The 122,785-nt window shown below is 42.0% G+C and overlaps 1 protein-coding gene and 1 pseudogene across 1 annotated transcript; both read right to left on the reverse strand.

Annotated features, from left to right (window-relative positions):
* Positions 1-13,285: 13,285 nt before the first annotated feature.
* Positions 13,286-13,400, reverse strand: LOC145404158 (5S ribosomal RNA; annotated as a pseudogene).
* A 27,593-nt stretch (positions 13,401-40,993) lies between these two features.
* LOC145403958 (RING finger protein 17-like) lies at positions 40,994-105,417 on the reverse strand. The gene is made up of 9 exons (XM_080275560.1): positions 105,258-105,417; positions 101,613-101,764; positions 86,075-86,218; positions 73,018-73,140; positions 70,696-70,773; positions 69,610-69,895; positions 52,203-52,329; positions 47,719-47,893; positions 40,994-41,122 (listed from the first exon to the last, which is right to left on the reverse strand). Exons 1-9 carry the CDS (start codon positions 105,415-105,417, stop codon positions 40,994-40,996), a joined length of 1,374 nt encoding a protein of 457 aa, XP_080131686.1.
* Positions 105,418-122,785: the final 17,368 nt, after the last annotated feature.

Consider the following 122,785-nt stretch of genomic DNA (forward strand, 5'->3'; position numbering starts at 1 on the left):
TGGGCTAGCTGGGAATGGAAGGTGATATCCGAGGCTGTAGGTAGTCCTACTAGGTCCCTGGAGGGTGGCTGCTGGCGTCACTAGCGGATAATGGCTGCTGCTCCTCCTCAACCTCCCTCATAAATCCTTTGAAATTCCTCTCCCCTTTCTTCTGCCTCACGATGAATTCTAGCTTGGTGGCCTGAGGGAGGTGCAGCCGCTTCTTGGGGTTCTCAGAAGGCTTCCTAGGCATCGTGAGCAGGGTAAAATGCAGTTGCAAGAGCAGAAAATGCAGGGAGAAAAAAGCACTGTCCAATGTGAATTATGAAACTGAGTGGCGCTGTGGCGGGAGAAATTTAAACAAAGCATCCCATGAGAAGAGAAGCGTTTTTCACTGGGTGACATCACGATCACGTCACAATAGCGGGTGTGATTGGAAGTTTTGATTGGCTGTCAGCGTCACAGGAACGTCCAGTATGACCGTTTTGGATCAGGGGTGATCGTGCTAGAGGTGAACTCAGCGGAATTCACCCACTTCTCGGAGCTCTTTCAGTGTTATGCTTATGCACCCGTTTTACAGTACTTAAATGGTATTAAATCGTACTAATTTTTTGCTCTCCGTGCTGGGCAAATGCATGTTGGACAAGAGGGTACTGTGTATATATATATATACATAACGGTATACAAGACAAAAGTCTCACAGAAAATATGAGGAGTTAAGGTAATCAGCAACTCTTGACCTGCATCAAGATGGCCACCTCTGTTTGGGTTGATACATCATGCCAAGTTCCCTCTTACCCACAAGTTAAGACTGCAGTGCGGTACCTCATTTGTAACCAGCTTACTTTCATCACATACCAGTACTCCTTGCCTTGAAGACTGTTTCATCAAATGAAGGGTTGGCTGACAACCTGCCTGTGGCTCCCAGACCGCTGAGGGCACCTTCCAGACCAAGGAGAAAGCAGAAAGTTGTCCCTCTTAAAATGATGAACGAGATCTTGGAAAGGATAGAGTGAGGTGAGTCAGCCACTACCACAAGTTAATGCTACATACACATCAATAACAGCATCTTCTAGAGTATTTGTCAAAGAAAGGAAGACATTTGAGCCCATCAATGGCATAACAAAAGACTGAATGAGAAGACACAAATGCAGAAAATCAGATTTTGACACTGATGGGGAAATATCTAGAATCTTATATTAATCAAAAGAGTGCAGCCACCATTCCCGTGGACAAAATATACCTTCATGGGAAGATAAAAGAATTCTACGCCCTAATTGCCAAGAAGAGGAATTAATCTGAAATGAAGTTCAATCCATTTCCTGACTAGTTTGCCAAGTTTAAGCAGAGTCACAATATCTAGCATATGAATGTCCTGGCTGGGGCAGCATCAGTGGAATATGATGGAACTAATTGTACCCTGAGCTAATGCAGCATGTTTTGGAGGATGATGAGTTCAACTGGGAACAAGTTAATGTTTTCTGTCCAAGAGACTAGACCCTTCTGGAAGAGGAGTCCATGTTCCTCCTTCAGTGCATGACGAGAGAAGCAGGCCAGGGGCTACAAAGCAGCCAAGGACCAGATAGTCTATCTGTGCATTTGATATGAACGTCACAAGAAACTTCGAAACCAATCTTACTGCACTGTTGTGCATTGTGCAGCCCATCTCCAAGCCTTTTACAAACCCATATTCATGACATGCATGACAGGAAAGCACCAGCAAGTAAAGTAAAAGTCCTCTCATTCGGCATCTAGTCTCACGGTATTTCCAGTCTTTCGGCAGTTTTCATAAATAGTCCCATTACAAAAGTTCTATGCTCTCCTGGCACATATACTGAGCCGATCTGCGAATACAATGTGGTGCTGTTGGCATTAGATCTAGTGCTTTTAATAATAATTTATTGCCAATATTAGGTTTTCTTCTATATCTAGCACATTTTGAAATCCAATTTAGTGCGAAAGTTTGAACAGTTTACCTATAGCTTAGCCCGTTAAGTTGAGGCACTTTTGAAGATTTCTGCTTGCCAACACTGCATGCGCCGTCAGCCATCATGACTCGTGAGTGTCTGGCTTTGTGAACGGGACCTTTCAAAAGTTTGGAAACTTTGTTGTGCTATTTTAGTCATCCTCTCCTTCTCATGTTGTGCAATAGCCTCTACCAGTGGAAAGCCTACTGGTGTTATGAAAAAATGCACCCATAAGGTGCTGACTATCACCAAGAAGATTGAATTATTGAAAAAATTGAAGGCCAGTGTTCCTACAGTCGCAGCAAGTGACTCTGAGGTTGTTATTATCATGCCCTGGCAACCTACCATTCAAAAGTGCGTCTGAGTTTGTGTATAATATGAGACGCAATTGATTCGTGTATAATATGTTCTTGTACTGGATAATAATATTCGTGCATAATAATATGAGTTGCGTGTAATACGATATGAAATCAGACGCACTTTTGAATGGTAGGTTGCCAGGGTACGACAATGACAACTTCAGAGTCATGCGCCGCAACTACAGGAAGAAGATACTGGAAGATTTCGGTCTGAGCTCTTCCACTATATACGACCTTAAAAAACAGAAGGCCAATATTGTGCTTAGGACCAACCAATAATACTTGCTAGACACTTTGATTGCATTGGAGTAAACGACCATGATTGCAGGTTTTCCAGGTTATCCGGCAGTTTCTGCTCTTTCAGCACCTGCTTGGTCCCGAAGATGCTGAATGAGGGGACTTTTACTGTAGTGTGACAAATGTTTGGTGGCTGATGTTGAAGCCTAATGCTGAAAGAAGAAACTGCTATTTGAAGTGATTTGACTGTCAGACAAAACACCAGCCCATTCAAAGATTTTCCTCAATCATCGCCCCGCAATGAAAGTCACGTTCTTTCCCCCCTAACACAAGCAGAATATTACAGGCTCTCGATCAAAAGAATAACTCAGTCATTCGAAATCCAGTACAGTATTTCAGCATGACATGGACTCAAGAAAGCTGTAACAGATACAGTGGAGGAAGAGTCTGCAATTCAATGCAATGAGTCCTGGGTGAGAGCAAACTTCTCATATCTGTTCTACCTCCCCTTTTCCTGTCTCCTCTCTTGTCCATCTCACCTCCCCTTCTATGCCTCCTCTCCTTCCCACACTTTCCCTCTTACCGCCTCTTCTGCTGCCTCCATTCCTATCCATCCAATCTCCCCATCACTGCCTCCTCTGTTACAACACTAGTTGCAAAGTTTTGCAAAAACTATAAGACAGCAGTGAACCTTGTGGTGGAGTCATGGAAGTGTCACTGAGAATAAGCAGGCACAGATGGCATCTTCCTTGTCTGCCTAAGCAAAGTGACAATGGTGGCACATGAAAACTTAACTACAGTCCTTGATCTTGCCACGAAGATCCCAGCTTCAGGGTTTGCTGACACCACCAAGAACAAGCTTTGGTACGAGCAGTGCTTGGAGGTACACACCGGCAATTAACAGTCAAGTAGGTAGTGGAAAGGCACAATTTCAAAAAGAAATTATTCAGAGCCAGATGTGACACAATGTCAAGACTGAAGAGGCAGCAGCCAGTCAAACAGCTGACACCCCAACTGTTGACTGTTATTGAGAATGCCAAGGAGTGCATAAGTGGTGATTCTTATAAGCTCTGAGTAGGGGAGAAGGCTCGGCTGGACAAGGCGGTGCCGTATTACTGGTATTGGAATCTCTACAACATGGAAGAGCAAAGGAAACGCCAGGATCTTATCATTCTTATTTTGCTGCTACACAGGAAGAGCATGAGGAACTGTCCAGTGACTTGGATGTGAAGGATGCTGAAATCTTAGATAAGTCTGTAGTGTCCTCTGCTGAATTTGAAGGATTCCCTAAGAAAGCTGGGTAAAGTACAGGTAAAGCCCAATAGGCCTCACATAAGCATCCACCCTTCTACCTCCCTAAAGTCAGCACTCACTTTTCCACAGGTTAGGCATTTATTGTTTTGGTAGTGTATCTACACAATACTGTATTATGTATTGCAGTTGAGGTATCCAGTATGTATCAGTGCTGTCTACTAACTGGCCAAAAGTGTCAGAATTTAGTCACTAATTACAGTCAACTCGGGTCATTCGCAGTTATTTTAGTCTTAATACCTACCATGGCTTGGAAATTCCACAAACTATAAGTAGTTACCCAGTAACATACCTTAGGGGGAAAATTACTTACAAGTCTAACCTCTCTACAAAGTTGCCCCCTACCACCATACTTTACTCGACTAGTCACCCGCGAACACTATCACCCTTTCCAAACAGAATGTAGTGCACGTATTTAATGGGAATGAACAATAGTGCAAGGTTCTTACCTGACTCCGACTGACAACAATATTTAAGTGGACAGGGGAGGGGGAGGGGTTCCGAGGCTTGAGGCACACTATGGCCTCTCAGCACGGGGCGAGTGTGGTAGTAGTGGGGGCAACAAAGTGGACTAGTGTGCCCACTTACCGTCAGGCATGGGTGGGAAGTGCTGTGATTGGCCTGTCATGTTTGAATATGAATGCCTTCCGGCCTCAACCAGCGTAAATGATGTCGCGCTCTGGAAAACTCCTCGGAAATGAGTCACTAGGGGCAGTGACCATGGTTGTCAAATTGGTTACCAGTACTGCAACATACAAAGCGATCATGGTTTGGCTGGAGAAGTACCATGAATTAGAAAATTTTGACTTACAAACCCGCGATATATGCGAGTTGACTGTACACAAGAGGCAGTTAAAAGTTTTAAGAGTACCGGTATTCAATCACTGATCTCAAATCAGTTAGCTTTTCCCCCTAAGTTTACCGTATCCACCGTATCCATTCAAGTTTTATGAGTCCGCAGTTTTCATCAGGGGTTCCTAAAGTACCAATCTGATATGGATAACATGAATACAGTAGAACCTTTTTATCTGCGGAATTTGCATCCGCGGATTTAAGTTTCCGCCTGGTATCAAACTTATTTTAATATTGTACTATATTGTACACTGTAACTTAATTTGAAATTGGCACACAACGCGCACTTCTTTTGTTGCTACAGTTAGCATATCCGCACCCACAGGCATTCCCGCCACACCACCAGTCCTATTGTAAACACCAATCAGTTCGTTACTTACGTTGTCGTCGCCCTTCTCGTGTCTACAACTCTACTGTACTTCATTGAGTAAGTGAAAAATGGTTCCCAAGAAACAAGTAAAGGATAAAAGCAATTCTTCTAAGCCAAAGAGAGAGCGTAAAGTGTTATCTGGCGTCCTGTCAGAAGGGTCAGACTAGACTCTCAGCTAACATACAGTGCCACCACACATCTCGTTGCCTCACCACATTGGCACTGTAGGAACTGCACTACAATCATCGTCATCATCATACAGCAATCGTCGTCATCTATACAGCAATCATCATCATCATACAGCAATTGTCCTCATTGTACAAAGGTTATGAAGATAACACACATTTTTTTGGAGAGTGTTAATATGTACAGTATTTGTAATATTTTAAAGTATATTTTTATTTTTTCAGGGATGTGCTTAGCTTATGTGGAAATAATATGCCATTTTGTAATGATGAGTATCCGCGAAATTTGCCTTCCGCGGGGGTCTCTCGAACCTAACCCCCGCGGATAACTAGGGTCTACCATACTCTGTATGTGGTTAACGACAACATTAGCTACTAGTATACAGTACACTGGCCTGTAATCATCAATATGATTTGCTTTTGTTGTGGAACCAATCACAAATTCATAATAAGAATATAAATCACCATAGATTTTAATGATTATGATCCCTGTACAGCAATGGTTCCCAAACCCATGGCTGCGACCCAAATAAGGGTCGCAAGGATGCTCCTGAGGGATGTGGGATGGTTTGGAAAAAAAATAATAATCATAATACGGTAATAAAATAAGAAAATAAAAAAAATTTATAAGTACTAAATAGTACAAGTATATTTACATCACAATTTTGGAATATAAAGTGTCACTGAAACTGAAACAAGAATATAATTGTGAATAATAAAGCATTGATAAATGTACAACACTGAAATTATGTTTCCACCCTGAAGGTCACCAGGCCAAAAAAGTTCTGTGTTCACAGTTGTGGCCAAAAATTTTTTGGAAAACACTGCTGTACAGCCTACAGCATAACTTAGCTACTCAATGTCTAATCAAGTTCTATGTCTCGACCTACCAGAAGCTCTCTCTCTCTCTCTCTCTCTCCAAGTTACTCCTTAATGACCTTTCCTTAGTGCCCTCCACATCTTTATCAGTACTGGTAACACTGCTATCCTAAACTGATAACAATATTACAATTACTTTTTAAAATGCCATGACCATGCTTGCATGTGTAGGCTAGCTAAGCTCTGGTCACCTGATGGTTGTTCTCAGGGCTACTTAATCTTTTTGCAACATCTCTGGTTAATGCCTCTGCCTTGAAGTCTTTTTGTATGACTACTCACTCCATGTCTTCTACCCAATGGCACTCAGCTTTCAACATTCACCTCACTCAATTAGCCTCTTCCATTCTCTCTACCTTGAGTGCATGTTTCTTTCTGCCAGCCATTTTTAACAAAGACTGCTAAATGAATGCAAATAAGACTCTAATACAGTCATACACTGATGCCAACTGCATCTAAAAAAAACCATGAGAACTGTACTACAGTGCAACATTACTCCTGAAATGGCTGATCAAGACAGGCTTAGCCTGAGACTTTGACCAGCAGCTATCACACAGACTTTCTAAGCAAAATATGAATCCCATCAGCCACAGTAAAATATTCAAGTGTGACACCAGTGACATAGGTTCTAAATGTATTAAATCATGGAGTTCAAAGGCAACCAAAAGAAACAATTGGAACTACAGAAAGAGATCAATGTTACTGTGAGCTGTACCAACCATGACCCTTCATTACAACACACTAAAAGTGCTAATGCGTATCTAGCTTAAAACAACTACCAGTCACTTGTAATTGCAGTATTATTTCATGGGGGGGGGGGTCCAAATCATACAAAAACTTAAAAATGCTAAAAATTATGAAGATACCTAATGGGAGCAAACATGCAGTCATCATCAAAGTTAACTGACTGCAACTCGGTCTATCATAAGAAGAATATTAATCAGTCTGATTAACCACTTCAATCCAACAACATCTCGTGGTATATACCTGAATCTTGACAATATTAATCGATTCTATTCAAGCCATGAGAGGCCCACAGTAATGAAGGTGTTAGCGATGGTACCAGGCTATCGTCCAGGTAATATCTATTAATTTAGTTCAAAGTCTCTCCGAAGCTAAAAAAAAATCATTAGACAAAAGCAAGGATACTGTCCACCACAAAAATATCGTATATCACAGTGATGGGGTTATTACAAATATAATTCAATACCATTATCATCATCATCACCATCCTCTCTAACACCTTACTCTCCCAAGAGAATCCCTCAATTGCAGATGGCCATGACAAACCTTTCCCCTTGGCTACACTATGCATACATATCTCTCACTTTCTCAAACAATCCTCTTCTTTAAGTTAATAAATGCAGTACACTGCTCCACTCTCTTTTTCCATGCTGGTACCTCACAAGTTCTGTCCACCAATACAGTGAGTCCTTGAAAAACGAAAACCCGAAGTACGAATTTTCATGTTAGGAAACTGATGAATATAGGACAAATTCCACAATACGAAAGTATCTGTCTCATTATGAAAAGCAATACGAAAGAAAATACAAAAAATTCAAAATAGACGCTTGCTTGCGGCGAGGAAACGAACTAACCCCTCTCTGGTAAACAACTTTTCGCATGCTTCTCAGTTGAGTCCATGGTTTCGGGACAATTCGCTGTCAGGTCAGTTCACTGTCACAACAGTAACATGTGAATTCGCCATCAGGACGATTCCCCATCATTTACTTACATATCAGTTTATTTAGCAAGTACCGGGTATATTAGTTTTCGAGTCATATGAGTTATAAAGGTGATGATGGTTTATTCTTTTTATAATAAATGTAAAATATGGCACCAAATATTTGGTATTAGGCTAACGGAAAAATATAAATACCTGTACATTGAAAAGTGAATCAGGCGACGTACGGTTTCACTTCATCATTTAACATAAGGCTACATATGAGAAATTGGCATTTATATAAATGCCTAATAATCTCAAGTGAACAATCGACATACTCTAATATTACATGAATAATCTTCATATTACGTCTACATTCTCAGCTAATCACTCTCAACCTACTGCATCCAATAATTACAATAAAAATTCCTAAGACAGCTATGGGAGAAACCAGATTATAATTCAAAGTCAACTACAGCGAGGCAGAAGCAAGTTAATTATTGACTACAAGTGCAAATTATAAATAATATCCAAAGCCTACGCTGTTGAATGAACACAGGCCTTGATAGTTCCCCATGAAATTAGTTATTATAGTATTAATCAATTAATACCATATTAAGTATATTTAGAGAATGATGGGGAATCATCTTGGGTGTGAATTATCCTGACAGGGAATCGTCCATTAGCGGTAAGTGGTGGCGACCATCATCCACTCACTTGATGTTGTGCTGCCTACTCCTTCCTTAGCATTTATCATTCTTTTTCTGTGCCTGCCCTCCTCTCTTCCTATTTCTCCCATCTTTCCTGTCACTTCTTATTGCTTTTCTTTCCTTTATAGGTGGCTTTACATTGAGTGACATGCCAAATGGTTTCCTGTAAGCCAGGAAACCATTTACAACACAGGGTGGTAACCATATAACCAAACCATACGTGCTCCCTGTGTGTCAACAAGTGGGTTGGTGGAGGGTTAGTGCCCCTCCCCATAAAACAACTAACTCAAAGTCAAATGGCCACCCCTTGCGGGATTATGGCGTCTGGCAATAGACAGATAGATAGATACGAATCGTTCATGTTTTGATAGCGAATTGACTTCACAGCAAATTGTCCCGGAACCGAGTCCACATCCCTCCTTGCAGCTTCGCTGTATGTGAGGATATTTTCACAGCTCTACACCTTTTCGTACCATATAGACATGCCTCCCAAGTGCCCTGCATCATCTCCAGCATCGGGGGAGCTCGCCGCAAAGAAGCAGCAGCACCTTACTCTAACTCTGGAGAGGAAATTGGAAATTACTAAATAAGACACCATGAGGAGGGGCTGGGAGTCTCGGAGATTGGGCGTGCTTTAGGCCTTGCAGCTTCCACTGTTGGGACTATGACCAAGAAAAAGGAGATGTACAAGAAAATGGCCACCTCGTTCTCTATATCTGCAGGTGTTACTTACCGTACTTCTACCGGTATTACTTACTTCAAAATAGGAGGGGTAAAGTTTAGGTGGGGGGTCCTGGGACACATCCCCCCATATCTACATATATTTCAATGGAGAAAATTGTTCCAATATACAAAATTTTGAATTACGAATGGTTTTTTCGGTCCCTCCTCTCTTCCCATTTCTCCCATCTTTCCTGTCACTTCTTATTGCTTTTCTTTCCCTTACAAGTGGCTTTACATTGAGTGGTAAGCCAAATGGTTTCCTGTAAGCCAAGAAATCATTTACAACGCTGGGTAGTAACCATATAACCAAACCATACGTGTTCCCTATGTGTCAACTAGTGGGTTGGTGGAGGGTTAGTGCTCCTCCCCATAAAAGAAATAACTCAAAAGTCAAATGGCAACCCCTTACGGGATTATGGCGTCTGGCAATAGACATACTGTATGGATAGATCCCTTTCGTTTATCGTGGACTCACAGTATTACTCTCACTGTCACTTTCGTAAACTTTCTATGGCACCCTACCTATGTGAATTCTTGTACGGTATATATTCATACCATTTCCATGCACTGTATTCCATTTTCCTCAGTCATTAATTTCACAAGTAACTTCTACAGCTCTTTCTTTCATTCAATACCACTCATAAACCAAAATTTAAAGATTGCTTTTACCATGCACCCTCCATAAACCAGTGGCAATTCTCAGAAAGGCCATTTGTACAGTTAACAACCTAGAAAACTCCCTGTCACAAATATATTGCCAGGTTTCAGTCCCACACAACACTCTCTACACTGAAACACTGCCACAGCTAAATTTTATGAACGGTACATTACCTGCTGACAAGCATTAATATACTGGTTTCATACTGGTACCTTACATGGGATGTGGGTTATTCGTCATCCAGCTACAGTATCCTTGTTGCATGCTTTATCCTGACTGGGGTGGCCTAAATACACTTTAATTTCTATTTTCACTTTAGGAGGCATAGCTATACCAGTGTCATATACAAATACGACCATGGAATATTTGTTATTCAACAGCTTCAAGAAAAACATACAGCCTACAAGTGCTGCTCCCCTAATGCGGTTTGCTGTAACGGGATACTGCTGTAACGAGGTACAATTTTGTGGAAGGAAATAAACATTCTAACGCGGGCACTGTCAGTGTAACGTTGTAATTTGAATCCTGAGTCGAGCTGAGTCTCTCAAGGAGTTCATCTTTGACTGCGACCCTCCTCTTGCAAGAGGTAACGACATGATTAAGCAGATTGTCGATGCAGTCAGCGTCTACAATCTTGTGCATTTTGACAGAGTAAACCACCGTAAACAGTCAGTGATCACTGTACGTTGCCAGACAAGCTGCCGCTGGTCTACAGCAAGAGGATATCCTGCGACAGCAGGATGAAGAAGTTATGGAGGACCTAGAAGGTGATGTCTGGAGTGTTGCTGGTGCAATAGACTTTGATGGATTTTAGTGTGTGTTCTCCCCCCCTACCTCATCTCCAGCGACGTGTCTGCTCGTCTCACATGGGGTACAGTTCAAAAAATAAAAAAGTCCTGTACTGACCTAATGTACTTTTTATGACCATATTAATGTTTTTAGGAGGTTTAAATTGGGGGGTATAAGAAATTTTTGCACCACAAGGGAGGAAAAAGTGGACTTTAGGTAGGGATGCAGAAATAGGGGTTTTCAAGAGTCCCTCTAACGCAATATTTGCCTAACACGAGGTCAGTGCGGACGCAAATGCCTGCATTAGGGGAGGAACACCGGTATATACAGTACCGTGGGAAAGAAAAGGGATCTGTTCTTTGTTTTAGTTGATTTGGAGAAGGCCTTTGACAGACTCCCTAGGGAGGTGGTGAAGTGGGCAATGAGAAACCTTGGGATCAAGGAGTGGCTGGTTAAGGAGGTTATGGCTATGTACCGGTATCTGGGTGCTCACACCCAAGTAAGAGTCAATGGAGATTTGAGTGATGAATCTTCTGTGAACGTTGGCGTGCATCAGGTGTCAGTCTTGAGCCCCTTGTTGTTTACCATGGTACTTGAAGCCCTCTCACATGACTTTAGAAATGGACTCTCATGGGAGATGTATGCCGATGATTTGGTGCTGACTGCAGAAAATGAAAGAGAGGTGGAGGAAAGATTTAGGAAGTGGAGAGATGGTATATATGAGACACAAGTGCCTGAGAGTAAATGCAGACAAAACTAAGGTGATGGTATCTAGGGCTGGTGACGGTACTGGTATGGTACTGTCAATGAAGAGGGACAGTGGCCATGTTCAGTTTGCCACAAAGGCATGGGAAGTACTGTAATTCTACCATGTGCTGTGTTTGTGAGAAGTGGCTGCATAAGAGATGTAGTGGTATTGGAGGGAGAATGTGAGACAATGCTGATTTCATGTGTGCAGTGTGTCGGGGAAAGCTTGTGCAGATTGGATTGTCAGGCATGAATGGATTGATCTTGCTGATTTATCTCTTGAATGTATGGAAGAGTTTTGTTATTTGGGAGACATGTTATGTGCTGGAGGTAGGGCTGCAGCTAGCTCTGTGGCTACAGTAAGGAGTGGTTGGAAGAAGTTCAGGGAGCTGTTGCATCTCCTGATATTGAAAGGGCTCTCCTTCCATGCTAAAGGATCTCTGTATGTGGCATGTGTTAGGAGTGTAATGCTGTGTGGTAGTGAGACCTGGGCAAATGATGTACACAGGAACAAACGTAAAGAAATAACAATGATTAGGTGGATGTGCAGTGCGTTCTTGAGTGAGAGGCCTGGGGGGGGAGGGGCTAGGTTTACGATGGAAGAGTTGTAGGATGGAACTGGAGTGTATTGGTGTTGTGATGAGGAAGTACAGTAGACTGAGATGGTTTGGGCTGTAGAGAGGATGGGGGATGACAAATGGATGCAGAAAGTGATAAGCGTTAATGTTGGAGGTAGGGCTGCGAGAGGCAGACTGAAAAAGACCTAGGACGAGGTCACTGAGTGTGACCTCACAGATAGTGACTGAACAGGGAGACTGCCATTAGGGGACCAAGGCCGGCGCATGCAGGCATGTTGGAGTCTTTAAAAACGAAATGATGGAAGGCTCATCCCAGAGGTCAAATTACCATTAGAAAACTGATTCCCAGACCACTTGTTAGTAGCTATGGTAAAGGTGGGCTAAGATAGATTTTATTAAATTAAACTGGATTGAATTAGCCTAGGCTAAGCTAGGAGGAAGTGTCATTTTCCATGGGGTCAATATTCTATTTGATACCAGTTATAAGAATGGATTAAGTACATGTACCGGTACTGTGGTAAGTATCATTATAATGCAGCAGGTTCTCATTACATGTACAGTGCATGTTCTAGTACACTGTATTAACTTTTTCCATGCAAAACCTCTTCTAAACAGGGTGGAGTCAAAGACTTTTCATCTCATCAACTCCCCTCCCATTAATGACTGCCTTGAACCTCCCTCTTTGTTGCAATGTTGCATTTTTATTCTTTTTTATCACTATTTCAATGGTCAATGCTCTTCTGAACTGTCTGCTTGCATCCCGCCATTAAGGAGGGGTGATAGCACTCATCTGACAGCACACTCTCACCCCTTTTCTGTCTAACTCTCTGAAGCAAAAAGTTAACTGATATATACTCTCAGTCCCCACGTATGCAACAAGTCAACCTGGGAACTGCCTTTCTCAGTACATATATACTGTATTTCTCTCTGTGTATGACCTCCATGAAACTTTGATTGTATGTCCAGAATTCTTTAAAATTTTATTTCTTTTGTTTATCAAGTGATTTAAGAACAACTCTGATGGCTTCCTATCATTGAGTTTTTCCTCTGCATAAATTATTTTTTCTCTGTTAAATACTCTAATGACATCTTGGGGCAAGAGGGTTAAGCCCTATTTAAAAAAAAAAAAAAAAAAAAAAAGTACATTACTGTTTTCATTCATTTCATTCATTCATTGCCAGACGCCATGTATCCCAGACAGGGTGGCCAAGGGCTTAGAGTTAATTGTTTTACAGGGAGGGGCACTAATCCTCCACCAACCCCACTTGACGTAGGGATGCCAACAGCATCTGGTGTTCCCAGGCGGTCACCCATCCAAGTACTAACCAGACCCAACGTTGCTTAACTTCGCTGATCGAACGGGAAGCGGTGTACTCAACGTGGTATGGTGTACTTTATGTAAATTATCTGAATAAGGTATGTACTGGAGGGGTTAATGTTGAATGTTTCTACTGTACTTCCTTCACTGTCAGGTGGCTTATATGATTAGTAAATGCATGTCATCATGCCAAAGGGAATAATGTTGGTACCATACATGAAGAACATTCCATTATTAATACTGTAGCAATGAGGTGTGATGGAATAATGTAGGGAAAGGGTGCATAAGGTAGGAGAAAAGTGATTAAGCATGAGAAAAGTACTGTACTTTATGTGATGGCTTGTGCAAATGAGTCTTAGGATGCTCCTAGCAAGGAGTAAGGGATCAGAAACGTACACCCTGAGTGGAATTCATTTACATGTTGTGCCAATACCACTAACTAATACAACAAAGAGCTTAAAATAATCTATCTATCTATTGCCAGACGCCTCAATCCCTTTCGGAGTGGCCACAAACAAATCGCCTCCAAGTCGCCCTGTCCCTCACCATTTCACTGCCCTGCTCCCAACTCACACCCCCCTCTCTCATATAATAATAATAATCATCATCATCATCATTTTATACTTTATTCTTGCTATCACCAGACAACTTAGTCTAGGCTAATTCAGCGTATGAGAGCTTTCTCACAGAAATAAATGACTGTTTCTAATCCCTTCACTAAGCTCCCAGATGTCACATCTAATTGCACTAAAAATCATTTAGTAACTGCAAGATGAAAATTAAAATACTGTATGTCACTGCACTGTGTAGGCTAAACTCCTAACCACTTACAGCTGCATTTCTGACATACAATGAGAAATGTCAGCTTGTGAGAATGGCATTACACACTAAATACCCCCAAACAATAAGGAACAATACAAGTAGCAAGATCTAGCAATCGTAGGCTAACTCCAACTTTTACCATCCATAAAGGCCTGGCAAAGATTGCTATTAAACCAGGAATACTAGTCTATGGTAAGGCACCGGGGGGGAATCAGGAGCCATTTTGGCATTTTATTTTGGCTGATACCAAAATTTTAACATGCAGGTTATTCTTACAATAATTCTGTGCTGACAATCTTAACAGCAGAGAAAAGCAACAAAATCATTTTCTAACCTTAACAAAGATACCCAATCCAACCAAGCTAACCTACGGTAAGCAGACTTACCTTAATTAAGCACGAGCAGTAGGTGGTGGTGACTATTATCTACTCACCTAATGTAGTGCTGCCTACTTCTCCCCTCACCTTTATCATTCTCTTTCTGTGTCTGCCCTCCTCTCTTCTCATTTCTCCCATCTTTCCTATCACCTTTTACAGTATATATTACTCTTCTTTCCTTTTCAGGTGGCTTTACATTGAGTGACAAGCCTAATGGTTTCCTGCAAGCCAGGAAGCCATTACAATGCTGGATAACAACCATATAACCAACCCATAGCTTCATGTTCCCTACAAGTCAACAAGTGGGTTGGCAAAGGCTTAATGCCCCTCCCTGTAAACAACTACGGTACCGGTACCAGTAACTCAAAGACAAACGACCACCCCTTACAGGATTATGGCATCTGGCTATAGACAGACAGATAGACAGATAGGCAATGGATCCTTTAAATCTCATCAACTCTAGGCAAGACTGTTAGGCAACAACAATGGCAGCAGAGAATATAGGCATACCTTATTCTAGATGGTAAAAATACTTTACTGTACATTTTCCTATTTCCCTTAATAGCACAGACAAACAGCTACACATTATGGGGTTATGGTGTCTGGTTATAGATAGATAGATAGGGTAGGTTGGTCTAGTTACATTCTGTCAAAGTTATGATAAAGGTTTGTGATTCTTCTCTGCCATTATTACCATCACCATTTTTGAATCATTATAGGAACAGCTGCATAGGTTGGTCTAGTTAGATTCTGCCAAGGCTGGGATTGGCCACAAAGATGAATTTTTTGTGCAAGCACTGAAACATGAAGTAGCACAGATTACTGTCCAATGTATTGACTGTTTGACTTCTGCTGTTTTGATAATCATTTCTGAATCATCGTAAGAAATGCCAAATACCATTTAAGCTTGCAACCCCCCAAAGTGATATTATGGTATTTGATATACTGTAAATATATTCACTTTATCTTTACATGATTATTGCTTTGGTGTTACTGAAAGGCACTAACATGGCAACTACGGCTGCTGCTTATTTTGACATATTAGTACTGCTTTCCTTTCCTCTCAACCCTACCATGTTAACTTCCCATCAAAGTGAGACGGCTGAAAGTTCAAATCAAAGTGAAATACAGAACAACCCAGAGGGTGTAAAATAGGTTTTAGGCCCTGACGTCAATTTGGTACATCTCACATCTCCGATGCTCATCACATCCCAGTTCTTCTGTCATGTTCCGTAAATGCTGTGAAAACCTATTCTCCATACCGGTAAATAAACACTAACCATCCCTCTGACCTCAAGTCCTGTCCTCTTCAGAGTTTCAATCAGTCAGAGATGCAGAAAGTGGTTATTACTCCAAAGTACAATTCAACATTACCATATTCCACCAAAATAAGCAATAAATTCAATATTTTCTTAAATGACAGCAGCTCTGTAGAATGACTGCCAGCCCCAATTCTAAATTATTTACCGTAATCTGCTTACGGATTCTCCACTGCTCAATGGGATAGTCTGCCTATCTATCTATGGCCAGATGCCATAATCGTGTAAGGGGTGGCCATTTGTCTTTGGGTTAGCTGTTTTACAGGGAGGGGCACTAACCCTCCACCAACCCAATTGTTGACACGTACAAAACATGTATGGTTGGTTATACTGTTAACACCCAGCACTGCAATGGTTTCTTGGCTTACAGGAAACCATTAGGTTTATCACTCAATGTAAAGCAACCTGAGAAGGAAAGAAAAGCAATAAAAAGTGCCAGGAAAGATGGAAGAACTTGGAAGAGGGCAGACACAGAAAAAAAAATGATAAAATTGAAAGAAGTAGGCTGCATTACACTGAGAGTGGATGACCACCACCTACCACTATGGGACAGTTATAATGGATAAAAATCATGTTGTGATGCTATCATGGGGCAGATTCAAATGTTCTGGCTAAAAACAGAAATGAGGCTTTGAGTCTAAAAACCCTGGCAATACATCATGTGCTCAATTATTGATAAAGTGATATATCTACAAATCAGACATTTAAATGTATAAAATTGCATAATTTACTAGGCCATTACACAGCTTAAATAATGCCAAAGCCCTTCACGGCTGTTAGACTGTGATATAGTTAGCAGACATCTCACGAATACATAAGTGATCCATCTTTTGGTACAAAATGAGAAAGAAAACATGTCATCTATCATAAGTTGAAGTGTCAGCTGTGTTGCAGTGGGGCTGCTTGCTCACCTGGGCAACTCAGGTGGTGTGTTGCATGTCAGGTCCAGCACCACTGTCACTCCAGTAGCCTTCCTCACTTCCTCATCTCATCAGCAGCCAGGGACACTGATCTTCCCTTACCACAACACATCACAACCTAATCACCATCTCACCACATTCACTCATAATCGCCTTCAGGTAACCTCATAATTAACATTTGCATATTTCACTCTTATGCACTTCAATACGACACTCGTACCGCGATGTAATCAATCGGAGACTTCCCAGAAACGCGTGCACGAGCTTGATTTAAGTAATCATCATGACGCGGAACACGCACACCTGAACAGAAATAAAGCAGGTCGACAACTGTGTGGGGGAAGATGGCAGCTGATTACCCACAATGCCGCCTGCGCACCCTGGCCTGCGCACCTCACTCCAGACACACTACCCGCGCGCGCCCGTCTCAAACTCTCTCGAAAATGTCTAACAGCAATACCATGATGTTACATTGTCAGGGGACTGAGTACACTCCAATATAACTAAACACCTAAGCGTACAATCATCATACAGTCACCGGTCGCCCGTGGCCTCTTCAAATTCCCATTCCCAAGCAGCGTTATCGGGACGTCATATAGACCGGTGTTATTATTTCACTATACAGAATATTCCTGTACATTATGTGCACATTCCCTGGCAGCGGCCATCTCTATTCATCTTGGATCACTAGCAGGACGCAATAAAACAGAATATCGTGCAGCTACAATCCGGCAAATGCTTATCATTGGTATATTATCACGCACGCTCTCGTCGTTTCCATAAATTCTTTAAGTAAGGATTAGTACCAGGATGTCATATAGCCTAAGATTGTAAGATCAACTAAAAAAAAAAAAAAAAAAAAAAAAAAAAAAAAAGCTGGGCAAGTAGAAATGTAAAGTTTATTCTTCTCTAAACCCTACCTACCAGTCTGTTCCGCTGTCTAGCGGACGAAAGTGCTTCAGCTGGATGTTGCCAATATAAGGACTTAAAATTAGAGGGAAGGCTGGGCAAACTGCTCACACAGTCACTCTGGGATAGCTGACTGGTAACTTACCATAAATCTCTGGACTGATTAGTTCAGCTGTTCAGACCCCTAAGCTCCTGACGAGGCAATAAGATGAAGCAACATTACTATGATTACTGAGCATAACTAAATCCATGGTCACAGCCTAGTTTGCCACAGCCTTTTTGTAATACTTCCAAGTGAATGGTTTCATCAGTCTTACCATAAACTCATGATGCACAGACTGCTTTACACTTAACAATTAACATGGCTTTAATTTGGCATGTCTGTTGTTTCAACCCATTGTCATATCCTGGTCTATCTCTATCTATATACCTAGGCTGCTTCCCCCAAGAAAAGGGAGGTAGCCGAGACAGGACGACACACTCCCCATTTACTCATCAATTCAAACACATTCATTCACATCTTAGCCCCAAAGGGGAGAACGGACAGATCCTCACCGCACCACACCGCACAAGGGTCAACTGCGCAATGCAATCAGTGACATCCGCAGCAGGGCCCGACAGCAGAACTGGTTTACCCCTGCCACATCATAACAGACCCATCCCCTTACCCGCACCTAACCTGACTAGCTGATCAGACCAAATGCGGGAGAATATCCCCTCAGGGCTGCGTCATCACTTATTCATTCACGATTTCTCTCCATTTATTTCTGTCACGCACAGCCACTCTTCCTTGCTCAACAGACATCCCTCTCACATCCAGCGCTCTCTTCACACTGTCCACCCATCCTATTCATGGTCTTCCTCTCAGCCTTACACCTCTTACATCAGATCTAGTTATCTTTTTCACCACTAGCTTCATTATCCATTCTCTCCATATGCCCAAACCATCGCAACACCCTCTGCTCAACTCTACCAGCCATCTCCTGAACAACTCCAGTTCTCCTTCGCACTTCATCATTTCGCACTCGATCCATACACATCACTCCACACGTACTCCTCAGACACCTCATCTCCATTACATTCAAACTTTTCCTCTCTGCTACACCCATATTCCATGTTTCAGCCCCATATAACGCAGTCGGTACTACAACACCCTCATACAGCCTTCTCTTTACATCCATTCTAAGCGAACGACATTTAAACACTTTTTCCATTCCTCCCAGCACCTTTCCTACTTCATTTATTCTAAACTTCACTTCTGCATCTATTCTTCCATCCACAGCAACATGTGACCCTAGATATTTAAAACACTCTACCTCCTCAAGCAACTCACCATTCAAACCTATATTCATCCCCCTACCATCTATCAACCTTGTACACTTCATCACTTTACTCTTATTCTCATTTACTTTCAATTTCCTCCTTTCACACACCCTTCCAAACTCCTCTACCAACTGTTCTCAATCTCTCCTCTGAATCAGTCACCAGTGCAGTATCATCTACAAACAGCAGCTGCTTCAGATTCCACTCTCCACCATCAACATTCACCAGACTCAGACCTCCACCTAAAACTCTTGCATTCACCTCCCTTACAACACCATCCATGTAAATATTAAACAACCAAGGCGACATCACACATCCCTGTCGCAGCCCCACTCTCACGGGAAACCAATCACTCACAGCATTTCCCACTCTTACACACGCTCTACTATTTACATAAAAACTTTTCACCCCTTTTAGTAACCTACCATCAAGTCATACAATCTTAAAACAGTCCACAAGGCCTCCCTATCAATTCTATCATACGCTTTCTGGTACTGCTTGAAAAAACTAGACTACAGCTATACAATAGTTCAGCAAAATTTGTGTACAGCAGCTTATATACAGTACATGTATAGTACTGTATAGCACAAGTAATTACATTAAACCAATTACAGTAATATGGCTGCATTCTCCCACTACTATTCAGGGGGTAGTGGTGAAGCGATTGACGAGTGGTCTTCTGTCTGAGCCACTTGAGGCAGATCTTAGCTGAGGTAAGTGGTTGCAGTCTCACAGGATTACATGTATATGCATTACCTAGATTACAGCAGGATTTTATTATGTACCAGCAAGTAATATCATAATACTCTCTTGTTTGTTGCTTACAGTACATCTTACCCATATCGTACTTGCCAGGGTCTGGGGATAAAGGGAGCACATACTGTTGACGAAGTGGTCAAGTGTTTGAATCCGACCATGGGCCATATGTTGATGTCAAGAGGAGTACTGCATCTGGCTGCAAAGTAATAAACGCCCCAGTGAGGTCTTCTAAAATGTGAACAACGCCTTCGTCCTATCACAAAGAGAAATGAATGGCTTACAAATACTACATACATGACATTACATCTTTACTGTCCTATTGGAAGCATCGAATCTAGGGCCTGACTACTGGAACGCAGCTCTAACATTTAAGAAAATAATGATCCATTGCTAACCCCTGTGTGGCAGTAAGGAACAAACCATTTATAAAATTTATGGAATGCCTTTACCCACCAGATCACCATGCATCCATTTTTGGTTACATGGTTAATGCCCAGCACAGTAAATGTTTCCTTTTCACTCAGTGTAGACTTCTTTGAGTAAGTGGATGATTGGCACCCCCACCTATCACAGTGAAAAACTGCATCATACTGAGATACTTTGTACAAGCATCTTGATTAAAATACAGGCCTATTGAGCCAAAGGGAGATTTTAAATTTTATTCTTGCCATCTCCTGACAATGTTATACAGCCCATGACATGCTTTTCAAACTGGAGAGGTTAAATATAGACTTAATAACCCCTTCAATATGAGTGGTATTTTCTGAACCAAAGAAAACTCTCGTGGAACCAAAAATCAGCACTGTACAAAGTACAGTATGTCACTCAGATGCAAGAGGTTGTATCCCATGCAGTAATAAACTAGTAAGGAAAAGGAATTAGAATGCCTACTCAGCTGATGAGAAATAGACAATGAAAAGAGTTTAATGATAAAACTTGAATTGCATTGACACAGCTTAACTGAGTGTCCACAAGACCCACATACTGTACCATAATGGAAATACCTCCTGATACCATCACTCCAGGCTTGGATGACACAAATACCCATGTAGTTACATGTAAAGATACACTTTGGTGTTACATCTGTAGGACTGGTGCATCTCAGGGAATGGACCATCAGATTGAAACCCACAGCTGGGAGGGTGAAGAGGAGGGCACCTTCACTGAATACAATGGCTTAAATTATTTTGAGAGCATTACAGCAAGTGCTGAATCCTAGCAGTTGGTTCTTGTTGATCTAATAAGACAAAATGCAATCCTGTATGTGAAAATATCTTCATATCACCTTTGAACTGAGTACACAGGATTGCATTCTGATCCAAAATTCAGGCAGTGCCCCTCCTCCCTTGCTGTGTGTGCCACTTCAGGTCAAACTACATCGAGCACACTATTGCTTAACCCCTGCACAAGGTCTCCAGACATCAGTGTGATCCTGGCATCATGGACAAGTCTTGGTGACAACACCTGACTATAACGGGGAAGTTTTCTCCAAAGATGCACACATTGACCTGTTCCAATTTTTAAAAATTCTCGCTACCTCCTGACTATTTTATTCTGCACAGGGGAAAACAATTAAACTGCATGGTGACCATAAAAAGAAAATTTACGGAGCACCATAATTTTGAAGGCCACTCACTTGATGTAGTGCTGCCTACTTCTTCCTTAGCCTTTATCATTCTTTTTCTGTGCCTGCCCTCCTCTCTTCCTATTTCTCCCATCTTTTCTGTCACTACTTATTGCTTTTCTTTCCATTACAGGTGGCTTTACATTGAGTGACAAGCCAAATGGTTTCCTGTAAGCCAAGAAACCATTTACAACGCTGGGTGGTAACCATATAACCAAACCATACGAGCTCCCTACGTGTCAAGTGGGTTGGTGGAGGGTTAGTGCCCCTCTCTGTAAAACAAATAACTCAGAGTCAAATGGCCACCCCGTACGGGATTATGGCGTCTGGCAATAGATAGATAGAAAGATAGATTAAATGGATCAGTGATGTCATTATCCAGGGCAACACCAGTTTATACCTCCAAAAGTGTCAAACCTATCACTGACACAAGCAGACCTATGATAATATTCTCACTGGTTAAAGATTCTCCCTATTGCCTCTACCAAACCTTTTCAGTATGTAGCATGTTTATGCTTTTAAATTTGTAAAATTTGGAAAGAAATAAAATACAAGAGGATACTAAAGCAATTTACTTAATAGACTGCTCTGGATCAGGCAATTGCCTTCTAGGCCAATGAGAATACAGTACCTATTGGCATTCCTGATCAACACACTAAAGATTAGCTGCTACAATGAACTGAAGTTTTATCTCTAATTTTCTAATGCTGCATTTACCACTCACTGTCTTTGCAAATGATGCTTTTAGAATGAAGTTAATGGTTCTTTTCCATCACTATCATACAAATCTCCAACGATAACTTAGGATCTTTGCAGGAAACTGTGAAAAACAAAACACTGAACCGTAATGTGAACATTACTGTATCTGAGATGGTAGCTTACCTTCTATTAAACCACTCAATGATCTTTCTGCATCTAAGGCACAGTCAACAACTTCCTGAATGGCGCTTCTTGCATGCTGCTTGAATGGTTCCTGTTTTCTAAGGTCACTCCCTGTGAGGCTACTCTGCTGGGACTTAGGATTTTTTTTTTTTTTCCCTTAACCAACGAAGCATTATGTGTGGTAGAGGTTAGATATGAGGAAAGGAGAAAGAGAGAACTATCAACAGTATGCCCAGTGAAATGGGCTTCATAATTCAAACACCAATCAAGACCTTGGAATCTTGGCTTCACCTCACAGGTCTACTCTCGGTAATTTCTTTTTTCTTTATAGATGTTTTTCACATACACTTACCAAATATGCAATCCACAGGCTTTAATTTAAGAAAGTCATGGCCTGCTCTGTACATAATTCATACAAGGAACTTGATCTTCATATCAATTCCCTACCCTTACCAACTTCCATACCATGCTTTCTCACTCATTCATTTACTATATTCACCCACCTTCTTGGACTACCATGCCTCCTTTCACCTTCAAACTCATTCCCTTACAATATATCCATTTGACTACCTTAACTACATAAATTCTATCAACATGACTATATACCATCTAAGAACAGTACACTTTTCTACCTGTTACCAAAGTCCTTTCTTCTCATCTTTCGCAAATTAAAATATTTCTGATATCATTCATTCTACCCCCATCACATGTGTTACTTAAAAACCCTATTTCCACTGCTCTTACTCTTGACTTTTCATTCTCATGTCATATCAGGTTTTCATATCCCTATGTTACGTGAGCACTAAAATATCTTCATGCAATTCTCTGGCAGTCTTTATATTCAAGTTTTTTTTTCTTTCTCTCTCTCTCTCTCTCAACAGATAACCAAGTTATGGGCCAATAAACCTCCTGTTATCTGAACTTACTATGTACTCCTATGTAATATCAAGGCTTTCACACCACCAGCCACCACTCTTTCTGTGAAGGGGCTCACAGGGAATGCACATATGGTACAAGATATGCGGAAGGGGAAAGGATACTTGAATTTGGGGAGACAATGAACATGATTGTGTGCAACACACATTTTAGGAAAAAAGAGAGTGGGCTGACTACATATGAGTCTGGGGGTGACGGTAGCCAGATTAGCTATTTCCTGGTCAGGTGGTCTGATAGGAGGTTGGTGAAGGATGTTAAAATTATGGGGAGGAAAGAGTGTCAGCAGCAACACAGAATACTGATATGTAACAGTGCTAAATATGAGGGTGAAGAGAAGGACCCATGCACCAAGGATGAAAATATCGATGTTGGAAAATCAAGCAATAAGGGATGCCTTCTATTGCTAGATGAGCAAAGTGGTGGTCGAACAGGGAGGGTTAGAAATGTGTTATGAGCAGCACAGAGCCCTCAAGAACTACAAATATATATATATATATATATATATATATATATATATATATATATATATATATATATATATATATATATATATATACAGTATATATACACACACACACACACACATATATACAGTATATATATATATATATATATATATATATATATATATATATATACACACACACAAACCCACACACACATATATACAGTATGTATATATATATATATATATATATATATATATATATATATATATATATATATATATATATATATATATATATATATATATATATATATATATATATATATATATATATATATATATATATATATATATATATATATATATATATTTATATATATATATATATATATATACATACAGTATATATACACACACACACACACATATATACAGTATATATCTATATATATATATATATATATATATATATATATATATATATATATATATATATATAGTGTCAGGTGGTGAAGACCATCATCCACTCACTTGATGTAGTGCTGCCTACTTCTTCCTTAGCCTTTATCATTCTTTCTCTGTGCCTGCCTTCCTCTCTTCCTATTTCTCCCATCTTTCCTGTCACTCGTATTACTTTTCTTTCCTTTACAGGTGGCTTGACATTGAGTGACAAGCCAAATGGTTTCCTGTAAGCCAAGAAACTATTTACAGCGCTGGGTCGTAACCATATAACCAAACCATACGTGCTCCTTACGTGTCAACAAGTGGGTTGGTGGAGGGTTAGTACCCCTCCCTGTAAAACAAATAACTCAAAGTCAAGTGGCCACCCCTTACAGGATTATGACATCTGGCAATGTGTATATATATATATATATATATATATATATAATCACCATCATCTGGACCTCCTTTCCCACCCTAGGGCAGGGTGAGGAGTAGCATTGGCCAAATGGCCCAAGTTTGCCTAATCCAATGGGCCATACTTCCATTCACGCATCATTCAAGCCCCCGGAATTCTGGCTCTACCTAATACGCCAAAAAACTTTCACCACATTCTGTAGCTTCACATAAACTTATTCGACAGAGTCAACCCAAACGATGGCATGTTAAAAAAGGATGCCAAATCCCTCATCATGCACTTCACAACATTCATCCAGCCAGCTCGATCTCTTGTTAGTCTTCTAGCCTCACGGACTTCCATCCCTCTCTTTTTCACACGCTCATCCACCATATCCCTCCACATTCTCCTTGGCCTACCTCGCCTCCTCCCTCCATCAAATTCGCTCACATATACCTTTTTCATCACTCTATTGTTATCCATTCTCCACATGACCATACCATCTCAGTACACTCTCTTTGATTCTGGGGTCCACAGACTTCCTCACTCCGTATCTTTCACGAATCACATTATTTCATATTCTGTCCACTCTCTGCACTCCACATACATTCCTCAGCAGTCCCATCTCCACTGTCTTCACTCTTGAATTTTCATTTTCATGCCACACCATAGTCTCACACCCATATGTTAAAGTTGGCACTAACACTCCTTCATGTAAGCCTCATACAGCTGCAACACTCAAGTATCTGTTTCTTATCAAGGCCTTCATAGCACCAGCTACTTTCCTTCCTCGTGTCACTCTACTTTCCACTTCTTTTGCACATTTTGTGTTCTTTTCTATCACTGTACCCATATATTTGAACTCTCTCACCATTTCCAGTCTCTCTCCATTCACTGTAACATCACAATGGAAGTCACCTTCTCTCTCAGTGACCATCACTTTGCTCTTTTCTACATTTACTCACAAGGCATGATGCTCACAGACATCTACAAAACTCTACACTAGTCTACCAAGCTTTTGTTCAGTAATTGCAAGTAGCACTGCATCATCAGCATACCTGCACAACAAATATGAGATATTCCATCTGTCACCATTCATTACCAATGCCATCCCTCTCTCCATTACTCGTGTTTTTGCTTCTCTCATCACCCCAACTACAGGATATATATTTATACTGAACAACCATGGGGACATCACGCAACCTTGTCGCATGCCCACAATGATCATGAACCAGTCACTTAAGTGCCCTTTTACTCTTACACATGCTTCACTACCATCATAAAAACTCTTCACGGCACCTAGCAGCTTGCCATCTACACCGTACACGTGCAAAAACCTTCCACAATCCTGCACTGTCTACTATGTTGTATGGTCATTCCAGATCCATTAATGGAATAGACACCTTATAGTCCTTCTCACACACATCCATACTAAGTGCTCTCAGCTCTCCAACTCGAATTCATCCCACTCCTTCTGGTACCTTGCCAAAAACCTTTCTAACAACTTTACCTCATCATCCTTCCCTTCTTTTTTCTGCTCTGATGGCTCTGTAGCTATTTCCTCTACTGATAAAGCAGATCCGTTTGCTCAGACTTTCTCCTCCAATTCCACCTTAGACGATGCCAGTGCTGTTCCTCCATCACTTCCCCCCTCTGACTTCCTCATGGCTGACATTAAAATTTCTTCAGTTGATGTATTTTCTGCCATCATTGGCCTCAATACTAACAAGGCATATGGGCCTGATGGAGTCCCTCCTGTTGTCCTCAAGAACTGTGCTTCTGTGCTTACACCCTGCCTAGGTAAACTCTTTCACCTTTGTCTTTCAACTTGTACCTTTCCTCCTTGCTGGAAGTTTGCTCTCATTCAGCCAGTCCCAAAGAAGGGTGACCATTCCCAACCCTCTAACTATCATCCAATTGCTTTAACATCCTGTGTCTCAAAAGTTTTTGAGTCTATTCTTAGCAGAAAAATTTTAAAGCATCTTTCCTATTACAACCTTCTTTCTGATTGTCAGTATGGGTTCCATCAGGGACGCTCCACTGGCAACTTTCTCACCTACCTTTCAGACTCCTGGTTATCCTCCTTTCGGGACTGTGGCGAAAGTTTTGTCATTGCACTTGACATCTCAAAAGCTTTTGATCGAGTCTGGCATAAATCTTTAATTTCCAAACTGCCCTCTTGTGGTTTCTATTCTTCTACCTGTGCCTTCATCTATAGCTTCCCTTCTGGTCGTTCTACAGCTGCTGCTGTAGACGGCCATCGTTCTCCTAGATCTGTCAACTGTGGTGTTCCTCAGGGCTCTGTCCTATCACCAACTCTCTTCCTTTTATTCATCAATGATCTAAGCTGTACATTTAATCCTATCCACTCGTACGCTGATGATTCCACCCTTCACCTTTCCATTCGATTCCCGCAACATCCATCTCAGCAGTTACTCCAACAAACAAGGTATGAGGCTATGGCACACCTAATGTCTGACTTGGCTCGTATCTCTGAGTGGGGAAAAAATAATCTTGTTGTTTTTAATGCATCAAAGACTCAGTTCTTAAACCTATCAACCCGTCAAAATCCACAGGAGTACCCACTAATGTTTAATAATATCCAGCTCAATCCTGCATCATTCTTGAACATGCTTGGGGTTTCATTCACACGGGACTTATCTTGGAAAGATCATGTTGCATCTCTTGTAAAATCTGCTTCCAAGAGATTACGTGTGCTAAGCTGACTCCGTGCCTTCTTTACCCCTGCACAGTTGTTGACTTTATACACGGGTTTTATTCGCCCCTGTTTAGAGTACGTCTCTCATGTGTGGGGAGGCTTCCCATATATAGCTCTTCTCAATAGGGTGAAGGCAAAGGCTATTTGTCTCATCAACTCTCCTCCTCTTACTGGTTCCCTTCAACCTTTGTCTCTTTGCCGCACTGTTGCCTCTTTATCTCTTTTCTATCGCTACTTCAATGGTCACTTCTCCTCTGAACTGTCTGCTTGCATCCCTCCACCTCTATGATGGGAGCATAGCATCCGTCTAGCAACAAACTCTCATCCCTTTGCTGTCCAACTTTCTAATGCAAGAGTTAACCGTTACTCCCAGTCCTTCATTTATGCAACAGGTCAACTCTGGAACTGTCTCTCTCTGTCTGTATTTCCTGCTTCCTATGATCTCCAGTCTTTCAAACACTCTGTGTCCAGGCATCTCGAAATGAATGGATCTTGAATTTGGCTCTCTTTTGTATTTTTTTTTGTTTTTTTCTTGGAAGGAATGTTCATGTGGGCTCAGCGTTTGGTTCCTTCTTCCTCGCATTAAAAAAAAAAAAAAATCTCCACTATCTGCCTTACTGCAAATATTTGATCCACACATCCACTGCCAATCCTAAATCCACCCTGTTCATCACTCACCAGGACTTCTGATACACACACACACACACATACATTATATATATATATATATATATATATATATATATATATATATATATATATATATGTATCTCAGTTTTTGCACCTATCAACATGACAAAATCTTCCACAGGTATACCCACTTATGTTTAATAATACTCAACTTAATCCTGCATCATCGTTGAACATGCTTGGGGTTTCATTTGCTTGGGACTTGTCTTGGAAAGATCATATTACATCTCTTGTAAAATCTGCTTCCAAGCGATTGGGTGTGCTAAGCCGACTCCGTTCCTTCTTTGCCCCTGCACAATTGTCGACTCTATACAGAGGTTTTATCTGCCCCTGTGTGGAGTACAACTCTCATATGTGGGGAGGCTCCCCACATACAGCTCTTCTCAATAGGGTGGAGGCAAATGCTTTTCGTCTCATTAACTCTTCCCCTCTTACTGACTCCCTTCAACCTCTGTCTCTTCGCCGCAATGTTGCACCTTTATCTCTTTTCTATCGCTACTTCAATGGTCACTGTTCCTCTGAACTGTCTGCTTGCATTCCTCCACTTCTACGACAGGCACGTAGCACTCGTCTAGCAGCAAACTCTCACCCCTTTTCTGTCCACCTCTCTAATGCAAGAGTTAACCGTTACTCCCAGTCTTTCATTTATGCAACAGGTCAACTCTGGAAATGTCTCCCTCTGTCCGTATTTCCTGCTTCCTATGATCTCCAGTCTTTCAAACGCAGTGTGTCAAGGCATCTTGAAATGAATGGATCTTGAATTTGGCTCTCTCTTGTATTTTGTTTTTCTCTTGGAAGGAACAGTTTTGCAGGCTCATTGCCTTTGGTTCCTTCTTCCCCACATAAAATATATATATATATATATATATATATATATATATATATATATATATATATAGATATACTGTATATATATCAGCAGCAGCACCTGAACCTCCTTTCCCACTCTAGGGCAGGGTGAGGAGTAGCAACGTCCAGACAGCCTAAGTTTCCCCAATCCAATGGGCCATGCTTCCATTCACTCATCATTCAAGCCCCCGGAATCCTGGCTCTATCTGATACGCCAAAAACATTCACCACATTCTGTATCTTCACACAAATGTATATACAGTATATTATATATATATATATATATATATATATATGTTTGTGGTAGGTGGGGATGCTTACCATCCCCTCACTTGATGTAGTGCTGCTCTCTGGTGTCTGCCCTTTCCTCTCCTCCATCCTTCTTTCCTTCCATCGTCTTCTGTCTTTCTTTCCTTCATTCTTTCCTCGTCCTTCTGCCTACAGGTAACTTTACACTCCATCTTGTCCTTTTTTCCTTCATTCTTTCCTCTTCCTTCTGCCTTTGGGTGACTCTACACTGAGTGACAAGCCAAACGGTTTCCTGTACACCAGGAAATCATTTCCTGCACTGGGTGATAAGCATATAACCAAATTTTGGCACCTGGTGGTTTAGTGTGTAATTACAGAGCTCCAATCGGACTGAGCCGGTGAAGGTTTATATCCAAGGGGTGGTTGGGGTTTATTGTTCACGTAATGCGACTCAGGGATGAGAGGCTGGCCACTCTCATCTTAAGTGTCAGGACCAACTTGCCTAGCCCCAGGCTCCTACGCTCCTCATGGAGCAACGAAGGATTGGATGTTGAATGAATGAATGAATGTGTACAGAGATATGGATATAAATATATATATATATATATCATCATCATCATCATCTGGACCTCCTTTCCCACCCTAGGGCAGGGTGAGGAGTAGAATGTCCAGACAGCCTAAGTTTGCCCAATCCAATGAGCCACGCTTCCATTCACTCATCATTCAAGACCCCGGAATCATGGCTCTATCTGATATGTCAAAAAAATTCACTACATTCTGTAGCTTCACACAAATGTATCCGATACCAAATGGTTTCCTGTACACCAGGAAACCATTTACTATGCTGGGTAGTAATCATATAACCAAATTATGGTGCGTGGTGGTTCAGTGGGTAATTAAGGAGCTCTAATCGGATTGAGCCTATGTAGGTTATATCTGAGGGGTGGTTGGGGTTTATTGCTCACGTTATTCCACTCAGGGATGAGTGAGGCTGGTCACTCTCATCCTACTTGTCAGGACCAACTTGACTAGCCCCGGGCTCCTTCGCTCCTCATGGGGCTACAAAGGATTGGATGGATGGATGGATGTGTATATATATATATATATATATATATATATATATATATATATATATATATATACGGTAAAATCCGAACGGCAGGGGACCGAGGGTCTTTTAGACTATTGTTTTTTTTGGACTATTGGAAGGGGCCTCTAAAAACTTCAAGACATATGTACACTCATGATCAGTAATTTCTGCTCAGGGGGTGCCCCCCTCCTACCCCTGTATACCCAGGGAAGAGGGGAGGGAGAGGGTACGAAATGAGCTCCATCCGCCACTACCCCAGCTCCCGACCCTCCCGCAGACCCCTACCCAACCCCCCACCCCACCCGTCATTCCTAACTGGCGGTTACATCTCAAGCTGATTTAATGCTTAACACTCGTGGTCCCACTACTAATATAAACACAGAACACTGGGATATGTTAAAAGTATATACTATAACTATCAACACGCTGCAACAAGAAATTAATGCATTACGACGTTGACAGTCAAACAAAAACGTTAGCAACGGCCGCCTCAGGCCTCATATGTTGGGTGAACTGCCTTGCAAACACACAGACACAGACACAGACACACACACACACAGGCACAGTCATGCATGCACGCAAGCACTCAATGTATGAGGCCTGGGATGGCTGTTGCTAATGTTTTTGTTTTACTGTTGATGTTATAATGCATTAATTTCTTGCTGCAGCGTGTTCATAGTTATAGTGTATACTTTTTACATATCCTAGTGTTTTGTTTGTGTATTAGTACTGTGACTATGAGTGTAAAGTATGAGGTTAGCTTGAGATGTAACTGCCAATTAAGAATGACGAGTGGGGGGTTGGGAGGGGCAGGGGTATGGGGGGAGGGATGGAAGCTAGGGTAGAGGTGGGTGGAGCTTGTTTTGTCCCCCCCTCCCGTCTTCCCTGGGTATATAGGAGTACGAAGGGGGCACCACTAAGCAGAAATTAGTGATTGTGAGTGCTCATGATCTTTAAATAAACGCTTAAAATGATATGGGTTATTGTTTTACTCACTGGCAATGCATAGAAGTGTAGATGAATAGTTGCAGGCAGGTACATCCATGGCCAAGAGCAAGTCCAAGCCAGAGAAAGCCTTAGATAAAGCCCTGAAAATTCGAAAAAAGACCAGAAAATTTTGAAAAATTTCGCCTTGACAAATTCAGAGTATTGGGAGTTTCAGATTACTGATGGCTGGATTAGAGGACTTTTACTGCATATATATATATATATATATATATATACACATAATTATATATACACTCAATCCTCGTAAATCGCGTGTTTATAAATACGGATTCATAAATCACGGCTAAGTGGCTGTCAGACTGCCGGCACCCTTAAATCGCTGTTAAGTCACAAAAATTGCGGACCTAGGCACCGAAGTGGGCCTTTTCCGAGGAGAATCGTAAACCGCGGCATTCAAATTGAAAATCGCGACCCAACTACCAATCACCGAGCATCCCTGGTGGCATATGTGCATACTAATGCCGCCATGTTGTTGTTGTTCTTGTCCCGCCAGTCCGCACACTATAGACCGTCGCCGTGGAGTATGAGAGCTAACTGCCTTTTTTGTGCAACTTATCCCCGCCTCCTACCTGCCATGGCCCCTCCCGACCCCCCAATGAAGCAGTCTAAGCAGTATGGCGTCAAGAAGCTGCTGCAGTTGTTGTACAGTCAACGTTTGGAGCTCATTCGTCGTGTTGAGAGGGGAGAGAAGTTTTCAAAGCTGGCAAAAGAGTTTGGGAAGAACAAGTGCTGAGAGGTTCTAAGTTCTTCCCAACACTACCCCACGCCATTCACTTAAGCAATTTCATCATAGGATTAAGGTGAGATCCCTTAACACTGCTTATTTCTATTAAATACATGCACTGAATATTCCTAAATTTGTATGTTTGTGTTTGATGGTGCCTAGATAGGTGTAGGTAGGGTGCTGTGGGGGGTGGTTGGCCAAAGTCCAAACCCAAATTCATTTTTCACATAAGAGTTATTATTTATAAACCACGGAATTTGTAAAATCGCGGCAGTGGTCCAGACCCAAATTGCCGTGATTTACAAGGATTGAGTTTATATATATTTAGTGCTGTGGAAAGGCTGCAATGCTGCAGTATTTTAATTTTCTGCCAATGAGCTAGGGAAACAATGCCAAAATGGCAAAAACCTCTGCCAAGTTCGGGTTGATGAACTACTGTAAAATGTGTCAAGTGAGAAAAGTGATCCAGGTGCTGGAAAGGGATGAGGGATGCCTTCACAAAGTGGCATCAGCAAACAAGTGGACAGTTTGGTTCCACAAAATGTCCTTCAAATGGCATCCCTGTCAACTTCCATAATGATGAGGGAATGCAGGTGAAGGACAACTTCAGTTTGCAGTTTAATGGGCTCACATCCAGATGAATCTGGGGCCACAACAACAACAAAAAGTAACCCAGCAACCTGAAAGAATTATGCTCTGAAATGCTGTTTGTGGTAGGAAATACATGTAGTGAAGTGTCATGATAACCATTAGTTTATGAGGCATCTACTGCCTGACACAATGATTCGGCATCTACTGCCTGACCCTATGATTCAAGACTCAGAAAAATTATACATTCTTGTAGCTCTAAAAAATATTCTACATTTCATGAATAACCTGGTGCTGGTGTATAAAGAGTGAAATATTTCACCAACATGAACAGTAAAATCTTCTTAAAGTTACAATACTGGTATTACTACTGTAAAAATTGCATTATGGCACTCCACAGGCAACAATATGTGACCATGTGGATAAAAAACAAGGGGTAAAAGAAATACTGCATTGGGAAGGGAGTACCTTGCATCTTCTTAAAGTTACAATACTGGTATTACTACTGTAAAAATTGCATTATGGCACTCCACAGGTAACAATATGTGACCATGTGGATAAAAACAAGGGGTAAAAGAAATACTGCATTGGGAAGGGAGTACCTTGCAAATGAGATGGCAGTTCACATAACTGAAGTTAATAAAGATATACAATGGCTATATCACTCTCATCTTTTCTCATGTTAAATGTCGGGACCAATTTGCCTAGTCCTGGGTCCCTACACTCCTCATGGGGTGACATAGGAATGGATAATGGATGGATTGATACAATGGCTGTGGCATGTATTACTGTTCTTAGCATCGAGTAACTTCAAAATGGTGACAGCCCACTGCTGATGAAGGGCAAGTTTCAACTCATAATTAACCCCTTAAACGCGGCCGTGAACAGTCGATCCCCCCCGAGTGGCGGGGTTGTATCGCGGTCTGAGTACCTGTAGGAAAATATTAGCCAAAAATCAGAGATTAACCCTAGAACATTATACTTGGTATGGCAGATAGTACTTACATTCAGCTTTCTCCAGAGACAGGTGTTGAGCCTTCGTGGACTACCCAAGGACTTGTGGAGACTTGCAAAGTTGGGTAACCAAATCTTCACTTTCACACCTCCAGCAACCCGGTTCCCCCTCTACCACAGCCTCATTCTGTCACAGTAAACTTTATACTACAACGTAAAGGTAGTTTGGAATCCGTATTTGTACAATAAGCACTGAAAATAAGGCTAAAATCAACGGAGCGTACAGCCGACATGCACCGTGGCGGCGGTCTTCCCGTCACTCAACAAACATTTCCATTTTCACAGCTAAAAACATGTATACTACATTATTTTCAATCATATTACTTCCCAAAAGATCACCACGGCGTGCTTTTTATTCTGCCTTACGCCCGCCACTTTATTCTCGTTCCTGTCGGCCGCTTGCACTGACTGGGAAGAGCTAGAACTCGCCATAATGTCACTTTGAAAGCCTGCAGTAAACTGACGCTAAACAGGGGCAAACCGTGAGAAAAAAAAGCTAGTGTTACAACTGGGGAAACAAGCGTTTCCTATTAGCATAAACTGCTTGTGAGAGGAGAGCGCAGATTTACAGTTCTGAGTGCTCAGAGCGCTGCCATGTATCACAGCCAGGCTGGCTGGGCCGTGGTAGTGGGGGGACGGGGGGAAAATGCGATACTTGGCAACAACTGAGGTCAGTAGTACAAAGGTAAAGTATGCTAGTTGTAGCTAAAGGGTGGTGGTACTGATAGACAATACCAGCTGAAGCCTGCTTGCCCGCGGTTATTCAAAATTTACTAGAATCGCAAATGCGACGATCCGCCGTTATGTCCTTTTTGCCGAGCGTCGCAAACGAGACGATCCGCGTTTAAGGGGTTAACATGAAACAAAAATGTGCACCTCTTGAGGAGTAAATGTACAAGCCAAGGCACTTCAGCCTTATGACATATGAGGCGCTTGGAGGGAAAACCAGGTAAGTGCCACCCAGGCCAGAAACGGAGTTACATATACCAAATTATTCCCCAAATCCTCTTCTACCACTACAACATGGGTTTAAGTGAAAAAGATGTCCCTATGATGGTTGGAAATTACGATTTTTAAAGGGCTGTGAACGACCGTACTGCTATTGATAGCCAACCACTCAATGACATTACCATTAGGTCCATTTTCTATCTATCTATCTATCTATCTATATACCTAGGCTGCTTCCCCCAAGGAAAGGGAGGTAGCCGAGACAGGACGACTCACTCTCCATTTACTCATCCATTCAAACACATTCATTCGCATCTTAGCCCCAAAGGGGAGAACGGACAGATCCTCACCGCATCACACCGCACAAGGGTCAACTGCGCAATGCAAGCAGTGACATCCACAGCAGGGCCCGACAGCAGAACTGGTTTACCCCTGCCACATCATAACAGACCCATCCCCTTACCCGCACCTGACCTGACTAGCTGATCAGACCAAATGTGGGAGAATATCCCCTCAGGGCTGCGTCATCACTTATTCATTCACAATTTCTCTCCATTTATTTCTGTCACGCACAGCCACTCTTCCTTGCTCAACAGACATCCCTCTCGCATCCAGCGCTCTCTTCACACTGTCCATCCATCCTATTTGTGGTCTTCCTCTCAGTCTTACACCTCTCACATCAGATCTAGTTATCTTTTTCACCAATCGCTCATTATCCATTCTCTCCATATGCCCAAACCATTGCAACACCCTCTGCTCAACTCTACCAGCCATCTCCCGAACAACTCCAGTTCTCCTTCGCACTTCATCATTTCGCACTCGATCCATACGCGTCACTTCACACATACTCCTCAGACATCTCATCTCCATTACATTCAAACTTTTCCTCTCTGCTACACCCATATTCCATGTTTCAGCCCCATATAACGCAGTCGGTACCACAACACCCTCATACAGCCTTCTCTTTACATCCATTCTAAGCGAACGACATTTAAACACTTTTTTCATTCCTCCCAGCACCTTTCCTACTTCATTTATTCTAAACTTCACTTCTGCATCTATTCTTCCATCCACAGCAACATGTGACCCTAGATATTTAAAACAATCTACCTCCTCAAGCAACTCACCATTCAAAACTATATTCATCCCCCTACCATCTATCAACCTCGTACACTTCATCACTTTACTCTTATTCTCATTTACTTTCAATTTCCTCCTATCACACACCCTTCCAAACTCCTCTACCAACTGTCTCAATCTCTCCTCTGAATCAGTCACCAGTGCAGTATCATCTGCAAACAGCAGCTGCTTCAGATTCCACTCTCCTCCATCAACATTTACCAGACTCAGACCACCTAAAACTCTTGCATTCACCTCCCTTACAACACCATCCATGTAAATATTAAACAACCAAGGCGACATCACACATCCCTGTCGCAGCCCCACTCTCACGGGAAACCAATCACTCACAGCATTTCCCACTCTTACACACGCTCTACTATTTACATAAAAACTTTTCACCCCTTTTAGTAACCTACCATCAAGTCCATACAATCTTAAAACAGTCCACAAAGCCTCCCTATCAATTCTATCATACGCTTTCTCTAAATCCATAAATGCCCAAAACACATCCTTGCCTTTCGCTAAATACTTTTCACACACTTGTCTCACAGCAAACACCTGATCAACGCATCCCCTCCCTCTCCTAAAGCCACACTGCTCATCACTAATCACTCCCTCTGTACCCTCTCTAACTCTCATAATTAACACTCTACCATACACTTTACCTACAACACTCAACAGACTTATACCCCTAAAGCTAGTACATTCATACTTATCACCCTTGCCTTTATACAACGGGACCACACAAGCTTAGTATTTTCTTCTCCCAAGTACTGCATCCTTGGAAACCAACATCATGTCCGGTTTTCCTAATTGAGTTACGGTGATTTTACCATAGTATTCATGTCAAAACACGCACTTATTGTAATCTGCATGTATGTGAGGCTAAGAGTGAGAGGGAAAACCAGGCAAGCGCCACACAGCAGGAGGTGGCTGCAAGACGCGTCAATCGCGTGGTTCGACGCATACCACCAAGCTTTTTTTTATGACACCACCATAAAGACACATGTCCTTATTTACCTACTGACATATTTTCAGTCTCAATATCTTATAGCTGACCTTCAATAACACATATTATGGGTAAAAGTACTGCTACTTTGTCATCGATTGTTGTCTAACAAGAGAAGAAAGATGTTATTCAATTTTTTCATTTAAAATACCACTAATTATCAGCGTCTGAGTATCATTACGGAAAAGTAGATGAATTATGCTACATGGTAAAAAAAACAAGAGCAGAATATCTTCATTGGTTGAAAAGTTACGTCATATTTAAAGTATACAAACTTTAACAGCATTTTTTTCTGTTTTCTTTTTTTGGCGCTTACCTGGTTTTCCCTCTAATGGCCTCATATGTGACAAGGGAAGATAATGTGGCCCGGTGCCTGGTGGCCTCCTTTCATAAGTAGCAGGCTTGGTTTGCATGTTTTTTTAAACAAAAAAGTCTGGAAAATGTCGTTATCAATGCGGAAATAATCAGCACTGACAAGACCCTTGTGCAAGAGTACCTGGCCAGAATGTTAGCTACAATCTCAGACAGGCCTTTAACACTGACCAGATAGGAATATTATTTATTGTAAAACAATCTTCATCAGCAAGGCTGCAAAGGCGGTAACTGGAATGAAACAATCCAAAGACAGGTTTATGGTTTCTGCATGATGCAAATGGATATTGTCACAAAACCCCTTATGTAACAGAGTGCAGATCCTTGGTGTTTGAACTACACAGATAAATCAGTCTTATGTACCATGCAGATGCATAATCAGAAGTCCTGGATGACAATAATCAGTCAGTTTGCATCGGACAGAACTAAATCTTTTCCATAACTTGAATACAAAGTCAAAGTAGCATGAAAATCAACAAGACTTAGTTATGAGGCAGGAATGAGTCTCCTTGGTTACTAGTCAAATCCACCACCCAATCTAACAATATATTATATGGCCATCAGTTAAGCTGAAACAGGTTAGGGATCTTTTCTATCAATCTATTGCCAGATGTCATGCTCCCATAAGGGGTGGCCATTTGTCTTTGAGTTAGTTGTTTTACGGGGAGGGGCACTAACCCTCCGTTAACCCACTTGCTGACATGTAGGGAAAACATACAGTATGGGTTTGTTATATGGTTACCACCCAGCATTGTAAATGGCTTCCTGGCTTACAAGAAACCATTTGGCTTGTCACTCAATGTAAAGCCACCTGATAAGGAAAGAAGAGTAATAAAAAGTGACAGGAAAGATCAGAGAAATTGGAAGGAAGGAGGGCAGACACAGAAAATGAATGATAAAGGTGAAGGAAGAATCAGGCAGCACTACATCAAGTGAGTGGGTGATGGTCACCACCATCTACCACCAAGGGATATTTTTTGCTAGAAAAAAATGTGCCACAGCAAAATTGCTTCAGACTGGCTGCTAAGTAATTCTGCACAACAAACAAAGACCTGTTACAGGGAGAGTTACCTGGCATTGAAAATCTTGTTACTTCTAGAAAATATTTACCATTCATCCTAAACCCCTAAGTCATCCACTCAAACATTCAGCTTGTCTTCATGCCATCCAACACTACACCTTGCCTCCAAATGTAGACTGATTACAAGATGCTTTGCACTTTCATAATTAACCAATTCTTTGCTGGCAATGATAGTGAGGTTCTTATAAGCTGCCAATGAATAAATGGTAAAAAAGTTAGAGTTGGAGGTTATGGAGTGAATGGCGAAAGTCTGACATGAAGACAGCAAGGCAACACCTAACTATTCATGGATCAAGTGTGGCCTGATGTTGCAAAGACTTTTCATTCATTCATTCATTGCCAGACGCCATGTATCCCAAACGGGGTGGCCAACGGCTTAGAGTTAATTGTTTTACAGGGAGGGGCACTAATCCTCCACCAACCCCACTTGACATGTAGGGATGCCAACAGCATCTGGTGTTCCCAGGCGGTCACCCATCCAAGTACTAACCAGACCCAACGTTGCTTACCAAGGATAAAAGGCTGAGAGTTCAATGTATGGGGCAGTTGAGAATGGGCAATATTTGGGGACAAAGTTCACCTAATATTTCACATCTCCTACTTCTCACATTCCTCTATTGGCTAGTATTCCTAAAATGAGAAAATTGGTATGTTTCACTGCCAAAACATTACTTTCTTTGATATGATCTGTCATGAGGAAAGTGATGGACATGGTTTAAGTGTAGACACAGTGGAACAGCAGGTGAATATCTATCCCTGACAGTACATGAGATAAGGCTTTGCTCAGGTCAAACAAGAAGAGCTCAGGGATATGTTAAACTTTCACTTTTAAACTCACTCCCAAAGAAATGGTAAAAATATGACAACCACACAGAAAAGGAATAATGAAGGGCAGTAGAATCACAACCAGCGTTAATGCCATGTCTTTATACGTCAAAAGGTGACAGAATTTCTTACGTTAACAGGTAGGTTGAAAGACTGTGCAATGGACTTAGATAACAACAACCATATAAGTGGCATTTCACCAAACAAATGATGAATTCTACCCTACAGCCATGAAAAGATTGCTATGCACAGTGATGCAGGAAAGTGCATAACAAACAATATATTGGTACAGTATCTGTCACCACCTGGATATGCTGTTGTTGATGCTAGCCCTCAACCACCCCCCCTCTACAACTCAGGGGGTATTCTTGTGAGACTTGTAAGCTCCCTGAAACATCTTTCTCACTACTGCAGTATGTTTCTGTATATGGCACTTTCAAATTCTCTTTTATGTTATTTAGGCAATCTGTGTCACCATCAAGAAATCATAGTTAAAACGTTAGAGAATTTTATGGTGTTTTATGTGAGAAGAAATAACTTAGCAGGAGGTGCTAGGCAGTCTTCTTAACTGATGAAAATACAGACTCTTGTCTCTGCAGCATGCCTTATACAAGCCTGCTGAGGAAGTGATGGATCCTACTGATGAAGATAATGAGTTTGATGTTCACATGTGACATAAAACTCCCCTAACTCAAAGAAGTCACCAACACGTCTCAGATGCCCAAACCATTCCACAAATCCCTTAGTTATGAGAGAGGAGTTTACATACACCTTTTATAAACATATTACTTTATTGATTATTACCATTACTTATCAAACAATACTGCTAAGGTGTGAAAAACTGGTGTCAGAGGGGTGGATATGGGTTATGAAGTGAAAACACTGAAAACTTGCTCATCATACCCTATTTTTCAACATAAGTTATCAACTCTTTTACTTAAAGTTTCAGGCTTTGCTGAGTCTCTTGCTCACGGAACCACTGCAGATATGGGGGTCCTAGTGTACAATGCTTTCTAATTTGCTTGGATTCTCTGTCTAACCCTCATAACTACTCAGTTCATAACCATATCTATCAACAAAAGTGACAATCACATGAATACCGGAGAAAGAAAAACAATGAATCCTTGTTTGGAACTTAAGACTAGATATACAGTACTAAAGTAAAAGCATTACAGTAAGATCTCACTATAACAAACTAAATGGGGACCAAACCATTTCGAAAAACGCGAAATTCTGATAAAAGCGACATCTGGACTTCCCCCTGCTAATCCTGACTTTTTCCAATATTTCAGACATTAGTCCAGATCGCATAAACGTTTTTAAAACTGTTTTGACTACCACTGCAGTACTGTACTGTGTTATAATTTCACTACAGTAATCAGATGGTATAATACATATAATAATACTGTACTGTACACTGATAAACATGTCTTTTATCATATTGCGGTGAACATAGCTGAAATGGTCAGGCAGTTCGGACTGCTTCTGGCTTTATCGGACTTTTTCCGATATGTAGGAATTTTGTCCGGTAGCTCCTCGAGTCCAATAAAAGTGAATTCCGGTCTATTGAAGTCCGTTATATCGAGGTTTCACTGTATTACATTCTGACTGAGACAAAAATACTGGCACCCAATCATAAGTGAATGAATGATGTTAAGTACCATACTGTATACCTACACTCCTATTTGTTGATTTTTAATATAACCCTCACAGAAGTTTCTTAATGTATTCTCAAAAAAAATAACTGTACAGCATATAAAATTCAATTAATTATTTTGCTCTCATTCATTATTAAATTACATTATGAAAGTTTCACATCACAATGATTATAAAAATTTTATGTTCAAGTACAAACTCATGTCAACAAAAAACAGTTCTGGGAACCTACATCATATAAATGGTGCATACAAACAAAGCACTGTAAAGAACACTTCATTAACAGAAAATAAAACTGATGTTTGCTTACAAACCAGTATAATGATTATAAAATAATTTGACAGAATTCTAATAACAAAATCATGGTATGAGTCAAGGTACTGGCCTAAATAAGATCACGCAGTAACCTTTTTTTAAGAAACCATACAAAGAGTTTTGGTGAAATACAAAAAGAACCATCAATAATTGACATTAAATGCTAAATGAATATTCACTACTGGAATTTCCATTATAAAATGAAAATATGGTAACTTGTAAAGGGAACTCGGTTAAGCTTGAGAGTGGAAACAACTATGGCTTGTTATCACCTACTTTACTCAGCACAATCAGGCCTTGTGCAGCTAGTTTTGCATAAGCCAGAGCGTAGGTTCCTGAAGAGGTCTTTGTAAACAGCTGCACTTCTGGAAGCTCTCCTGGTACCTGAATAATATAAATGCATGTTTTCTATATCATGATTCTAATATTCACCATCATCATCTGGACCTCCTTTCCCACCCTAGGGCAGGGTGAGGAGTTGCACATCCAGACAGCCTAAGTTTGCCCAATCCAGTGGGCCACACTTCCATTCACTCATCATTCAAGCCCCCAGAATCCTGGCTCTATCTGATACGCCAAAAACATTCACCACATTCTGTAGCTTCACATAAACGTATCCAACAGGGTCAATCCGGACGCCATCACGTTAAAAAGGGGTGCCAAATCCCTGATCATGCACTTCTCACAACATTCATCCAGCCAGCTTGATCTCTTGTCAGTCCCCTAGCTTCACCGACTTCCATACCTCGCTTCCTCACACACTCATCCACCATATCTTTTCATCTTCTCCTTGGCCTACCTCGTCTCCTTCCTCCTTCAGATTCGCTTTGGTATACCTTTTTCACCACTCTATTGTTATCCATTCTCTCCACATGACCATACCACCTCAGCAAACTCTCTTCAATTCTGGTGTCCACAGACTTCCTCACTCTACATCTTTCACGGATCACATTATTTCATATCCTATCCACTCTCTGTCCTCATGATTTTCATTTAATTACATATAACTCCTTGAATCTGCTGACATCTACTTATTCAGTCACATTACTTCCCGACAGTTTAACTTAACCTGAGAAAGGTTTCCTGTACTGAATGGGTTAATGAGGGCAATATCTAAATACTGTAATATTGTACAATTAAAGATATCTCTCTCAAGTTGAATAAAAGGAACCAAAAGGGGCAAAATAACAAAAAAATATATATCAAAATAGTTTCTTCACAATTTTTGTATGATGATTTATGAAGGTAAGGGAGAAGCTCACTCATATCTTGAGTATAAATGTAGGTTTAAAATATGTATGTGTTTTGTCACCCTGACTAATTAATTTGACCATGTTGTCAAGTACTGTAAAGTGAAAGCAGCAGGTACAGGAGTTAACCTAGACTTATATATAAGATATTATAAGGAAATATTAACTTCTCTGTATGCTAATAATGCAGTTTGGTTTTTGGTGAATGAAAGAAATCTGGAAAAGATGGCTCATAAGTTTGAAGGGCAATACTATCTATCTATTCTATCTATTGCCAGACGCCATAATCCCGTACGAGGTGGCCATTTGACTCTGAGTTATTTGTTTTACAGGGAGGGGCACTAACCATCCACCAACCAACTTGACACATAGGGAGCACATGTGGTTTGGTTATATGGTTACCACCCAGCGTTGTAAATGGTTTCTTGGCTTACAGGAAACCATTTGGCTTGTCACTCAATGTAAAGCCACCTGTAACGGAAAGAAAAGCAATAAGTAGTGACAGGAAAGATGGGAGAAATAGGAAGAGAGGAGAGCAGGCACAGAAAAAGAATGATAAAGGTTAAGGAAGAAGTAGGCAGCACTACATCAAGTGAGTGGATGATAGTCGCCACCACCTACCACATTACACAATACCAAAATTGAAAATGTGTTCAAAAGGAGAGATTATTGTACAGTAGATTTTAGTTTTGTACCCATCATATGAAAGAAAGCAGAATGAAATGAGGAGCACAGATAGGCACTGAAATGTTAAGTTGGGTGACGGCTTTGCACATACAGAAGCTTTGTTATGTAGGTAAAGCAAAATGGACTGTGAGGTTACAGAAGAATAATTTCAGCGACATACAGTAAGTCCTTGGTGTAAATTGCCATTTATCACATTGTTTTTTGCTATTAAGTCCATAGCAGATTATAGAAAAATGCCAAATGAAATATGTTAGAGTATAGATGACCAGCCAATTATTCTCCATTTACATGCTAGTATTAACTGTATGGAAGAAGTGTGATATTTCTGAACACTTCTCTCACTTATAGTGCCTACAAATTGGAGAACCTGGCAGCAACGAACGATGGGAAGGTAGTTGATATGTGAAGAGGACCACACATGGTGGTTGGCTGGTTCACTCACTCTTGCATGAGAGTGAAATATACAGGGTGAATAACAGAAAGCTTTCTAAGGTAAATAATGCATCCCCACCCCTCACCCCTGGAAAATCTACAGGTACTAGAAGGAAGGATGACACATGTCATTATCCCCTTAACCATGGGCCGTCACTTTCGTGACACTCGGGAGCAAGGGATCATACCGAGGGGTGTCACATTTGTGATTCTGTGTTATTTTGAATTTGCCCGGGCTTTCAAGTGGTGGCTTGGATCATCTATCAGTACTACCAGTGTCCAGCTATACTCAGTTCTGCTAATGTCACCTGTACTCCCATCCACTGTTGACAATTTAGCCATTTTTCTCCTGTCCTTGACTCCCCCCCTCCTTACCTCCCCTCCATTAACCTCTCCTCCCACCTGACCAGCAGCGCTGCGCTACACAAATGCTGGACGGATTTTTCCATTCATTCTATCCATTGAAATGTGCCCTTTGTCCTATTCTTATACAAAATAATATATAAAAGAAAGAGAAAAGGTAACTGATACTGCCATACATCTGGAATGGGCTAATTATCACCGAGCAACACCACACATGCACTCGTTTGCTAATTTTCCCTGTTTATTTCCCCTTGAAATATGCCATGACCTGTTCTCATAGTAAAAATATATATAAGAAAGGATGGGGAGAAGCCTAAGTGATATTTACATTCACCTGGAACTACCTAATTTATTATGTATTGTCTAGATTTCCTGCCAATCATTTCATAGCGTATATATTAGCTGCTGTCACCACGCTGACATTTGCAGCCCTTCACTGCCCCTAGGCAACAGCATCCAGTTTACTGTTGTCTTTCAAGGTGAAACCACGTTGGATTCGTGCCTGTCCATTTCTGCCGCTTTTTAGTCCCATGCAAAGTGCCCTGTGACCTCTACCCCTACTAAACCTCATGTGGAAAGGGGTAAAGGGCTAAGTGACTGTTGTGGAATGTGAACTGGCTAATTTATCAATGATAATGATGGACAGTGACTAAGATCCTTCTGGTGACTCTAAAACAGTGCAAGTGGAAATGTAAATAATGTGTAAACTGCAAGTGAAAGCAATGAAAGCAAATATAACTGAACAGTGGAAAATAGTTTTATAAGTTACTGCAAGTGACAGTGCATAACACAGTGTAAATAAAATATGTACATAAGGTAAATAAAATAGAGAATGTAAGTAGAAATGTAAATAAGTAGTAATATAAGAATACGAGTATATATACTAGGAGTAATGAAAAAGAAAGTTTCACTCGAGCATGTATGAATACTGGGAGTTACAAAAGTGAAAGTGACAGATTCGTTCTCCACACTAGTATACAGGACGAGAAATTGAATGCTACGTATTTTACTGAAAGAGAAATTGAATGCCTACAGTGACAATAAACTACTATTACTGAAGGAAATTTATGGATAAAGACTGCAGATATATATAAGTGTTATATAGTAATAGGAATATAAAGTGTGAGTGTTTTTATGAATAATAAACGACAGAATACCAGCGGGGAACGAGCGCAAGTGGGAAACTCGTACGCGTTCGTAATTTTCATTCCTTTCACAGTGTTTTTTTTTGGAGTATGGTTTCCAAACTATTTGAAATTCATAGAATAGTGTTTCTAGTGATAATATAAGGCTGTGGTAATCATATTACAGGGTGTCGGGAAGTGTAAAGTGGAGCGTTTATTACCCAACTTCAGAAGTCTCCACAAGTCCTACGGTACTCGACGAAGGCTCAACAAACATCCCAGGAGATAGCTGAAGGTATGTGCCATTTGCATATAAAATTATAATATTCTCGGACTAATAACTGACTTTTGGAAAATATTTTTACAAAGACTGTTGGAGCACAAATATCCTAGCGGGACACGCAAGGAGCACCAAAACAACCCCACAGTTTAGGGGTTAAAGAAATTTATGGAAACTGCACTGTAAGATAATAATACAGTACAAAAAATTTCTGCAGTGTACAAATATAATACAGAATTTTATGTGGCACTGCCAAATGGATAGAGAGAGAAACATTAAAATGGTATACTGTACATTGCTCATTGAAGGTACACTGGTACAGCACAAAAGAATCCTATGCAAACTAAGAAGAGAATAATGTTGGTAGGGGACAAGCATATGTGGTGCAGAAGTAAAGAACTGAACAGTATTCTGGGAAGAGAGATGGGTGAGGAGAAGCAAAGTAGAAAGTAACACAAATATGAACTGTGCAGAGTACATACAAAGAAGCCTGGATGTGCTTCTGCCACAGGCCAACACTTGCTGGGACAAAAATCTAAAAAGCTGATAGGGATAATAAAAATAGTCTCAAGTAAATCCATCCATTCATCGTCTAGGCATCTAATGTCCTGTATAAGGGTAGAGCGATCAGTTTAGTGTGAGCACTAAACTTCATCCTATCCTTGGACTTGAACCCTTATGGGTTCCATCTATTTACACTTGAACCTTATGGGCCCCATCCAGTTACACCTGAACCCTTGTGGGTCCCGTCCAGTTACACACACTAAGATCATGAATATTGACGTGTCAGTCCTGTGGTAAGCTGGGGTATCCGTCATCTACTAACTTAATGTAGTGCTCTCTCTCTCTCTCTCTCTCTTTCTCTCTCCTCCAGATGACTCTACACTGAGTGACATGCCAATGGGCTTCTTGTATTCCAGGAAACCATTTCGTACACTGGGTGGCAATCAAATAACCGAATGATGCCTGATGGTACAGTGAGTTAAGGCACTCTCATCCAAATGGAGTCTGCATGCATTCCATCTGAGGGGTGGTTAGGGTTTCCTGCTCACCACTCAGGGGCAAGTGAAGCTGATCACCGCTGCCTTCAGTGTCAGGACTGAGTAGCCTAGCCTGGGCCCCTATGCTACTCTTTATATAAGGCAAAATGGGATTGGATGTTGATGATGATGATGATGACAATGATGATGATGATGACTGATGATGATGACTGCTGCTGCTGCTGATGATGACTGATAATGATGACTGATGGATGACGACAATGATGGCAACAATGATGACGACGTAGCTAAGAGGAGCAAAAGACAAAAACTTCTGGTACACATGTTTAGTTTAAAATTCTATAAAACAACAGCACTGAATACTTTTGAAACATACCACATGCTACCTAGCACCTCACTGTGGTGAGGTGTTGTCTGCTGAAGATAAGCATCGGTTCGCTGCACACGATGGCCCTGCATAGGTGGTTGCTTGCCTGTGGCTGACGGGTTTGCTAAGCCAGGCAGACTGGGGTAACTCAATAACAACAACAGCAATGCACATCAAATATGCACCACAGAGATGCTGCTGCATTACCAACTCAGCCTTATGGCATGCTTGCATACAGAAACACAACACTGTGCTTAAAACAATATTAGTCACTACAGCATATGTAGAATAATCTTCACTTGAACTCTATTTCCAACAAAGAATGAAACTGGCAGGATCCTTACACAGAAAAAAAAAAAAAAAAAAAAAAAAAAAAAAAAATACTGTACATAAGTTGGCCTAAACAAATAATCAAGAGGATGCCCAGTGATGCAGATCACAATAATGAGAGAAAACATATACAGTACCAATGTCTTTACACTTGGCAAATAAGTTTTTGAAGGCCTTGACTATGTTTGCACGTGTATGCTCTTTCCAACCTGTTAATGACAAGTAACAGTGACAAAGAAACTTGGATTATTGTACAGAGTCCGTAACTTCTTCGCCGATGAGCAGTTAGCTATAATTTATAAGAGTCATGTGCGCTCTCAGCTTGAATATTGCTCACCCTTGTGGAATGGTTGTGGAGAGGTTGCATTAAGACAACTAGACAAAATTCAGAATAAAGCTGTTAGAATCATTAACAACCCTGCCATTACATATAAACTACCTCCCCTGCAAGTAAGAAGGAATGTTGCCTCCCTTGCATTATTTTACAGATATTTTTTTGGCAAATGCTCAGATGAAGTTGCGTCCATGGTGCCACCTCTCCATGCCTTCCCTCGTGCTACACGGGCATCTGGTAGCGCTCATGACTGGAATGTCACTCAACCATATTGCAGAACTTCTGCCTATCAGAATTCTTTCATTCCCCGAACTGCATCTCTCTGGAACTCGCTTCCCCAGAGTTGTTTTCCTCCAAATTTCAACCTACAGCTGTTCAAGTCTAACTGTTACAGACATTTTATGAACAGAGGACACCATTAATCTGGTGTATGGATTATTTTTTTTCTCCATTTGTTTTTCCTTCCTCCGTTCTGTTATTTAAAAAAAAAAAAAAAAAAAAAAAAATGTAGCTCCAACACCAGCTTGAGCAAGATTTTTAATGACTCAGTAAATCTACTGGCCACATAAATCAAACTTCATTCACCACAACTATGTGCCATGTGTTCAGTCACTCCGGTTCTCAAATATAGTAACAAAGCATATTTTCTTCTAGATCCTATACCTCATCGCATAATTTACGGTGGAATCAGGAGTGAGACATCAACAATGATGATGATGATGATGATGATGATGATGATGATGATGATGACAATTATTTTCTTACCATTACATTATGGTAGTTAATAAGAACAGATAAACCAGGATACTTACAACTATGGATGCAATGAAATGCATTTGACGAGGTCCCATAAGACATGTAATCATTGCCTTCATGGCATCCTCACTCCATCCTGTCTCTTGATTACGTGGAGGTACAACTCTGTGAAGCCGAACACACATAGAGCACACTTCCAACTGCTTCCCGCTAGCAGGACATTCACGCAAGCTGCAACACATAAGACAAGATTGATTCAGCACCTTCAATACAATGATGTATAAAGCATGCAACATCACAAGGCAAGACTGATTTCACATCTTCAATAAAATGACATAAACAGGCTGCAACACCCAAGGTAGGACTGATTTAACGTCTTCAGTAAGCTGACATACAGTTAGTCCTTGTTTCAAGTTGCTTTACTGACGTTATTTCTGCTATCTTATTCACAATAAATTAAAGAAAAATTACCTATTACAATTCCACACTACATATTAAGCTGACATATCATTTTAAAGTACCAAATGGTGCTGGAGAGGTATGCTTAGAGAAACATCCCTCAGCTCCCTCCCTCTCCCCCCAAATGGTGGATGGTGGACTGCAGGAGGGGGGAAACTTCAGCCTCCAGCCCCTAGATTCACATTCAATGAACCTAGGGCTAAAAACAAATACTGTACAACAGTACCAAGGCGATGGAAAAAATTGTCATACATGTATTCAGGAACACAACCCAGATATCTAATGAAGATTTACTGTACTTAATTACTAATAATACCGGTACTTGAAATATTAAACTTAAGAGTGTGCTCTCATACTGAAGGGGCTAATAAAGGCTGTATCTAACTTCTCCACTTCTAAGGTTTGTCTTATACTGGAAAAAAAAAAAAAAAAAATCAAGCAACTGCATGAATAGTGTAAATAATAATGCAGTTACTGCCTCAGATTCATCTGAAATCTGAACCCAGTGGAATGCAGGCTGAAGTTACCCTCATCCTGTGGTCCAAACGGAAAGAATTGAGGGACATTTGTACATGTGGGCAATGAAGCTACCCTGCTGCCTTGGTGCCACTGTGATGGTGTCCCTTTCCAACACCCAGCTTAGGAGAGATCCCTCAAACTGAAAGGGCTAAATTGGTAAAAACCACTACCTTACACTATATGACAAGCCTGCAGCAGATTACAGCAAGTCCTTATATGTTACTTTACATCTACAGTGTTTCTGATTGGTGATATGAATGGTAAAGTAGGGAATGTGAAGGTGGATGGAATAGTTGGTGAGTGGGGTGTGCCTGCTGCGATAGATGAGAATGGCAGTGCGTTAGTGGACATTTGTGCTGGGAGGGGGTTGGTGATAGCCAATACCCTCTTCAGGCATAAAATGATCCACAGGTATACATGGCGAGTGATGAGAAGGGTGGGTGGTGAACTGAATGAAAGGAAGGCAATGATTGATTATGTGTGCGTGGATGAAAGGATGCGAAGATGTGAAATGGATGCAAGAGCTTATAGATGTTCGGGGAGTGGACTTTCTGACCACTACTTGGTGGTGGCCAGAATTAGGATACAAGTAAGATGGAGGAACAGAAGAAGGGAAAGACGAGAGGAAGGAATAGTTGCAAGGAGAGTGGAAAGGTTACAAAAGGATGAGAAAAAGGCTGAGTATAAGAGAGAAGTGGAGGAACAATTGGGCAAATATGAATTGGAGCAGATGGGGGACGTGGAAGGTGTGTGCAGGATATTTACAGAAGAAATATGTGCAGCATGTGATGTGGTGTGTGGGAGGAAGAGAAGACGGAGGGGGGTGCAAGGAACAGCGTGGTGGAATGAAGAGGTGAGACAGGCTGTGGCACAGAAGAAGAAAGCATACAATGAATGGATGAGAAATAGGGGCGTGGAAGAAGTTGAGAGGCGGAAGAGAGAGTTATATGTAGAAAGAAAGAGAGAGGTGAAAAGAATAGTAAGAGAGAGAGTAAGAAGGGAGTGGATGAGGAATTTGGAAGGAATTTGAGTGTAAAGTGGAGGGACTGTAAGAAAATGTTCTGGAAAGAAGTGAAGAGAGTAAGACAGGATGGAAGTGAGGTTAGCAGGGGAGTGAATGATAAAAATGGTAGATTACTAGTGGAGAAGGGAGAAAAAGTGAGCAGATGGAGAGAACACTTTAAGGAATTGTTGAACATAAAGAATGGAAGTAATGCGAGTATAAGTGGCTGGGGAATGGCTGGGAGAAGTAGGGAGGTGAGAAGACAGGAAGAAATCAGTAGGACAGAAGTTGTGGAAGCAATGAAGAAAGTTTAATTGGGGAAAGCCCCAGGAATTGATGGAGTGTGTGGTGAAATGCTGAAGCATGGGGGAGAGATAGTAGTAGAATGGATGTGGAAAATGTGCAGATTGGCCTGGGAGGAAGGTAGAGTCCCGGAGGATTGGAAGTCAGGTATAATTATTCCCTTGTACAAAGGAAAAGGGGAAAAAGAAGTGTGTGGTAATCATAGGGGCATTTGTCTTCTTAGTATCATAGGAAAAGTGTATGGTAGGATACTTATTGACAGAGTTAGAGAAAGAACAGAGGAATTAGTTGGAGAAGAACAGGGAGGCTTTAGGAAGGGAAGAGGTTGTGTAAATCAGATATTAATTCTCAGATCTTTAGTGGAAAAGTTTCTAGAGAAGGGAAAGAAGTTGTATGCGGTTTTCATGGATTTGGAGAAAGCATATGACAGGGTGGATAGACATGGATTGTGGAAAGTATTAAGAATATATGGAGTAGATGAAAAGTTGTTGAATGCTGTGAAGAGTATGTATGATGGTGCTAAGGCTACAGTGCCTGTGGATGGTGAACTAAGTGAATTTTTCTCTTTGAAGGTTGGGTTGAAACAGGGATGTGTCATGTCTCCATGGTTATTCAATCTGTTCATGGATGGTGTAATAAAAGAGGTGCAAGGTAGGGTAGTGGATGTTGGAGTGGCCCTGGTGAGAGAGGATAGTGTTTGGAAACTCCCTGTACTGTTGTTTGTAGATGATACTGTGTTGTTGAGTGAAGACAAAGGGGAGCTGCAAGGCTTGGTGGATGAGTTTGGGAGAGTGTGCAAGAAACGGAATCTAAAGGTGAATGTAGGGAAGAGTAAAGTGATGGTCTTTGAGAGAGGTGAACTCAATGAATGTACAGCGAGGTTGGATGGTGAGGAATTGGAAAATGTGAGTACGTTTAAGTACTTGGGTAGTGTGATGAGTAAGGATGGAGGTTTGGAGGGTGAAGTGCTTGAAAGGGTACAGAAGGGAAGAAAGGTTGCTGGTTCTTTGAAAGCAGTGATAAGAAACTGGGAAGTGAGCATGGAAGTGAAAAAGTTACTACATGACAGTATTGTGATACCAACTCTAACGTATGGAAGTGACGCTTGGACATTGTTGGAAGGACACAAGTCAAGAGTGAGAGCAGTGGAAATGAGTTATTTAAAAGGAGCTTGTGGAATCACATGGAGAGACAGGCTGACGAATGAGGATATAAAGGAGCGTTGTGGTGTGGATGTGGATGTGATAGGAAGTGTTATGAGGAACACACTGAGGTGGTTTTGCCATGTGGAGAGGATGGAGGGTGAAAGACTGACGAAGAGAGTGTATGTGAGTGAGGTGGAGGGGGGAAGAGGGAGGGGGAGGCCGAGGATGAGATGGAGGGATGGGGTGGAGAGGTATATCAGAGAGGGGTGTGTGAGTTGGGAGCAGGGCAGTGAAATGGCGGGGGACAGGACGACTTGGAGGCGATTTGTTTGTGGCCACCCCAAACGGGACTGAGGTGTCTGGCAATAGAATAGAATAGAATAAAACATCTACAGTAAATTACAAAAAATATTGCCTATTAGAGTTTCACTGCTAATGATAAAAGTTGATTTATCAATACCTACAATTTACAATACTAGTTGTGTTAAAAAAGTTGTGCTATTTTGAAGCACATCCTTGACATACTGTATTATAAGAATCTTCTTTATGTTACACTACAGTATACAATCAAATTTGCAAAAGATTAGTCTACCCTCAATACCCCATGATGGAGAAAAACATATAACTGGCATTGTATCAGTTTTTAGGAGTGTCACCAGATTAGTCTACAGTATGCTCACTAAATGGGAAAAAATAAAATTAGTATTTGATTTGGGGGATATCAACAACTTAGTCTACTCACTATTCCTACAGATGCAAAGATTATGCTGGTATCAGATGAAACAGGTTAAATATGCAAGAACCACTGCCATACACTAAATGATTAATCTTCCATGGAAGTAGTGTATTCTTATTGTCACTAAAGGAGCAAAGATTAAGTTGGTACCTGTTTCTACGGATTTCCTCTACTTATACAGCACTGTCCTTAAGAGAAGAAAGATTGATTGCTTATACAGTACTGTCCCTAAGGGAAGAAAGATTAAGTTAGTACAATTTTCTAGCTATTTCCTCTACTTATGCTATCCCTAAAGGAGCAAAGATTAAGTTGGTACAAGTTTCTATGGATTTCTCTACTTATACTGCCCTATAGGAACAAAGAAAAAGTTGGTACCAGTTTCTAGGGATTTCCTCCAAGTTGCCAAAGTCGACATACTGGACGGTGGCGTGGGTGGGAGTCAGCTTCAGCACTTGCACTCTATACCAACGCCCGTTGATGAATTTCCCCAAGTACAATTTTCCTTGTTACAACAAATCCAATGTTAACATACTTTTCACACATATTTACCTGTTATACTTTCATTTCTTTCTAGTTTCTTCTTTTTTTTTTTTTTTTTTTTTTTTTTTAGTCTATAAATGTTATATGCCACTGGTGTACCAACCAAGTTACCAAGATTCAATTCCCTTCTATGGTATTATCATAAGGAGACTGCACTATCATCACTTTGGTATGTGAAGCCATCAGATACTGAGTGACTCAAAGTCTGATCTTTCATGGGGGTGTTATGAAGCCAGGCTTAATTTACAGTGTACAGGAAGACTGAAGAGAATGTTGAAAAGAGTCTGAATATTTCTTGTTTTGTAGAATGAATGATGTTTGGGAGTGGTATTGACCTGAATGCAGTGACAAAACCATCCAAAGGTATGCCTGACCATACGTGGTCTGTTCAGAAAATATCCAACCTTAGGCTCTTAAAAAATAAATAGTGAACTTGTTGAGCTGGGACACTAATCCCCCACAAAGCAGGCCTCTTCTGACTTGACACATGTAGCCCAGCATTCTCATCAAATTACTTTATGAAGTGTCAGGGTCTGATACTGGTCATCTCTGGTCCCAACATCTGAGTGATCAGGCACTTGCCTGTAAGCAGCATTATGTGAGCAATAATCCCAGCTGTCCCTAGCATTTAAACTCTCATGGACACATCCAGAAGGAATGCCTTAACCCACTAGACCACCAGGCATCTATCTGGTTATATTGTTACCACCTAACATTGTCAGTGGTTTCCAGGACAACAAGAAACTACAGTATATGATTTGTCATTAATTGAACAATTGTCTGAAGCTATGGTGAATGTTCCCACCCGTCATGATATGAATCAGTAATTTCCAAAAATACGCTGTATTGCTCTGTATAGATTAAAAACTTGAACATATATGCTAATCAATTATGGTGTCCTTTTGCTGCAGATGTAAGAAAAAATTCAAAATCTTTTTATGTAGCTACATCTTAAAAACATAAACAAGTTTAACATCATAATTTTCTGAATAAGTCTGCATTGTATGAGTAAGATCATAATTCCTGTAAATGTAAAAGTGTAAATAAGTGTCAAGCAATAGTGAATTCCTTATGAATACCTGGAACTTTTGAAAAACAAAAAACAGATTTTTAATATCTATATTATTATTATTACTATTATTATCATTACTATTAAAGCATTCATTATTAGCTCTAAGATCTACATTAACAGTAAAAACATGAGAGAGAGAGAGAGAGAGAGAGAGAGAGAGAGAGAGAGAGAGAGAGAGAGAGAGAGAATGTGGGAAGGAGGGGAGGGGGGATTGCTTACAAGGTGCCATCAACTAGATAAGACAACAGGAGGCATGCAAATTTTCTTTCATTCCTTCTTCTTACTCTTTGGATGTATCCAGAGAAGAATAAGAATGACAAGAAAAAGGGAAAGAAGCAACCAAAGGAGGGAAGGAATGACAAGAAAGAAGTAAAAAGCAGGAGGGGACACCAACTGACAGATGGGAGATTGTGCAGGACCAGTGAACTTGAGGCAACAAAAGTCAGTGTTTGCGTGTTATCATAACGGTCATATCAGGACAGGAGGGACAGAGTGAGAGCCGTTTTGGCAGTGGTAGTACGTAATTATCTATCTATCTATCTAGCTGTTGCCAGATGCCTTAATCTCATAAGGGGTGACCACAAACAAATCGCCTACATGTCGTCCTGTCCTCTACCATTTGGCTGCCCTCCCTTCAACTCACACCCCCTCTCTCATATACTGTACCTCCATTCCATCCTTCCATCTCATCCCTGGCCTCAACCTTCCTCCCCAATCACACACACTCTTTTAGTCAGTCTCTCATCTCTATCCTCTCCATATGTCATTTTTGTCAGTATTTGTTCTTATAAAGCTCTGTAATGTTTCTGTTGTAGGTCTGTTTTACCTTAGAAGAGTTGGTTGTATCTCTAGAAAGTATACCAGCGAGCAACTTGGAGTCATAAAAGGTTTACAGGGGGAAGGTGGGGGGTTAGGCCCAAGATCTGGTTAACACATTAACTAATTTTACATAACAGGTTAAGGGGGCTGAGTTATGGAGATTCCACATACGTAAGAAGGCAACTGAATGCACAGGCATCATAAATGGTGGGGATGCCTGACTCTATCTACAGCAAGATGCCTTAATCCCAGAGGAACTGGTCACAAACAAATTATTTCAACTATTCCGCCTTTGCACAAATCTGTTTCACGCGTTGATAACAAATTCTTTCCATTACAATAATAATAAATAATGATAATACTAATACTATATACAAATAATAATAATCATAACAATCAATCCATCCATCCAAACCAAACTGCTTTACTCACAGAGTAGGTGGGCACGTGAAATGTTTTTACGTCACCCTGTCCACTGACACAAGGCTGCCCTCACACCAACTCATATCCCCTTCTCATATACCTCTCCATCCCATCCCATCATATCAACCTCAGTCTCTTCTTCCCCCCTCCTCCTTCCACAGCACATATACAGTCTTCTAGTTAGTCTCTCATTCTCCCCTCTCCAGTCGAACAGAGCAGTGCACCCGAGGTGGATGGCAAGCTGGTGACAGGGAGAGCTGGAGCTCCCATTTCACCAGCTCTTAGGACTTGATCCTGACCATCTCCATTTACTGAACATTTTCAGTGCTTTCATTTACACACAGAGTAGGCCAGCATACTCTCTTAACCCCTTAACCGTGGGGCGTCACTTTCGTGACGCTTGGGAGCTAGGGATCATACTGCGGGGCGTCACTTTCGTGATTCTGTGTTATGTTGAATTCGCCCGAGCTTTCAAGTGGTGGCTTGTATCATCTATCAGTACTGCCAATGTCCAACACTAGTCAGCACTCCTAATCTCATCTGTGCTCCCATCCATTGTTGACAATTTAGCCATTTCTTCCCATTCTTAACTCCCTTCCCTACCTCCCCTCCATTACCCTCTCCTCTCGCCTGCCTGGCTGCACTGCGCTAAGTAAATCTTCCCCGGAATTTTCCACTGATTTCATCCATTGAAATAAGCCCTATGCCCTATTCTTATACAAAATAATATATACAAAAAAGAAATAAGGTAAGTGATAGTGCCATACACCTGGAATTGGCTAATTATCACCTGACAACACCTCACGTGCACTCGTTCGCTAATTTTCCCTGTTTATTTCCCCTTGAAATATGCCGTATAATCTATTATTGTAATAAAAATATATATAAGAAAGGAAGGGAGAAGCCTAAGTGATATTTACATTCACCTGGAAATATCTAATTTATTATGTATTGTCAAGATTTCCTGCCAATCATTTCATAGTGTATATATTAGCAGCTGTCACCAAGCCGACATTGGCAGCCTTTCACTGCCCCTAGGCCACCAAAGCATTCAGTTTACTGTGGTCTTTCAAGGTGAAACCACGTCAGATTCGCGCCTGTCCAATTCTGCCACTTTTTAGCCCCATGCAAAGGGCCCTGTGACCTCTATCGCTACTAAATCTCGTGTGAAAAGGGGTAAAGGGCTACTGCTGTGGAAAGTGAACTGGCTAAAAGAAGTGAGTTTTACGTCAGGTACCCCTTTTTTGGATAAGGGCTACGACGTTGCCCCTGGGTAGAGGACTTTGGTTTGGAGCGTGTAGCATTTTATGACCGGATGCCCTTCCCGATGTCTACCAATGACCCTTGGGTGGATTCGATCCTCCGACCCTTCGGTCAGAGTGGAGCGCTCTAACCCACTGAGCCACGGCTGCTACCAATGAAAATGATGGACAGTGACTACGATCTTTCTGGTGACTAAAACAGTGCAAGTGGAAATATAAATAATGTGTAAACAGCAAGTGAAAGCAATGAATGTAAATATAAGTGAACGGTGGAAAATAGTTTTATAAGTTACTGCAAGTGACAGTGCATAACACTGTAAATAAAATAGAAATGTAAATAATGTAAATAAAATAGAGAAAGTAAATAGAAATGTAAATGAGTAGTAATATAAGAATACAAGTATATATACTAGGAGTAATGAAAGTGAAAGTTTCACTCTAGCATGTATGAATACTATGAGTTACGAAAGTGAAAGCGAAAGTGACAAATTCGCTCTCAACGCTAGTATACAGGACGAGAAAGTGAATGCTACATACAGTAACCCCTCCAATATCCGGATCAATAGAGCCATCGGTAGGTTCGGATATTGGTTTCGTCTGGATATTGGGCCCCAGCTTATGGACTTGTACTTATGGACCCTAACTCAGAGAAACACCTATGCAACTCCCTCCGGACATGCATAGCACCTATTTAACACCCAAATCACACCAATAAGGCACATAAATGACTGAAATAAATGCAAAAGAAACATAAAATGTGGGTTTAGAAGTATGTTCATACATTAATAAACATTCTGGTACTTATGGACTCTAACCGAACCTAACTCTGAAAAACATATTCCTATTGCACATGCATGAGGTAAGTATAGTATGGAAAGAAGTACAGTATGACACATTCTGGTAAGTATAGTATGGAAAAAAGTACAATATGAAACATTCTGGTAAATATAGTATGGAAAATAGTACAACATGAAACATTCTGGCTACTTACAGCAAGTCCCTGGCCACCTCGATGAATAACCGCCTCCTCTCGGACTCTGACAGTAAGAACGATTTCCTGAAGCACTTGCACTACACTCTTCCTGAAGTCTTGCACTGAACTTAGTCACTAACACACAGAAGTCCGTTCTTTTCACAGTGTTCACTTTAGTCCAAATAATGTTCCATTTACTTTAAGTGTTGCACATTAACTTTTCCCAAGTTTTTTTAAGTTTCCAAAGCCAAAACAAAGAAGGTTAGTTACGTTAAATTTCTTTTCTACTGAGTCTTTTCTCCCAACTTGAAAACCTTAACACAACACACCGTTTTTTTCACTGCACAACACTCAAAATTCCCGTGTGGTTTAGTGGAGAAGTTCTTGCTGTTTATTCACTGTCAGAGTCCGAGAGTATCACTGGCAGGCGACCAAGGGGTGCATCGGTGGGTCGTGGTGATGGCGTACCGACTACAGAAGACTCTGAAGATAGCCGCAAACTCACATCGAGCGGTGACTCCACTGTAGCTGATGTGCTGGGCTGTGGCTCGGAGCATGAGGGCCTGTCTTGGGGAGGCAACGGAGTGGAACCAGGGCTTGGCACAGTGGGGGTCACGGGCCTGAAAAAACTGTCAATCGTTGACTGACGCAAGGACCGACGATTCTGGCGATTGATGATGCGCTGCCGGAAAGCACGCACTTCCTCCACAAGTCCCAAGGGCCCCATCTCCCTGTCACAGTCCGGGTGTTCCAGGTAGTCTAGGACGAACTCTAGATGTTCCCGGAGTGCGCTCAGCTTGGGGATGGCTGGAGTAGTGTCCTGCTGAGAGGAGTCCGCATCATCATCGCCTTCGTCGTCGGAATCTTCAAGTTCGGGACTGACACCAGCAACCGAAGACGCGATCTCGATATCAGACAACGTCTGATACCCAGGATCGCCCTCGTCGTCGTCCAACCACTCACGAACATCGTCCACATCAACATCGTCGCCGTGCGTACGTAGCCGTGCATGGAAGTCATCCACGTCAAACCCTAGGAAATCGTACTCCACATCTGTTCCGAGAAGCAGACGAGACCAACCATTTTCAAGAGTTTTCACAGGGACTTCCTTCCATGCACTAGCCCAGTTGTACAGCGCAGACTTGATGTTGTAGCGGCGAAGGTTTTCCAAAGTCCGCTTGCCTCGAGTGTCACGTCCTTCCCTGCGATCGTCCTCGTCCTCGAGGACAACCATCACCTCGTCCAGGAACTTCCGACGGTACAGGCGCTTTGTTGCCACGATCACTCCTTGGTCCATTGGTTGAATGAGAGCAGTCGTATTAGGTGGCAGAAACATGCACCTAATACGGCCATTTTCAGCAACCAAGTCCTTGTCGCACGGGTGGGCAGGTGCATTGTCGAGGAGAAGGAGAGCCTTTACCTGGTCGCGAGGAATTCCCAGTGTCTTCGTCTGGTACTGGATGACCTCCTTGACGAAGTGACGGTGAAACCAGTCTTTGAAAATCACAGCTGTGAACCATGCTTTCAAAGAATGGTACCATACGACAGGAAGGACATCCATCACCCCACGAAGGCACCGAGGCTGCTTTGCAAGGCCAACAATAACGGGCTTAAGCCGGTGCATGCCGTTAGCATTGGCACAACACAAAGCAGATATCCGTTCCTTAGAAAGCTTGCGGCCAGGTTCACGCTTCTCCGTCTCATCGGCTAGAGTGTTCGTTGGCACTGAGCGATAGAATAGGCCAGTTTCGTCAGCGTTATAGACTTGACCGAGAGTGAGGCCCTCCCTGTCGATCAAGCCTTTCACCTTGTGCCGAAACTCGTCCACTCCATCCTCGTTAGCGTCCAATGCTTCGCCATGTGCTTTACGGTTAGTAAGGCCATGTCGTAACTTGAACGCGAAGAGCCAACCCTCGGATGCCTTGAAGTCAAGGGCGTCGTGAAGCCTTGCAAACTTCTCAGCAGCAGCCTTCAGCTCCGTTCCACGTACCATCACACCAGCTGCACGTTGCTGTCGATACCAAATCAACGTGGAGCGGTCGATCTCTGCATACTTGGGGGTAAACATAACCTTCCTCTCCACGTTGCGTTTGCTTCTCGACGAGAAGTCAGCCGTGTACTGCATGAGCTTGTCTCGGGAACGCTTGATATCGAACAAAGTCGACCGGGCCAGGTTGAACTCGCGGAGAATGCGTGAAGAAGACCAACCCGCATCAACCTTCTCCAATATCTCCCGTTTCTTCTCCAGAGTCAACACCACTCTCTTCCTTTTCTCAGGAGGCGGGGCCATCATCACACACACTAAGAGTAGGGCAGAGAGCAGCGGGAGGCCTTGCAGCAAGTACGGCACCACCACAAAAGCGAGCACGTGGGCAGCCATGGCGAACAGCGTAGGTCTAGTCGCGGTGAGAGACAGGCGGGAAGTGGGGAGGATGCAGCGGCGCTCTATCGGACGTCGGAGGAATGACGAACCAAAACAATGCTCTCACGCGGCGCGCGCGGCAAGTTCAAATTACGGACGGCAAAAAATCGATTTTTTTTTTTAATTTTTTTGGATTTTCGGACCATTTTGGGAATGTTTGATCCCAGGACGATAAGGTTCAGTTAGTGGGGATGTTCGGTTATTGGGTGCCCGGATATTAGAGTGATTACTGTATTTTACTGAAAGAGAAACTGAATGCCTACAAAGACAATAAACTATTATTACTGAAGGAAACTTATGAATAAAGACTGCAGATATATATAAGTGTTATATAGTAATAGAAATATAAAGTATGAGTGTTTTTATGAATAATAAATGACAGAATACCAGCAGTGAACGAGCGCAAGTGGGAAGCTGGCACGTGCTCGTAATTTTCATTGCTTTCTCAGCGTTTTTTTTTTTTAAGTATGGATTCCACACTATTTGAAAAATAGAACAGTGTTTCTAGTGATAATATCAGACTGTGGTAATCATATTACGGGGTGTCGGGAAGTGTAAAGTGGAGACTTCGTTACCCAACTTCAGAAGTCTCCACAAGTCCTACGGTACTCAATGAAGGCCCAACAAACATCCCAGGAGAAAGCTAAATGTATTTGCCATAATCATATGTAATTATAATATTCTAGGACTAATAACTGATTTTTGGCAAATATTTTTACAAAGTCTGTTGGAGCGCGAATACCCGCGTGGGACATGCAAGAAGCACCAAAACAACCCCGCGGTTTAGGGGTTAATACCTCTACCTCTAACTATCTACACCACACTATATGCACATAAGGTATCACACCTTCTATTTCTACTCCCTTTAGCAATGGCCGCTGCATCATTACTAGCAAATAAGGTGGTATCTCGGACTGCCATCACCAGCAGAGTAGGACTGGTGGCACAGCGTCCTCCCAATCACCATCAAGTGACTGTACCGGCAGCAACTGATGCAAATTCCATTCATGCATGTCAGTGGACAAGTGCAGGTGTGGCCTTATTCTTCACCAGCATCCGTGATCTCAGTACCAATATGAATTCAGTTCATTTCTTCCTACAGTCCATATTCCCTCTGGCCCTGTTCCTCAAAGAACCACAAATCTCTCCCTCTACTGAAATACCCCCATTTTGTTTTCCTGGTTATCATCTCACAAACTTCCGTAACAAGAGTGGCATCTGTTGTTATATCAAATCGGAATACGCAGTTGACACTGTTTTAAACTTCACTTCAACTAATATTGAGTACTCACTATACACTAAATTATCAATATTACCAAATATATCTATGCAGTCTATCACTCCCCCAGTGCTTCTTCAGTACCCAGTGTATGTGACTCCATATCCACACAGCTGAGTAACCTTGACCTTGCCCTTAGCACCGAAATTACCAATTAGGGTGATTTTAACGTACATAATGTTGAATGTTATTTCATTCTGTCAGGACTGATGACGCTGGTCTTGAGTGCAAGCTGTTTGCAGAATTGTTTAATCTCACGCAGTTGGTAAAGCAATCAACCAGAATACCTGATAATCCTGACCATAATGCCCATCTCTTGGATCTATTCCTGACAAATAATCCAAATCAATACAGGATAGAAGCATGGTCACCACTTGGATCCTCTGACCACAATCTCATCAAAGCCTCATTAGCCAGCCCCCCCAAACCTCCCCGTTCTGAACCTGTCAGTGTGACCCGATAGCACTTTGACAGGGCAAACTGGGATGGATTTAGAAATGATCTTGCCGACATTCCATGGCAATTTTTCTTCTCTAGTGATGTCAATTCTACCCAGTCCCACCTTAATGACTTAATACTAGCTGGTATGGATTTATTCATACCAATGTACTGTATGCTCTGCGATCCAGACTTTTATGTGGTCAAAAAGGGCAAAAATCAAGTTACTGGTGATGACCATTGCGTGCTGGAACAGTTGGGAACTCAGATTGACGGAGACTTTCTCCCAATAGCGGCCTCTTCGGTTGCGTTTATTACTTTCAAGTGGTCAAGTTAAGAGTGGTGGCATGCCAAAATGACGGGGTCAGTCTCCAACTTGGCCAACTCAAGCCCGACCTTCGTAATTTCCCCCAAATGTTTCTAAGGTTACACATTAACAAACTACTAGGTAAGCTCTATACCACCAGTTCTCAAGGGTTATACAAACAATAAAGTTTGAGTGGGAGGATATGTGTATTAACAAGACCAAAAAAATGAGTAGAAATACAGTAGTCCCTCCAATATCCGATGTAACAGAGCCAACGGCATGTCTGGATAGTGATCCCGTCCGGATATTGGGCCCCAGCCTTCTGGACTTGTACTTATGGACCCTAACTCAGAAAAACAACTATACAACTCCCTCTGGACATGCATAGCACCTATTTAAGACCCAAATCACACCAATAAGGGACATAAAAGACTGAAATAAATGCAAAAGAACCATAAAATGAGGTTTTTGAGGTAGTGTGCAGTGAGGTTGGATGGTGAGGATATGGAGAATGTGAGTGCATTCAAGTACTTGGGTAGTGTGATGAGTAAGGATGGAACTTTGGGGGATGAAGTACGTGAAAGGGTACAGCAGGGAAGGAAGGTTGTTGGTACACTGAAAGCAGTGATGAGAAATAGGGAGGTGAGTATGGAAGTTAAGAAGTCACTGCATGATGGTATTGTGATCCCTACCCTGACGTATGAAAGCGAGGCATGGACCTTGAAAGAGGGGAACAAGTCAAGAGTGAGAGCAGTGGAAATGAGTTACTTGAGAGGAGCATGTGGAGTGACGTGGAGGGACAGGTTGACGAATGAAGAAGTGAAGGAACGTTGTGGGGTAGATGTGGATGTGGTTGAGAAGATTAGGAGAAATACACTGAGGTGGTTTGGACATGTGGAGAGAATGGAGAATGAAAGACTGACTAAGAGGGTGTATGTAGGTGAGGTGGAGGGAGGGAGAGGGAGGGGTAGACTGAGGATGAGGTGGAGGGATGGAGTTGAGAGATATATGAGGGAGGGGGGGGTGAGTTGGGGGGAGGGTAGTCAAATGGTGGGTGACAGAGTGACTTGGAGGCGTTTTGTCTGCGGCCACCCTTCGCGGGATTAGAGCGTCGGGCTATAGATAGATAGATAGATACAACATTCTGGGTACTTACAACAAGTCCCTGGCTCCTGGACTGGTAGTTATGGACCCTAACCTAGCCTAACTCAGAAAAACACCTCCCTACTGCACATGCATAGAACCTAAGACACTATTCACACCAATAAGGGACATAAAAGAGTGAAATGAGGTGTTAGAGGTAAGTATGGAAAAAACATTACAGTACAATATGACACATTCTGGGTACTTACAGCAAGTCCCTAGCCATCTCGATGAAAATCCGCCTCCTCTCAGACTCTGACAGTAAGAAGGAGTTCCTGAAGCACTTGCAGTACACTGTTCATGAAGTCTTGCACAGAACTTAGTCATTTGACTCAGAATTCCATTCTCTTAACACTGCGCACTCTTGTCTTACTTGCGCTCCATTGTACCTTAATGAAATAAGTGTTGCACTCTGCACTTTAAGTCTTTCCACTCTTAAAACCATTTTCTAAACAAAACACACTCAAGTTAATTTACGTTACATTTACAGTCCATTAAATTTTTGTCTTTTCACTCAGAACTCTAATTCCTTAACACTATGCACTGTTTTTTTCACTGCACAACACTGTAAATTCCCATGTGGTCTAGTGGAGAAGTTCTTGGCGTCTAATCACTGTCAGAGTCTGAGAGTAGCACATGCAGGTGACCTAGGGGTGCGTTGCTGGGTCGTGGTGATGGCGTACCCACTGCAGACGACTCTGAAGAGAGGCGTAAACTCACGTCGTGTGGTGACTCCACCGTGCCTGATGTGCTGGGCTGTGGCTCGGAGCATGAGGGCCTGTCTTGGGGAGGCAATGGAGTGGAGCCAGGGCTGGGCACAGCGGGGTTCACAGGCCTGAAAAAGCTGTCAATCGTTGATTGACACAAGGAACGACGATTTTGACGATTAATGATGCGCTGCCCGAAAGCGTGCACCTCCTCCACACATCCCAAGGGCCCCATCTCCCTGTCGCAGTCTGGGTGCTCCAGGTAGTCCAGAATGAACTCTAGGTGTTCCTGGAGTGCATTCAGCTTGGGAATAGCTGGAGTAGTGTCACGCTGAGAGGAGTCCGCATCATCGTCGCCGTCCTCATCGGAATCTTCAAGCTGGGTACTGACACGTGCAACTGAAGATGCGATCTCGATATCAGACATGGTATGATACCAAGGATCGCCCTCGTCGTCATCCAACCACTCACGCACTTTGTCCACATCAACATCAATGCCAAGCGCAAGTAGACGTGCATGGAAGTCATCCACGTCAAAACCTAGGAAATCGTGCTCCACATCCGTTCCGAGAAGCAGATGAGACCAACCATTTTCTAGAGTCTTGACAGGGATTTCCTTCCATGCACTGGCCCAGTGGTAGATGGCAGACTTGATGATGTAGCGACGAATGTTTTCTAAAGTCCGCTGGCCTCGCGTGTCCCGTCCCTCCCTGCGCTCGTCCTCGTCCTTGAAGACAACCATCACCTTGTCCAGGAACTTCCGCCAGTACAGCCTCTTCGTTCCCACGATCACTCCTTGGTCCATTGGTTGGATGAGAGCAGTAGTATTAAGTGGCAGAAACATACACCTAATGCGCCCATTCTCAGCCACCAACTCTTTGTTGCACGGGTGGGCAAGTGCATTGTCGAGGAGAAGGAGAGCCTTTACCTGGTCGCGTGGGATTCCCAGTTTCTCCGTCTGGTAATGGATGACCTCCTTGACGAAATGGCGGTGGAACCAGTCTTTGAAGATCTGGGCTGTGAACCATGCCTTCAAGGAATGGTACCAGACGATAGGAAGGACATCCATCACCCCACGAAGACACCGAGGCTGCTTTGCATGGCCAACAACAATGGGCTTGAGCCAGTGCATGCTGTTAGCATTGGCACAACACAAAGCAAAGATCTGTTGCTTGCAGAGCTTGCGGCCAGGTACACGCTTCTCCGTCTCCTCAGCTAGAGTGTTCGTAGGCAAAGAGCGATAGAATAAGCCAGTTTCGTCAGCGTTGTAGACTTGACCGAGAGTTAGGCCCTCCCTGTCGATTAAGCCCATCATCTTATGCCGAAACTCGTCAACTCCATCCTCGTTGGCGTCCAAAGCTTCGCCATAAGACTTACGGTTGGTAAGGCCATGTCGTAACTTGAACGTGAAGAGCCAACCTTCGGATGCCTTGAAGTCTAGGGCGTCGTGAAGCCTTGCGAACTTCTCAGCAGCAGCCTTCAGCTCCGTGTCAAGCACCATCACACCAGCAGCACGTTGCTGTCGATACCAAATCAACGTAAAGCAGTCGACTTCTGCATACTTGGGAGTATACATCACCTTCCTCTCCACGTTGCGTTTGCTTTTCGACAAGAAGACAGCCGTGTACTGCATGAGTTTGTCGCGGGATCTCTTGATATCAAACAAAGTAGACAGGGCCAGGTTGAATTCACAGAGGATACATGAGGTAGACCATCCCGCATCCACCTTGTCCAATATCTCCCTCTTCTTCTCCAGAGTCAAAACCACTCTCTTCCTCTTCTCAGGCAGCGGGGCCATCATCACACACACGAAGGAGAGGCACGAGAGCAGCAGGAGAGCCTGCAGCAGGTAAGGCACCACCACAAAAGCGAGCACGTGGGCGGCCATGACGACGAGCATGCATACACAACAAGAGACGGGCGGTAAGTGGGGAGGATGCAGGGGCGCTCTAGTGGATGTCGGCAGAACAATGCACCAAAACACAGCTCGCCCGCGCCAACTTCAAATTAAGGGCGGGAAAAAGTCGGATTTTTTCCCGAGTTTTTTGCCGTTTTTGGCCCATTTTGGGAATATCGATCCCGGGACGAAAATGTCCGGTTATTGGGGATGTCCGGAAAATGGGCGTCCGGATATTGGAGGGATTACTTCCCATCTACTAGCCTTACAGATTAAACCTGAATCTGTTGGCATGTTGTTCAAAAAAATATATGGTCCTAATATCAAATTCCACAAAACTTAGCTCCTTTGTCCCAGGTTCAGTCCATTGTGGCTCCCTTTAACCGTCCCTCAGAGCTCATAGTTCAGTGGTCCAATCTTCTCATATTCTTGATCTTGACTTCTACACTGGGACCTTGACCTTGACTCACTCATTGGGACTGACCTCCACACTTTGATCCGCTCACTATCCGACTCAAGGAATACAGGGGAGATGAGCGGGAACACAGACTCGCTTCTCCAATGAGGCCAATGGATTAACCTCGTGTGATCAAACACAACATTTCAGAATTCCTTGGAGTGGGGTGGGTGGGGGGGGGGGGTGATGACTACAGTACCGACCACCCGTCACATTTCAAAGCCGGTGAGTGAGTCAGCATCTCATGGTATGCGTGGTGGGAAAAAAAAAAAGGGGGGGGGGGGATGACGGCTTACGCAATTTAAAATTTTCATTATTATAGACTCGTGATAGACTCAATGTGATGCCTTTCCCCTTACAATCGATTACCCCCAAAAATGACATTTCCTAATTACGAGATTTACTCTCCAACAATCTCTCGCTATACACTTGCATCGAAAAAAACAGTGAAAATCATCATGCTTCACACCACTTGGCACATGCGTACGTTATGCTGGCTTATGTGACCATAGGCACATATTCCTTCTCACATGAGTTTTTATATTATAAAGAGACTTACTGCTAGTAAATTACAGTAGAAAAAAAATGATTTAGCAACTAAGTAACTTAATCTACATTCTGATCACGTTCGCAAGGAAACAGCCATGCCCTGGCCACACCCTCTCACTAAACCGAACTTTTGGTCATATAAAATGAACCAGATACAACTCTTTATCACTTCCGGGCACCACACCAAGTCAACAGTTCACTAAAAGACTGAACTCTCCAAAATGGTTTGATAGAAACTGCCAGAGCAATGGCCTAAAAGTCATTAAAATATAACTCTTACTTAAAAAACATCTGAATCACTCTGTCAATTTAAAATTGCTAGAAACCATGCCAATGCTGTAATAAAATCTCACTAAATCACATTTTCTTCCAAATCAACCATCAAAAATATTTAACAACCCTAATGACAACAGAATATTCTAGTCAACTCTCAATTCTTTCAATAATAACTTTAACAAGCCATCATCCATTCCCCCACTAAAATCTTCAGATGGCAACATTACAAATGACCTGTGTGGGAAAGCAAATATCTTTGCCAGTACATGTGCCAGAAATTCTACCACTGAGGAAATCAGCCAGAATGTTCCAGTACTAGAACTTGACTCTCCCGAAACTGTTCCTCTTAAAATACAGCAAGATGTGTAAACTCCATCCTAGACAATTTACCAACCAATAGAGCTCCAGGCACAGATGGAATTCCTCCAATTGTTTTGAAAAAGTGTTCCCCAGAATTTGCCTCTGTTCTAGCTAAATTATTCAGATTATGCATACATACTTCTTCATTCCCTACTTCATGGAAATAAGCTAATATCCACCCAATTCCAAAGAAATCTCCTCTGACCCTTCTGATTACAGACCAATGGCTGTCATATCTTCTCTTGGTAAAGTAAAGTATAAGTACATAGTTAAACATCTTGAATCCAACAACTTCCCATGCAGATGATATAACACTCACATGTACACACCAAAACACAAACACAGCTGCACACATCCTCCAACCTTACCACAACACACTACACAAATGATTCACCACAAACAGGCTCAAAATAGCCCCAGCCAAATCTACAGTGACCCTTCTCACAAACTGGACAGCAGAACACAGTCACATTCCATACCTCTCCATAAACAACACTCCCCTACCACACACACACGCACATCCATAATCCTTGGTGTAACATACATCTGTGTCTTTTAAACAACACATCACAAACATTAAAAATAAAATAACACCAAGACTCAATGCCCTGAGGTCACTTGCCCACACAACATTTGGACACAACAAAGAAATCACCACCACCACAGTATACAAACAATATATACGTTCAGTGATGAATTATGGAAGCCCTGCTTGGGCTCCTAAACTCACTGAAACACACTACAACACTCTACAGACCATACAGAACAAGGCCCTAAATATAATCACAGGCTGCACAGCTACTACACCCACAGACCACCTACATCAAGAAACCAGAGTCCTCAAAGTCCAGGATCATCTAGACATGAAAAGCACCCAAATTCTCACTACAGCCTCCACAAACCCACAACATCCATTACACTACATGACAACACATCCACACACACCAAGGAACATCAAAACAACACCCAGCACATGATATCATACACAAATACTGTCATCTCTTCCCCCTCGCCTGCCTCAGACCAGCTTCCAGAAGCATATCCATACTCATATCACTCGACCAAAGTATGGTAATAGTCCAGGGAATGGTATGTGGGGCCGGACTTTTGCGATTCCTGGACTGGTTTCCCCCCTTTTTAGTCCGGAAAATCGAGGGTCGAGTGTATTATTTTTCGTGAAATGAACTTAAAACAACATCCATACATCCATCTATGGATGGACAGATGTTTTAAGTTCACTTCACGAAATATAATACTTATATCTATATATTGATACATATTTATTATACTTTAATAGAGATGAACATTGTCTCAAATTACTGTACAAAAGGACTCGGACTCAGTGTTGCCAATTTTGTGGTTTTCCTGCTAAATCTTGAGATTTTAAAACCAATCTAGCAGGAAGTTTTTTATTTCTTATTTTTACTCTATATCTAGCGGTTTTTAAAGTCCTGTCTGGCAGGTTTTTTGGCTGATTTTTCCTAATCTGACATATTTTTAACATTTTTAAAACCAGTCTAGCGGACTGATAGAATTTCCACTTGGCAACACTGATTGGACTTCATAAACAGAGTGTTAAGATGGCGTTGTGATAAAGACGTAACTTTTTGTAAGGATTGGGTTGTTCATTTGTTTTCTTGTCTTGTACCCTTCTTTTACATAAAAATAAAGAAGCCAAAGACATCTACAGTACTGAACAGAATTCTGAAAGGTGGACTTCATAAAGATGTTGTAAAGATGTTAAGATGGTATCATGGAACAGGTAACTTTTTGTTAGGAAGGGGTGCTTGTTGTTTTCTTGTCTTGTACCCTTCATTTACATAAAAATAAATACCAAATAGAGGTATACAGTACTGAATTGAGATTCTGAAAGGTGAGCGAGTATTTGAGTGAAAACTACTCATACCAAGCAACTTTTCTGTAGTCTTGGTTGAGACATACTTTTTTTCTCAGAACTGCCCTTCCAGAATTAGGGTGCGTCTTTCACACTGCAGAGTCTAATATGCCACAAAATACGGTACTCCTTCACTTCCTCATCTGACTATCTTCTCTTCAAATAACTTCACACGATCCTCTCAACTAATTTCCACTGGTCTCACTCATGACAGAAGCAGGAAGAAGAAGAAGAAGACAGAGGAGGAGGAGGAGGAGGAGGAACAACAACAACAACATCAACAATAATACCAGAAATAATAATAATAATAATAACAACCCATCAATCCATCCATCATCCAATTCTACGTTGCCCCATGAGAAGCGTAGAAGCCTGGGGCTAGGCAATTTGGTCGTGACATTTAAGATGAGGGTGACCAGCCTCACTCATCCCTGAGTGGCATTACATGAGCAATAACCCCAACCATCCCTTGGATATAAACCTTCACCAGTTCAATCCGATTGGAGTGCTGTAATTACCCACTAAACCACCAAGTGCCAAAATTTGGTTATATGGTTATCACCCAGTGTAGCAAATGGTTTCCTGGTGTACAGGAAACCATTAGGCTTGTCACTCAGTATAGAGTCACCCATAGGCAGAAGGAAGAGGAAAGAATGAAAGACAGAAAGACAAAAGAGAGAATGTAAAGTCACCTGTAAGCAGAAGAACGAGGAAAGAATGAAGTAAAGAAAGACAGAAGAGGAAGGAAGAAATGGAGAGAGAAGAGGAAAGAGCAGACACCCGAGAGCAGCACTACATCGAGTGAGTGGATGGTGAGCGCCCCCACCTACCACAAATAATAACAATAAAAATAATAATAATAATAATAATAATGCAGTGATTAACTAAAAGTTTTATATAAAATTTCTACTGAATAGTGTAAAATTTTATGTTTTCACACAAAAACACATACAGATACACATACCTATTTTCAGGTGACTGGCCAATGGAAAGCTGTTTATGTTAGTGTTCACATAATCAATGAACTTTTGGTATCGTTTATCGTGTGATGCAAGTGCTTCTTGGTAGGAAGACACAGGCAAGGCATTTGACACGACTGGAGCCACATAAACACATCCTGGGTCCTTGATTCCTGTTACTTTCACAGCAAACATCTCTGTGGGGTCCTTTGGCAGCAGTGGTGGCAAAATAGTTGGCAGAGAGGTTATCTGATCACAGTCTTCGTATATAGACTCCACCTCTTCAACAACCTATTGTGTGCATAAAAAAGGGAATCTTCATCAAGATGCCAGACCACATTCTTCATACAAGGATTCTACCTGTTATATATACTTTCCAGAGGTTAGGTACAGGAGGGGGCAAAAAATAAAAATCATGCTGCTTGATCACATTCTTTGTAACATGATTCAGTGTACTCAACAACCTATTGTATTAGGCAGAGACAAAAAATAAATAAAATCTTCATCAGTTTCCAGGGCACATTCTTCATGTAAGTGTTCAAACTCAACAACCTAAAATGTTATGGAAAAAAAAAAAAATCAATATAATCTCCCTAACCCTTTCCTTGATATAAATATGGTAAGTCCTCATTATGTTACCTTTTTTCCTACATTCTTTTTAACAGCAAGTCTATGGACATTTATGAAAAAATAGCCTATTAAGTTTCCTTTCCTACCTACAAAGCTGATTTGCCAGTTTTTCTCAATTTACAGTACAAATTCATTTGTACAGAATAAGGTTTGGCATTCTGAAATGCATTTCTTGACTTATAAGGAGGATTACTGTATCTGTAATGTGGGTGAAAAAACAGAAACAGAAAAGGAAAGCACAAACAGTAATACAACTATCAACTGAAAGACCAGTGGGCCTTACATCCATTCAGTCAGGCATCTGAAATTATTGGCTCCACTTCATATGCATTAAACCCCCCTAAAATCAACATCATCATCATCTAAATGTCCATATGATATGCTTACTGGATAACTCAACATATTTTTTCATATAGCCTTTCCATTGGGTTTCCTTCTTTTCCTTTCCTCTGCCTCCTCACTTGTCCTCTTAAGCTATCCTTTCTACTCCCACTGTAGATAACTGGATTTAAGGGCATGGCCATGAGGGGGCTGGGACACTGAGGCAAGGGGCACCCTTGAGAATCAGGTCATGTGAAATTTTTAAAACTAGCAAAATGTAACAATGGAATACAATAAAAAAGAAAAAAAAAATCATCAAAACAGTTGATTCATGAATAATACTCCAAATCCTCCTCTTCTTCATCATCATCATCCAATCCCAGTTTGTCCCATATAAATCGGAGCATTGGGGCCAAAACATTACTTTAAAAAAAAAAAAAAAAAAAAAAAAAAAAAAAAAAAAGTAGTATGAGTTACATTGGGTGGGAAAGCAGTGACACAGGCAACTCTACAGCAATTTTTTGGAAATAATTCTGGCTACCACCGGTCTAGTTTATTCAGTTATGGGAGGCACCTTGACCCCATATCAATCAGATCAGATTTTCTGTCTGAAATGCTAATACTACATGTCAGATCCCCTTAGTATGTGCCTGATAATTATCAGACAACTGCCCAATAGTTTATGGACAGTCTGTTCATACTGTATCATTTATAGAGGCTTCAGCATGCTTCCATGCATCAGTCTTTTCACCTAATGGCAGTTCTCCACATTGCTTGATCTCTTGCAGCCTCTCTATTCAGCCTCTTCTCCCTCATCCTAGGTCTTTTTCAGTCTGCCTCTCGCAATCCCATTCCAGACGTTCACACTTCTCACCTTCCACACCCAACTGTCATCCTCTATCCTCTCCACATGTACAAACCATCTCAATCTACCCCTAATCACAACATGAATACATCCAATCGCATCAATGGTCTCAAATTTTCAATCATAAACCAAGCCCCCACCCCCCAGGCCTTGCTTTCAAGAATACAAAGCACATCCAACTAATCACTGTCATTTCTATATCTCTGAGTCTAAGAATATCCTGTTGCTTTACTGCCCAGGTCTCACTACTATACAGTATTACACTCCTAACACATGCCGCATACAATATTTCCCTTAGCACAAAGTGAGCTCCCTCTCAATGCCAGAAGAGGCAACAGCTCCCTGAACATCCTCCAACCATTACTTACCCTAGCCACAGAACTAGCTCCCACCCCACCTCCAGCATGTAACATGTCCCTCAAATAACAAAACTCTTCCACACACTCCAAAGACACACCAGCAAGATCAATCCTTTCATGCAGGACAATCTCTATGCTCTCCCCAACACACCGTACACATGAAATCAGCATTACCTCGCATTCTACCTTTATCACTACATCTCTTATCTGCACAAGATGGAGTTACTTCCCACACCCTTGTGGCAAACTACATGTGGCGACACTCCCTCTGCTTTTACAGTACTGCCACCAGCCTAGATACCATCATTTTTGTTTTATCCACATTTCCTCTCAAACCCTTATGCTGCCATACCATCTTTCTACTTCCTAAATCTTTCCTCCACCTCCCTTTCATTCTCAGAAATAAACATTAAATCATAGGCATACAACATCTCCCTCGGAAGTCCATTTCTGATGTCATGTGAGAGGGCTTTAAACACCATGATAAACAATAAGGGGCTCAAGACTGAGCACTGAAGCACCACAACATTCACAGAAAATTCATCACTCAAATCTCCATTCAACCTCAACACAGCCATAGCCACTTTAACCAACCACTCACCAATCCCAAGCTTTCTTATTGCCCACTTCACTATCTCCCTAGGGACTCAGTCGAAAGCTTTCTCCAAATCAATAAAATATATCCCCCACCCCCCAAAAAGGGAGATAGAGCATTGCAGCATGGCTATTTCAGCCTGTACACAACTGGGTGACATCTGCTTGAACCTGTGACAACAATAACAACAACAATAATTCAGGAATAAGTTTTCAGTCAGATGATAGCAGGAACTTGGGAAAGAAGAAAGTGAAGATGTGAACCAAGGATAAGGGGGACATGACCTGAAAATGGCTAGAGTCTCTGGTCTTGAATATGGCCTTTTTATAAATGGTAACTTGAAATATGCAGACTTAACCCCTATGACAATTTTGTGGTCTGAACTTTATGATGACCTAGCTTTACAGGGCCCAAGGTAAGTAGGAGACCCAGTTCCAAGGACTACATACATGTACTGTACTTTTAGGAGGGCCAAGGGTTCCCAGTTCAGTATATTCCAACATGATTACAGGAATTATGTTCGATATTACATCACACACACTGGGGAACAGAGACCTTAAATTTACACCATCACATTATACAAGCATCCTTAATTACCACTCATTATAATGCCAACACCCATAATCTGCCACATGCTACTCACCACATCAACAGACTGCTGTTCCTCTGTCACGTGCATGAAGGTGGGGGCCCAGCAGCACACCTTCATTTTCTCCACAAGCAACTTTGCCACATCCAAATTGATATCAGAAATTTCCAGTCGTACCTGCCCCAGGAGTAAAAATAAACATAACGTTCACAACTTCACTTGAAAGACATATATGCCATTATAGTTAATCATACACAGATAAGAAACTTAATTGTTTCTTGTCAAAGAAAGGTAAAGTTAAGAAAAATTTTTGCTGAACATATCACAATGCACAAAAACCAATTCATACCTCCTGAATGTCATTAAAAAATAAATAAATAAATAAAAATAAATAAAATGAATTATAAATAATAACACCATCCATCTATCCATCATCCAATCTTATGTTGCCCCATAAGAAGCGCAGGAGCCTGGGGCTAAGCAAGTTGGTCCTGACATTTAAGATGACAGTGACCAGCCTCATGCATCCATGAGTGGCAATACATGAACAATAAATGCCAATCACCCAATGGATATAAACCTACACAAGCTCATTCCGATTGGAGCACCTTAATTGCCCGCTAAACCACCAGGCACCATAAATTGGTTATATGGTTACCAAGCAGCGTGGAAAATGGTTTCCTGGTGTACAGGAAATCATTTGACTTGTCACTCATTGTAGAGTCATCCACAGACAGAAGGAAGAGGAAAGAAAGAAGGAAAGGAGGACATGAGAGGAATTAAGGAACAAGGGAAGGAAGAGAGGAAAGGGCTGCCACACAAGAGCAGCACTATATCGAGTGAGTGGAAGGTGAGCACCCCCACCTACCACTAATAAAAATAATAATCCACTTACTCAATGTAGTGCTGCTTTGGGTGTCTGCCCTTTCCTCTCTTCCATCCTTCCTCTTCTGTCTTTCTTACCCTCATTCTTTCTTCTTCCTTCTGCCTATGGGTGACTCTACACTGAAGTGACAAGCCAAGTGGTTTCCTGGACACCAAGAAACCATTTACTAGGCTGGGTGGTAACCACATAACCAAAGTATGGTACCTGGTGGTTTAGTGGGTAATTAAGGTGCTCCAACCAGATTGAACGTGGGTAGGTTTATATCCAAGGGGTGGTTGGAGTTTATTGCTCAAATAATGCCACTCAGAGATGAGTGAGGCTGGTCACCCTCATCTTAAATGTCAGGACCAATTTGCCTTGCCCCAGGGCTCCTACGCTCCTCATGAGGAAACATTGGATTGAATGATGAATGGATGGATGGAATAATAATAATGCAGTAAAAGTCCTCTGATCTGAATGGCAGGGGACCAAGGCTGTTTTGGATTACAGGTATACCCCAATTTAATGATGCAATTAGTTAGGCAAAAACCCATCATTAGGCAGGGTATCATATATCGGGGTACTTTTACCATGTTAAGTAATGTGCAGCGTTACCAGCCTTGGGTTTAACCTCCCAACCAAGTCCAAAACCCACCCAAATGAGCCCAAAAGCAAGTTTAATGCCAATCTAAATGGCCTAACGGCTGTAAAGGATGTTTACCTAAGCCTAACATCTGTAAATACAGTAACTCACTAAAACCAACAAATAAAATCTGAAAATCGTCACATATAAGTCTGGAAAAAATCAAACTTAGTAAACTGTACCCCAAAATGACAATGTTCACCCTACCTATTGCTAAAACACATTAATCTAAGTCTAAAAACTGTTTATAAATCAACCTAAACACACAATTTTAGTCTAAAATATCATCAAAACTGGTAAAAAAAAAAAAAAAACATTGTTAAACCATGGTTTGAACACCGTTAGGTGGGGTATGGTGGTATTTCTACCCCCACTGTTAAGCCGGGGGTAACGCATATAGGGGTATCGTATATCAGGGTATTACTGTATTAGTTTTTGCAGACTATTGGGAGGGACCTTTGAAAACATTAGAAATATGTATATAATCATTAAATAAACACTTATAATGATATGGGTTATTGTTTTAGACACCAGAAATGCACAGAAGTGTATCTGAATAGTTGCTGGCAGGTACATTCAAGTCCAAGGACACGTCCAAGCCAGATAAATCCTTAAAAAAAAAAAAGCCAGAAATTTCGAAAAATTTCGCCTAGAAAAATTTGAAGTGTTGGGATATTCGGAGTACTGGTGGTCGGATTGGAGGACTTTTACTGTAATAAAAATAATAAACAATACAAGATATGATACATACTTCTGCAATTACTTGTCATAGAAGAGAATGGCAGTGCGTCAGTGGACATTTGTGCTGGGAGGGGGTTGGTGATAGCCAATACCCTCTCCAGACACAAAATGATCCACATGTATACATGGCGAGTGATGAGAAGGGTGGGTGGTGAACTGAATGAGAGGAAGGCAATGATTGATTATGTGTGTGTGGATGAAAGGATGCGAAAATGTGTAAAGGATGCAAGAGTTTATAGAGGTTGGGGGAGTGGACTTTCTGACCACTACTTAGTGGTGGCCAGAATCAAGGTCCAATTAAAGTGGAGAAATAGAAGAAGGGAAGGACGGGAAGAAGTATTTGTAAGAAGAGTGGAAAGGTTACAAGAGGATGAGAAAAAGGCACAGTATAAGAGAGAAGTGGAGGAACGATTGGGAAAGTATGAACTGGAGCAGATGGGGGACGTGGAAGGTGTGTGCAGGATATTTATAGAAGAAGTATGTGCAGCATGTGATGTGGTGTGTGGGATGAAGAGAAGACGGAGGGGTGTGCAAGGAACAGCGTGGTGGAATCAAGAGGTGAGACAGGCTGTGGCACAAAAGAAGAAAGCATACAATGAATGGATGAGAAATAGGGGCGTGGAAGAAGTTGAGAGGTGGAAGAGAGAGTTATATGTAGAAAGAAAGAGAGAGGTGAAAAGATTAGTAAGAGAGAGTAAGAAGAGAGTGGATGAGCAATTTGGAAGGAACTTGAGTGTAAAGTGGAGGGACTGTAAGAAAATGTTCTGGAAAGAGGTGAAAAGAGTAAGACAGGGTGGATGTGAAGTTAGCAAGGAAGTGAAAGATAAAAATGGTAGATTACTAGTGGAGAAGGAAGAAAAAGTGAGCAGATGGAGAGAACACTTTAAGGAATTGTTGAACATAAAGAAGGGAAGTAATGCAAGTATAAGTGGCTGGGGAATGGCTGGGAGAAGGAGGGAGGTGAGAAGACAGGAAAAAATCAGTAGGATAGAAGTTGTGGAAGCAATGAAGAAAGTTAAATCGGGGAAAGCCCCAGGAAATGATGGAGTGTGTGGTGAAATGCTGAAGTATGGGGGAGAGATAGTAGTAGAATGGATGTGGAAAATGTGCAGATTGGCCTGGGAGGAAGGTAGAGTCCCGGAGGATTGGAAGTCAGGTATAATTATTCCCTTGTACAAAGGAAAAGGGGAAATAGAAGTGTGTGGTAATCATAGGGGCATCTGTCTTCTTAGTATAAAAGGAAAAGTGTATGGTAGCATACTTACTGACAGAGTTAGAGAAAGAACAGAGGAATTAGTTGAAGAACAAAGAGGCTTTAGGAAGGGAAGAGGTTGTGTAGATCAGATATTCATTCTTAGATCTTTAGTAGAAAAGTTTCTAGAGAAGGGAAAGAATTTGTATGCAGCTTTCATGGATTTGGAGAAAGCATATGACAGGGTGGACAGACAAGGATTGTGGAAAGTATTAAGAATATATGGAGTAGATGGGAAGTTGTTGAATGCTGTGAAGAGTATGTATGATGGTGCTAAGGCTGCAGTGGGTGTGGACGGTGAACTGAGTGAATTTTTCTCTTTGAAGGTTGGGTTGAAACAGGAATGTGTCATGTCTCCATGGTTATTCAATCTGTACATGGATGGGGTAATAAAAGAGGTACAAGGTAGGGTAGTGGATGTTGAAGTGGCCCTGGTGAGAGAGGATAGTGTTTGGAAACTCACTGTACTGTTGTTTGCAGATGATACTGCGTTGTTGAGTGAAGACGAAGGGGAGCTGCAAGGCTTGGTGGATGAGTTTGGGAGTGTGTGTAAGAAACGGAATCTAAAGGTGAATGTAGGGAAGAGTAAAGTGATGATCTTTGAGAGAGGTGAAGTCAGTGAATGTACAGCGAGATTGGATGGTGAGGAATTGGAAAATGTGAGTACGTTTAAGTACTTGGGTAGTGTGATGAGTAAGGATGGAGGTTTGGACAGTGAAGTGCTTGAAAGGGTACAGCAGGGAAGAAAGGTTGCTCGTTCCTTGAAAGCAGTGATAAGAAGCAGGGAAGTGAGCATGGAAGTGAAAAAGTTACTACATGACAGTATTGTGATACCAACTCTACCATATGGTAGTGAAGCTTGGTGGTTGCTGGAAGGACAAGTCAAGAGTGAGAGCAGTGGAAATGAGTTATTTAAGAGGAGCCTGTGGAGTCACATGGAGAGACAGGCTGACAAATAAGGATATAAAGGAGCATTGTGGTGTGGATGTGGATGTGATAGGAAGCGTTAGGAGGAATACACTGAGGTGGTTTGGCCATGTGGAGAGGATGGAGGGCGAAAGACTGACGAAGAGAGTGTATGTGAGTGAGGTGGAGGGGGGAAGAGGGAGGGGGAGGCCGAGGATGAGATGGAGGGATGGGGTGGAGAGGTATATGAGAGAGGGGTGTGTGAGTTGGGAGAGGGGCAGTGAAAAGGCAGGGGACAGAGCGACGTGGAGGCGATTTGTTTGTGGCCACCCTGAACGGGATTGAGGCGTCTGGCAATAGATACATAGATAGGTACCTTCCTCATGCTTATTTCTTACTTTCTCCCTATAATATACACTAACTTTTATAATATACACTAACTTCCCACTGTACATCAAGAATGGGCTCTAATCACAACTTTTCCATTCAAATGGTATTGTAAATTGGGGGGCATGAGTAGAGGTGAAGCAATTCAAGGATATTAAGGGATGCAAGGTGGATGCGCATTTGGTAAGAAGAATGAGGAACGGGAAAGGATGATCGAATTTGGAGCGGCAAAGATCGTGATAGTGTCCATCATGTAGTTTAGGAAATGATAGAGAAGGCTGATTACATATGATGCGGGGGTTATAGTACCCAGACGGACTATTTCCTGATCAGGTGGGCTGATATGTGGTTGGTAATAGATGTTAAAATAATACAGAGTGAAAAGTGTGAGCAGCAACACAAATTACTCTTATGTGGCATGGTGCTCAAGGAGTGGGAGACAAAAAAGAAGACCTATGCACCCAGGAGGAAAATATGAAAGTTGAAAACCAAGTAGTAAGGGATGCATTCTATAGCAAGATTAGAGTAGTAGCCAAACAGGGAGATGTAGAAAGAAGTGTCAATGAGCAGTAGAGCTCTCAAGCAGTCTTTCGTGAGTTATTGATTCAGTGTGTGAATAGACAAAGGGCCCTCCAAGACATAACATGGTGGTGGGATGAAGGTGAAGAAGGTGTGGTTAAGGAGAAAAGAAGACTTCTGGAAATGGATAACAAGTGATATGAGAGGAACACTTGCCTGCCAAGCATACAGCCAGAAAGGAACACTTGGCTGCCAAACATACGGCCAGAAAGGAGGCATACAAGGCAAAATCTAAGTCTCATACTTTAACTGGACAACCCAAATAGTGCTGAAAGGAAGAATGTGGTATTTAAGGCGGCAAATCAGATGGACAGTGAAATCAGGAATGTCACAGAAGTGCAGCGTGTGAAAAATGATGAAGGAAAGGTAGTAGTGGATGGTAATGATATTAAAGATGCCTGGAGAAAGCATAATAACTGGTTGCTTGATGAGAAGTCTGACTGGAACTGGGAAGGTTTGGAGTCAGCGAATCCAGTGTTTGCCCCCTTGGCCTTTGACTGATGCTGCTACTGTGAACAGAGTAATAAGAAACATGCAGTTAGGGAAGGTGGCAGCTGTGTCTGGGCTAACTGTTGCAGGCCTCAGGAGACATAGGAGTTGGCTTAGTTACTGAGTTGATAAACTTGATTATACATGAGTGTGATGTCCCAGATGACTGGCTGAAGAGTGTGACTGCAAATGTGTATACGGGGAAGGATCTATCAATCTATCTATCTATCTATTGCCAGACGCCTCAATCCCGTTTGGGGTGGCCACAAACAAATCGCCTCCAAGTCGCCCTGTCCCCCGCCATTTCACTGCCCTACTCCCAACTCACACCCCCCTCTCTCATATACTTCACCCCATCTCTCCATCTCATCCTCGGCCTCCCCCTCCCTCTTCCCCCCTCCACCTCACTCACATACACTCTCTTCGTCAGTCTTTCACCCTCCATCCTCTCCACATGGCCAAACCACCTCAGTGTGTTCCTCATAACGCTTCCTATCACATCCACATCCACACCACAACGCTCCTTTATATCCTCATTCGTCAGCCTGTCTCTCCACGTGACTCCACAGGCTCCTCTTAAATAACTCATTTCCACTGCTCTCACTCTTGACTTGTGTCCTTCCAACAATGTCCAAGCTTCACTTCCATACGTTAGAGTTGGTATCACAATACTGTCATGTAGTAACTTTTTCACTTCCATGCTCACTTCCCTGTTTCTTATCACTGCTTTCAAAGAACCAGCAACCTTTCTTCCCTGCTGTACCCTTTCAAGCACTTCACCCTCCAAACCTCCATCCTTACTCATCACACTACCCAAGTACTTAAACGTACTCACATTTTCCAATTCCTCACCATCCAATCTCGCTGTACATTCACTGACTTCACCTCTCTCAAAGACCATCACTTTACTCTTCCCTACATTCACCTTTAGATTCTGTTTCTTACACACTCTCTCAAACTCATCCACCAAGCCTTACAGCTCCCCTTCATCTTCACTCAACAATACAGTATCATCTGCAAACAACAGTACAGGGAGTTTCCAAACACTATCCTCTCTCACCAGGGCCACTCCAACATCCACTATCCTACCTTGTACCTCTTTTATTACCCCATCCATGTACAAATTGAACAACCAAGGAGACATGACACATCCCTGTTTCAACCCAACTTTCAAAGAGAAAAATTCACTTAGTTCACCATCCACACGCACTGCAGCCTTCACACCATCATACATACTCTTCACAGCATTCAACAACTTCCCATCTACTCCATATATTCTTAACACTTTCCACAATCCTTGTCTATCCACCCTGTCATATGCTTTCTCCAAATCCATGAGAGTCGCATACAACTTCTTTCCCTTCTCTAGAAACTTTTCCACTAAAGATCTAAGAATGAATATCTGATCTACACAACCTCTTCCCTTCCTAAAGCCTCCCTGTTCTTCTCCAACTAATTTCTCTGTTCTTTCTCTAACTCTGTCAATAAGTATCCTACCATACACTTTTCCTATTATACTAAGAAGACAAATGCCCCACACACTTCTTTTTCCCCTTTTCCTTTGTACAAGGGAATAATTATACCTGACTTCCAATCCTCCAGGACTCTACCTTCCTCCCAGGCCAATCTGCACATCTTCCACATCCATTCTACTACTATCTCTCCCCCATGCTTCAGCATTTCACCACACACTCCATCAATTCCTGGGGCTTTCCCCGATTTAACTTTCTTCATTGCTTCCACAACTTCTATCCTACTGATTTCTTCCTGTCTTCTCACCTCCCTCCTTCTCCCAGCCATTCCCCAGCCACTTATACTCGCATTACTTCCATTCTTTATGTTCAACAATTCCTTAAAGTGTTCTCTCCATCTGCTCACTTTTTCTCCCTTCTCCACTAGCAATCTACCATTTTCATCATTCACTCCCCTGCTAACTTCACTTCCACCCTGTCTTACTCTTTTCACCTCTCTCCAGAACATTTTCTTACAGTCCCTCCACTTTACACTCAAATTCCTTCCAAATTCCTCATCCACTCTCTTCTTACTCTCTCTTACTAATCTTTTCACCTCTCTCTTTCTTTCTACATATAACTCTCTCTTCCGCCTGTCAACTTCTTCCACGCCCCTATTTCTCATCCATTCATTGTATGCTTTCTTATTTTGTGCCACAGCCTGTTTCACCTCTTCATTCCACCACGATGTTCCTTGCACTCCCCTCCGTCTTCTCTTCCTTCCACACACCACATCACATGCTGCACATATTTCTTCTGTAAATATAATACACACACCTTCCACATCTCCCATCTGCTCCAATTCATATTTGCCCAATCGTTCCTCCACTTCTCTTTTATACTCTGCCTTTTTCTCATCCTCTTGTAACTTTTCCACTCTCCTTGCAACTACTCCTTCCACTCGTCTTTCCCTTCTTCTATTCCTCCATCTTACTTGAATTCTAATTCTGGCCACCACCAAGTAGTGGTCAGAAAGTCCACTCCCCCAACCTCTATAAACTCTTGCATCCTTTACACATTTTCGCATCCTTTCATCCACACACACATAATCAATCATTGCCTTCCTTTCATTCAGTTCACCACCCACCCTTCTCATCACTCGCCATGTATACCTGTGGATCATTTTATGACTGAAGAGGGTATTGGCTATCACCAACCCCCTCCCACCACAAATGTCCACTAACGCACTCCCATTCTCATCTATCTCAGCAGGCACACCCCACTCACCAACTATTCCATCCACCTTCACATTCCCAACTTTACCATTCATATCACCAATCAAAAACACTCTCTCATTCCTTCCAAACTTTTCCATGCACACTTCTACATTTGTCCAGAACTCTTCTCTCACTCTTCTAGCACGATCTTGCGTTGGCGCATACACACACTCAATCGCCCACATTTGTATTCCAACTTTCAACTTTACCCACACAATCCTTGACCCAACTGATCCATACTGTCTTATGCTCTTCTTCCATCTTTTACTCATAACTATACATACTCCTTCCTTTGCCCTCTCATTCTCACCTACTCCTGCACATATACCCTATCCATACTCCCATTCTCTCACACTTTCTCCTCTCCATTTTGTTTCAGTTATTCCACATACATCCACTTTCACACCCTCAAGCACCTGGATAATCTCTCTCTTTTTCACCTCATCATTTGCTCCCCTTACATTCCAAGTTCCAATTACCATGTCCTTTGTCCGGTCCTTGGTCGTCATCGTTTGGTCAGTCCTTGTCCGGGGCTTATTGTTTGTTTTTTTAGTTAGTTGTTTTCCAGGGAGGGGCACTAACCCTCCGCCAACCCTTTTAGTCGCCTTTTACGACAAGCAGGGATACTGGGGGAGTATTCTTGAAAAAAAAACCCTACCCCCAGGGGTATGAAAACCCCCCCTACCCCCAGGGGTAGGATGATATCCAGAAAGAAGAAATTACGAAAGTCACTCTCATCTTAAATGTCAGGACCAACTTGCCCAGCCCTGGGCTCCTAAGTTCCTCATGGGGCAACTCAGGGCAAGATGAATGAATGAATGAATAAAACTTTGGACCAGATAATAAAGGTAATGGAGAAAGTCCTAGAAGGTTTGATAAAGGAGAGTGAATACTAATGAGGTGCAGTTTGGGTTTATGCTAGGCAAAGGAACCACTGATGCCACAGTTATTGTCCAACACCTTCAGGAAAAATATATAGGGAAGAAAAGGGAGATGTATGCTTTGGTTTTGCAGAAATGGTTAAGACCTTTGACAGGGTCTCTAGGGAGGTGATGAAGTGGACAATGAGAAAGCTTGATATCAAACAGTGGCTAGTTATAGTGGTTTTGGCTATGTTGGTGCTCTCACCCACATGAGTGAATGGAAATTTGAGTGATGGGTTCTCAGTGAATGCTGGCAAGCATCATGGGGCAGTCTTGAGTCCCTTATTGTTTGTCATGGTGCTTGAAGCTCTCTCACTTGACTTCAGAAATGGACCCCCATGGGAGATATTGTATACTGATGATCTGGTGTTGACTGCAGATAATGAAAGCGAGACAGAGGAAAGATTTAGGAGGTGGAAAGATGGAATGGCGGCACCAGGGTTTGAGAGGAAATGCAGATAAAACAAAAGTGACAATATCTATGGCTGGTGGTGGTACTGTAAAAGCAGAGGGAGTATGGCCATGTGCAGTTTGCCACAAGGGTGTGGGAAGTTAACTCATCTTGTGCAGTGTCTGAGATATGTGGGTGTATAAGAGATGTAGTGGTATTAGAATTAGGGTGCAAAACAATGCTGATTTTGTGTGTGCTGTATGTTGGGGACAGCATGTAGAGATTGAGAGGCACAAAAGGATTGCTTTGCTGGAGTCTCTGGAGAGAGTGAAAGAGCTGTGTTATTTGGAGGGCATGTTATGTGCTGGAGGTGGGACAGGCGCTAACTCTGTGGCTAGGGTCAGAAGAGGTGGAAGTTCAGGGAGATGTTGCCTCACCTAATACTGAGAAGGTTTTCCCTCCATGCTTAGGGATCCTTGTATGTGGCATGTGTTAGGAGTCTAATGTCATATGGTAGTAAGACCTTGGCAGAAATGGAAGAGGATATTCGTAGACTAAAACCTGCAGAAATGACAATGATTAGATGGATGTGTAGTGTATCCCTGAATGACAGACCTAGGGGAGCTAGGACTACAATTTAAGTGTTGAGAGGAAGAATGGGATTTGAATGTATTGGTGTTGTGATGTGGAGGGGTACATGTGGACTAAGCTAGTCTGGGCATGTTGAGAGGATGGAAGATGATAACTGGGTATGGATGGTGAGAGGTGTGAACATCAAGGGTAATGTTGCAAGAAGCAGGCCAAAAAAAGACCCTCCTTGAGGTAATAGAGTGTGACCTCTGGGAAAAGGAACTGAACAGGGAGGCTGCCAGAGATAAAGCAATGTGGACAGCTGCTACAAAGTGACAAAGGATGACACAGGCAAGCATCTTGAAGCCTTTTTAAAAGATACAGTACAATACACTTTACATGTAGAGATGGAGGTTTGAGAATTTTTCTGAATTTACTGTGGACCTGATAAAATAATAATAATAAATAATAATAATAATAATAACAGGAGCCATAGTGTAATGAGGATTTACTGTACTGTATATGTGTATTAATATCATACAAAACTAAATTACTCCACTGAACAATGAAAGCATCTAGTCTTAAAGATTACATTAATCACTGTCAGTATACCTGATAGTCTTAACTTTGTAATAATATAGCTTTAAAAAAAGTACGTACTATAGGATTAAAATATGCATGGTAAGTCAAAAAAAAAAGAAAGAAAAAAAATTATCGATCCTTGACCTGAAGTGGCTCCCCAGCAACTGGCTCTTCCAAAACTGTGACATGGCATTCCTTCTCCACCACTGTTTTGTGCAAGAAATCAAGCAGTTTTGTCTCCCAGCATCCATCATCAGTTATCTGAGGGAGACAGAAAGCAGGGTACTGCTCAAAACTGTTCTTATACAAAAATGCAGTAAGGTCTCAGGTTACATCACTCAACTTGCGTCAATCTCAAGGTTACGACAGTCCACTACAAGAATATTTTTAAAAAATAAAATAATGAAGAAATAAATGTAATGCGTGGGTTTTAAAGTGTTGCTGTCTGCCGCAAGATGTCTCTTTCCATGCTATTCTCTTTTCATCTCTCCTTCCTTATTTCCTCTCCTCTCTCACTTAATCCCTGTTGTTTCCCCATTCCTGTTTCCTTCCTTAACCCATGGCATCCGGCATTTATTTCCGTGGCCCCTTCCCCTAGCTGATTTTTTTTTTGGATTTTTTTTTTTCCCATAATATCTCAGCTAATACTTAGCCAAAAATAAAAAACTAAGTGTCATAAAACTCATCAACCCTTTGACTTCAAGCTGATGGCCACAGATTGCCCAGGTAGTGCGTAGAGAGAGAGCCTTTGGAAGTGGGGTAACTTTTCATGTTTTTAGTGGTTGCTTGGCACAAGTAAGGCTTATACTAGCCCTCCACAAAAAAAAAAAAAAATTTCAGAATACTGCAATCAACCACACACACCATTTCCGCGTAGGCTTTGAGAAGTGTGATGTGTGTGTGAGGTGGTGTGAGCAGGAGAGTGCAGTCACTATGGCAACAAAATTGAGTCTGGCTGGCTGATGCCTCACTGGACATAGGGAAAACTTTTTGTGTAGGTCTATCCATGATGGAGGTATGCAGGTAACCAAAGCATGACTGGGATGCATGCAGGAAGGTTGCCAGTGTTTGCCTGTGGTGGTAATTACCCACGAAATATTCAAACAATGCCATGAAATAACAGACCACGTATACATGCCAACCGGATGTTTCCAGGCAGTCATCTATACATGACACCTGGACGTCATGGGTTAACTCCCTCTTCCCTCTATTATCCCACCTCTTGTCCTCATTCTTTTCTTCCCATCCATTTCCTCACTAATCCTTAATCCCTCATCTGTTACTCATTCCCCTTCCCATTTCTCTCTTCTTTCCCCCTCCCTTTATTCCCTTCTTTTTCTAGCTTCCTACACCCATTTATACTTCTCCCCACACATCATGCTTCCTTTCACCACCCCCCCTTCTTTTCTCTGTCCTCCCTTCCCTTCTTCCTTCCCATTTCTTTAATATATTCTCTCCCTTCTCCATTTCTCTCCTCTCCCTCTTTTTTTTCCCTGTCATCTCTTTTTCCTTCACTATGTTTCATTTCCCCTTTTCACTCACTCCTATCTCCCTTCTTCTATTCATCACCTTCTCGTCTCGTCCATCCTGCATTCCCTGTCCCTCATATTTCATATCACCTCTCCATCCCCTAACTCACTCCCTTGAGGTATAGATGTACAATGCACAGTCAGAAATTCAAGTTACATACAAAATCAACTTACTGTATATCGTGTCTTAGGAATGGAACTCTCACATAACCCGGGACCTTACTGTATTAAGTTCCTGTAGTAAAATGATGTAAAAAGACTCAATCTGCACCAACATGATAATCACTGCTATCCAATACCAATTTGCTATGATGGTCAAATCAGTTATACTCAACAAACAACTAAAAAGTTTTCTGAATGGTTAAAACACACTACAGTCCTTCTGACTGAGAGTTCTTTAGGCAAGAACACCAAATAAATAAGACTTTTTGTTATATACATTAAGAAAATCCTGTCAATTAGCCATCTGAAAGGTAGGAAAGGCCAATATACACAATACTGCTGAAATCACGGACATGGAACATACTGGGCTGACGTTATGAAGAACACTCTTATAGCAGAGGACAGGAATATCATTGTATATGAGGTTTCTGCGAAGTTCATGAAGTTTGACAGTCTCCTTGTTTCCATAGTCCACAAATGTTACTTCCACCTCTCCATTCTTCATCATCTGGAAACAAATAAAAGTCCAACTACATTCAACATACAAAAGTGCAACATGAATCATGTTCAATACCTGTGTTTGCCTGAAAATCACAAAAATATTCATGTGCTTGTAGTAGGTGGGGGCACTCACCATCCACTCACTCAATGTAGTGCTGCTCTCGGGTGTCTGCCCTTTCCTCTCCTCCATCCTTTTTTCCTTCCATCTTCTTCTTTCTTTCCTTCAGTCTTTCATCGTCTTTCTGCCTATGGGTGACTTTACACTCCCTCTTCTGTCTTTAATTCCTTCATTCTTTCCTCTTCCTTCTGCCCGTGAGTGACTCTACACTGAGTGACAAGCCAAATGGTTTCCTGTACACCAGGAAACCATTTAGTACGCTGGGTGGTAACCATATAACCAAATTTTGGGGCCTGGTGGTTTAGTGGGTAATTATTATGCTCCAATCGGATTGAGCCGGTGAAGGTTTATATCCAAGGGATGGTTGGGGTTTATTGCTCACGTAATGCCACACAGAAATGAGTGAGGTTGGTCACTCTCATCTTAAATGTCGGGACCAACTGCCTAGCCCCGGGCTCCTACGCTCCTCATGGGGCAATGTAGGATTGGATGATGGATGGGTGGATGGACTCTTAAACATCTTACAAAAAATCAGCATTAAAAAGTGCTTCACATCTAGAGCTTGAGCCTCTTATGTGACCTCTCAGTAGTACTAGTAGTTGTTCCCTAGGCAGTCTGGCCGAACAGCCCCGAGTCCCTTAGGAAGGCCATGGCCGAGATCGGGCTACTCCCAGGTACTCGAGCCCTGTGAGGGGCTGGGGGGGTTTGCGGTGGTTTGGCCCCCATGTTGTCCTCCTCTTCTCTTCGACAGCCTTTGGAGGGTAGACCCACGGCGAAGATGCCACCGCTCCAGGTCCTGACCTCTCAGTGTCCAACAGTGCATGTCGTGATGTCACTACAAATGTGTACCCAAACCCATGATGCAGCTGCATAGTGTTACATTTACTTGATAACAAACTTTGGCTGCTGCATAACAACTTCCTGGCTGGGAGCAAATGGAGGGAACTGAGGTGAAAGATGCCGAGAATGGAAGTGCAGCGATGTTGGCAAAGGCTGCAACAGATGATCTATCCATCCATCCATCATCCAGACCTACTTTGCCCCATGAGGAGTGTAGAAGCCCAAGGCTAGGCAAATTGGTCCTGACATTTAAGATGAGAGTGACCAGCCTCACTCATCCTTGAGTGGCATAACATGAGCAATAAATTCCAACCACCCCTTGGATATAAACCTTCCCCAGTTCAATCCGACTGGAGCACCGTAATTACCCACTAAACCACCAGGTGCCATAGTCTGGTTATATGGTTACCAACCAGCATAGTAAAAGGTTTCCTGGTATACAGGAAACCATTTGGCTTGTCACTCAGTGTAGAGTAAACCATAGGCAGAAAGATGAGGAAAGATTGAAGGAAAGAAAGGCAGAAGAGGGAGTGTAGGCAGAAGGATGAGGAAAGAATGAAGTAAAGAAAGACAGAAGAGGAAGTAAATAAGGAAGAAGGAGGAAAGGGCAGACAACCGAGAGCAGCACTACATTGAGTGGGTGGATAGTGACCTAATATGAGAATTTCCTTTAACCACAAAGTAGTTAATGGAAATTATATTTCATGAGAAATTATCAATCATGAGAGGTGAAACAGTCAGGGGCATCACAAGTTTCCACACTTCTATGAGAATCTACAAATAGAATGGGTAAAAAAAAAAATGCTCATTAACTGTTTTGGTGGTGTGATAGTGTGTGCTGGCACACTAGTCTAGTTACTTTGGAAAATGGTGTGGTTATTATGGTAGGGACATGGTGAGAGAAAGGAGATCTGGGGTTGGAGCTGTGATACAAAATACAGTAAACCCTTAAGTTTTGATGGCTCTTTTTGTGGCTACTGATTTACAGCTTTATAAAAGTTAGGAGCTGATTCATGTTACACTCATGTGGTATTTGTATTAACGTCAAAGTTTTGCTCTTTAATCCTTTCAGGTCTCAAATAGGTTCCAATGTCAGGTTTGAGAGATGCATTTTTTATTTTTTAAGTCAAGGTTAGCAAATAAAGAAAAGAATATCATATTCATGCACAAGGAAGTAATACACATCTGCCTATAAAACATTAGAGCTCTACTCACTATACAAGTGCTGCAAAAATTATGGGAGGTTACGCAGCAAGTGATGTGTGTAGCGTGGTGAGTATTGCAGTCTCGTTGGGTAGGGGATTTCTTGGTGCATAGGCGACATGATTGCAGTGTTTGTTTCCATGTTTTTTCATAAAAAACAGTGCAATAATATATGTACATTAGATAAAGATAGATTTTGGGATGATTTAATACGTGTAGTGGGTGGTATGCGGGATGATGAGATAGAGATTTTGGGAGGGTACTTAAATGGTCATGTAGGTGAAGCAGCACAAGGTTATGAAGGAGTGCATGGGGGATGTGCGTATGGTCTAAGGAATGCAGAAGGGGAAAGGATACTCAAGTTTGGGGAGGCAACGGACATGATTGTGTGCAACACATATTTTAGGAAACGAGACAGTAGGTTAATTACGTATGAGTCTGGGGGAAATAGCAGTCAGATAGATTATTTTCTGGTTAGGAGGGCCGATAGGAGGTTAGTGAGGGATGTTAAAGTTATAGGAAGTGAGGAGTGTGTTCAGCAGCACAAACTGTTGATTTGTGATATGGTGCTTAAAGAACAAGTGATGAAAAAGAGGACTTATGTACCTAGGAGGAAAATACAGAAGCTGAAAAACCAAGTAGTAAGGGATGCCATCTATAGTGAGTTGAGGAGAGTGGTGGCTGAACTGGGAACTGTAGACAGAGGTGTTAATGAACAGTACAGAGCCCTCAAGAACAATTTCTTGAGAGTTACTGATGTAACATGCGGTTGGACAAGAGGACCACCAAGACATAAAGTAACCTGGTGGTGGGATGAGGGTGTAGAAGCTGCAGTTAAGGAGAAAAGAAGGCTTTTCCGGGAATGGAAGAAGGGTGGTAGCAACAAGGAATATTTGGCTGCCAAGCGTAGGGCTAGAAGAGAGGTATACAGGGCAAAGTCTGAGTCACAGAGACTATTACTTGATAACCTAAATCATAGGGAAAGGAAAAATATGATATTTAGGGTGGCAGGTCAGGTGAAGAGGGATAATCGGGATATTATAGGTGAGCAGTGTGTGAAGAATGATGAAGGAAGGGTAGTGGTGAACACTGAGGATATTAAAGATGCATGGAGAGAGCATTATAACAGGTTGTTGAATGAGGAGTTTGACTGGGACAGGGAAGGTCTGGAGCCAGCAGATCCAGTGTCTGGCCCTTGGCCTTTGATTGATGCTGCTAATGTGAGTGAGGCAATAGGCAGGATGAAGGTGAGGAAGGCAGCAGGTGTGTCTGGGCTGACTGCCGAAATGTTGAAGGCCTCAGGCGATATAGGGGTGAGTTTAGTCACTGACCTGATAAATAGGATTATTTATGAGTGTGTTGTCCCAGATGATTGGCTGAAGAGTGTAATTGTAAATGTATATAAAGGGAAGGGTGATGCCCTGGAAAGAGGAAATTATAGAGGTATAAAGCTTTTAGATCAGATAATGAAGGTAATGGAGAGTTTTAGAAGGTATGATTAGAGAAAGAGTGAATATTGATGAGATGCAGTTTGGGTTTATGCCAGGTAGGGAGACCAATGATGCTATATTCATTGTTTGACAGCTTCAGGAAAAATATATTGGTAGGAGAAGGGATCTTTATTTTGTTTTTGTTGATTCCGAAAAGGCCTTTGACAGAGTCCCTAGAAAGGTGGTGAAGTGGGCAATGAGAAAGCTTGGCTTGGAGGAGTGGCTGGTTAGGGTGGTTATGGCTATGTATGTGGGTGCTCACACCCACGTAAGAGTGAATGGAGATTTGAGTGATGAGTTTTCCGTGAATGTTGGTGTGCATCAGGGGTCAGTCTTGAGTCCCATGTTGTTTATCATGGTACTTGAAGCCCTTTCAAGTGACTTTAGAAACGGACTCCCGTGGGAGTTGCTGTATGCTGATGATTTGGTGTTGATTGCAGAGAACGACAGGGAGGCGGAGGAAAGGTTTAGGAAGTGGAGAGATGGTATGGGGCAAAAGGGTTTAAGGGTAAATGCAGATAAAACAAAAGTGATGATATCTAGGGTTGGTGGCGGTACTGTCAAAGATGAGGGAGAGTGGACATGTGCAGTTTGCCACAAGGGCGTGGGAAGTAATTCCATCTTGTGCGGTGTGTGTGATAAATGGGTGCATAAGAGATGTAGTGGTATCAGAGGTAGACTGCGAGATAATGCTGATTTTATGTGTACGGCGTGTCGGGGTGAGCAGGTGGAGATTGTCAGACGTGAAAGGATTGAACTTGCTGGTGAATCTCTTGAGTGTGTGGAAGAGTTTTGTTATTTGGGAGACATGTTGTGTGCTGGAGGTGGGGCTGGAGCTAGCTCTGTGGCTAGGGTGAGAAGTGGTTGGAAAAAGTTCAGGGAGCTCTTGCCTCTCCTGACATTGAGAGGACTCTCCCTACATGCTAAGGGGTCTTTGTATGCAGCATGTGTTAGGAGTGTAATGCTGTATGATAGTGAGACCTGGGCAGTGAGGGAAGAGGATATTCGCCGGCTCAGACGTACAGAAATGACAATGATTATGTGGATGTGCAGTGCGTCCCTGCGTCCAAGGCCTGGAGGGGCTGGGTTTATGATGGAAGAGTTGAGAGGTACGATGGGACTGGAGTGTATTGGTTTTGTGATGAGGAGAGGTAGATTGAGATCGTTTGGACGTGTGGAGAGGATGGGGGATGATAATTGGGTGAGGAAGGTGAGAAGTGTTAATATTGGGGGTGGGGTTATGAGGGGTAAACCGAGAAAGACATGGGACGAGTTCATTAAGTGTGACCTCAGGGTTACGGGACTGAACAGGGAGGCTGCAATGGATCGTGCAGCGTGGAGAGCCGCCATTAGGTGACCAAGGCCGACACATTCAAGCATGTTGGAGCCTTTAAAAACGAAAACGAAAACCTCACGTGATTTGTGAATGATTCTTGAGATGTTTTCTTTACAAAAAACACACTAAACAGTCACAAGATCCATATAAAACTATCGCTTACTTACTAGTTACTACTGAGTAATTTATTTTACTTTGGCCTTATTTTGCTTAGTATTGTCCAAGGCTGTGGGGGTGAGGACATGGGGGTAAGCCTATGAGCTTGCCTTTTGTACCTATGTATGTTTATTTCATTGTTGCTAACTATATCATCCTGTGTACTTACAGGCAGCAGTAGAGACAGTGATCAAATATTTATTATTTCTCAAAATTGACAGTGTTATAAGTATAACCAGGAAATGTAACAAACTCGTAAAATATAAATAAGAAAAATTTAAGGAAACACTAACAATCATTTGTCAATGAAAAAGGCAACACACGCTGCACATGTATATCTGCCTGGTAACAAATAAATGCATTGTACATGTATAAAAGGCTACAGAAACAGCCTTACAAACCTAAAATCATAAATATGTAATTATTTTCCCTCAATCAGACACTCTAACACCCAGGAAATAAATAAATATTGAGACATACAATGCAGAAATCTCTTGCTTGCCTGTGATGTGGCAGCTATCTGCGCAGGTGGGAGGCAGGGGGTGGGGGATTGGAGGGAGAGTGGAGGGTGGAGGATGGGAGGTAGAGGGGTGGGGGATTGCTGGGAGGTAGGAGGGTTGAAGAAGTAGTTGGTGGGGGATTGGAGGAAGAGTGGAGGGTGGAAGGGTGGGAGGTAGAGGGGTGGGGAATTGGTGGAAGGTAGGGGAGGTGGAGGAAGGGGGATGTGAAAGGGAGGAGGGAGGTGAGAGCTATGTATCCTCCAGAGCAGTAAAAATATATTGCAAACAATATTCTTTTGTTACATGAACTGATACCAAAATAGTAAAAAATATTCCCAGATCAACAGTACAATAAAACCAATACATACAACCCAACCCCCCACCATGATTAGCTCTTCACAGACAGTTTAAACTAAAATATTGTAATCTGCGCACGCCTAGTAGAAGCACAGGGGTCTGGTGAGCGGCTCGTATCCTTTTTCATTCACCAGCCTCACGTGACAGTTTTCATTCATGCCTAAATATGCTGCCACAGGAGTGGCTAGGAGACTCCTACCAAGAAAGCCACTATAGTGGCCAGGAGACCTGAAATGGTTAAAACTAATTAAGAAACGAAAATATAAAAGTATACCATGGGTTGCATCATTAATAGCATGTACTGCATCTGCTGTTCACGTGATCAAGGAAGTGGTCTCACGTGGGTCAAGGATGCAAGTAGTGATGCTCAGTCCTAAGCTACCCTGGCAAATCAACATGTGAAGAGAGGCGTTACATATCACACATACTATACAGTAACAATGGAAAAGGGGAAAATGAAGTGTGTGGTAATCACTGGGGCATTTGTCTTCTTAGTGTAACAAGAAAAGTGACAGCGTTAGGAACATCACAGAGGAATTACAGTAGTTGGAGAAGAACACGGAGGTTTTAGGAAGGGAGGAGCTTGTGTTGATCACATATGGATCCTTAGGTCTTTAGTGGAAAGGTTTCTCGAGAAGGGAATGAAGTTGTATGTGGTCTCAATGGACAAAGCATTTGACAGAGTGGACAGACATGGAATGTGGAAAATATTAAGAATATGTGGAGTAAATGGGAAGTTGTTGAATGCCATGATGAGTATGTATGAAGGTGCTTAGGCTGCTGGCCATGTGGATTGTGAACTGAGTGAATTTTTCTATATGTATGTTGGATTGAAACAGGGATGTGTCACATCTCATATTGTACGATCTGTCCAACCAATATATTACCAATATGCCGGGAACTGAACCCGGGACTCTCAGGTGAGAGCCAGGCAGCATACCACTATACCACGACCAGGTAAAAGTTATCTCACATTGTCACAATCTTGTATCCAATGTCCCTCCGCCCCCACTGTGTGCCTGAAGAGGATGAGATTACCCCTGGCACTTGGGCAAGCAGATGCTTTTATTTTATCCCAAGCACTTATGGCATGTCAGAAGGAAGAGAGAAACCTGTACTTTACACAGGAAAAATCATCCAATATATTACTAATATGCAGGGAATCGAACCCGGGACTCTCAGGTGAGAGCCAGGCAGCCTGTTATTTGGGTGCATATTGCTTTGTATTATTTATGAGGGGAGGGAGAGCAGCAAACTGGTTTGGACCTGCTCATCGAGGGGTATGAGAGAGAGAGAGAGGGGGAAGGGGGGAGGGCAGCAAACCGGTTTATACCATCTCAGCTAGGGTACATGGAAGAAAAGAAATACTCCCAGCCCGTCCTAACTTTTCCCCTGATGAATTAAGTGGCCAAAAGGAAGAGTGTTATACTTGATTCACTGGATAATGCTATCACTTAAACAGTCAAGAACTGTGCCTGGGATAATGTTACATTTGCAGTGAAGAGTGTCAGCAGTGTTCAACGAGATAAAATGCGTTAGTGAATCCGGCCCCGGTACTGTATTCACCTGTGGATATTTATAACCGTTTATGGTATATCTACCCGTGGATATTTAAAACCGTGTATGTTAAAAACGAGGGTGTTAAGGGATGACTGTATACAGTAAAAGCTTGATATAACAGAATAATTCAGCCAACCCCTATTCCGTTTTATCAAATATTCCGCTTTTTCGAGCTTCCATTCCAAAACCATAGATGGAACAATATTTTCAGGAAATTTGCGATTTTTCCCATATTTCTTCCCTGAATTGTGACCTGAAGCCTATACACAGTTGCTACTAAATAGCTTCTTTAGATACACACACACACACACACACACACACACACACACACACACACACACACACACAAGGAAAAAAAAAAAAATGCGCTGAGTCAGCTGGGTTTGTTTAGACTACAGCAACACAGGGAAAGTGTACATACTCTGTAAGTACATACTCTGTTCATTTAGTATTACAAAATGGATACATACTTCAGTAAAACAAATTTGGAAAAGAAAAGGGATAAAAGTAAAAAGCAAAATGATGATTTCTACCAAGAACTGGTTGAAGTGGAGACTCACAATAGACTGGCTGAATGTGTACACAAACTAGAAATGGCTTTCAAAAATGAAATTGATGAATAAAGAAGCAAATGCACTTGCAAAAGGAAGAGATAGAAAAACTAGGAAGGGAGACCAATAAGAAAGACACAACCATCAGTGAACTAACAGTGGAATTGAGTACGCTTAGGATAAAAGTGAGTGAAATGGCAAGTACAGTAGTCAATCACGAGAGTGTTATGAAAGAGTTCAAAAATGACACAGAGACAATTAGGCAAGCAAGCACTCTTATGGACCAGAGCAGTGATATTGAGGAGAAGATAACACAGGTGAATGAGGCTGTGCAAAGCTACAAAAATGATGTAGAAACCACATATGCTGAAATGGTGAAAGTAAAGAAAGACTTAGAAACAAGGGTGGATGAAAAAAGCATTAAAAAGGAAGTGAAAAGAATAATCCAAAACAATCCAAAGTTAGTCAGAGATTCAGTAGAGATAAACAAATCAATAGTAATCACTGGTATAGAAGAGGAAGAAGTTAAAAACAAGATCACAAGAGACAAAAAGGAGATGGCAAATGTAATGAACTTACTGAAAGAAGTATCAGAGGAAATCTGTAGTAAAGACATAGAGGAACACAAAAGGTTAGGGAAATAAAAGAAAAGCAAGACAAGACCTCTAAAGGTGACTTTCCAGAGTGTAAACACTGTGGAAGAGATACTAAAAAATGCAAAGAATCTTATGGAAAAAGAGGAGTTCAAAAATGTATGGATAAAAAGATGCCTAACACAAGAGGATCTGGAATTACTGAAAGACAAAAGGGAGGACGCAAAAACAAAAAATGAGGGAAGATCAGAAGAGGAGAAGAAGAAATTTTTTTACAAAGTAATAGGATTGCAGGTACGAAAGTGGTACACAAACAGGATGGAAGAAAAAGGAGGAAGGTAGTAGAACCTTGTCATGACAAGTATATAAACAAGATGATAAAGTTGATGTACTCAAATGTGGATGGAATGGTATCTAAATTACTAGAGATGAATGATTATGGCAGAGAAAATGAACCACAAATAATATGCCTTACTGAAACAAAACTAACACCAAGGATATCCAATGACATACTAAACTTAGAGGAATACAAAATATGGAGAAGAGACAGAAATTTAAAAAAAGGAGGAGGAATTATAATATTAACTAAGAAAAATCTAAAAGTCAAGGAAAAAAAACTAGATATACCATCACAAGTAGAACTGATTGCAGTAGAGATCGACACATCTGAAGGTAAAGTAATTGTAGCCAATTTGTACATGCCACCCAGATCAAACACATGGGAAAGAGACGAATATGAGGACCTGGCAGAGAGTACAATTCAGAGTATAAGATCATTGCTACATAAAATGGAAGAGAAATCGGAAAGAATTGTACTAACTGGGGACTTCAATACAAATATAAATTGGAATACTCTAGATATAAATAGCCAAGAAAGCTGCTGGGACCAAAAGCTCCTGGATCTCGTACAAGAGTTTTTCTTAACGCAACATGTGAGGGAAACCATCAGAAAAAGAGGACTTGATGTACCTTCAGTGCTAGATCTAATATTTACTAGGCAAGAAAATGATATTTACAGTTTAATATATCACCCTCCACTTGGCAAAAGCGATCATGCAGTACTAAATTATAACTTCAGGATAGCATATGACATAGTAAACAGCAATGACAGTTACAAAAAGAGCCTAAACTATAAAAAGGGAAATTATCAAGACCTAAAGAAGTATTTCTTAGAAGTTGATTGGGAAAATGAGCTTAAAGGACAAGATTTAAATGCTGTATATAAAAATTTTTGTGAATTTTATGAAATAGGAGTCCAGAAGTACATCCCACAGCACAAAGAAGCAGATAAGAATATACAGAAATGGTTCAATACAGAATGTAAAAAATCAAAAGAAAGAAGAGATTTGTTGTGGAATAGATACAGAAGACACAATAGTGAAAGGGCGTATAATAATTACAAACAGGCAAGAAAAGACTATACAAGAATAAGGAGGGAAGCCCAAAAACAGTTTGAGGAGGATATAATAAATAAAAGTAGTGATCAACCAAAGCTGTTTTACAGCTATATCAGAAGCAAAACCAAAGTAAAAGATATAATACAATCCATTACGGACGAGGGAATCACTTATACACAAGAGAAAGATATTTGTGAAGCACTAAATAAGAATTTCCAATTAGTTTTTTTAGGGTGTGGAGAGGGTGGGGGCATGGAGTCTCGGACCATCACTTAGTGATGGCCAAGGTAGAGCTGCAAAGAAAGTGGTTGAGGAGGCGAAGGGGAAGACAGGAGGAAGCAGCTCCTGTGAGAAGAGTGGAGAAATTGCAAAATAGTGAGAAGAGGACAGAGTATAAGAGCATAGTGGAAGAAAGATTGGGAAGGTATGAGCTAGAGCAGATGGAAGGGGTGGAAGACGTATGTAAGATATTCACGGAAGAGATAAGAGCAGCGTGTGAGGCGGTTTGCGGAGTGAGGAGGAGATGCAAGGGTGTGCAAGGGACAGCATGGTGGAATGATGAGGTGAAACGAGCTGTGGAACAAAAGAAGAAGGCATATGGTGAATGGTTGGCGAGTAGAGGTAGGGGAGAAGATGAGAGAGAGAAGAGAGAGGTATATGTGAGCAGGAGAAGGGAGGTTAAGAGACTGGTGAAGGAGAGTAAGAAGAAAGTGGATGAAGAGTTTGGGAGGAATCTGAGTGTGAAATGGAGGGAGAGTAAGAAATTGTTTTGGAAGGAGGTAAAGAAAGTAAGGCAGTGTGAAAGGGGAAATAGTAGGGGAGTGAAAGATAGGAATAATAGATTGTTGGTGGAGAAGAGAGAGAAATTGAGGAGATGGAAGGAGCACTTTGAGGATTTGTTGAATGTAGAGAGTGAGAGCAGTGTGAGTATAAGTGGTTGGGGAATGGCTGGGAGAAGAAGAGATGAGAGGAGGGAGGAAGAGATCAGTAGGTCGGAAGTAGTGGAAGCGATGAAGAAGATTAAGCTGGGAAAGGCCCCAGGAATTGATGGAGTGTGTGGTGAAATGCTTAGGTATGGGGGTGAGATTGTTGTGGAGTGGATATGGAAGTTGTGTAGATTGGCTTGGGAAGAGGGAAGGGTTCCAGAGGACTGGAAATCAGGTATAATTGTTCCTCTGTACAAAGGAAAAGGAGAGAGAGAGAAGTATGTGGTAACCATAGAGGTATTTGCCTTCTTAGTGTGACTAGTAAAATATATGGTAGAATACTCATTGATAGGGTTAGGCATATGACAGAGGAGCTAGTTGGAGAAGAACAAGGGGGATTTAGGAAGGGAAAAGGGTGTGTAGATCAGATATTTGTTCTAAGATGTTTAGTGGAGAAGTATCTAGAGAAGAGAAGGAAAGTGTACGCTGCCTTCATGGACTTGGAGAAAGCTTATGACAGAATAGATAGGAAAGGTATGTGGAAGGTATTAAGAATATATGGAGTGGAGGGGAAATTGTTGAGTGCTGTGAAGAGTATGTACGAGGGAGCTAGGGCTACGGTGCGAGTGGATGGTGAGCTGAGTGAGTTCTTTGATCTCAGTGTGGGACTGAAACAGGGGTGTGTAATGTCTCCATGGCTGTTAATATATACATGGATGGGGTTGCAAAGGAGGTACAAGGTAGGGCAGTGGATGTGGGGGTGGCCCTAATGAATGAGGGTGAGATTTGGAAGCTTCCAATGTTGCTGTTTGCTGATGATTCAGTATTGTTGAGTGAAGATGAATGGGAGTTGCAAGGTTTGGTGAATGAATTTGGGACAGTGTGTAGGAGGAGGAAGCTGAAAGTTAATGTAAACAAAATTAAAGTTATGGTGTTTGAGAGGAATGAAGTCACAGAGTGTGCAGTGAGGTTGGATGGTGAGGATATGGAGAATGTGAGTGCATTCAAGTACTTGGGTAGTGTGATGAGTAAGGATGGAACTTTGGGGGATGAAGTACGTGAAAGGGTACAGCAGGGAAGGAAGGTTGTTGGCACACTGAAAGCAGTGATGAGAAATAGGGAGGTGAGTATGGAAGTTAAGAAGTCACTGCATGATGGTATTGTGATCCCTACCCTGACGTATGGAAGCGAGGCGTGGACCTTGCAAGAGGGGAACAAGTCAAGAGTGAGAGCAGTGGAAATGAGTTACTTGAGAGGAGCATGTGGAGTGACGTGGAGGGACAGGTTGACGAATGAAGAAGTGAAGGAACGTTGTGGGGTAGATGTGGATGTGGTTGAAAAGATTAGGAGAAATACACTGAGGTGGTTTGGACATGTGGAGAGAATGGAGAATGAAAGACTGACTAAGAGGGTGTATGTTGGTGTGGTGGAGGGAGGGAGAGGGTGGGGTAGACCGAGGATGAGGTGGAGGGATGGAGTTGAGAGGTATATGAGGGAGGGGGGGGTGAGTTGGGGGGAGGGGAGTCAAATGGTGGGTGACAGAGTGACTTGGAGGCGTTTTGTCTGCGGCCACCCTTTGCGGGATTAGGGCGTCGGGCTATAGATAGATAGATAGATAGATTTTACAGAAGAAAAAAATTTTGAGAGGGACTATGTGGAACACGCATGTCCACACATACTACCAGATATACAAGTAGCAGAAAAAGTAATACAGGAGGAGTTAAGTAGATTAGACAAAGGAAAAGCAAGTGGTCCTGATGAAATTGCATGTTGGGTATTACGAGAATGTGCAAAGGAGTTAAGTAAACCATTATTTTTAATTTTCAAGAAATCCTTGAGTCAAGGTAAACTACCTGATATTTGGAAAAAAGCAAATATTGTCCCCTTATTCAAGAAAGGAAATAGACAAAATCCACTCAACTACCGACCAGTATCACTGACCAGTGTTGTAAGCAAGGTATTAGAAAAACTTATAAGAAAAGCTTGGGTAAATTATCTAGAAGAACACAGTATGATAACAGAAAGACAGTTTGGTTTCAGAAAAGGAAAATCATGTGTTACTAATCTGTTGAGCTACTATGACAGAGTAACAAACACAATACAGGAAAGGGAAGGATGGGTGGACAGTATCTATTTAGATTTCAAGAAAGCTTTTGACACAGTACCACACCAAAGACTTTTATGGAAACTGTACCGTCAAGGAGGAATTCGAGGCAAACTGTTTTGTTGGAAGCAAGACTTTCTCATAAAAAGAGAAATGAGGACAGTACTAAGAGGAAACTACTCATCATGGAAAGAAGTGACTAGTGGAGTACCACAGGGTTCGGTGCTGGCACCAATCATGTTTTTAGTGTATATAAATGATATAAACAGTAACACTGGAAATGAGAGCTATCTGAATATGTTTGCAGATGATGCAAAAATACAAAGGAGAATTAATAACACAGACTCTTGTAAAGAGCTACAAGAAGAATTAAATAAACTTCATGAATGGAGTAGTACATGGCAAATGGAATTCAATGTGGACAAGTGTCATGTAATCAAGTTTGGTAAAAGTAGAAAAAGACCTGATTGGGATTATAAGTTAGGAAATAAAACCCTATACACATCAGAAAGAGAGAAAGACCTAGGTGTGATTATCAATAACAGACTATCTCCAGCTGACCACATCAGCGAGAAGGTATGGAACATGTATACACTGCTTGCAAATATGAGAATAGCATTCACATACATAAACAAAGACATGCTAAGAAGGATAATTACATCATTCATTAGACCAACCCTGGAATATGCATCAGTAGTCTGGAGTCCTCATCTCAAAAAGCATATAGACAAGATCGAAAAAGTTCAAAGGGCCGCTACAAGATGGATACCAAGCTTAAGGGGCCTAAGCTACGAAGAAAGACTAAATAAACTGAATCTACCAACACTACAGGAGAGAAGGAAAAGAGGTGACATGATAATGCTATATAAGTGCATATCAGGAAAGGAGAAAATAGACATAAATGATTACTTAACATATGGAGAAGCATCAGCAAGAGGACACTGCAAAAAACTGCAAAAGAAGAGAGGTGATAAAGACGTAAGGAAATTCAGTTTCCCAAACAGAGCAACTGATCATTGGAATGCACTACCGAATGAAATAGTGTGTGCCAAAACAATTCACAAATTTAAGGATATGTACGATAAATATGGTTTAAGACACGGGACAGTACGAGCTTGACTCATTCCTGTAAAGATACAATTAGGTAAGAACACAAGCTGCCTATGCTAGTCTAAATGATACACACAGTACAGTCAGAAACCACAATAATAATAATAATACAGTAATAATAATAAATAAAACAGTAAAAAACTCACCTCCAAATGGGGGGGGAAATGACTTGTTTGCAGCATTATGCCTGACACAGCACTTGCATCTGGCAGCACTTTCAGTTTCTTGATTTCTTCTTTATGCTGATGAATCTTGTACACTTGCGTTTTCTTGACCCCATAGTCGGTCATGATCGTCGTCACTGGTATACCACGCTCAATTTTCAGGATTATTTCTAATTTCTGTCCCACAGAAAGCCTCACCCTTTCTTTTTTTCCTGCACTTTAGGCATGGCAAAGGATTGATTTGCTTATTTTCAATAGAAAAGGCACAAAAAAGTTTGTAATGCCAAAGTAATCACGCACACTTGGAGAGAAGATTTGAACGGTGCGGGGGTTGCTGGTAGACTGTGGCGAGATGAGCAGCCTCACCCGGCCTGGGACAACGCAGCTTGTTGCCGTGGCCTATGACATGCCCCGCGCCTCGTGATCGACCGGAAACATTCTGGTGTGTCACGATTTTTCCATAGCCACGGACAAACTGGCTTGTTTCCATTATGGAAACCAGACGTCTCGCAAAAGAACGGAAAAATTCCAGAAAATTACGAGTTACGGAAAAAATTCCTTCCATTTTTTCAAGCTTTCGTTTTGTCCTGCGTTCGTTACATCAAGCTTGTACTGTATTTTCTTTTCAGAAGAATAAAGTTATGGCTTGTGAACATATCTACAGCAATATAATCCTCTGATTCAGTCTCTTCCAATCGTTACCTATCAGAGAAGATGCATCGATCCAGAATGATGACTGAAAAAACATTCACATACATTACATATTCACAATGTATTTCTGTAGACATACCAATAATGCCAAGTGAAATCGGCCACATACAAAACAATGGATCTTAAAAAACACCATTTCAACTCTAGCATAATATCACTTTTTGTCTTGATGAAAAATATTAGAGTTGGCTGATTACAAAGGTTAAAATGGATGAGCTATCAATAGTAATAAGTGAAATAGGCCCTGCAAACAACAATGGCCTTTCTAACCAACCAACAGCCCACCTTATTGACTGTTGCACGATACCACTTCCGGTCCAGATGGAACTGAGCCACTACTGGGTCTCCTGGGCTCCAGCAAAGATCATAATCAGTGGGCTGTGATCCAGCAAACTGTAGTGTCTGGCTCTCACGGATTAGGTCTATGGTTCGGGCATCTGAGAATAGTGGATAAGAGTGCAGGTGACATATAAGGGGATAGAACAGGAGAGGAAAGAGGAATTTACCATGGACTTAGTGCTGGAGAGGGACATACACAGATGAGACACTGATATATCTGGGCAGCTCTGCTACCCAGTTATATAAGTCCCTCAACTTTTTCCCTATCTCTTGAAAGGAGGAGGACAGACTACAGGAGAATGGCAACTCCAGCCAGCAGTCCATCAGGTTCACATTTAATATGCCTGGGGTTATGAAAATAACAACAGCGGATATAACAGCATAAAAAGGATATAAAAAATGTGACAGACTGTGACAACTTACTGTATAACCATAGTTCTTGTATTACGGCAACTGTTGCTGTTGCTTAACCCCTTAACCGCAGGGCTTCACTTTCATGACGCTTGGGAGCAAGGGATCATACTGCGGGGCGTCACTTTTGTGATTCTGTGTTATTTTAAATTCGCCCAGGCTTTCAAGTGGTGGCTTGTATCATCTATCAGTACTGCCAATGTCCAACATTAGTCAGCACTCCTAATCTCATCTGTACTCCCATCCATTGTTGACAATTTAGCCATTTCTCCCCATTCTTGACTCCCCTCCCTACCTCCCCTCCATTACCCTATCCTCTCGCCTGCCCGGCCGTGCTACACTAAGTAAATCTTCCCTGGAATTTTTCACTGATTTCATCCATTGAAAAAAGCCCTATGCCCTATTCTTACACCAAATAATATATACAAGAAAGAAATAAGGTAAGTGAGAGTGCCATACACCTAGAATTGACTAATTATCACCTGACAACACCTCACGTGCACTCATTCGCTAATTTTCACTGTTTATTTCCCCTTGAAATATGCCGTATAATCTGTTTTCGTAATAAAAATATATATAAGAAAGGAAGGGAGAAGCCAAAGTGATATTTACATTCACCTGGAACTACCTAATTATTGCAGGCCACCACACTGTATTCTACGCTAAGTAAATCTTCCCTGGAATTTTCCACTGATTTCATCCATTGAAATAAGCCCTATGCCCTATTCTTATACCAAATAACATATACAAAAAAGAAATAAGGTAAGTGATAGTGCCATACACCTGGAATTGGCTAATTATCACCTGACAACACCTCACGTGCACTCGTTCGCTAATTTTTGCTGTTTATTTCCCCTTGAAATATGCCGTATAATCTATTTTCGTAATAAATATACATATAAGGAGGGAAGGGAGAAGCCTAAGTGATATTTACATTCACCAGGAACTACCTAATTTATTATGTATTGTCTTGGTTTCCTGCCAATCATTTCATTGCTATATATTAGCAGGTCTCACAAGGCTAAAGTTGGTAGTATTGCACTCACCCTATAGTAGCCGCAGCGAGAAATGAACGCTGTGGTGGGGCAGGCGGGATGACCTGGGATTCCCCCACTGTAGCCATATCCACATGTCACCGACCATCGGCCACCGCTGCAGCCCCGCTCCATGATCCTTACCCTGTGTCTCTGGCTTTCTCTTTCTCTCTTGGTTTCTATATAAACTGGTGTATTTCCGAAACTAATTATGAAATTATTATGACTTTTGTTCCACACCACCACTGAGGGAAAAATCAAGGAGAGTTTTCTGTATAAAGGTTTCCCCCCCCTCCTAAATGTGGCATATGAGCGGGAGAGTGCGGCCTTGCCGATACCTCGCCTGACCTATAATTATACACTCGCCAGAACTGACCTGCCCTCAGACAAGGGGGGGGAAACCTTTATACAGAAAACTCTCCTTGATTTTTACCTCAGTGGTGGTGTGGAACAAAAGTCATAATAATTTCATAATTAGTTTCGGAAGTACACCAGTTTATATAGAAACCGAGAGAGAAAGAGAAAGCCAGAGACACAGGGTAAGGATCATGGAGCGGGGCTGCAGCGGTGGCCGATGGTCGGTGACATCCTACCTCTATGGTCGGTGACATGTGGATATGGCTACAGTGGGGGAATCCCCGGATGACCGGCTGCCCCACCACAGCGTTCATTTCTCGCTGCGGCTACTATAGCCAGGCGGCAGGAGGCCACCACTATCAGTACACTGTCGTCTTTCAAAGTGAGGGTATGTCTGATTCGCTCCTGCTAACATCCGCCCCTTTTTTAGCCCCATGCAAAGGGCCCTGTGACCTTTACCCCCTACTAAACCTCGTGTGGAAAGAGGTAAAGGGCTGACAGTTGATAAAGAGTGACTACGATCTTTTTATTGAGTAAAACAGTGCAAGTGGAATTGTAAATAATGTGTAAATAATGTGTAAACTGCAAGTGAAAGGAATGAATGTAAATATAAGTGAACAGTGGAAAATAGTTTTATAAGTTACTTCAAGTGGCAGTGCATAACAGTATAAATAATATAGAAATGTAAATAACGTAAATAAAATAGAGAACGTAAATAGAAATGTAAATGAGTAGTATTATAAGAATACGTGTATATACCCTAGGAGTAATGAAAGTGAAAGTTTCACTCTAGCATGTATGAATACTATGAGTTATGAGAGTGAAGGTGAAAGTGACATTCACTCTCAATGCTAGTATACAGGACAAGAAAGTGAATGCTACGTATTTTACTGAAAGAAATTGAATGCCTACAGTGACAATAAACTACTATTACTGAAGGAAACTTATGGATAAAGACTGTAGATATATATAAGTGTTATATAGTAATAGAAATATAACTATGAGTGTTTTTATGAATAATAAATGACAGAAAACCAGGGGCGAACTAGCGCAAGTGGGAAGGTCATACGCCCTCCTAATTTTCATTGCTTACACAGTTTTTTTTTTTTTTGGAGTATGGATTCCAAACTATTTGAGAATCATAGAACAGTGTTTCTAGTGATAATATCAGACTGTGGTAATCATATTACGAGTTGTCGGGAAGTGTAAAGTGGAGACTTTGTTACCCAACTTCAGAGGTCTCCACAAGTCCTACGGTACTCGACGAAGGCTCAACAAACACCCCAGGAGAAAGCTAAAGGTATGTGCCATAAGCATATATGATTTTAATATTCTAGGACTAATAACTAATTTTTGGCAAATATTTTTAGAGAGTCTATCGGAGCACAAATATGCCCGCGGGAGCTGCAAGAAAAGGCAAAACAAGCCCGCGGTTAAAGGGTTAATACTGGTCTGCCTGGCCAAGCAGACCTGTTGGCTAAAGTTAAGCAAATTCTTCTGTACAGCCATCCTACACATACAGTACAATACCTGCAATAGGCAGGGAACTAGTGCCTCCTTGTGGTACCAGCACATCACCATGGTAGGACCAGGGTCCTTCACAATGAGGAGAGACAAGGAAATATGAATAGTTTTGGCTCCTGGGCAGACATGACATGTTTCATTCCATCCAGAGTACACAGTGCTACCATGTGTAGGCTCCTCATTCATGCCATGACAATACATGTAATCATATTTCAACATGTAACTCACCTAATAAAGCAAACAAACAAACAAAATGAATACTCACTTTTTTTAGGCTGTAAGTATATGCAACCATCATAATCAACATTGGAGGGTGTGGCAATGAAGGTGGTACTGTCAGGGAGTGGTGCAGGTAACCACCGCATGCAAGGTGTGGTCTCAGTGCTCTGTTTGTCTGACGTCTCCTCATTCACAATTTTCCCCATAGTGCACTCATTCACCTTTGGAGCATAATGCTGCAATATGATTCAATGAAAAAGCCAGCCTTTCTTAGCAATCTCAGGGTCCTATGATTCACTCAGGTGAATAAAAAAATCTGGTATATTATCTGATACAGAATACATTCAGTTGTGCTGATCATGACAGGGTTAATGGTGAAGCTATTCACATTCTCAGGATCATATGACTAACTCTCAGCTGAACTGTTATACATTTGTTGGAAAAGAAAACTACAGCTGTCCAAAAGAAGGGAGGGTTTAAAGTGGCAATATTAAAATTCAAATGCTCCTACCACTCACTCTCAGATGAATTAAATCAAGTGGAATTTGCTGACATAAACCACAGTAGAGTATTACATGTCTCCTGACCATGACAGAGTTAAAGAGATCCAAAATTTTTGGCCACTTTAACCATAAATGACAAGCAAGAAGTTTTAAATCAACGCAGTAGTAGTAGCAGTAGTAGTAGTAGTAACAGTAATAATAATAATAATAATAATAATAATAATAATAAAATAATAATAATAATATATACATACATATATATATATGAATGTATATACTGTATATATATATATACACAGTGGGCTCGCCTACTGCGCGAGCTCAGAGCGAACGAATCGCACTATGCGCGAGTGACCAAAAATCATAACCAAAAACCTTGAATGCACAAGTTTACCTCACAGAACCTGAGGTCGAGGTAAGGAGTGGCTCAAAAACGCCATTTTCCACTAGTACGCAAACCCCATCCCCACACAACAAGCCAATAGTGACCTAAAGGCTCATGGGGAAGGTGCTCAAGAGGAGTCTACAGTAAGATCTTGTCAATAACAACTTCGACAATAATATTTCTGGCAATAACAGCAAGTTAGAATAGATACCCAGTTTCTATACTAATGACAGTTATTTCGTGAATACCAAGTTCTTATACTGCCAATACGTCCATAACAAGATGAAGAATGAAACAGACAAACAAGAAGAGATGAAGGAAATTGCCGAAAATGTGAGCAGTAGCAAGAAGGAGACGGAGGATCCTCCCCTCACCACCTCCCCTGACTTGCCCGCCAGCGTCCCCTCCTCCTCCATTGCCCCATCTGACTCACCAGCCGCCTCCCCTCCACCTCCACAGTCCCACCTGACTCACCTGCTCCACCTGACATACCTGCAACCCCCACCATAATGACTGTTCCTGCATTCTGGAAAAAATGTAACATTAGACAGGCTGTAAATTTCTTCATCAAAGCCTGGAATAATACAACGTTGGCAACCGTTAAACAAGCGTGGTGCGGCCGGGGTGGCGGCTGGGGCATTCTAAGTGTGTTGCCGCACCTCGGAACCCCTGTTATTCAAGTCCATCAGGCCTGTTGTCTACTGTTGTTAAGCTGACTGCCCATATTTTTGTTATTGTGGCTATATCTGTAGTACACTGTCTGAAAAATTTGACCTTTAATATGTCTCTAAGGGTAAAAAAATGTCCAGGTATGAAGGGGTACCACCCATATGTTATTTTTCCCTTAAGGTTATGTATTCCCAGTGAGCAATTTCACACTGCACGATGAGCAGGACCACCCAATCTCTCGCGCACTGTGTGAGCCCACTGTATCTATATATATATGTGTGGATTGGAGCCTCTGCAGTACAGTTGTTAACCCCTTAACCATGGGGCATCATTTTCGTGACGCTTGGAAGCAAGGGATCATACAGCGTGGCATCACTTTTGTGATTCTGTGTTATTTTGAATTTGCCCGGGCTTTCAAGTGGTGGCTTGTATCATCTATCAGTACTGCCAATGTCCAACACTAGTCAGCACTCCTAATCTCATCTGTACTCCCATCCACTGTTGACAATTTAGCCATTTCTCCCCATTCTTGACTCACCTCCCTACCTCCCCTCCATACCCTCTCCTCTCGCCTGCCCGGCTGCGCTGCGCTAAGTAAATCTTCCCCAGAATTTTCCACTGATTTCATCCATTGAAATAAGCCCTATGCCCTATTCTTATACCAAATAACATATACAAAAAAGAAATAAGGTAAGTGATAGTGCCATACACCTGGAATTGGCTAATTATCACCTGACATCTCCTCACGTGCATTCGTTTGCTTATTTTCCCTGTTAATTTCCCCTTGAAATATGCTGTATAATCTATTCTCGTAATAAAAATATATATAAGAAAGGAAGGGAGAAGCCTAAGTGATATTTGCATTCACCTGGAACTACCTAATTTATTATGTATTGTCTAGATTTCCTGCCAATCATTTCATAGCGTATATATTAGCAGCTGTCACCACACCGACATTGGCAGCCTTTCACTGCCCCTAGGCCACCACAGGATTCAGTTTACTGTCGTCTTTCAAGGCAGAAGCAAGTCGGATTCGCGTCTGTCCAATTCCGCCGCTTTTTAGTCCCATGCAAAGGGCCCTGTGACCTCTACCCCTACTAAACCTCGTGTGGAAAAGGGTAACGGGCTAAGTGACTGCTGTGGAACGTGAACTGGCTAATTTATCAGTGAAAATGATGGACAGTGACTACGATCTTTCTGGTGACTAAAACAGTGCAAGTGGAAATGTAAATAATGTGTGAACAGCAAGTGAAAGCAATGAATGTAAATATAAGTGAACAATGGAAAATAGTTTTATAAGTTACTGCAAGTGACAGTGCATAACAGTGTAAATAAAACAGAAATGTAAATAATGTAAATAAAATAAAGAATGTAAATAAAAATGTAAATAAGTACCATAGTAATATAAGAATACGAGTATATATACTAGGAGTAATGAAAGTGAAAGTTTCACTCTAGCATGTATGAATACTATGAGTTATGAAAGTGGAAGTGAAAGCGACAGATTCGCTCTCAAAGCCAGTATACAGGATGAGAAAGTGAATGCTACGTATTTTACCGAAAGAGAAATTGAATGCCTACAGTGACAATGACTACTATTACTGAAGGAAACTTATGGATAAAGACTGCAGATATATATAAGTGTTATATAGTAATAGAAATATAAAGTGTGAGTGTTTTTATGAATAATTAATGACAGAATACCAGCAGCGAATGAGCGCAAGTGGGAAGCTGGTACGCGATCGTAATTTTCATTGCTTTCAGTGTTTTTTTTTGTTTTTTGTTTTTTTTTGAGTATGGATTCCAAACTATTTGAAAATCACAGAATAGTGTTTCTTGTGATAATATCAGGCTGTGGTAATCATATTACGGGGTGTCGGGATGTGTAAAGTGGAGACTTCGTTACCCAACTTCAGAAGTCTCCACAAGTCCTAAGGTACTCAACGAAGGCTCAACAAACATCCCAGGAGAAAGCTAAAGGTATGTGCTATATGCAGATGTAATTATAATATTCTAGAACTAATAACTGGTTTTTGGCAAATATTTTTACAAAATCTGTCGGAGCGCGAATATCCCCACGGGACACACAAGGCGCACCAAAACAACCTCGCGGTTTAGGGATTAAGTGTGCGTTTTCATACACTGAAGAACAAGGGTTCGTGCCCCACCAGGGTAATAAACTTTGGAAGTGTTCTTCTGACCATGTACTGCATTGCCGGACATAAGGGGTGCTGTGGATGAACCAGCGTCACATACTATAAAGTATGCTTGCACCCAGTCGGCTTGCACGGGCCGATTACATTTGGTTCGCAGACTACGTACACATCCAAAGCCACTCCAACACTACAATCACACTTACAAGCACTTCTCACCCTACATACAATCTCTACCAGACAGCCTACGCCACTTGGTAGAGATACACTGGCTGTATCTTCCCCACTTCGGTCAGGATAGGCCGGTCCTGCAGTGGACACTCAAACGGCTGATGAGAGAGATGAGAGAGATATATGTGCATTATAACAATTTAGTTGATATGAGAGAGGGGGGTGTGACCTGAGAGCAGGGCTGTGAAATGGCAGGGGACAGGGTGACATGGAGGCAATTTGTTTGTGGCCATCCCTTCTGGAATTAAGGTGTCTGGCAATAGAGTGATAAATATACAATTTAATTTACAACCAATAACTACAAAGTTTCATCAGCAGAGCAAAATTGTTAACATTAGCAATTTTCAAACATATGCTGCTGTTTTCTACTCAAGTGAAGTGATAGTTATTGAGAGAGAAGGTGACTCCCGGTGTGATGTTACAATGATTGGAGAGATACTGGAATTGGTGACAGAGTTCAAATACCTGAGTACAATGATAGAAAAGAGAGGAAAATGTGCAAAAGAACTGAAAAGTAGAGTGACATAAGGAAGGATAAGCAGCTGGTACATTGAAGGCCTTGATAAGAAATAGAGGATTGAGTGCTGCAGCTGCACGAAGCTTACATGAAAGAGTGTTAGTGCCAACTTTAACATATAGATGTGAGACTATGGTGTGGCATGAAAGGAAAAGTCAAGAGTGAGAGCAGTGGAGATAGGACTGCTGAGGAATGTATGTGGAGTACAGAGAGTGGACAGAATACGAAAAAATGTGAATCACGAAATATGTGGAGTGAGGAAGTCTGTGGACACCAGAATCGAAGAGAGGGTAGGAGGAAGGAACTGAGGTAGGCCAAGGAAAAGGTGGAAGGATATGGTGGATGAGTGTGTGAGGAAGAGATGTTTGGAAGTTGGTGATGCTAGGGGACTGACAAGAGATCTAGCCGGCTGGATGAATATTGTGAGAAGAAACACATGATCTGGGATTTGGCACAACTTTTTAATGTGACAGCATCCAGATTGACTCTATTGGATACGTTTATGTGAAGCTACAGTCTGTGGTGAATGTTTTTGGCGTATCAGATAAAGCCATGATTCCAAGAGCTTGAATGGTGAGTGAACGTAAGCGTGGCCCACTGGACTGGGCAAATTTGGGCTGTCTGGATGTTGCTACTTCTTACCCTGCCCTAGGGTGGGAAAGGAAGTCCGAATGATGATGATGATGATGATGAACTCTAAATACAGTACTTGTACAGTACCCTTGCGTCCAAGATGGATTAGTTTGTCCAAGATGTTTCGCATCCAAGACGGAGACCATAAATAATAATCCAATATATTGCAGTAATACGCTTGCATACGTCCAATAAGGAACCAACGGTTCATAACTGTTGAAATCTGAGGAGAATACAGCTATGACGGTCTCACCCAGTCCAACACGGTTCCTGCGCCCGGGAGAGTGACATGGTTGCGATGTTGTCCAATAAAATACTGGCATCTGGTCACGTGATGAGCAGGGGCTTGCTTTTGTCTAAATTGTCTCCCTCACCAGAGCGTTGTGGACACACTTACCGCGTGTTGCACTCAGCGTTGGCTCCTAGGTTATTGTCTCTCCTTACATAATCATGCCCAGGAAACCGTCTGCTAACCCCATGAAGTGCCACCATCTACCTCAGACTACTAAGCTGGAGATAACAAACTCAGAAACACAAACTTTCATGGTGAGGAAACTTGTTTTGGTGCCAAAATAGGTCTAGGTTGATGTTTTGGGGGGCACTTTTCGAATATTTTATGATAATACAGTAATCCCTCCATTATCCAATGTAACAGAGCCAAAGGCTTGTCCGGAAAGTGGTCCCGTCCGGAGTGTGGGCCCCTGCCTTCTGGACTGGTACTTATGGACCCTAACCCGGCCTAACTTTGAAAGCCACCTAAATAGCTCCCTACCGGACATGCATAGCACCTATTTAAACCTATTTAAGACCCTATTCACATCAATAATGGACATAAAGCATGATATAAAGGAAAAGGAACCAAAGAGTGAGGAATTAGAAGTGACTGTACCTCAGCCAGGGTACTTACAGCACATTTGTGGCCGCCTTTTGTAAGGTTTTGGCAGTGGTGAAAATGCTCTTGAAGCATGTACAGTAATCCAGTGTTGTGCTGCACTTACAGTAATTCTCTGCACTGTGGGTTATAACTGTTTAACACTGCACATTGTTAATTGCATCAGGCCAGTTTCAACTGCCAAGTTTGCACTCCACAGTTAATCCTTTGCACTCTAAATTCTAATTTCTTAACAATGCACAACACTGTAAATTCCTGTGTGGTCTAGTGGTGAGGTATTGCAGTTTATTCACTGTTTATTCACAGAAAAATGAGCACGTGTGGCTTCCATTACGATAAGCTATCACTCGCGATCGAAGTTAGGCACTAACTGTTTGGGTGTTGGTGAGGGAGAAACAGAGTTGCCAGATTGCAACGGCCACATTACCAAACACCTCAGTTTTCATTACCAAACGAATATTTCATGACCAAATTGGCCCACATTTGGTAATGAAAAATACCAAATGGCAACCCTGACAGGGGAGGGGGGAGGAAGGAAGGGATGAGGGTCCATGGTGTAACAGCTGTTCGGTGCCACACGGCAATTTCAAATTACGGGTGGGAAAAAAATTAGGATTTGGGGGGGATTGTTTCTTCTTTTGGGCCATTTTTGGGTACGGCCAGGAGAGGGTTATGGGGATGGGAGAATGGGAAGAGACCACCACAAGACACAAAGGAAGGGCCCCAGTGGAGTACAGGGCCATGGAGGGAGGGTAAGGAGGAAATACCCTCCCCCCAGATAACTGGGGGGGGGGGAATGGGGGGATCCACATGGGAGGGATGCATGAGGAGGCGTGGGAGGGGTTGTGGTGGTGGTAAGAACAGTGGGAGGTAGAGTAGTAACAAGGAAGTGGGGCAGAGGGACGTAGCGAGAGGGAGGTGGGGGGTATACCCCACACGGTCTGGGTACAGGCCTTCGTCCCCCTTCCTGTGTGTCCAACACTTAGTTCTGATTGGTTAGAATCCATCTACGTCGCAGCTGGGGGTGGAGTCAGCTGCTGCTAGTTTTTTGTGGATGTTGCACGATTGGTGTTGCTTGTCCTTTTAAGATACTGTGCAAAAAGCTTGATCAACGAGCTTAGTACTTTAGGGGTTAAGTACTTGGGTAGTGTGATGAGTAAGGATGGAAGTTTAAAGGGTGAAGTGCTTGAAAGGGTGCATCAGGTAGGAAAGGTTGCTGGTTCCTTGAAAGCAGTGATAAGAAAAGGGAAGTAAGTATGGAAGTGAAAAAGCTACTACATGACAGTATTGTGATACCAACTCTAACGTATGGAAGTTGGAAGTGAAGCTTGGACCTTGTTGGAGAGACAGAAGTCAAAAGTGATAGCAGTGGAAATGAGTTACTTGAGAGGAGCATGTGGAGTCACATGGAAAGACAGACTGACAAATGAGGAAGTGAAGGAGCATTGTGGTGTGGCTGTGGATGTGATAGGAAGCGTTAGGAGAAACACACTGAAGTGGTTTGGACATGTGGAGAGGATGGAGAGTGAGAGACTGACGAGGAGAGTGTATGTGAGTGAGGTAGAGAGGAAGAGAGGGAGGGGGAGGCCAAGGATGAGATGGAAGGATGGAGTGGAGAGGTATATGAGAGAGGGGAGTGTGAGCTGGGAGCAGGGCAATGAAATGACTGGGGACAGGGTGACGTGGAGGCGATTTGTTTGTGGCCACCCCTTATGGGATTAAGGCATCTGGCGATAGACAGATAGAAAGATAGACAGAGACGTTAAATCAACAATATTTTTATAACTGGTTGTACCTCAGCCTCAGCAGCTGCTCTGCAAAATTATTTGCATGCAACTTGTACCTTTCCTTCTTGCTGGAAGTTTGCTCTCATTCAGTCGGTTCCAAAGAAGGGTGACCATTCCCAACCCTCTAACTATCGTCCAATTGCTTTAACATTCTGTATCTCAAAAGTTTTCGAGTAAATTCTTAACAGAAAAATTTTAAAGCATCTTTCCTATCACAACCTTCTTTCTGATCGTCAGTATGGGTTCCGTCACGGATGCTCCACTGGCGATCTTCTCACCTAACTTTCAGACTCCTGGTTATCCTTCTTTTGGGACTTTGGCGAAAGCTTTGCCACTGCACTTGACATCTCAAAGGCTTTCGATCAAGTCTGGCATAAATTTTTAATTTCCAAACTGCCCTCTTATGGTTTCTATCCTTCTATCTGTGCCTTCATTTATTACTTCATTTCTGGTCGTTCTATAGCCACTGTTGTAGATGGCCATCATTCTTCTTCTAGATCTATCAACAGTGGTGTTCCTCAGGGCTCTGTCCTATCACCAACTCTCTTCCTTTTATTTATCAATGACCTTCCAAGCTGTACACCTAACCCTATCCACTTGTACGCTGATGACTCCACCCTTCACCGTTCCATTCGGTTCCTGCAACGTCCATCTCAGCAGTTACTTCCGCAAACAAGGGATGAGGCTAAGACACACCTAATGTCTGACTTGGCTCGTATCTCTGATTGGGGTAAAAATAATCTTATTGTTTTTATTGCATCAAAGATTCAGTTCTTATACCCATCAACCCGATAAAATCTTCCACAGGTGTACCCACTAATGTTTAATAATATTCAGCTTAATCCCGCATCATCCTTGAACACGCTTGGGGTTTCATTTACTCAGGACTTATCTTGGAAAGATCATATTACATCTCTTGTAAAATCTGCTTCTATGAGATTAGGTGTGCTAAGCTGACTCCGTTCCTTCTTTACCCCTGCACAATTGTTGACTCTATACACGGGTTTTATCCGCCCATGAGGAGTACAACTCTCATGTGTTGGGAGGTTCCCCACATAAAGCTCTTCTCAATAGTGTGGAGTCAAAGGCTTTTCGAATCATTAACTCTCCTCCTCTTACTGGCTCCCTTCAACCTCTGTCTCTTCACCACACTGTTGCATCTTTATCTCTTTTCTATAGCTACTTCAATGGTCACTGCTCCTCTGAGCCGTCTGTTTGCATTCCTCCACTACTATGATGGGCGCGTAGCACCCGTCTAACAGCAAACTCTCATCCTTTTTCTGTGCAACTCTCTAATGCAAGAGTTAACCGTTACTCCCAGTCCTTCATTTATGCAACAGGTTGACTCTGGAACTGTCTCCCTCTGTCTGTATTTCCTGCTTCCTATGATCTCCAGTCTTTCAAACGCAGTGTGTCCAGGCATCTCAAAATGATCGGATCTTGAATTTGGCTCTCTCTTGTATTTTGTTTTTTTCTTGGAAGGAACAGTTATTGCGGGCTTGAGGCCTTTGGTTCCTTCTTCCTAGCATAAAATATATATACTGTATATATATATATATATATATATGATTACGGTTAAACACCAAATGGTCTAGTTAACGGTACTGTAGAATGCACCAATCTGTGAAGAGGAAGAACAATAAGAACCTAGTGTCAAAACCCAGCACATAGCCACATCACCGGTTACAAGTTGTGTATGCTAGGCAGGCCATGAACACTGATGCGAGGAGTTTTAACCCCTAAGCCGCGGGGTTGTTTTGGTTCGACTTGCATGTCCCGCAGCGATATTCGAGATCCAACAGACTTTGTAAAAATATTTGCCAGAAATCAGTTATTAGTTCTAGAATATCATGATTACATATGCATATAGCACATACCTTTAGCTTTCTCCAGGGATGTTTGTTGAGCCTTCGTCGAGTACCGTAAGACTTGTGGAGACTTCTGAATTTGGGTAACAAAGTCTCCACTTTACACTTCCCGACAACCCATAATATGATTACCATAGCCTGATATTATCACTAGAAACACTATTCTATGATTTTCAAATGGTTTGGAATCCATTAAAAAAAAAAAAAAAAAAAAAAAAAAAAAAAAAAAAACACTGAGAAAGCAATGAAAATTACGAGCGCGTACCAGCTTCCCACTTGTGCTCGCTCGCCGCTGGTATTCTGTCATTTATTATTCATAAAAACACTCACACTTTATATTTCTATTACTATATAACACTTATATATATCTGGCAGTCTTTATCCAGAAGTTTCGTTCAGTAATAGTAGTTTATTGTCACTGCATGCATTCAATTTCTCTTTCAGTAAAATACGTAGCATTCACTTTCTCGTCCTGTATACTAGCGTTGAAAGCGAATCTGTCACTTTCACTTCCAATTTCATAACTCATAGTATTCACACATGCTAGAGTGAAACTTTCACTTTCATTACTCCTAGTACATATACTCTATTTATCTATCTATTGCCAGACGCCTCAATCCCGTTTGGGGTGGCCACAAACAAATTGCCTCCAAGTTGCCCTGTCCCCCGCCATTTCACTGCCCTGCTCCCAACTCACAACCCCCTCTCTCATATACCTCTCCACCCCATCCCTCCATCTCATCCTCAGCCTCCCCCTCCCTCTTCCCCCCTCCACCTCACTCACATACACTCTCTTCGTCAGTCTTTCACCCTCCATCCTCTCCACATGGCCAAACCACCTCAGTGTGTTCCTCATAATGCTTCCTATCACATCCACATCCACACCACAACGCTCCTTTATATCCTCATTCGTCAGCCTGTCTCTCCATGTGACTCCACAGGCTCCTCTTAAATAACTCATTTCCACTGCTCTCATTCTTGACTTGTGTCCTTCCAACAACGTCCAAGCTTCATTTCCATACGTTAGAGTTGGTATCACAATAATGTCATGTAGTAACTTTTTCACTTCCATGCTCACTTCCCTGTTTCTTATCACTGCTTTCAAAGAACCAGCAACCTTTCTTCCCTGCTGTACCCTTTCAAGCACTTCACCGTCCAAACCTCCATCCTTACTCATCACACTACCCAAGTACTTAAACGTACTCACATTTTCCAATTCCTCACCATCCAACCTCGCTGTACATTCACTGACTTCACCTCTCTCAAAGACCATCACTTTACTCTTCCCTACATTCACCTGTAGATTCTGTTTCTTACACACACTCCCAAACTCATCCACCAAGCCTTGCAGCTCCCCTTCGTCTTCACTCAACAACACAGTATCATCTGCAAACAACAGTACAGGGAGTTTCCAAACACCATCCTCTCTCACCAGGGCCACTTCAACATCCACTACCCTACCTTGTGCCTCTTTTATTACCCCATCCATGTACAGATTGAACAACCATGGAGACATGACACATCCCTGTTTCAACCCAACCTTCAAAGAGAAAAATTCACTTAGTTCACCATCCACACGCACTGCAGCCTTTGCACCATCATACATACTCTTCACAGCATTCAACAACTTCCCATCTACTCCATAAATTCTTAACACTTTCCACAATCCTTGTCTATCCACCCTGTCATATGCTTTCTCCAAATCCATGAAAGCCACATAAAACTTCTTTCCCTTCTCTAGAAACTTTTCCACAAAAGATCTATGAATGAATATCTAATCTACACAACCTCTTCCCTTCCTAAAGCCTCCCTGTTCTTCTCCAACTAATTTCTCTGTTCTTTCTCTAACTCTGTCAGTAAGTATCCTACCATACACTTTTCCTATTATACTAAGAAGACAAATGTCCCTATGATTACCACACACTTCTTTTTCCCCTTTTCCTTTGTACAAGGGAATAATTATACCTGACTTCCAATCCTCCGGGACTCTACCTTCCTCCCAGGCCAATCTGCACATCTTCCACATCCATTCTACTACTATCTCTCCCCCATGCTTCAGCATTTCACCACACACTCCATCAATTCCTGGGGCTTTCCCCGATTTAACTTTCTTCATTGCTTCCACAACTTCTATCCTACTGATTTTTTCCTGTCTTCTCACCTCCCTCCTTCTCCCAGCCATTCCCCAGCCACTTATACTCGCATTACTTCCATCCTCTATGTTGAACAATTCCTTAAAGTGTTTTCTCCACCTGCTCACTTTTTCTCCCTTCTCCACTAGTAATCTACCATTTTTATCTTTCACTCCCCTGCTAACTTCACTTCCACCCTGTCTTACTCTTTTCACCTCTTTCCAGAACATTTTCTTACAGTCCCTCCACTTTACACTCAAGTTCCTTCCAAATTCCTCATCCACTCTCTCTTACTAATCTTTTCACCTCTCTCTTTCTTTCCACATATAACTCTCTCTTCCGCCTCTCAACTTCTTCCACGCCCCTATTTCTCATCCATTCATTGTATGCTTTCTTCTTTTGTGCCACATATACTTGTATTCTTAAATTACTACTCATTTACATTTCTATTTACATTCTTTTATATACATTATTTACATTTCTATTCTATTTACACTGTGTTATGCACTGTCACTTGCAGTAACTTATAAAACTATTTTCCACTGTTCACTTATATTTACATTCATTGCTTTCACTTGCTGTTTACACATTATTTACATTTCCACTTGCACTGTTTTAGTTACCAGAAAGATCGTAGTCACTGTCCATCATTTTCATTGATAAGTTAGCCAGTTCACATTCCACAACAGTCACTTAGCCCTGTATTCAACTGAGACAAATCATTACTAAAAACAGAAGACTCAAGGTGGCGGCCATGAGCATTAGTAACAGTATCACCCCATAATGCATGGTGACAATTAAAATCACCTAACAAGAAAATTGGGGTGGGCAACTTGGTTAATAAAAGAGATTTGGCATGAAAATAAATAGACTGGGGGGGAGAGAAATACAGTACAGTAAATGGTAATCACTATAACCCAACATCTGACAAAAATATGAACAAAGTGATCTGGTACAGTGGTGCAAATGGATAGACACTCAAAAAGAATTAAGGTGGACTAAGATAGCTGAAACAGGAAAAGAAGCAGGAGAGAACAAGAAACAATGGTCAGGCATGGGTACAAGAGAGGAAGGCAAAAGGGGTTCTTGTAAACAGACTAAAAATGGACAGGGAACTGAAAGAAGATAATGAAGGTCATTGTGATGGACCATAAAACTTCAGATGTTCCACTGTAAAACAGACATACTACAACTTAAAATACCAAATAAAAGTAGAACCCTAAAAAAGAAAAGTCAGCATCTAATAAAGATAAAAGAAAATAAAACACTAAAGATAAAATATAATACACAGGAAATAAAATATAATAAAGAATAGTAACATATATCACCAAGCCGCTACAATAGTAGGAATGGAGGTAATGGGTGAACAGGCAGACGAAAGAGACGGTCACCATAGCCTGGAAGCATAGGGAAGGATATAGGGAAGGGAGCACTGGAAGTGGAAAAGGAGGGAGGCAACAATAAAAAGGTGGAAGTGGAGGAAGGAAGAAGAGAGGGAGGACAGGAAGAGAGGGAGGCAGGAGGGGAAGGAGGGAGATCAGAAAGAACCGAATGGACTTCAGCTGTAAGAAGCATGTGCTTGTTATCCATGGGATCCAGTAAAGGAGTTACAAGGAAATCTATAACATCAGTGAGGGCTTCACCATCAGCAACTGTAGTGAATGTCAACTGCAGTGTCAACAGGGGAACTGGAGCAGGCTGCTGAGCTGAGTCTGAGTGCAGAGCAGATTGTGGAGCTGAGACAGGGATCTTCGATGGAATAGATGTTGCAAATCACGAGGGACAGGTGGTACACATTTTACAAGCCAGGGAAGAATGTGAGGGTTTTGAGAAACCCTTGGTGTCCGACTCAGTGGAGAGCAGTCCACGTTTACTGGTGGGGTAGGGTGGGGTGGCAGAGGTAGTGGCTGTTTGTAGAGAGAAGAGGAGGAAAAGCAAGGGGAAGCAGCAGCATGGAAAAGGTGACTGAGGAAGGACAATGAGTGGACAATAAAGGAGATGGGGAGGAGGTAGGAATGGAGGAGTCTAGAACCAGGAAAGAGTTGGAAAAAGAAACAGCAGGGGCTTGAAAGGAGATAGCAGAACAGGAAGGGGGACAAGGGGAGGAGGAAGAGGGAAGAGCAGAAGCAGAGAGAGCTGAGACAACAGTGACAGACAGAAGAGTAGGTGAGGAGGTGGTATGATGGGAGCTAGAGATGTGATGAACAACTGGAGCAGAAGGAACTGAGGCAGATGGGAGGGAAGAAGATGACCGTGGTAAGGGGTAACAAAGGTCCCCTGCATACAAGGTGATGCTGCGGAAACCTTGGTGACAAACAGTCCGACAAGAATCACAAATGGTCAGGCGCCCCAAAGAACGGACTCTGGCAACTTCAGATTCAAACAAGAAGGTTGGACACCTGCGATGGACGGCTGCATGAGTGTCACCACAATACGAACAACAACGTACATCAGCAGAGCAATCAGACTGAGTATGGCTGGGTTGTGCGCACATCAGACAACGTTGGGAAGAGCGGCAGTATTTGGCAGGTTGGCCGAAATGCCAGCATGATGTACACTGGCAAGGAGAGGGAACAAATAACTTCGCCATGAGCCAGTGATGATAATTTTGTCAGGGCGGGTACAAGAGTCAAATATAATCTTCACGATGCTAAAAGAATGCTGACGTCTTTCTCAAGGGGAAGGGGTAGTGTAACACGTGACACCTTGTAATGGACAACTTTGTCCACTGAGGATGACAGAAATGATGGGGGAGCATTCAGTAGCAGATCTATCCCCTTTCTTGAGAGAAGATGGCAAAATGACTGTAACTGTATAAGAATTATGGAGTTTAACTCACTGGACAGGGATTGAGGTTCCTGTCTGATTAACAAGTCTGGATATAGCTGGAGCTTGTTCGTGGGTCCAGACCGTAACCAGCCAGGACCCATCTAATCGTGAGTGGAGGATTACATCAGGACCAACATGGCTGAGTAGCTGTAGCTGAAACAGGAGGTATTCTGAGGAGAGGCAAGAACTGGCAGGGATGCTGAAGAATTTTGTCCATGTTTCCGAGCCAAATAACGAAGCACAGGAAAGAGCGGGAATGACGGAGGGGAAAGCTGACCGGGGATGAGAGGAAGAAGGAGCTGCTGAAATAGAAGAAGTTACAGAGGTGGAGAAAGAAGATGGAACTGAAGCGGGAGATAAAGCAGGGGCATAAGATGAACCAAAGACTACAGGTGAGGGAGGCAGGCATATACAGACAGAACCGTGGAAGTGACAGAGGAACGAGATGAGTGCGAAGATGAAGAAACAGTGCTGGTAGGGGAAGCAGAGGCATGGGTAATGGTGGAATCTGAATGCTGAAGTGCAGACTGGGCAGCAGCAATATGGGATCAGGGTCCAGATAGACCAGGGTGGATCCCGAGTTATCAACAAGGTTAGTGTTAACTAAAGTCATGTATGTAAGAAAAAAAATTCATTCTCTTACCCCTCCAACCATCACAGAGCCCAATAAAAGGAGGTTAGATGCCAGTGATAATATCATTGGTAACACCAGAGGTAGTGAAGATGTATACGGAGGTAGTCAAAGGGGGATCCAGACAAGGGTGGCTCCAGGACAATACGAGCCACCAGGCCCCCGGTGCCCGCTTGGCTCTAGCCAACAAGTGACCACCCAACTGACCTCACTGGGCCTAGCCAGGCTGTCTGTCTAGCCAGAATAAGGGACTAAATAAGTGTTGCTAGCTGCAGGGCACATTGTGCAGCATCACTCAACCTCCAGGACTCCCATCTCCTAGCATTACAGGACGCCACACATGGCAAACATGCAGGGAGGCAACAGTCCTGCCCTAGATGATAAAATGCCGGGGACGAACAACACCACCAGGAGGCCACCCCCCCCCATCTGATGATGGGAGAGTTGCAGGGGGAAAATAAAGGTGGGAAGAAACAGGATTTTATCATGAAGAGGGTGAGGACTGATAAAGAGAAGAGGACAGTGAGGAAAGAAAGATTGGAGACAAACAGGCCCCTTTCAGTCACCTATTACGAACAAGCAGGGATACTGGGGAAGTATTCTTGCCCCCTTTCCCTAGGGGGGAGCACCAATCAGTGAGATGGCCCTGCCTTGCTTTCGTGGGTATATCATCATCATCATCATCATCACCATCATCCGGACCTCCTTTCCCACCTAAGGGCGAAGTGGGGAGTAGCAATGTCCAGACAGCCCAAATTTGCTCAGAGTAATGGGCCATGCTTCCATATCCTCACCATTCAAGCCCCAGAATCCTGGCTCTATCTGATACCCCCAAAACATTCACCTCTTTCTGTAGCTGCACATAAATGTATCTGACAGTCAATCCAGACTTTATCACGTTAAAAATGGGTGCCAAATCCCTGATCATGCGTTTCTCCTCATAATATTCATCCGGCCGGCATGATCTCTTGTCAGTCCCCTAGCCTCACTGACTTCCAAACCTCGCTTCCTTGCACACTCATCCACCATATCCCTCCACCTTCTTCTTGGCCTACCTCGCCTCCTTCCTCCTTCAAATTCGCTCAGATATCCCTTTTTCACCATTCTGTTGTTATCCATTCTCTCCACAAGACCATACCATCTCAGTACACTCTCTTCGATTTTGGTGTCCACAGACTTCCTCGCTCCACATAGTTCATGAATCACATTATTTCACATCCTATCCACTCTCTGTACCCCACATACATTCCTCAGCAGTCCTACCTCCAATGCTCTCACTCTCGAATTTTCCTTTCTGTGCCACACCATAGTCTCACATCCATATGTTAAAGTTAGCACCAACACTCCTTCATGTAAGCCTCATGCAGCTGCAACACTCAAGCCTCTGTTTTTATCAAGGGCTTCATTGCATCAGCTACGTTCCTTCCATGTGTCACTCTACTTTCTGCTTCTTTTGCACATTTTCCTCTCTTTTCTATCACTGTATCCAGGTATTTGAACTCTCTCACCAATTCCAGTCTCTCTCCATTCACTGTAACATCGCACTGGGAGTCCCCTTCTCTCTCAATAACCATCACTTTACCCTTTTCTACATTTACTCTAGGCACGATGCTCACAGACATCAACAGAACTCTGCACTAGTCTACCAAGTTCTTGTCTGGTATTTCCAAGTAGTACTGCATCATCAGCATACAACAAATGAGATATTCCATCTGTCACCATTCATTACCAACGCCATCCCCCTCTCCATTACTCGTGTTTTTACTTCTCTCATCACCCCATCCACATATATATATTGAACAACCGTGGGGACATCACACAACTTTGTCACATGCCCACACCAACTGTGAAGCATTCACTTAGATGCCCATTAACCCTTACACATGCTTCACTACCACCACATAAACTCTTGACGGCACCTAGCAGTTTATCATCTACACCGTCCAAGCGTGAAACCTTCCATAATCCTTCTCTGTCTACTTTGCTGTATGCTTTTTCCAGATCGACGAATGCCATAAACAGCTTATAGTCCTTGTTACAAGCCTTCTCCACAATCTGTCTCACTACAAATATTTGATCCACACATCCTCTGCCACTCCTAAAGCCACCCTGTTTATCACTAACTAGGACTTCTGATATCTCTCTTACTTTCTTTATAATTATTCTTCCATATATCTTCCCTACCACACTCAATAAACTTATACCACGATAATTCCTGCACTCACTTTGCTCATCTTTACTTTTGTACAGAGGTACAATCACAGTCTTTTTCCACTCTCCTGGCACAGTTTCACTTATCCATGCCTTCTTACACATCTCCAACAAGCACTTCATTCCACTCTCC

This window comes from Coenobita brevimanus, chromosome 62 (assembly GCF_032717465.1).
Source record: "Coenobita brevimanus isolate Jiangsu-jjx chromosome 62, ASM3271746v2, whole genome shotgun sequence".
Taxonomy (NCBI): Eukaryota; Metazoa; Arthropoda; class Malacostraca; order Decapoda; family Coenobitidae; genus Coenobita; species Coenobita brevimanus.

Bases quoted from the DNA above. Each gene is read 5' to 3' on its own strand.
- LOC145403958 (XM_080275560.1), bottom strand. From the start codon at position 105,417: ATGGGGAAAATTGTGAATGAGGAGACGTCAGACAAACAGAGCACTGAG. The intron at 86,219-101,612 runs GTGGGCTGTTGG...ATTTGTTTCCAG, and splicing joins ATCGTGCAACAGTCAATAAG to ATGATGAAGAATGGAGAGGT. The intron at 73,141-86,074 runs GTATGTTCCATG...CTCCTGGGGCAG, and splicing joins TTCTTCATAACGTCAGCCCA to GTACGACTGGAAATTTCTGA.